The sequence below is a fragment of the Macrotis lagotis genome, chromosome 8, assembly GCF_037893015.1.
Source record: "Macrotis lagotis isolate mMagLag1 chromosome 8, bilby.v1.9.chrom.fasta, whole genome shotgun sequence".
NCBI lineage: Eukaryota > Metazoa > Chordata > Mammalia > Peramelemorphia > Peramelidae > Macrotis > Macrotis lagotis.
This window is the reverse complement of record NC_133665.1, coordinates 104438705-104560600: the sequence shown is the minus strand read 5'-3', so window position 1 is coordinate 104560600 and position 121896 is coordinate 104438705. Positions and strand designations below refer to the sequence as shown.

Here is a 121896-nt window from a genome sequence, read left to right as displayed (position 1 = left end):
CGGGCTCAGCGTGCCGCGGGTTGGCACCCGGGCCTCCCCGCACTCGCCCCCCCCGGGGGCTGCGGCCCGCGTTTCCTACGGGCGATGGCAGAAAGGTAGCGGCTCCGAGGGGGGCTCTGCCAGGGCCCCCGCGTCTCCGAGCCGGCGCGGGGGAGCCCGCCCGGGGCGGGGCAGGGAGGCTCCTGGGAGCGCGGGGAGCCCGGGCGCGCATGCGCCGCGCCCTCCCGCCGCCCCAGCCCTTCAGGCCTCGCTCCCGCGGCGCTCCAGTGTGACAGCGGCGGCCGAGGCGCCCGCAGCCCGAGCCCGCGGGGAGGGAAGGGGGCGGCGGCCCGGCGGGGAGGAAGTCCGGCCGGAGGAGGAGGAGGAGCAGCAGGAGGAAGCCGAGGCGGCGGACGGCCACCGGCGCACACGGCGTCCTCGAGGGGAGCGGCAGCGTCGGCCGCCCGAGCCCAGCCGAGCCGCCGCCCGGCGCCCGGGCCCGAGCCGCTGCGGGGGAGGAACCGCCCCCTGCGCGCCCCGGCCCCGGCCCCGGCCCGCCCGAGCCCGCGCAGCCGCCGCCCCTGCGGCCCGGCCCCGGCCGCGTGTGAGGGAGGCAGGCAGGAGGCCAGCGGCCCCGCTCCGCCCCGCCATGACCCACATCGAGATCCCGCCCGGCCTGACGGAGCTGCTGCAGGGCTACACGGTGGAGGTGCTGAGGACCCGCCCCGACAACCTGGTGGACTTCGCCGTGGACTACTTCACCCGCCTGCGGGACCGCCGCAGCATCGACGGCGAGCAGGGCGAGGGCAAGGACCTGGAGGAGGACGAGGAGGACTTTGAACGTAAGAGCGGGGCGACCCCCTCCCCTCCCCCCCCCGTGGGCCCCGAAGCCGCTCCCCTCCCCCCGCCTTTCCGAGCTCCTCCTGGGAACAACGTTCTGGCAACGGCCTGTGCCCCCCGGAGCCGGCGGGGGGAGGGCCGTGCGGAGCCCCCGGGCCCCAACAGAGCCCCTTTTGTCTTCCCAGCCTGGGGGGCCTCCCGCGCCGGGGTTTGGGCTGGCTAAAGAAGGGGCCGCTGCTCCCGCATCACAGCACCCCGGCTTAGGCCAGGCCCTCCCCAGGCACAGGGCGAAAGAGAAGCCCCCTCCCCAAAATAAAGCCTGGCAAAAAGGCCAGCCGAACGTCTGGCCGTGCGGGTCCCGAGCACCTCGCCCTTCTGGACCCCCACGGAAATTTAGGGACGATTTTAAATTTGCCGGTGACGAACCAGACCTTCGGTGTTAGTCCAGTGTTTTAAAAAAATATAATTTTGCTTAACATATTCATTCGATTGTTTTAAAAAAAAAGACCTTTAGAACAGTTGTGGAATATATTCACTTGCTTTTTGCATGTGTTCTGGTTCTGTTTTAATGAAACTGCAGGAAATGATCATCGTGCATTGAATAGTCTTTCAAAGCTGCACATGGATGTTGCGGATAGACAGGGCTAAGCAATAAACACACTTGGCTCTTAAAACTCAAAAAGATTTATTTTCTGTCTTTCCAGAACCCTCAAATAGTTTCTTTTTCTTTAAACATGCCAATTAAGAACTAAAATATTGTCTAAACATATGAATTAAAATTCTAAAATTTCAGTCTTTTCTTTGGTTTGAGTTTGATATAATTAGGCACTGGATCAGGAAAAGCTTGCACATTCTTTTGTTTACATTTCTATCCTAGAATTGACTTGATTTCTTGCAGTTTGAGAAATCAAGTGTTATGATCAGTTTTTTTTTCCCATAACAACCATGAATTTAAAGGCAGAAATTTTTCTCAATAAAATGTGATTTATGTTCACCAACTTGTTTAGTATCTATGGTGAAAGAAAGGAGAAAAGCAACATTGTAATTTAAAAAGCATTGTATTAGTAAAATTATTTTAAAAAATTGTTTCTTGGATTGTTTCAGACTATTTTGCAGAGAAGGTGATATGGCTTACTTTGAGAGTAATTTTGAGGAAGGATGTGTATTTTCACTGTGAAAGTAATATTTTTAGGTATTTATATAAAATCATGAAAAGAACACTCCATTTTAAGTTAGAGAACTTGGGCCTGCTTCAAAATTATTGGTCGTTACTTCTCTCTTGGTCAATTATTCATGTATAAAACTGAGAAAGAGGGTCTAGTAGCTGTTTTCTGTCTGAGGCTTGATATTCTAAATCCTATTAAACTATGAATTGTTATGATTTTAAGACAGGTCTTATGTGGTGTTGTGCACATGGGCTAAAGTTGCTAATTAGGTATTTGTTGTTAATGATAACTTGGCCTAGAGAGACTCGGTTTGATGGACACATAAGTTGTTCATGCTGTGAAAGTCTTTTAAAAAGTCTGTGTTTTAGGATATCTTTAATTAAACAGCTTTACAAGATGTTTTTCAGAAGAGTCCCTGAAATCTGGAGATGGTTTGTTCCAGTTCTGCCTGTGTCATTAGCTTGGTGTGTGGCCTTGGAAAAGTTGTCAAATCTGTTATTTCAAGTTTCCTTTTCTGTAAAATGGGGAGAGCTCTTTTGAGCCTCAAAGCAGTGCTCGATTTTAGGATTGTTTAAATTTTTTTACTATCATTTTAAAAGTTTTTTATTGATCCCTCTTACTTTTACATACAACTCATTTCTCTGTGCTCCTCCATTCCCCCCACCAAATAAACCTTTCCTTGTAACAAAAAAACCCAAACCAACAAAATAAACAAAAATCCACAAAATTCTGTTAAGCTAAGTCAGCCAACCTAGTGACCTTGTCTGGATAGTATATGTAATATTTCACACCATTAATTCCTCTCAATTGATAAGAAAGAGGGACACATCCTTTCTTCTTAGGATCCTAGATTAGTCATGGATTTGTTTTAGTTTTTATGTTACTATGGTCATATTGTTCTCCTGAGTTCTACCTGCTTCACTTGATAATCATTTTAGAGAAACTGAAAGTCTAAATTTCTCATTCATTTACTTATGATACAGTAATATTCTATTACATTCATACACTACAATTTGTTTGGCTTTTCATTTGATAGGGTATACATCTTTCATCATTTTTCTTTTATTCAAAAAATTCTTATGTTATTTTGAACATCACAAATACTTAGGAATTTTTTCATGTTTATATAAACAACAGAAAAGGAGGATTGAAATGAAATTGAATCTACCTTGCAGTCCCCCCCCTTTTAAAGTATATGATAAATTTAGCAGGTTAATTTCAGAGCTGTCCTGCTTGTCTATGATCTTTTTTTTATGTCTTTTTGCAAGGCAGTGGGGTTAAGTGACTTGCCCAAGGTCACTAAAATGTCTGAGTCAGGATTTGAATTCAGATCCTCCTGACTCCAGGGCCAGTACTCTATCCATTATGCCACCTAGCTGCTCCTTGTCTATGATCTTTTGAACACCGAAACTTTTTTAAAACCCAAAACAAGCTCCAACAACTTGATTTCCCCAGAGTTTATCATAATAAAAAAATATTAGTTTCTTAATTATGAAACCCACTGAAAATTTTTCTTAAATTTGTCTTATTTTATTTAGGAAATTTATTTTTTACTTTTTCTTTTCCTTTTATCTTTATTTTATTTAGGAAAAACTTATCAAAATGTCCATATCAGAATGAGATTGTATTATTTAGTATCAGAAATATTATTGTTTTATATATCAAAGTTTTGTTTGAAGTACTATATTGTTAAGCAGTTGGCATATCTATTAATAAAGTAGGAAAATATAAGTAACAAGTAAAATAACATTTAACTTATTTTATTTATTTAAAATAATGATTTTAGCATCTTAAATATAGCATCCTTCATTAAGAAGATCTGATTTCAAATTCTTTTTTTTGTGACTGGGCAAATCACTTAAATTCAATCAGCTTCAGTTTGCTTCTCTATAAAATGGGCATAATAGTATTGTTTATGCTTTAGCTTTATTTAAAAAACACTTTTAAATGCATCTTCAAAAATTTGTAAAATGACATGCTAATCTGAATCTTTTGTAACTTTATAATTAACCTCTTTAATCCACTATAAAGTCTTTTCTTGGATCCCATTGTCATAGGGATATGAGAGTTGACCCAAAATGAATTCTGTCTTGTAGGGATAGGAAGGGATCATTGTTTTAAAGATTTTATATCAATAATTATATTTAATACATCCGGCAAGATCATCTAATTTCTTTACTGACTATATGAAAACTGTTGATAGGTGGCAAGCTCATTTGGGGCTCTTGCTTTGACTACAAAATATCTTTACCACAGAGAATATTCTGTGTTTTTTATCTTTGTTTCTGCTTATTTACATAGCACTGAAAGTAAACTTAAATTTTATTTTAATTTAAATCTTTTAGTGCTTGACAGGGCTTAATAAAGGGATTTTTTTATATTTTACTTTTTTTAAGGTTAGAAAGTAGTTAGTAACTCGTAGAAGGTGATAATGAAATATTAGATTCATAGTTCAAAAACAAAAAAATAAAAATTGCAATTTAAAACTCAGAGGAGAGGGCAGAACATGTTAATAATTATTTATTACTTTTGGAAATAAATATATGTACAGGGCACATAATCTTTGGCAGGAAAATTTTGCTTCTAATTGAATATATACGAATGTATAAAAGGAAACATTCACTATAATATATCGTTCTTTGCATTTATACTTTGTGCCACAAAAGTTGGTAATTTCCTTTCTGGAGATTAATTATTGAGAGATGAACAATGGTTGGATATTAATATTTGAGGTGAAAGTTTCTATTTTATAACACTATTATACCACTGGATTCTGTGGTATGTAGTGAAAAGAACTCGACAATCCCATGTCTTTCACTTACTCTCTTTTGACATTGAGCAGATTTCTTTCTGGGACTCAGTTTCCATATCTGTAGCATGAGGAGAATGAACTATATTATCTCTAAGGTCCCTTCTAGGTCTAACTGGTATGAAACTCCTTATATGTAGGTCATGCCTACCACAATTAGCCATTTAAATGGGAATGATGGTTTACTTAATATATATGTTATCATTTGACCATCACAACCATCCTTGGAGTTAGGTGCTTTTGGTATCCTTATTTTGCAAATTGAGGTTGAGAGATGGTGACTTGTCCATTATCAAATAAGAACAGTCAGATCTGATTTGAATTCATGTCCTCCTGAATGCAGGTTCAGGATTTTCCTCTCTGTAGTCTAAGTAGTTGCTTTTTAATCTGGATCTGTGATTTGTCTTGGATATTAAACTTTGGTATATTAAACTCCTTCTACCATTACTGATGGGCAGCTATCCTGTAATTTAAAATCTTCAGTTTCCTCATGTTAAATCACTTGGCCTAGGAGTCAGATGGCCACTTTGTGTTAAAGGTGGACTGTGAACCCAAGTGTCCTGACTCCAATATCAGCTCTTTATCCACTAGACCAGAGGTTGGCATATTGTCTCATGGGCCAGATCTGGCCAGCTGCCTATTTTTGTATGTAAAACATTCTTACTGTGTGGGCCACACACAAAAACTAGCTAGATTTGACTCACCAGCTGTAGTTTGTTGACCACTACACTAGACTGTGCTGTCTTTTCAAACTTCCTTTTCATGATATAAAAGAGCTTTGTCAATGGGGCACAACTTCTGACAAATATTGGCAAATTTGAAAAGCTTTGAATATGATGAAGTCAATGTTTGCCACTAGAAGATCAGTCTAGCTATTTCTGGAAAGAACTGTTTTGAGGTTATCTGTATTGGAAGGAGTTCACAGACCAGTAAAATTGCAGATCTCTGAAAGTTTCAAAATACTGTTATTAATCTAAGTAATCTAGAACTAAGAACTAAGAGGTTTTTTTTTTTTAAGGCTACTCTTCAGATGCTAATCGATTTAATGATGGAATAGAATTTTCTTATCCTTGTTGGCAGTCTAAATTGTCAGATGAAATTGTTATGGTAGTAGACAAATCTAATAACAAGTCATTATTGTTTTCTTGGGAGAATAAGCATTCTCATTTAAAATTAAATTTTTGTTAATCTTCTGAATTGGCCCCTTCCAGAAAATTTAACAAAAAGTAAAAAAGGGAGGAGAGGATGAACACTCCAGCAAAATTAACCCAGCATTATCAACCAAGTATATGTTATGTATTATGTTAATGTCTATATCCATATTTCCCCACTTATGCAGAGATTGTTGTTGTTGCACAACCTGTTGGAATCTTTGTAACATGGAATTTTTCTTGGCAGAGATATTGAAATGGTTTGACATTTCCTTTTCTAGTTATTTAAGTCAGGGTCGCACTGTTACTAAGTGTCTGAGGTCATATTTGAACTCTGTTCTTTCTAATTCTATTCCCAGACCTTTATCCTCTAATGTAAAAAAAAGATAGAATAGTGCTAAGAAGGGGCAACTAGGTGGCGCAGTGGAGAGAGCACAGGCCCAGGAATCAGGAGGACATAAATTCAAATCTGGCCTCAGATTTCCTTGTTATGTGATCTTGGGCAAGTCACTTAACCCCATTGCCTTAAATAAAATTTAAAAAATATATAAAGAAAAAGAGAATAATGCAAAGAAGATGGGATAGTATGTTTCATTTTCTTTTCCCTTCATTAAAGACAGGCTTGGCCATTATGAACAAACAGTGTTTCAGTGATGACTTAAATATTTTCCATTTTACTGTTGTTAGTCATTTTCTGTTTGTTTTGTTTTTGCAAGGCAGTGGGATTAAGTGCCTTGCCCAAGGTCACACAGCTAGGTAATAAGTGTCTGAGGTCAGATTTGAACTCTGGTCCTCCTGACTCCAGGACTGGTACTCTATCCATTACACTACTTAACTACCCCTTATTGTCTGGTTTTTTTTTTGTGAATCCTTTTACTTCGCTTTTTATCAATTTATCTTGCTATGATTCTCAGTTTTTCATATCCAGCATTTCTTCTAGTACATTGCATTCGTGTGCTACTATTTGTTTATTCTACGATTGATTAGCATTGACTTTGTTTCCACTTCTTTGCTTCCACAAAAAGTGGTTATTAGCTTTTGTCCGCAGTGGAGAAAGGATTCCAGGTTTCATGAATTTGTTTTGTACCATATATGTCTTCAATATTAGACTCTTATAAGGCTTAATTGATATTTTTCCAGTTGACTTATCTTAGTTACAGTAATTTTGTACAAAACATTATGCTATGGCTGATGTGGAAATATATTTCATATGACTTCATATGAATAATTATCAAATATCTTCTGAATGGGTGAGGGAAGTGCTTCAGGGAGAGAGAAAGCTTAGAATTTAAATTTTAAAAATAAATATTAAAAAAAAAGATAAGCATTGTACTAAACATTAAAATAGATAAACATCCCTTTGCTCTCATAGAGCTTAATCTGATAGAGGGTCAAGATGTCAGCAGAGTCTCCCATTGGAAGTTTGCAAATTAGAATGTTTCATGAAATAGGTCAATGATATATATCTTTTATCTATACGAACCACCACTTTCCCAGTTATCCCATTGAGAAGGCTTGGGGTTTTCTCAGCTAGTCAAAAAATTCAGTTTATTTTTCTTTTGAAATGATTCATCCATTCTTTTTGCCATCATTTTAGTAACCGATCTGTGCATAAGTGGGACAGTTCCTGCTCCCAAGGGGCTTGCCTTAGACTACTACACCATTTTCACAGATGTATAAATAAGTAAAGATGCACTAGGAAGGGAATCTAGCAACAGGGAAGAGGAATGGGCCCTTGGAGGTAGCACCTGAGCTCAGCCTTGAAGAAAAAGTAGGGTTTCAGAGGAAATGGAGGTGAGAGATGGAATTTTCCAAGTAATAGAAGCAGCAAAGTGCACAGTGGTGATAGAACATATAATGAATCTGAAAAGAGAGTCTGAAAGTATTTATCAGTGTCTGTTATGAGCTAGACAGGATGGCAAGTGCGAGGGATTCAAAGACAGACCCTTCCCTCGAGTTTACAGTCTAATGGTGGACATTCAAGCAAGGATGTACAAATAGACTATAAGATAGCATATAGAAGAAATAATCAACAGAGGATTAAAAGGGATTTGAAAAGGCTTTCTATAGAAGGTGGGATTTTCACTTTTGGCAAAAGATTGTATTTTGTGGAGTTGAGGAATATATCCTAGTTTGGGAACTTGGGCAGCCTGGGAGGATGGTGATGTCCTTGACAGTAATGGGAAGTTTGGAAGCAGGGAGAGTCTGGAGGGAAGACTAATAAGTTCAGTTTTGAATCTGTTGAGTTTAAGATGTCTATAGACTATTCAATTCAAGATTTTTAATAAGTAGTTGGAAATGTGAGATTAGAGGTTAGAAGAGAAGTTAGCACTGGATAAATAAGGAGATTTAAGAATCATCATCATTAAGATAATAATTGAATCCATGGAAGCTGATGAGATCAACAAATTTAGTTGTATAGAGGGAGAAGGGCCCAGGACAAAGCCCTCTGGGTCACCTTTGGTTAGCAGGATGATGATGTTTGTCCTTTGTTCTTGAAGAAAACCATGATATTAGGGAGGTGATGCTATGACAAAAAAGTGAGTTGGATTTGTCAGGGGGCTGACACTTTCACTCTTTCACTTTCTCTTCTGGAGTCATCTTAGTCCATGAACCAGATATGAGTCAGGATAACTAGAGTGGTCCTGAATTCGAGGCATTCAGGGTTAAGTGACTTGCCCAAGGTCACGTAGCTCTAGTAAGAGTCAAGTATCTACCAGTTTTGAACTCAAGTCTTCCTGACTCTAATCTGGTGCTCTATCCACTGTACCACCAATGCTCATCATTCTTAGTAGGAATGACTTGAATAAAGATTCAGAAAAAAAAATTTGTCTGATAGATGAGAGGAGAATCATGGAGAGAGTACTCAACCTAGAAGAGAAGAAAGTGTTTAGGTGAAGAAGATGATCAAGTGTCATTGTTAGTTGCACGGGGTTGAGAAGGATGAGGACCAAGAAGAGGCCAGTGGATTTGACAGTTAAGGAGATTATTAGTAACTTTAGAAAGATCATTAAAGCCAAACTGGATTGAGTTAAATGGAAGCATTAATTGCACTTGGTCTCCTCAAGGAGTTTAGCCACAAAAGGCAGAGGAATATTCATAATTTGTTATTCATCTCCTTTTCAGTTCTTTGTATATTGAAATATTTGGTTTGTTGATTTAAAAAAAGAAAATTATAAATATATATTAAATTTTTTATTTTAGGCAATGGGGTTAAGTCACTTGCCCAAGTTCACACAGCTAGGCAGTTATTAAGGTCTGAGGCCAAATTTGAACTCACATCCTCCTAACTTCAGGGCCAGTGCTCTATCCACTGCATCACCTAGCTTCCCCGAGAAAATTATATTTTAAAAGACTGGAACCAGATTGTGAAGGGCTTTAAATATCAAGCCCTGTACTTTTCTAAAGTTATTGAGGATCCATTGAAACCTCTTGATTCGGGGAAATGACATGATCATGACTTAAGGAATATCGGCTTGATAACTGTGGAGCATGGGTTGTAGAGAGCCTATTGTAGTTATTCAGGCAAAAGGTAATGAGATTCTGAACTGGGGAGGTTGTGGGGTGAATAAAGAGAAAGGCATGTATGTGAAAGAGATTGAGGAGGTGGTAGCAGTAACACTTGGTAGCTTGAAAGGATATAGGGGGTTGAGTAAGAGAAAAGAACTGAGAATAAATGGTTACTTTCTGAACCTTGGCAACTAGAAGAACATGAGTGACCTTGACAAAAATAGGTGAGAGGATTAAACTTATGGAACAAAATTAATTCTATTTTGTACAAACTGATAGGACATGTAGCTAGAGATATACAGCTTGAACTCCAGAGGTTAAGGCTGGATGTGTAGATTTTGAAGTCATCAGCACAAAGGACCCATGGAAATTGGACCTGTGTGAGTAGATAAAATTACAAAGAGAATGTAGAGAAAGAAAAGATCATTCAGATCACAGCCTGAAGGAGAATATATATATCTCTGTGTGTGTGTGTGTGTGTGTGTGTGTGTGTGTGTGATGAGCATGACATGGATGATGTTTCTTCAGAGGGAGGTATAGTAGCATTGTGACATCAAAGAACCAGGTCAGAATAGTGCCATGAAAACCCAAGGTCTAGAGAATATTCAGAAGGAGGGAGTTATTTTGAGTGTTTAACTCATTTGGATTTAGCAATAAAGAGATTACTGGTGACCTTGAGCAAACAATTTGGCTTGAGTAATTAGGACCATAGAAGCATATTACAAATTGGTGAGATTAGGGGAAAGAAAGGAGATGATTGTAGGAGAAGTTCCTGAAGAGGATGGGGGTGGAGTGTCAAAGGTAGAAGTAGACAGGTTAAAGCTGGCAAGGGGAATGATGCTCAGGTACTTTGAAGCATTAAAATGATCTTACAGTTGAACTCCATCACTACAGAGTTTCTTTCTTTTAATCCATCTTTCATATAACTCACATTAATCTTCCCTTAATACTAATGCCATTATTCCTTTGTCTATTGCTTGTGAAATCTAATCCAGATTGTTTCCTGGTTTTCAAGCCCACCCAAGTTCCAGTCATACTCATCCAATCTTAGCACCTCATTATTTCTCAATCTGCATCATTTTTTAAATTAATTTTTTAATGTTTTAATTGATGTCTTTTTTATATCACTGTGGTTTACCCTGTGTCCCTCCTCCTCACCCTCTATTTATAGAGCTTTCCCATATAATACATAGTATTTTTTCTAAAGACGGAAAAAAAAAGAAAATCAACATACCTGATCAATGCAATTAAAAAACCTGAAAATATATGGAATGTACAATACATGTGGACCTCCCAACTTTGCAAAACAGGTGGGGTAGGAGTGTCTTTTCATTTCTCTTCTTTATGGCCATGCTATTCTTTATAATTTTGCAGCATTTACTTTTGATTTTGTGTGTGTGATGGGTAGAGGGGAGAAGTTCTTTCATGGTTGTAATCATTGTGTATTTTGTTTTGTTGGCTCTACTTAGTCATTCTGTATCAGTTCATGTAGACCTTTCCATGCTTCTTTGTATTCATCACATTTCTCATTCCTTATGCTATTCCATTACATTCACATGTCACAGTACATCTAGCTGTTCCCCAGTCAATAAGCATTTACCTTGTTTCCAGGTTTTTTGATGTTACAAAAAATGATGCCATGAATATTTTGATGTCTATAGGTGCTTTTAGTAATCTGCTGTTTGATAAACCTAGAGAGTCCAACTATTGGGATAAAAACTCTCTTTGATAAAAACTGCTGGGAAAATTGAAAGGTAGTATGGAGGAAACTCAGATTAGACCAACACCTCACACTCTATACCAAGATAAGATCCAAATGGTTACAGGATTTAGACATGAAAAACAAGATAAGCTAATTAGAAGATCAAGGACTAGTTTACTTGTCAGATATATGGAAGGGGAGCAGTTTATGACTGAGGAAGAGATGGAAAACATCACTAAAAACAAACTAGATGATTTTGATTACAAATAAAAAGCTTTTGCACAGATAAAACCACTGTAACCAAGATCAAAAGAAATGTAGTAAACTGGGAAACAATCTTTACAACTAATGTTTCTGACAGAGGAGTCATTTCTAAAATATACAGAGAACTGAGTCATATTTAAAAAAAAAGTCATTCCCCAATTGACAAATGGTCAAAGGATATGTATGCAAAGGCAATTTACAGATGAGGAGATCAAAGCAATAGATAGTCATATGAAAAATTGCTTTAAATCATTACTTATTAGAGAATTGCAAATTAAAGCTTCTCTGAGGTACCACCTCACACCTCTTGGACTGGCCAGCATGACCAGAAAAGATAACGATCATGGTTGAAAAGATTGTGGGAAATCTGGGACACTATTACATTGTTGGTGGAGCTGTGAACTCATCCAACCTTTCTGGAGAGAAATTTGGAACTATGTCCAAAGGGCAACAAAAATGTGCATACCCTTTGATCCTGCAATACCACTACTGGGTCTATACCCTGAAGAGATGATGAAAAAGGGTAAGAAAAACATCACTTGTACAAAAATATTCATAGCAGCCCTGTTTGTGGTGGCAAAGAATAAGTAAATGTCCATCCATTGGGGAATGGCTCAGCAGCAGTGTCAGAAGAGAGAAAGATTGGAGAGATATTGAAATCGGTGAAAGTGACAGGCATTGACAACTGATTGGATTTGGGGTAGAGGAGGGAAGTGAAAAATAGTGAGGAATCCAAGATGACTCCTTAAATTGTGAGCCTGAGGGTCTGAGATGATGCTATTGCCCTCCACAGTAAAGATTATGAGTTCTTTAAGAAATTGAGGCAGGCAAAGGGCAACAAAAATGTGCATACCCTTTGACCCAGCAATACCACTGATGGATCTGTATCCTGAAGAGATGAAGAAAAAGGGTAAAAACATTACTTGTACAAAAATATTTATAGCAGCCCTGTTTGTGGTGGCAAAGAATTGGAAATCAAGTAAATGTCCTTCAATTGGGGAATGGCTTAGCAAACTATGGTATATGTATGCCATAGAACACTATTGTTCTATTAGAAATCAGGGAAGCCTGGAGGGATTTGCATGAACTGATACTGAGTGAGATCAGCAGAACCAGAAAAACACTGTATACCCTAACAGCAACATGGAGGCAATGATCCACCTTGATTAGACTTGCTCATTCCATCAGTGCAACAATCAGGCATAATTTGGGACTGTCTGCAATGGAGAATACCATCTGTATTCAGATAAAGAACCATGGAGTTTGAACAAAGTCCAAGGACTATTTCCTTTAATTTAGGGAAAAAAACTGATATCTTACTGTCTGATCTTGTTATCTCTTATACTTTGTTTCTTCCTTAAGGATATTATTTCTCCCTCATCACATTCAGTTTGGATCAGTGTACAACATGGAAACAAATTGCTTTCTGTGGGGGGGTGGGGAGAAGGAAGTAAGATTAGGGGAAAAATTGTAAAACTCTAAATAAAATCTTGAATATAAAAAGAAATGTTGTTTAGGAGACACAGATTAGTCTAAGGAAATAAAAGTATATTTTATTTGAAAAGAATTATTATTATTATCATCATCATCATCATCATCATCATCACTGATTTCCTTGAGGGAGAAACCTAGTAATTAAATCTTTGAGTAAAAGGATTTGGACATTTAGATTACTTTGTTTGAATACTTCCAAATTTCTGTCCAAAAAAAAGATATATTCCAAAAAAATATAGCTATGTATCGTATTTCTACCAACAATGCATTTTTACTGTTGCCATCTTTGGCATATCTGCCAATTTGCTGAAGGTGAGGTGAAACCTGAGGGGCATTTCTCCTGTTATTAGGAATTGGAAGCATTTTTTTCCATAATAATAATAATAGTATTAATAATATCACCATTATGTTGATGTTACCACCATGTCATTCTGTCCCCCAACCAGTGATACTAATTTCTTTGCTGTTCTGCTCCATCTCTTATCTCAGTTATTTGCTCCAGTTATTTTTCCCCATGTCTGGAATGCTCTTGCCTTCCCTGTTAAATATTGCATGAGTACAAAAACACATATGTGCATGCACACACACACCACACATTTGCTTATTGTTTTCCTCATTATATTGTGACCTTCTTGACAGGCAGGGTCTATCTTTTGCCTTGTTTTTGTGACACTAAAGCTTGACAGAAAACCTCACACATAGGTGCTTGATAAATGTTTTTTGAATAACCATTACTAGAAATAATAATTATGACCAGGATTTACATATTATTTATAATGTACCAGGAATTATATTACTTTACAAATATTTTGTCATGTGATCCTTGCATCAACTATGAGGTAAATGTTATTATCATCCCTATTTTACAGTTGAGGAAATTGAGGCAAACAGAGTTTAGGAAACTTGTCACACAGATAGTAAAGCATCTGAGGCTGAATTTGAGCTAGTAGAACCCATGCTTTATTCACTGTTCCACAAAGCTGCCTCATTAGCAGTATAATATCTATGACTTTAGCTAGATTCTATTTATTATTGTCCCATAAGAATTCCATACTTATTATTTATGGGCTTTTGTCTTTTTTGTTCCATGGAACTAAAATGCCTTCTCTTTATCTAAATCTTTTTTTTCTTGCTCTCACGGGGGAGGGAGGAGACAAGGAAGGGAGGTAGACAAGTGTGGAACTCAAAAAGATCAATGTTGAAAACTATATTTGCATGTAATTGAAAAAATAACATTCATCAAAAAAATTTCTCTTTAATCTTGTAACAACTTCCAGAGGTGTTGGTAGTATTATTTTTTGCTTTTAAAAAAAAAAAATTAAGGCCAGCTAAGTAGTGTAGTGGATAGAGCACCACCCCTGGAATCAAGAGGATCTGAGTTCAAACGTGACCTCAGACACATAATATTTACCTGGCTGTGTGACCTTGTACAAGTCACTCAAACCTCACTGCCTTGCCAAAAAATTTTTTTTAATTAATTTTTTTTGTTGCATTTTATGTTCTGAATTGTCCCCTTCTTTCCTCCCTTCCTAAGGACAGCATTTGACATACATACATACAAATACATATACACATGTACACCTATATCTGTGTATGGTATGTAAAACCATCCTATGCATACTTCTCTTTATTACTTTTTTATATGGAGATAGATAGCATCTTCCTTCATAGATCCTTTGTAGTTGATTTATGTATTTATAATGCTCAGAATAATTTTGTAGCTCACAGTTGATCATTGTACAGTATTGCTCTTGATAATGTTTATAATAAACTCTCCTGTTTTTTTTTTCCCCCTTCTAGGCAGTGGGGTTAAGTGGCTTGCTCAAGGCCACACAGCCAGGTAATTATTATGTCTGAGGCCAGATTTGAACTCAGGTACTCCTGACTCCAAGGCTAGTGCTCTATCCACTGCACCACCTAGCCGCCCCTTATAATAAACTCTCCTAATTCTGCTTATTTCATTTTGCATCTTACAATGCAATGACCAATCTTTTTTTTTTTAAGTTTTTAGTTTTTTTGCAAGGCAATGGGGTTAAGTGGCTTGTCCAAGGCCACATGGCTAGGTAATTATTAAGTGTCTGAGGCCTTATTTGAACTCAGGTACTCCTGACTCCAAGGCCAGTGCTCTATCCACTGTGCCACCTAGCTGCCCCTGCTTATTTCATTTTGCATCAGCTCATCTAAGTCTTCTCAGATCTCTCTTAAAGCATCCTGCCTGTCATTTCTTTCTTTTTTTTTATTTCATCATTTCTTATAGTACAATAGTACTCTCATCGCAATTATATACCATAACTTGTTCAGTCATTCTCCAGTTGATGAGGATACATCAGTGTGAGGACCACAAAGAGAACTTCTGTAAATATTTTAGAATATTTTTTTTGATCATTCTGGGATAAATACCAAAAAGTAGTTTGGATTGCTGGATCAGAGGGTATACATATGTTACAATTCTTTGGATATAATTTCAGATTGTTCTCCAAAATGGTTGGATTAATTCAAAGTTTCACCAATAGTGAATTAATGTCCCAATTTTTCCACATGTCCTCCAGCATTTGTTATTTTCCCCTTCTATTATTTTAACCATCCGATAGGTATGAGATGACATTTAAAAAGTTATTTTAATTTGTTTTCCTGTAATCAATTATGATTTAGAGCATTTTTCATCTGACTTTATACAAAGTTTTGATTTTTTTCATCAAAAAACTGTCCTTATCTTTTGGCCATTTATCATTTGGGAAATTACTCATATTCTTATAAATTTGACAAAATTCTCTATATTTGAGATATGAGATATTCAAGAAATTATAATTCTTTTCCCTAAATTTTCTACTTTCCTTATCTTGGCTGCAGTGGTTTTATTTATGCAACACTTTTTCATTTAGTGTAATCAAAATTATAGTATTTTACATTTCACTAATCTTATCTCTTGTTTATTCATAAAATTTTCTGTATGTAAGTCTGATAGGTAATATGTTTCATGTTCTTTTTTTTGTTGTTGTTGTTTTAGGTTTTTTCAAGGCAAGTGGGATTAAGTGGCTTGCCCAAGGCCACACAGCTAGGTAATTATTAAGTGTCTGAGACTGGATTTGAACCCAGGTGCTCCTGACTCCAAGGCCAATGCTTTATCCACTACACCACCTAGCTGTCCCCACTACGCCACCTAGCTGCCCCTCATGTTTTAATTTTCTTATGATAGCTCCCTTTATATCTAGATCATATATCCATTTTGACTTTATTTTGGTAAATGTTGTAAGATAATTGTCTCTACCCAATTTCTGCCAGACTGCTTTCCAGTTCCCCTAACAATTTTTGCCAAGTAGTGAGTTCTTATCCCAAAAGGTTAAATCTTTACATTTACAGTCTTTATATTTGTCAAACAGAAGGTTACTATAATCATTTACTACTGTTTATTGTATATTTTCTCTGTTCAACTGGTCCACCTTTCTATTTCTTTGCCAGTACCAGATAGTTTTGATTACTAGTGCTTTATAATATAGTTTAACATTTGTAATGACTGGACTTACTTCCTTTACGTTTTCTTCATTTTAATTCCTTTGATATTCTTGACTTTTTTTTTCTTCCAAATGAATTTTGTTATGATTTTTCTAGCTCAATAAAATAACTTTTGGTAGTTCAGTTGGGATGGCATGAGTAAGTAGATGAGTTTAAGTAGAATTGTTGTTTTTATTATATTGACTCTGTCCATTCACTGCACAGTGACTTTTTTCCCATTTGTTTAAATGTAACTTTATTTTTTTATTATTATTTTATTTTATTTTATTTTTTTAGGTTTTTCCAAGACAAATGGGGTTAAGTGGCTTGCCCAAGGCCACACAGGTAATTATGAAGTGTCTGAGGCCTGATTTGAACTCAGGGACTCCTGTCTCGAGGGCCAGTGCTCTATACACTGCGCCACCTAGCTGCCCCTTAAATGTAACTTTAAAAAATGTTTTATAATTATAGTTCATGTAATTTCTGGGTTTATCTTGGCAGGTAAATTCCCAGGTATTTTTTGCTGCTTGTATTTTCTCTTGGATTTGGGAGTTCTAGAACTTGGCTATAATATTCCTGAGAGTTATTTTTTGGATCTCTTTCAGTATGAGATTGGTGGGTTCTGTCAATTTCTATTTTGCTGTCTGCTTCTAGGATAGAGGACAATTTTCTTGTAAAATTCTTTGAAAATGAAGTCAAGGCTCTTTTTCTGATCATGACTTTAAGGTAGCCGAATAATTTTTAAATTGTCTCTTCTGGATCTGTTTTTCCAATGAGATATTTTATGTTGTCTTCTAGTGTTTTTTATTCTTTTGATATTGTGTTATTGTATCTTGATTCTTCTCAAAGTCATTAGCTTCTTCTAGTTCCATTCCTTGTTTTTGAAGGATTTGTTTTCTTTAGAGAGCTTTTTTATCTCCCTTTCCATCTGGCCAATTCCGCTTTTTAAGGTAATTTTTCTCCTCATTAACTTTTTGAACTGTTTCTTTCATTTGAGCTAAGCTAGTTTTTTGGGTTTTTTTTTTCTTTTTTTGGTTTGTGCAAGGCAAATGGGGTTAAGTGGCTTGCCCAAGGCCTCACAGCTAGGTAATTATTAAGTGTCTGAGACCGGATTTGAACCCAGGTACTCCTGACTCCAGGGCTGATGCTTTATCCACTACACCACCTAGCCGCCCCAAAGCTAGTTTTTAATGTGTTATTTTCTTCAGCATTTTTTTTTTGGATCTTCTTGACTAAGCTAGTGACTTGGTTTTCATGCTTTTCCTGCATCTTCCTCATTTCTCTTCCCAATTTTTCCCTCTACCTCCCTTACTTGATTTTCAAAACCTTTTTGAGCTCTGAAATTGCCGAGACCAACTTCTATATTTCTTGGAGTATTTAGATGCAGAAGCTGGAATTTTCTCATCTTTTGATTGTATGTTTTGGTCCTCCATGGAACCAAAGTAATTGTCTATGATCAGGTTCCTTTTTTTTTTTCCTGTTTACTCATTTCCCAGCCTATGCCTGATTTGGGGTGCTTCCCAAGCTGTTGAGTATTATTGGAACACTCCTGCAATGACCTCAGTTCACATTCAAGGTCTTATGTGAGCCTGACTGTTCTCCTGTCTGTGCTTTGTTCTATAGATGGCAATAGGGGGCCCCCCAGATTGCGACCAGGGTCTGAATATGGACAAAACACAAGAGTCCTGTCCCAGGGACGGAGGAGAGAACTTGACAGTCTCCCCCACCCCCTTATTTTCCATGGGCTGAGCATTCTGGGAGCACCTGCCAGGTGGCTGTGTGCGCCTGCTTCCATTTCTTGGGATTTCAGCTATGCTGATGACCATGCCTGTGCTGAGGACTACATTGGCTCCCACTCTCTCTGGCAGATGTTTCCTCGCTGATCTTCCAAGTTGTGCTTGGTGTTTCTTGGTTGCCAGCTCAGGAAACTGCTGCTGCTGCTGGGAGCCAGCACTCCCTGTGACCCAGGCATCTAGGTGCCTAGTGGGCTGTTCCTAGAAGACTGGAGCTCCTTCAGTCCGGCACAGGTGTCCCCCCTCCACCCCCGTGGAATAGAGCTTTCTCATGATTTTCCAGGTTACCATGGATTAGAGAATTGCCTCACTGGATCTTTCTGTGAGTTCTCTCTCTCTAAAATTTATTTAGAGCCATAATTTTAAGGTTTTTTGGAATATTTTTGAGAGAGTTCCAAGGGTGTTCTCATGCTGCCATCTTGGCCCCGCCCCCTATTTTTTGCTGTTTATGGTTATTTTATTTTATTTTATTTTATTTTTTTTTTACAAGGCAAATGGGGTTAAGTGGCTTGCCCAAGGCCACACAGCTAGGTAATTATTAAGTGTCTGAGACTTGATTTGAAACCAGGCACTCCTGACTCCAGGGCAGGTGCTTTATCCACTGCACCACCTAGCTGCCCTTGTTTATGGTTATTTTAAATGGAGTTGTTCCTACTGTCTCTTCTGGTAGGATTTTGGTGGTGACATAAAAATGCTCATGATTTTTATGTAGATTTATATCTTGTTACTATGCTAATATTGTTTCAAATAATTCTAGTTCAATCACTAGGATTTCTCAAATATATTGTCATTTTTTCTACAAAATAAGATAGTTATGTCATTGTCTATTCTAATTCCTTCGATTTCTTTTTCTTCCCTTATTGCTATTGCTAACATTTCTAATGCATTATTGAATAATATTGGAGATAATGGAGATTCTTGTTTTTCTTCTGATCTTGAGAAACTTATAGCTTATCCCTATTACAAATAATGCTGCTGATAGTTTTAGATAGGTGCTTTTTTTTTTATCATTTTAAGGAAAAATCCATCTTTACTTACGCTGTTAGGCATTTTTTGTTAAATCAGAATAAGTGTTGTATTTTGTCAAAAAACTTTGCTTCTATTATGGTTTATTTAGATATTTATTTCCTCTTCTGTTAATCTAGGCAGTTAATATTTTTTTAAGTATTCTATCCTTTCACTTAAATTGCTAAATTTGTTGGCATATAATTGGGCAAAATCTCTAATAATTTCTCTGATTTCATTTTTATTAGTATTATATTCACCCTTTTCATTTTTGGTACTACTGATTTGGTTTTTCTCCCTTTTTTTTAATCTTGCTAATCAATGGTTTATCTTATTTTTTCATAAAACTTTTATTTTTATTTATTCAGTGGTTTTCTTACATTCAGTTTTATTTATCTCTTTAATTTTTAGGTTTTTCAATTTGATATTTTATTGGTATTTTTAATCTGTTCTTTTTCTAGCTTTATAAATTGCATTCTCAGTTCATTGGTCTGCTCTGTATTTTATTAAAGCATTTAGAAGCATAAATTTTTCTCTAATTACAGCTTTTGCTGCATCCCTTCAGTTTTGGTATGTGATCTCATTGTCATTTTCTTTAATAAAATTATTTATTTTTTCTATGTACTTTTAACTATTCACTCTTTAAAATTATATTTAGTCTCTAATGAATTTTATTTTATTTTATTTTTTTAGGTTTTTGCAAGGCAAACGGGGTTGCCCAAGGCCACACAGCTAGATAATTATTAAGTATCTGAGACCAGATTTGAACCCAGGTACTTCCTGACTCCAGGGCTGGTGCTTTATCCACTACACCACCTAGCCGCCCCTGTCTAATTTTTTTCTTTTTGCATTTTGGTCTAAAAAAATTCTTTTAATAGCTCTTTTTTATGTTGACTCTAATTTACATTGACTACATTGATTATGCCTTGATGTATGGTTAATTTTTGTAAAGGTACCCATGTACTGCTAAGAAAAAGATATCTTCCTTTCTCTTTCTCTTCAATTGTCTCCAGATACCTTTTCTTATGAGATTCTGTTCATCTCCTTGACTAGTCTGTTTTAATAATCCTTCTACTTTAATCCTTTCTACTTAATCATTCCTTCTACTTTAAACTTTATCTGATTAGCTCTTTCTTCATTGATCTTTTTTGTACTTCTCTATTTCATTCTTTAAAGAACTGGGTGGGACACAGAGGTGAAGGGGGATAAGTTAGAAATGGGACTTGAATTTAGGTCTTCTTGGCTCCAACCCAGCTCTTTGTTATCTATTATCATGGCTGCCTCTTATTCCACATACTTAGCACCTAATTGTAAATATAAATATAAAAATAATTATAAATGCTGTCTTGTGTTTGTGTTCATTGTCATTTTTTATATGCTATAAATTTCTTGAGCAGTGATAATGTCATAATTTTTCTTTTCATCCATAGTACTAAGTAAATTACTTAGCAAAAATTTACTTAGCAAATAGTGATTCCTATCACATGAAAATTGAATTGTCAGTTGTTAGGGATACTAAAGAGGAGAGGGTTCCTTTTAGGCATAGTTTGATCAGATGGTCTTTGTAGTCTCTTGGTGTATTTGTGTGTTTATATTTGAGACATTCTGTTATTTATAGGATAAAGCCTAGATTTCACAGCTTAAGATTCAAGGTCCTCTACAGGATAACCCCAGTTTATCCTTCTAGCTTTATCTTCCATTACAAGCAGATTGATTTATTCATTGTCTCCTTAACATACCATAAATTCATTCTACTCTGCCTTTGTCCTTATCACTTCTTCAGTGTGGAATTACATCCCATTCCTTTTTGTCTGTGAAGCACAAGCTGTATATCCTAGATATCCTAGATTAATGATCTTTCAGGCTTCATTTGCATCAGTTTCCTTTTCTGCAAAATTAGGGCTCAGTTTCCTTATGTGAAAAAAATAGGATTATATTACTTTGGGTCCCTTCTAGCTCTAAATCTATTATTTTGAGGACCTCTAGTGACAGGATTATGGAGGTAGAATATTTCATTTTTAGATGACTCAACTGAGGAAGTTTTTCTTTTTGCATTAGTAGGTGAAAGCTGTTTCCATGGTTTCTACACTTTGGTTTGGGTTCTGCCCTCTGAGACCAAGCAGAATAGTGATCCTTCTTCCATATGCCAATCTTTCAGATACTTTTCGACTACTGTCATGACTCAGTCCTTTCTCATAACAGTATTCGCTGGGCAAAACAAAAATCGTTTCTCTTAATTGATCCTTGTGTGAAATGGTTTTAAACCCTCTTATTTTTGTCTCTTAAGTAGCAACTACCTTTATTTATTTATTCATTCATTTATTTGTTTGTTTGTTTTTTAGGCTTTTGCAAAGCAAATGGATTTGCCCAAGGCCACACAGCTAGGTAATTATTAAGTGTCTGAGACTGGATTTGAACCCAGGTACTCCTGATTCCAGGGCTGGTGCTTTATCCACTACGCCACCTAGCCGCTCCTGCAACTACCTAATTTAATTCTCTAGCACAGGGTAGGTAGAATACATAGTAATTTTCTTACTTTTTTTAAGTGAGTATGCTGAGGATCAGTGCTTTTCTCAAGGATCTACAGAAAGTGAATGTCAGAGGTTCAATGTCTTCTGTCTTTTTAACTTTACCTCTGGAAAGAGGAAAGGATCTGGAGTTAAATATAACGTTAAGTTGAAAGCTACGTCAACACAGATGTAATATAGTGATTTGGGAACTAGTTAATGGAATAATCTTTGAATTCATATTATTTTAAAAATAAATTTCTTTTTCCAACTACATACAAAGTTAGTTTTCAGGTTTTTTTGGGTAAGATTTTTGAGTTCCACATTTTTCTCCTTCCTTTCTTTCCCTCCCCCCCTTCCCTTGACAACAAATAATCTGATATAGGTTATATATGTATAACTATGTTAAGCATATTTCTATATTAGTCACGTGAAAGAAGAATCAGAACAAAAGGGAAAAACAAAGCATAATACAGTTTTTTTTTTTTTGCAAGGCAAAGGGGGTTAAGTGGCTTGCCCAAGGCCACACAGCTAGGTAATTATTAAGTGTCTGAGACCGGATTTGAACCCAGGTACTCCTGACTCCAGGGCCGGTGCTTTATCCACTACGCCACCTAGCTGCCCCCTGTGTAATGCAATTTTTAAAAAATTGAAAATAGTATGCTTTTATCTGCTGCATTCAGATTCTATAGTTCTTTCTCTGGATGTAGATGCTATTTTCTATCACAAATCCTTTAGAATTGTCTTTGATCATTGTTCTGCTGAGAAGAGCTAAGTATCTTAGTTGATACCTCAGTGTTGCTGTTAATGTATACAGTGTTCTTGTTCTGCTCACTTCATTCAGCATCATATTATTATTTGGTTTTTATTGTTCACCATAACTTGCTCTTTTTCTGCCTTTTTCACCCCCATTAGAATGTGAGTTCCATGATAAGCAGGAGTTTGTTTTTTGTATTCCCCAGCACTTAGTACACTGCCTGACCCTTAATTAATTTTAGTAAATGTTTGTTGACTTGATAAGGTGTGATCCAAGCTACACTAGCCTTCTTGCTAAAGGCTCTAATCTCCCTTACTCCATGCTTCCTCTCCCCTGACCCTAGTCACCCAACTTAATAGTAATTATTTTTTTCTAGTTACATGTAAAGATAGTTTTCAACATTCATCTTTATGTGATTTTGAGTTCTAACTTTTTCTCCCTCCTTCCTTTCCTCCCCAAGATCACCAGAAATATTTCAGGCCTTTTCATTGGCTCTCCCTTGTGCCTAGAATACCTGGGGTCTTTTAAGACATACTCAGTTTCCTCCTTCTGCAAGGAGCCCTTTCTCCAACTCTTCCCCCATTCTTTCCCACTATTAGTGCCTTTCTTCTGTGATGACTTTCATTTTACCCAGCACTGATATTATTTGCATCATATTTTGCATGTTGTCTTCTCTCTCCTTAGAGAGAAATCCCTTATCACAATGCCTTTTGCATAGAAGCACTTAATTGCTTGTTGATCACCTGACTACATATAGACTCTTCTCCCTTTCTCCTCTAAGAAAAATAATTTTCAAGTTTTTGTTAATATTAAATTACATAGAATATTACTATCCTATGAAAATTTGACATTTTTGGGGGCGACTAGGTGGCACAGTGGCTAGAGCACCAGCCTTGGAGTCAGGAGTACCTGGGTTGAAATCCGACCTCAGACACTTAATAAATACCTAACCGTGTGGCCTTGGGCAAGCCACTTAACCCCATTGCCTTGAAAAACTCTAAAAAAAAAATTGACATTTTTAATGCATTTCAATTCAATTTGCAAACAATTTTAAAGCTATGCTTCTTAAAAGATTTAGATTGTGCAGTTGTGTGGTACTAGAGAAATCAATCCATTTTTACTCTTCTCTAGTGAAGAGGTGGCTCTTCATCGTGGTCAGCTCTTTCACTGGTACTCTTGATCTCACCCTCTTTTTTTCCCTTGGACAGATTGCTCCTATAATTATTTCTCTCTCTGTTCCTTCCTCTCTGTCTGTAAACATGTTCAGATCTCTCCTATTCTTTATTTTTATTTTTATTTATTTTTTGGGGGGGGGTTGCTAGGCAATGGGGTTAAGTGGCTTGCGCAAGGCCACACGGTTAGGTAATTATTAAGGGTCAGAGACCAGATTTGAACTCAGGTACTCCTGACTCCAGGGCTGGTGCTTTATCCACTGCACCACCTAGCTGCCCCTCTCCTATTCTTTAAAAAACTCTCACTTAACCCTACCAAACTCTCAAATTATTATCCTTTATGGTATAAGTTTTCCTTTCAGTGTACTTTTAATTCATTTTTTTCATATTTTATTTGTTTTCTCATTACTACAATAATCTTGTGAAAATAAAAATAATCCTCTCCCCCTACAAAGATAGAGAAATCTCAAGAAAAAAAAAAGTATGCTTCAGTCAGTCTGTATTCAGTTACCATCTGCTCTGTGTCTGGAATGGGTTGCATTCTTTTTTCTTTTTTAATTTTATTTATTTAAGGCAGTGAGGCTAAGTGACTTGCCCAAGGTCACATAGCTAGCTAGGTAGTTATTAAGTGTCTGAAACTAGATTTGAACTCAGGTCCTCCTGACTCCAGGGCTGGTGCTCTAGCCACTGCACCACACCCCTGCAGTTTATATCATCAGCCATACAGAGAAGTTGCTTCAATGTGTTTTTTTCCTCCACAGTAGCTATTGTTAACTGTATTACTCTCCATTCTGTTCCTCTCCACTCCCATTTATTCTATTCTCTCTCTTGTTTCTCCCTGTCCTCAAAAGTGTTTTATCTGACTACCCTCTCCCACAATCTTCCCTTGTCTATTATCTACTCTCCCCTCTCCTCCCCATCCCCTTTCTCCCATCCCTTTCCTCTCCTTTTTCCTCTAGGGCAAGATAGATTTCTAGATCTATTGTGTATGTTATTTTCTTCTGAGCCACTTCCTATGAGAATGAAGACTCACTCACTCCTCCTCACCTTCCCCCCTTTCCACTGCATTATTAAAGCTTTTTCTTGACTCTTTTATGTGAAATATCTTAGCCCATTCTACCTTTCCTTTTCCTTTCTCCCAATACATTCCTTTTTCACCCATTGACTCCATCTCTATACTGTATTATACCAGTATATTCAGCTCCTTCCTGCCTTGTGTGTGTATATATATATCTATATATATATAGATATATATATAGATATATATATTCCTTCTTACTGCTCTAATGAGAATATTTTTATGAATTATCAGCATCATCTTCCCTTGCAGGAATAGAACACAGTTCAACCTCATTAAATTCCTCATATTAGCTCTTCCCATCCGCCTTCTCTGTTTCACCTCAGTCCTGAATTTGAAGATCAAACTTTCTGTTCAGCTCTGATCATTTCAACAGGAAAGTTTCAAAGTCCCCTATTTCATTGAATGTCTGTCTTTTCCCCTGAAAGACGATGTTCAGCTTTTCTGGGAAGTTGATTCTCAGTTGTAATCCAAGCTCTTTTGCTTTCTGGAATATCATATTGCAAACCCTTAATGAGAAAGCTGATAAATCCTGTGTAATCCTCATTGTGGTGCTATGATATTTGAATTGTTTCTTTCTCACTGATTGTGATGTTTTCTTTTTGACTTGGGAGTTCTAGAATTTGGCTATGGTATTCCTGGGAGTTTTTATTTTGGGGTCTCTTTCAGGAGGTGATGGGTAGATTCCCTCAATTTGTACTTTACCCTCTGCTTCTAGGATTTCAGGGCAATATTGTTGGATTAATTCTTATACAAAAATTGACCATGTACTAGGACATAAAAACCTAATGATCAATTGCAGAAAGGCAGAAATAGTGAATACATCTTTCTCAGATCACAGTGCAATAAGTTATATGCAATACTGGGCCAAGGAGATATAGACCCAGAGCAAATTGGAAACTGAATAACCTCATTTTAAAAAATGAGTGGACCAAAATGAGAGATAGACACAAAATAAAATAAAAATTAGGAGTGGAATTTATTATGTTTTAAAAAAAAGCAGGGGTAGTAATGATCTCAAATAAAGTTAAACTAAAATAAATTTAATCAAAAGAGAAAAATAAGGAAATTGCACTTTTATGTTAGCCATATTTATCAGTATTGCCTGAGACTATTTAAAATAGTGTGCAGTTGATTGCTATTGTGTAGGAAATGATAAACTAGTAGATTTAGGAAAAATGGAAAGATTTGAACCAAAGAAGGAAGATTGCTATCCTCCTTCAGATAAAAAGACTTGTGGAACTAAGCATAGTACAGTCTTTCATTTATGCCTATGAATGGATTATGTGTGTATGATTGTAGATATTTTAGTATGAATATATCTATGTATGTACATATATGTATATATATATATGTGTGTGTGTGTGTGTGTGTGTACGTGTGTATGCTTGAGTGCACGTGAATCCTTGCTTAATTGTAGCTTCCTTAGGGGAGGGGTGGAGGATAAAGTAAAGTGCACAGTAGAGAGCAAAAGAAAACCTACAAGGAATCAAAGAACAGCTTTGAACAAAAAGTATATTATTATTATTATTATTATTATTATTATTATTATTATTATTATTATTATTATATAAATGGAAATTTATTGCTTTATAGTGAATCTCTCTTGTTCTGGAGTGTACATGGCTCTGACTGGTTTCCTGCCTGTGCTTTGGTCTGTGAATGACCACAAGTTTACCCCCCCCCTCCCCATGCCCTGGAGCTGTGAGGAGGGTCCCTGCTCTGCTATGGTATTATGGCGGCCCAGACTGCGACCAGGGTCTGCATATGGGCAAAGCACCTTACCTTCCATGGACTGAGTGCACTGGGAGCAGCTGCGGGGCAGCTTCCAGCTGGGCAACTTTGTGGGCCTGCTTCTGTTTTCTTGGATCTGGGCTGTGAGGAAGGCCATGCTGACTCTATGCTTACTCTGGTAGAAGTTTCCCCATTGATTTTCCAAGTTGTGCTTGGTGTTCCTTTGGGTTCCCAGGTCAGGAAACTGCTTCTGTTGGTGCTCCCAGGGACCCAGGCACCCTGCAGGCTGTTTCCGGAAAGCTGGAACTCCTTTGCTTCCACCTGGTGATCTTGGCTATGCACTGTCCCCTCCAACGCCGTGGAACAGAGCCTTCCCATGATCTTTCAGGTTACCTTGGGCTGGAGAATTACTTCTCTAGGTCTTTATGTGGTTCTTTCTCTCAAAAATTTAGTTAAGAGTCATAATTTTAAGTTTTTTGAAATATTTTGGAAGAGAGATCCTGGGAAAGCCTGTCCTCATGCTGCCATCTTGGCTCTGCCCTGGTGATCACTTTCTACAGACATAAATAGAACATTGACATGATTCCTTCTCCCTGAAATTTCTTTATTTCCGTCTATATCAGGTTGACATGACTGTTTAAAACTTGATATCAAATGAAGTTCTCATTGTTTCAATAATCAAGTTAAACATATTACCTAACATCTCTACTGATTTGTCAACTCTTAAAATTTAATAGAAAGCTTTTTAGGTCTTGTCCTCTATAGAATCTGAACCATAAAGAAAAATAAACCTCTGGGTGGTTTCTCCTCTCCTGCAGTAGATGCCTGTATAGAACAGAACAACCTTTACCTGACTTGCCAGCCCTTAAGCAAAATCAGTTAGCTAAATATTATTATCAGATCTCAGAATAATAATAATTTTTCCTCCAATCAAATTCTCTCCTTAATATCAGAAGCAGAGCATAGCTTTTAGCTGTTCCTTGCCTCCTGTCAGCTTCTCAACTCCTTTGTCTATTGTTACCCTCTTTCAGCTTTTCTGCTTTCAGCTCTTTAGACTATTGAACTCTGTTTCCTATAAATAGCTTCTCAGGATTTTCTCAAGCTTCAGATTTGATTTCTAATGCCTCAAATTAGGGTCCCTTCTATCTAGTGACCCATCTCAAAATTATTTGGGGAAACCCTAAATCCACATTTCTGTCAGAAATGACATAGTTATTTTATTTCCATAGCTCCAAAAATCCTGAAAACAGCCATATCCAAATTAGTCACTGGAAATAACACACTATATGTCTCCTGGTAATTTTATTTCTTGGTTTTTTTTTTTTGTTTGTTTGTTTTTTTAGGTTTTTGCAAGGCAAGCGGGGTTAAGTGGCTTGCCCAAGACCACACAGCTATGTAATTATTAAGTGTCTGAGACTGGATTTGAACCCAGGTACTCCTGACTCCAGGGCCGGTGCTTTATCCACTACGCCACCTAGCTGCCCCCGTAATTTTATTTCTAAGCATCTTTCTTTCAGATCCTTTTAGTGCTTTTATCTGATAGGCTTCCCCCCCCCCCCCCCCCCCCCCCCCGCCCAAATCCTTAGAGTTGTTTTGTTTCTCCACAAGGTACTTTACTCTGTGTTTCTTATAGGAATGTCCTTTTCTTTCTCTTTTAGTAAATAAAATGTCCACATAAGAAACTGGCAATGTTTTATTACACTTAAAACTTTTAGCTGGTATATAGCTCAATTTTTTTTTTATTGAAAGTATCAGTATTACCTTAAAATAGTCCAGGATTTTGGTTTTGGGGTGTTGTTTGGGTAGTATTTTTTTTTTTTTGCAAGGCAATGGGGTTAAGTGACTTGCCCAAGGCCACACAGCTAGGTAATTAATAAGTGTCTGAGGCTGGATTTGAACTCAGGTACTCCTGACTCCAAGGCCAGTGCTCTATCCACTGCACCATCTAGCTGCCCCAAAGGTGTTATTTTCTTCAGAGAGCTTTTTTATCCCCTTTTCCAGCTGCCCTAAACTAGTTTTTAACATTATTTTCTTTCTTTCTTTTTTTTTTAACCATTCCAAGGTCAAACTTCTTTTTTATTATATAATCATATGTTTCAGTTTCAACATTTTGTTGACTTCACTTTGCATTAGTTCACATCTTTCCATGCTTCTCTGAATTCTTCTTCTTTATTATTTCTTAACAGTGAAGTGATATTCCATTAAATTCCTATACATTTTCTTTAGCCATTCCTCAGCTATTGGATTTCTCTTTTCTTCTGGTTCTTTGCTACCACAGAAAGTAATGCTGGGAATAATTTATAACATAAAGGAACTCTTCTTTAATCTTGTTGGGGTAAATGCCTAAAAATTCTTCCACATTTTTCAATGGCAATAGCAACTGGCTTACAGTCTTCCTTTTTTTTTTTTAATGTTTATTCTCTTTTTGTACAAATAATGTTTTTTTATACATTAATAAAATATTCTTGTTTAAGAGTAAACAGAATACACCCCCTCCCCCCACAAAATACAGACTCACTTGAGCGATAAAGTAAAGGGGAGAGAAAAAAGTTAAAATTAAAAAAATAATAGTAATAATTGTAGGTATGGTCAGGTGGCACAATGGATGGAGCCCCAGCCCTGGAGCCAGGAGTACTCGAGCCCATATCCGGCCCCATACACCCAACAATCACCCAGCTGTGTGTCATGCAAGTCACCCCAACCCCAATGCCCTGCAAAAAAAAAACCAACCAAAAAAAGAAAAAAACCCCAAAATAAAATAAAATAATAATAATAGTAGGGGTCGCTGGGTGGTGGACAGAGCATTGGCCCTTGAGCCAGGAGCACCCAGGTCTGATTCCAGCCTCAGATACCCAAAGATCGCCCTGCTATGCGGCTCCAGGCAGGCCACCCAGACCCATTTGCCCTGAACCCCCCCACACAAGTAATAATAATAAAATGTGCTTGAGTCTTTGTTCCAATACCACCAACTCTGTCGTGGGTGGATCACATTCTTTATGATAAGTCCATCGCAAAAGTTACTTCCATATTTTTTTCCACTGTTACCATTGCTGTTCACAACTCCCTCCTTTCATATTTCTCCACTACCATGTACTATATTTTCTCTCTCCTTTCACTCTGACTCTGCTGTAGGGTAGCTGAGTGGTGCAGCAGACAGATCCCCGGTCCTAGGGCCAAGAGGCCCTGAGCCCCCCTACCACCCTTTAGGCCCAGCATCCACCTGGCCCTATGGTCCTGGACAGGCCTTCCAGTCCCAACCCCTTGCTAGAAGTAAAAAGGAAAATGTATTATATCTGACCACTCTCCCCCCATGGTCCATCCTCTCCTCCATCACTCACATCCCCCCCTTCCCCCTGTTTGCCCCCTTGCTTCTTACTCCAGATGGCTGTATCCCATTGAGTATATATGCTGTTTCCTCTCCTAGCCACCTCTGATGAGAGCAAAGATTCCCTCATTCCCCCTTGCCTTCCCCCATTCCATATCATTGCAATAGCTCATTGTAATAAAGAAAAAACTTATTATATGAAATATCTTGGCCTATTCCCCCTCTCCTTTTTCTTTTTCCCATCACATTTCCCTTTTTTTTCTATTGACTCCATTTTTACACCATATTTTATCTTCAAAATCAGCTTTCTCCTGTGCTTCAACTGTAAAAGCTCCCTCTACCTGCTCTATTAACTGAGAAGGTTCATATGAGTATTATCAGTGTCATTTTTCTTTGGAGGAATACATGCAGTTCATCATCATTAAGTCCCTCATATTTTCCCCCTCTCCTCCAATCTCTATGCTTCACCCGAGTCCTGTATCTGAAGATCAAACCTTCTGTTCAGCTCTGGCCATTCCAAAAGGAACATTTGAAATTCCCCTGGATCATTGAAAGTCCATTTTTTTCCCCTGGAAGAGGACATTCAGTTTTTCTGGGTAGTTGATTCTCGGTTGCATTCTAAGCTCTTTTGCCTTGTGGTATATTATATTCCAAGCCCTATGAGCCTTAATGTAGTTGCTGCGAAGTCCTGTGTGATCCTGACTGCAGCTCCACGATATTTGAACTGTGTCCTTCTGGCTGCTTGTAATATTTTCTCTTTGATTTGGGAGTTCTGGAACTTGGCTATAATATTCCTGGGGGTTGGTTTTTTGGGATCTCTTTCTTGGGGGGGATCAGTGGATTCTCTTCATTTCTATTTTGCCCTCTGCTTCTAGAATATCAGGGCAATTTTCCTGTAGTAATTCTTTGAAAATGATGTCAAGGCTCTTTTCCTGATCATGACTTTCAGGTATTCCAATAATTTTTAAGTTATCTTTCCTCAGTCTTTTCCATATCAGTTGTTTTTTTTTCATTGAGATGTTTCACATTTTCTTCTAATTTTTCATTTTTTTTTTGTTTTGAAGTAATGAATCCCTGGTTTCTTGTAAATTCATCAATCTCCCTGAGTTACATTCTTTGTCTGAAGGATTTGTTCTCCTCAGAGAGTTTTCTTATCTCTTTTTCCATCTGGCCAATTTTGCTTTTTAAAGCATTCTTCTCCTCAATAACTTTTTGAACTGTTTTATCCATTTGACCTAAGCTGATTTTTAGCATGCTATTTTCTTCAGCATTTTTTTGATTTCCTTGATTAAGCTGCTGACTTCATTGTCATGTTTTTCCTGCATCTCCTTTCTTTTCCCAGTTTTTCTTCTAACTCCCTCATTTGATTTTCAAAGTCTTTTTTGAGCTTTGTCATAGCCTGATCCTAATTTGTTTTTCTTGGAGTCTTTAGATGCAGGAGCTTGTGCTTCCTCATCTTCAGATTGAGTATTTTGATCCTTCTTGGGCTCATTTGCAAAATATTTCTCAGTGGTGTTCCTCTTGCTTCTCTGCTTGCTCATTTTTCCCAGCCTGAGCCTGGTTTTGGGGTGCTTCCTGAGCTTTTAGGACACTCCCACAAGGGTCTCAGTGTGTGAGGCTTTGTCCTCCCTCCTGGTCTGTGAGTGACCATATGCATCCCCCTCTGCCACGGGGCTGAGGGGGGACTCCCTGCTGTTCTATGGGGGGGCCTAGGACTGTGATCAGGATCTGAATTTGGTCAGAGCCCCAGAGTCCTGTTCCAGGGTCAGAGGACAGACCCCAGCAGTCTCTCCACTCCCCTCCCTAGGTTCAATGGGCTCATGCCCTGGGGGCTCTGTTTCCTGGAACTGGGCTGCAGAGACCCAGATGCTCTCTGTGTGCCCTAAGGGCTGAGCTCCACATGCTTGCTCTGGCAGAGGTCCCCCACTGTTCCCCCACTTTGTGCCAGGTGCTCCCCAGGGTGTAGCTCAGGGGCTGCCTCCGGGAGGCTGAAATTCATTTGCTCTGGCGGGCCACCCCTATGGTGGGCCGCCCCTCCGACCCCGGGGAGCAGAGCCTTTCTGCTCTTTTCCAGGTTACCTTGAGTAGGAGAACTGCCTCCCTGGGTCCCTCTGTGGGTTCTGTCTCTTGAAAGTTTAGAGTCCTTAGCTTATAAGTTTTATGAGAGGGCCCCTAAGAGACGTCGCTCTCTTGTCGCCATCTTGGTCCCGCCTCCCTTAACATTATTTTCTTCAGAATTTTTTGTGTTTCTTTCACCAAGTTGCTGACTTGCTTTTCATGATTTATCTGCATCGCTCTTATTTCTCCTCCCATTTTCTCCTCTACCTCCCTTAATTGTTTTTCAAAGTCTTTTTTGAGCTCATCTATAGCCTAAGCCCATTTTCTATTTCTCTTGGAGGTTTTGGATACGGAAGCTTCGATTTTGTTGTCATCTGAGTATGTATTTTGATCCTCCATGGGACCAAAGTAATTTTCTATGGTCAGATTTTTTTTCTGTTGTTTGCACATTTCCTTAGCCTATGACTGATTTACTGCACTTTCAAGGCTTTGAGTTTTTTTTTTTTTTTTTGGACAACCCACAAGGATCTTAATTCCTCCAAGGTCTTATGAGAAGCTCTGACTGCTCTCTTGCCTGTATTCAGGCCCTCCTTTCTGTCCTGGAGTTGTGAGGAGGGTCCCTGTTTGACTATGGTGGTGTTGTGTGGGCCCAGATTGCAACCAGGATCTGAGTGTTGGCAAACATCTGAGTCCTGCCCCAGGGAGAGTGGATAAACCTCTGCAGTCTCCCCAACCCCCTTACCATCTATAAGCAGAGAGCTCTGTACATGCTGGGTGGCTCTGCCAACTCCCACTGCAGGTTCTCTGTGCAGGGCAGCTCTGAGGCCAGCACTCCGGTCCGCTCTCACTCTGGTGCACCAGTTCTCTCACCACCCCTTCTGGCTGTCCCCGATTATCCCTGGACCAAGAGTCTGGGAACCACCATCCCCTCTGCCACAGACACAGGCCCTGAGCCTGCCTGCACTGCGTTTGGTTGCAGCTTTTTCCCCTGTCCCAGTGGATCAGACCTTTTCTGCAGAACTTCTACATTATCTTGGACTGGGAAATTGTATCATTCAGACTTGCTATATGTTCTGCCCCCTTTAAATTTTGGCTAGAGTCATAATTTGATGGGTTTTGGAGTTTTTTGGAGGAATGAGTTTCTGGGATTTCTTGCCTTCACGTCACCATCTTGGCTCATCTCCCCCCCCCCCCAACCTTTTTATTACTCCTTAAACCTTTCATAATCCATCCTACCTCTACCCTCTTACCCTCTCTGCCTTATATGTCCCTAAAAAGGCTACTTGTCAAAGAGCTCCCTCTTTTCTCCTCCTCCTCATCTCCTATCACTCAGATACCTTCTGCTTGATCTTTGTCTTCACCCTTGAATTACATATTGAATTCACCCTTCTCTATATGTAGGTTGCATTGCTTGACTCATACTGCAAAGAAAAAGCATGAAAAACAATCAATTTTCATTCATTTTTCTATGAAGGTCAGGATGAATACATTTAAAAGAAATTTTTATTTTAAGGGGCAATGGGGATAAATGACTTGCCCAAGGTCACACAGCCTGGCAATTATTAAATGTGTGAGGTCAGATTTGAACTCAGGTTCTCCTGACTCCAGGGCTGGTGCTCTATCCACTGTGCCATCTAGATGCCCCAATACATTTCTAATATAGATAAGTACAAGATCATTTGGGCAGAAGAAAGCAGACAAGGAGTAGGGACATCAGGAAATTCTTCCAGTAAAGCATGGCAAGGTGCAGAATCTTGAACTTGGGGATTTGAAGAGAAGAGTAGATTTTGGACAGGGGTGGGGTGTAGAAGAGGACAGATGATTTCCAGTCATTTCTGACAAAGAGAGGGAAGAACTGGATGTTTGGTTTTGGCTAGGGACATTTAGGTCTTTGGAGTTGTTACTTGCAGAGGCATCAGGTGGCAGGCACTCTATTGAGCTATTTCATTGGGTCTAGGTTTTAGTAAGCTGCGGTTTTCTCACTGGCCACTAGAGGGTATGCAAAGCCTTTTTTGCATTAGGCAGAAAAGTTAATTTCCTTCTTTTGAAACTACTATTTCCAAAGGAAATGAATAGTTTTCAGATAAAGAAATTAAAACTTTTCACAATCATAAGAAAAAATGCTCCAAGTCACTATTAATTAGAGAAATGCAAACTAAAATATCTGAGGTACTACCTCACACTTATCAGATGGGCTAATATGACAAAAAGGAAAAAGATAACTGTTGGAGGGGATGTGGGAAAACTAGGACATTGTACTATTAGTGGAATTGTGAACTGATCCAACTGTTCTGGAGAGTAATTTGGAACTATGCACAAGGGACAATAAAACAGGGTATACCCTTTGATCTAGCAATACTACTAGACTTGTGTACCAGAGAGATCACACAAAAAGAAAAATATCCACATGTACAAGAATATTCATAGTTCTTTTTGTGGTGGTAAAGAATTGCAAATTGAGAAGAAGTTCATCAATTGGGGAACAAGTTGTGGTATATGAATATAGTGGAATGTTAATGTACTATAAGAAAGGATGAACATGTGGATGACCATGTGGATGAGCATTTGGCCTTGTAAGGTGTATAATGTTCTCCTGGTTGACCAGGAAAACATTATATACCTTAAAAGTAACATTGTTCTGACCTGAGTTCAAATACTGACTCAGATACTTAGTAATTACCTAGCTGTGTGACCTTGGGCAAGTCACTTAACCCCATTACCTTGCCAAAAAAACCAAACAGCAAAAAATGTATGAACAACTATGATAGACTTATTTCTTTTCAGCAACTAACCATCAATGACAAATCTTTCTTTTAATTTTTTTTTAAAATTTAAGGCAGTGGGATTAAGTGACTTGCCCAAGGTCACATAGCTAAAGCAATTATTAATTGTCTGAGGCTGTATTTGAACTCAGGTACTACTGACTCCAAGGCCAGTGCTTTATCCACTACGCCACCTAGCTGCCCCAAACCCTCTTCTCTTTCAAGTCTTCTTATATCTACTTTACTTCCCTTCACATACCCTACAATTAGGTAATACTGACATTCTTACTGTCCCTCTAACGTTAAACTCCAGGTCACAACTCCATGGTTTTCACTGACTTTCCCCCATGCCTGGAATGCTCTCCTCCTTTCTCTACCTCCTTGCTTTCCTGGCTTCTTTCTAGTTCTAGCTAAAATCCTGCCTTCTATAAGAAGCTTTTCCTGGTTTTCCTCAGTGCTGGGCTCTTCCCTTTGAGATCACCTTGTATGTGTCTTCTATGGACCCAGTTATTTTCATTGAGTTTCCCATAGAGATGTCAGTTTCTAGAGGACAGCCTGTTTTTTCTTTCTTTGTATCCTTGATGATGATTGTCCTTTGTTCTTGAAGACCAATTTTACCGTTAAGGTGATGTCATGACAATCATGTGAATTGTGAATGGAATAGTCCCAATAAAACCATTTCAAGGTTAATAGTCCTAGTGAAGTCCTCTTAGGCTTAAAAAATATTAAAGAAAGAACAAACTATTATTATTAAACTATTTCTAGAAGAAAGTCCCTTATATTCCAAACAGGTGGCTCACTCTCCTAACTTTTGATAAGACTGCTTTTACTGAGTACTAGAACAAAAGTAGACTTTTCCCCATGAGAAAAACCTCTCATAGGCCTCCTCTTGTTTGATAAGTAGACTGTTCCTAGATCTTGTGTTCCAAGACAAGTTACATTACTTAAGTAAAATAGTTATAATCCTCATGGTTATTCTCACCATCTGGATGGTGAGTTAATATTTTATGAAAACCTTTCATTCTTTGCTATGTTGCTGGGGTAGATTTTTACAAGTAGAATGTAACTCTGAAGACTAACCAATGAGTTGACAAAAAAGGATAGGAAGGAGGAGGGGATCACTTTAGGCCATATAATCTTGCTTGACTGTCAATTTGGCACAGCTCCTTGATCTTCACTATCTTTGTGAGACTTGGAATGTGCCCTTTTCTGGAGAAAAGACAAAATAATGTTTTTTTTTTTGTTTTTTTTTTTTTGCTCAGAGGAGTCTCTATATTTTTTAAGTGGATTTTTATTTTTATTTTTTTTAGGTTTTTGCAAGTCAAACGGGGTTAAGTGGCTTGCCCAAGGCCACACAGCTAGGTAATCATTAAGTGACCAGATTTGAGCCCAGGTACTCCTGACTCCAGGGCCGGTGCTTTATCCACTATGCCACCTAGCCGCCCCTTTAAGTGGATTTTTATCCCACACAATTGAATTTGAGTGAGGGAGAAGAGACTCTGCTAAGTTACCAGCCTCACTTTCTCCTCCAGAACCATCTGGGTCCAGTGATCAGATATGAAACACAACAACTGGAGATAGCCCTAGATGTGAGAAAATCAGGGTTAAGTGATTTGACCAGGGTCACACAGCTAGTAAGTGACTAAGTGTCTGAGGCCGAATTTAAACTCCTGTTCTTCAGACTCCCAAGATCAGTACTGCCCCTTTGTATCCTTAGCATTTAGCACAATGGCTGGCAGTAGTAGCAAGTGTGTTTAATGAAAGCATTTTGCCTTGGCTGTTAGCTGATCCAAAGTCCCCAAATAGAAACTTGGATATGATTAGGATACTAAAGCTTGTCATCTGTTCCAGCCCCAATGGTAAGCAAGATTATAGCTTTAGTCAAAGAGAATAACTAATCCAAGCAGAATATGAGCATTCAGACCTTAATCTTTCATATTTAATAAAACCTCATTAATTCAAACCTCATTTTAAGCATGTAGCAATTTGGAAGACAAATGACAGATTTTTTACTTTTGCATTGTGAAAGAAGGGTTTATTAACCAAATTAAAAGTAAACAATTTTGGGGGGAAATTTCAGCAATTTTAAAATTTTAAACTGTTGTAAGCAGCATAATTTGAAGATAACTGTTATTGTTAGAAGTAAGCATTGTTTTTTCATTAAAGCAGATACCAGAGGACTTCTGTTGGGCAGCCAGCACTATAGTTTGCTTTCTGTTAGTGTGTGTGTGTGTGTGTGTGTGTGTGTATAGTATTGTGCTTGTATTTATTTACTAATTTTTACATTCTAAATTTAATTTCAAATAAAATGAGCATTTCTATATACCAAGCAGAATAGCAAGAAGACAGGACAGCTTGTTTTCTTTTAAGGATATAGGAAATTCCAACATAATTTTCAAAGTTCTGCTTATCTGTATTTACTTCTGGCTTTCTTTTTTCTCTCCTGTATGTCTAAAAAAATTAGTCAATGACTTTTTCTTTTTTCTTCCTTTCTTTCCCCTTTCTTTTCTTTCCTTTCTTTGAAACCTAATCATCATCTCCTATTTTTTTCCCTTCCCTCATTGAAAAATGAGAGAAACAAAATTATTGTAACAAACACACAAAGTCAAGAAAAATTAATTTCTGCATTGACCATGTCTGAAAATGTATGTCTTGGATCTGTCTAGATAATCAGTCAGTAAGCATTTATTAAGTGTCCATTATGTGCCAACTCTGTGCTAACTGTGACTGCTGGAATACAAAGAAGAGCAAAAGATAGCCTCTGTTCTCAAGGAAATGCCATTCCTAATTAAAGATTTTATTTATTTACTTATTTTGAGTTTTACAAATTTTCCCCCCAATCTTACTCCCCGCCCCCAGAAAGCAATTTGTCAAAGAGATAACAGATCAGACAATAAGATATCAGTTGTTTTTTTTTTCTAAATTAAAGGGAATAGTCCTTGAACTTTGTTCAAACTACAGGGTTCTTTCTCTGACTACAGATGGTATTCTCCATTGCAGACAGCCCCAAATTGTCCCTGATTGTTGCACTGATGAAATAAGCATGTCCATCAGGGTTAATCATCACTCCCATGTTGCTGTTAAGGTATACAGTGTTTTCTGGTTCTGCTCATCTCACTCAGCATCAGTTCATGCAGATCCCTCCAGCAAGGAAGCTCCATTCCAATGGAAGAGGCAACATGAAAACAAAAAGATGTGTGGGGATAAATGGGAGATAATCAACAAAAAGAAGGTACCAGAAGATGCTTTCTTATTGAAGTTGGTATTTTAGCTGAGGGTGTGAAGGAAGACAGGGATGCTAGGTGATGAAGATGAAAATTAATTACAGGCAAGTGGATGAGCCTGTTAGAATGCCTAGAGTAATTTGAAGAACTGGATCACAGAATATGTAGTTGTAAGGAAGGTGTTAGAAGACTGGGAGGTGTAGGAGTTGGGATAGAAAGGGCTTTGAACATCAGCTAAGACTTTATATTTTGGTCTAGAGATGGTAGAAACCCCTGGAGTGATTTTGTGTGTATATGTGTGTCTGACAGACAAAAATTTTATGGTCAAGCCTTTGCTTTTAATAGACTTTAAGCAACAGATTGGGGGGGTGAGAGAGAGAGGGACTGTTAGGAGCCTAGGTTGATTGAGAAGATGGTACCCTTGATGATAGGAAATTCAGAAAAGAGGAGAATTTGAAAGGAAAGATTATGAGTTCAGTTTAGACATTTTTTTTTACCAGTTGTTACTTTATTTTTTTAGAAAAATTTTATTTTGAGTTTAACAATTTTTGTCCCATTCTTACTTCTCTCCCCCCCAGCCCCACACAGAAGGCATTCTATTAGTCTCTACATTTGTTCCATGTTATATATTGATCTCAGTTGAATGTGATGACAGAAATCATATCCTTAAGGAAAAAAAAATAAAGTATGAGATAGTAAAATTACTTAATAATAGAACGTTTTTCTAATTTGAAGGTAATAGTCTTTGATCTTTGTTCAAAGTCCATAATTCTTTCTCTGGATACAGATGGTATTCTCCATTGCAGACAGCCCAAAATTGTCTCTGGTTGTTGCATTCATGGAATGAGCAAGTCCATCAAGATTGATCGTATAACCTCCATGTTGCTGTTAGGGTGTACAGTGTTTTTCTGGTTCTGCTCATCTCGCTCAACATCAGTTCATGCAAACTCTTCCAGGCTTCCCTAAATTCCTATCTCTCCTGGTTTCTAATAGAACAATAGTGTTCCATCACATACATATACCACAGTTTAAGCCATTCCGCAATTGAAGGACATTCACTTAATTTCCAATTTTTTGTCACCACAAACAGGGCTGCTATAAATATTTTTGTACAAGTGATGTTTTTACCCTTTTTCAATAATCTCTTCAGGGTATAGACGCAGTAGTGGTATTGCTGGATCAAAGGGTGTGCACATTTTTGTTGCCCTTTGGGCATAGTTCCAAATTGCTCTCCAGAAAGGTTGAATGAGTTCACAGCTCCACCAACAATGTATTAGTGTCCCAGATTTCCTACATCCCTTCTAACATTGATCATTGTCCTTTCTGGCCATATTGACCCTTCAGAGAGGTGTGAGGTTGTATTTCAGAGATGCTTTAATTTGCATTTCTTTTAATAAGTAATGATTTGGAGCAGTTTTTCATATGACTATGGATTGCTTTGATTTCCTCAGCTGTAAATTGCCCTTGCATATCCTTTGACCATTTGTCAATTGGTCTTATGTCAGTTGGCTTATTTTTTTTGAAAATTTGACTCAGTTCTCTTTATATTTAGAAATGAGTTCTCTGTCAGAAATACTAGTTGTAAAAATTGTTTCCCATTTTACTGCATTTCTTTTGATCTTGGTTACAGTGGTTTTGTCTGTGCAAAAGCTTTTTAATTTAATGTAATCAAAATTATCTAGTTTGATTTTAATGATGTTCTCTATTCTTCCTTGGTCATAAACTGTTTGTTTCCCTTTTTGTAGATCTGACTGGTAAACTACTCCTTGATCTTCTAGTTTGCTTATAATATTGTTTTTTTATGTCTAAATCCTGTATCCATTTGGATCTTATCTTGATAGGGTGTGAGGTTTTGGTCTAATCTAAGTTTCTTCCATACTATCAGTTTAGACATGTTAAGTTTAAAAAAACATTATATTCAATTCTGAATTCTCTCCCTTCCTCCAGCCTGTCTCCCTCTCATTGAGAAGGTAAGAAATATCATACATATAAAGTCACTTAAAACATTTCTACAAGCTTATATTCTCCAAGCCTATATCAGGTTGTTTTATGTCAGAGGGATGGGAAAAGGGAGGAAGGAGGGAGAAAAATGTACAACTGCAAACCTTGCAAAAAAAAATGAGTAAAAACTATTGTTGCATGTAGTTGGATAAACAAGTAAATAGAATATTAAAAAAAATCTCTGCAGTAGTCAAATTGAAAGGGAAAAAAGCATGAAAAATAAAGGAAAATAGAAAGAAAATATCATAATTCATCCATTTCCTGGGATTTGTTTAGCATTTATCATTATGAGTCCTTTAGAATTTGTTGTGGAATGTTATATTGATTAGAGTAGCTAAGTTTTTCACATTTGATTATTATTATTACAATGTTACTGTTACTGTGTACAGTGGTTTGTTTCTGCTCAGTTCACTTTTTATCAGTTTAGTGTGAGTCTCAGATATTTCTGAAATCATCCTGTTGTCATTTCTTATAGAACAATGCCATTACAATGATATATTACAACATGTGCAGTCATTCCCAAGTGATGGACATCCCCCTCAACTTCCAATTTTTTCCAATCTACCACAGAAAGAGTGACTATAATTATTTTTGTACAAATTGATGCTTTCCCCATGTTTTGGGGATATAGCTCTAGTAGTAATATTACTGGGTTAAAGAGTTTGCACAGTTTCACAGCCCTTTTAGCTTAGTTCCAAGTTGTTCTCCAGAGTAATTGGACTCTCTAGTTCACAGTTCTGCCAGCAGCTTATTAGTATTCCTGTTTTTACATATCCCTTTGGCATATATCAGTTTCCTATTTTGTCATGTTAACCAATTTGATGAGTTTGAGGTGGGTATCTCAAGAGTTGCTTTAATTTTCATTTCTCTAAACAGTAGTGATTTATAGCATTTTATATGATTTCATAGCTTTGATATTTTCTTCTGAAAATTGTCTATTTGTGTTCTTTGATCATTTATGGTTGGTGGCTGGATGCATTGGCAGAAGGAATTTCCTTTCCTTCATAGGAAATCTTTGTATCAATGAAATCATAAGTCCAATCTCTAACTTTGCCCTCTCTACAGATGATTCAATATTTCCAAAATAACACTCATTATCTTCTCCCTCCTTGTTTCTTTCTAGGTATCTTGGTGTTTCTCTGTACCTCTGTTTCTCCCTCTAACCCCATATGTCACTTCAATCAACAAATGCTGTTATTTCTACTTTAAAAACATTTCCTGTTCCTTTTTCTCTGTTTATATGATATTCAGATTATTTCATCTTACCTTTAGGGGGCAGAAAGGAGACACTTGTTGACCATTTATGGAAATGGTAGAAGAATTTCTTGATAAGGGATAAATTGGACCTTTAAGGTCTCCTCCAACTCTTTAATGCCCTATTTCACAAGTGAATATGCAAAGGACAGTTTTCCCTGTGCTGCTTGAAATACATAATTATTTGGATTTGTAAGCCCTGTGATTTCAATAATACCCTATTTCTTTAGGTCCATTCAATATTCCACTTTGTAAATCTAAAATTAGCTCCCTGGAATATGCCCTGCTATTACAAAATACATGGGAAGAAATAGCTATGAGAAGAAAAACAAATTTTAAAACAAATTTTTTTTCCTTATCTTTTTTTTTTTTTTTTTTTTTCACATTTTGCAAGGCAATAGGGTTAAGTGGCTTGCCCAAGGCCACACAGCTGGGTAATTATAAGTGTCTGAGGCTGGATTTGAACTCAGGTACTCCTGACTCAAGGGCCAGTGCTCTATCCACTGCATCATCTAGCTGCCCCTAAAACAAATTTTTGTGTTTGGCAGAGCAATTCAGCTGTTTTTCTTTATATATCAAGGAAAAAAATAAGATCACTTCAGTTATTACAGAGCTTTCATCATTTCAAAACTTTTCTGTTAATGAATTGTGTTTATTGCTTTATTGTTGTAAACAGTAATCATATAAGGATCATTTTGCAGTAATTTTATTGAAACTGACAGCCTTTTCTGTTTTTTTAAATCATTTTGTGTATGTGTATGTGTATTTCATTGATGAAAATAAGCCTTTTTTAAAGATTGCAAGAAAAGTCCTTGAGATTTCAATGATGGAAGGAAATGGAAAACTACATTAATTCTGATTTTTTTCCTTAGATAGAATATGAATCCTTATTTGATGTGAATGATTTTTACTGAGTAGCAGGTATTCTTATCTCTATAAAAATGACCCCACTAAACTTAATTATGGAACTTCATGTTATTCTCAATTTGTCTTGGGTAATTTGATACTGTTTTTAATCAATAAAAATATGTACATTGTTGTTTGAGTCTTCATTCCAATACCCTCTAAATAGATGAACAAGAACTAAATATGTCTGTGTGTGTGTGTGTGTGTGTGTGTGTCGGTGTCTGTGTCTGTGTGTGTTTGCATGTAGCTAGCTGTGTGTATGCAAAGCTTTCAATTGGGATAGAATAGCAAAATTTTTTTTCTTGTCTAAACCTACAATTCATCTGTATGGAGAATCTTGGTAAGGCAATTCTCTTCATCAGTATAGATTCACATTTTCTCTGTAACTTAGGGCACTGTCCATGGTGTCAGAACCAGTACTTGAACTCTAATCTTTCTGACACCAAGGTTACTACCTTGTCCTCTGTTACCTGCTTCATCACTTAAGTAATATTCCAATGCATCTTTGAATTTATCTTTGTGTGATATCTGTGATATCTGATCTCTGTGATGATTTAGATATCAAATTCTTCTTTGCCTATATATTTTGTTCTATTCCTATTCATGTCTGTCCTTAAATTTGCCATAAGAGACTTATCGAAAGTGATGGAAGGAATCTTTGCTTTCATTTTTTTGTATGGCATTGGGATGCCACGGGAGCACATACTTACTATTTCCACTGATTATTCTTCATTTTTGTTATGTAATTAGCCCATATTTTTTGATCCTGCTATTCTTTTTGTTTGTTTGGTTGGTTGGGTTTTTTTTAGGTTTTTGCAAGGCAAATGGGTTTAAGTGGCTTGCCCAAGGCCACACAGCTAGGCAATTACTAAGTATCTGAGCCCGGATTTGAGCTCAGGTACTCCCAACTCCAGGGCAGGTGCTCTATCCACTGAACCACCCAGCCGCCCCCTGCTGTTCTTTGATATTGTGATTTATATTGCTTCTCCTCCATAATTCCTTCTTGTAATATTTTGGAACCTCCTGACACCCTCCCCCACCCGTTTTGACCAGAAAAAGCATTTTCAGTTCCTCTCCTTAACTTATACCTTTCTCACTGCATATGAATTTGAACAATATCATCATCTTTTTTTGACATTTTTTAAAATTTTGAATTCCAAATTTTGTCCCTCCCTTCTCCCTTAGACAGTAAACAATTTGATGTAGTTTCATATATATCCAGTCATGCAAAAAACATTTTCACATTGATAATGTTGTTAAAGAAAATACAGACAAAAATAAAAATCCACAAAAAAAATAAAGTGAAAAATATGCTTCAACCTGCATTCAGACAATTCATTGTCTGGAGGAGAATAGCACTTTTCTTCATGAATCCTTTGAAATTGTCTTGGATTTTTTTTATTGATCGTCATTCAATGTTGCTATTACTGTGTACAAAAGTTCTTCTGGTTCTGCTCATTTCATTTTTCATCAGTTCCTGCTTGTCACTTTTTATAACACAATAGTACTCCATCACATTCATATACCACAACTTCTTCAGCCATTCCCCAATTGATGGGCATCCTCTCAATTTCCAATCCACCACAAAAAGAACTGCTTATAAATATTTTTTATACCTGTATGTACTCTTCCCACTCCCTCCCTTTTAAAATCTCTTTGGCATATAGAACTAGAAGTGGTTTTGTTGGGTCAAAGCGTATGCACAATTTTTTAGCCTTTTAGACATAGTTCTAAATTGCTTTCCACAATGGTTGGATCAGTTTACACACAACTCCGCCAGCAGTGCAATAATGTCTGTTTCTCACATTCCTGTCAAGATTTGTCATTTTCTCTTTTTGTTATATTAGTCAGAGGGGTAAGATGGTACCGCAGCTTTCTTTTTAATTTGCCTTTTTCGAATCAAGTGATTTAGAGTATTTTATGACTATTCATCATCTGAAAACTTTCTGTTTATATCCTTTCCCCATTTTATCAATTGGGAAATAATTTACATTCTCACAAATTTGACTCACTTCTCTGTATATTTGAGAAATGAGACCTTCATATCAGGGACATGATGTAAAAAAAGATTTTTATTTTCCCCAGCTTCCTACTTTTCCTTCTAATCTTGGCTGCTTTGATTTTTGTTTATGCAAAACCTTTTTAATTTAATATATTTTCTTATCTTTAAATTTTTTTTAATCAGTCTTAATTTTCATAGATTTAAGTCTTGGTTTCCTCAACTATTTTGTAAGCTCTTTTTAAGTCATAAACTTTTTTTCTGTAAACCATAAAATGACTACTCCAGAACAGGTACATTATAAGCACTTGATAAATATTTAATTTGTTTTGAATCTATCCTCTTAAAAATCTTGTAGCTATTTCAAGAGACAGAACTGAGCTTTTCATCCCTTAGGTTATTTTTTTTTTTTATGATCTAGCTTGTTGGAAGCCAAGTAATGTACTTGTCAGGAAAAATCTTTACCCTAAAAGTCTAAAGAATTGCTTTAAATGACTTTTTAAGAAATTTCCATAACTATTGTCAGTTATGAAATAGTGGATTGGGCAAGATAATTATCAAGTTGTCCTTCTAATTCTCTAATTCTGTGATCTTGTACCTGAAGCAATACTTTGGTCAATAGATTAAAGGTTTGTGGTGATTAGATGCTGTATTTCTTAAAATATTAATTAGTCTATTGCTTCTCTTGTTTCAGATGTGTTCAACTTTGTGTGACCTCTGCTAACCATAACTTTCTTAGGTTAAAAATGAAATAACAAAAGTTAGTTTTATAAATGAAGTTTTATTTTCTAGCATCTTATAAAGAAGACATGGGTGGATGATCTCCTTACAGAGATGAGTAATGAATAACCAATATTTAGAGTTTTAACAAAGGATCATAAAATTTTGGTGACCAACTAATCAGCTTACTCATTTGGGCATAATGGTCATTGATTATGATTCTCTAGCCCATCCATAAGGTTTGTTGTTCTTGTCTGGATAATCTGAAGCAGTTTCTTGCCTTCTCAGGCTAGTCTTTACTCTGATTGTTTACATAGCTATGAAGATGCAGTTAGAGGGGAAATAGGCTCTTTTACACAGACAGAGCAGCCTTCAGATTTATAGCTAGAAAACACAGACCTTATGAAGCAATGGAGGCTAACATTCCAGACTTAAAAATCTCAATTAGAGGCTGAAGAACAGTTTTTTAATCAGAAATATTTAATTCTATGTTAAAGAGTATCAGACTTAGACACCCCACATGTGTTTGGGGTTCTTTTTGGGATGCTGGAGTGGTTTGCCATGTCTTTTCCAGGGTTTTTTTGTTTGTTTTTTGTTTTTTACAGTTGAAGGAATCAAGGCTTGCGTGTTAAATTTAAGACATACCCAGGGTCACATAGTTTTTAAGTATCTGAGATCAGATTTGAACTGGGTTAAGTTGAATCTTCTTGAAACCAGGTTCACCATCACCCCATCTTTTGGATAGGGTTGCACAAAAGTCTTAAGAGTTCTAGAGATTAGAAAGACATAGATTCCTTGTCTGAGGTAATTTTTTTTGTATAGTTGAAAATAAGTTTATAGAAAATTGAGTTACAAAATATTCCTCCTCTACTACATTTTATATTGGTAGTAGTGTGTTTTCATGCTACTTAATGAAGTATAACAAATAGGGATCCAGTCTTTTCTTATTTTCTCACTCAGAGTCCCAATCCCTATAGGTCAATTTTTGGAGGACAAGGTTGATGGTTAATTTCACACAAATTCTCTAGGAGCTTGCTTCCCAATGGTAGGAGGAACCCCACTCAGCTAGGAGACCTTACTTCTATTTAGCATATAAACCTAATCCAGTCTAGGTGAATTCCAGCCCCAAAGCATTGAGTTTATGTTCTGTGGCCCTCCACCCCCCCATTTTCAAAGAGAATAGTTTTATATTTATTCAATTTTATTTAATGAGCATCCTCTTCAAATTGGAATTATTGGAGTTTAGGGTGATTTAACTCATCAAGGAGAAAACCATTCAGAGTGGTCTAGGTAGACATCAATTTCTTTGACCAGATAGATTGCTGGAGTCAACTGAGTTTATCAAGCCACATTTTCAGCAGGAGGAACTGAATTAGTCCATCTTCTCACTAATTCTTCACCAATCATGTAAATCATCTGTCTGGTGTATCCCATTTTCCAAAAGTACATTAAGACTTTTAGTTTCTTTATATAACTTTTTCTTAGGTTACCTAGAGAAACCACCACTGGCCGTCAATTTGCTGATTATTAGTTGCCTTAATTAATAAGGTGATTATTGATTACCCCAAAACTCTGTCTCTCAGTTTTTTATTTGTCACATTAGAGACTTTTAAATGGGGAAGAACAAGAAAAAGAATTTGGCTACTAATTTTAATTTTTCATTAGAACACAATATATCTACAGGTTTTAGTCATGAATAATGAAGCTTGTAATTATAACATTAGTTTGGAACATGGACTGAATAATGCATCATTTTATTGCAGTGAAAACAGTCATTACATTTCTTATGACTTGTATAACATTTGAGTTTTATTATGGATGATAGAATGATGAAAAATAAGAATAATGATAATTATTTGACATGGATTTGATTGATTTAGATTAATTTCCAAGCTTTCATAGTTGCTTTATATTCTGTGAAATTGTTTGAAAATGCATAGCCATAAGAAATCTTCAAACAAAGGCCATATGCAATAATAGGTGTGAGATTTTCATTCTCTGTTATCATTGGAGACTTGGAGTATACTGTTTTGACTTGAAAACTGACATTGATCTGATGACATTAATCTATACTCATTCAGATGAAACCAATTTTTTACCTAATTAATTTTTCATAGAGGGTAGGTTTTTAAAAACTATTTTATTTTTTTTCCTGCAAAGATTTTTTTAAATTTGTTTTCCAATTATATACAATAGTAATATCTACCTATCATTTTTTGTAAGGTTTTGGAGTTTACATTTTTTTCCCCACCCTCCCTTCCCTCCCCCCCCAGAAGGCTGTCTGATAGTCTTTACAGTGTTTCCATGTTATTCACTTATCAAAACTGAATGTGTTATAAGAGCAATCATACTCCCCCCCACCCCCCAGAAGATGAGAAACCTCACGAATCGAGAGAGAGAAAAAAAAATGTACTTCACTCTGTGTTCAGATTCCAATGGCTCTATCTTTAGGGTGAGTTGCTTTTTTTATCATAAGTCTGTCTACCAGAGAAGTTGCTTCAGTATTTTTCCCACAGTTGCTATTACTAGCTGTACCTCCATTCTATTCCTCCCCACTCTCATTTATTGTGTGTTATAGCTGAGTATCCTCTCTCTTGATCTTCCCTCTCTAATATTACCTATTCCCCCCTTCCCTCCCCCCATTCCCCCTTATCCCATCCCTTATCCCATCCATTTCCTCTCATTTTTTTTCTAGGGTAATGAGCATCAACTTCAAAAGACTAAGTACCTTTCTTATACTCTTTCTTATATCTTATCCTCTATATTTATTTTTTATACAGTATCAGCAGAACTTCAAACTCATTCAGAAATATCTGTCATAATTTTGTTTTTTATGATGAAATTTGACTTGTAGTTAGCGATATATAATTAGATTAATTCTTATTTTTGATACCTTAACCTTGATCAGTAATTTTTATTTTTAGTCAATTTAATAGTCTTAAAATTTGTCTTTTTTAAGATCTTGGAATAAGTGTGATGGGGTTATAGTGTACATCGTTGGAAGGATTACCACAGTGAAAATGTGCATACATTGATGTGTTGTATTTATCTCATTTCTCTTCACTCAGCATAGCAACCACCCTAGTAAAGGCTCTTGTCCTTTCTCTCCTGCAATATTGCAATAGCCTTCTGATTCATCTCTCTAAATTTCTCCCCCACTCCGAATCATCCATTCTTCTGATTTGACCATGTTCTATATCTCTCCCCTTTCAACCTTTAAGATCAAATATAAAGCCCTCAATTTTTTTCACTTAAATCCCTCCACAAACTGATCATTTCTTACCTTTTCAACCTTACATTTATTCCTCTTCATGCTTTCTATGATTTAACTACATTTTCCTGCTATTCTTTAGTTGTTACAAGCCAATGTGGCTTTGTACTGGCTGTCCAACACATTTGGAAGGCTCTCTTTCCTAACCACTCCCTACCTGACCTGTTTCAAGAGCTCAGTTGAAATTCTGTCTTTATGAATGCCTGATTTCCTCAACTGCTAATACCTCTAAGGGTATATATATAATAGTTATTTACATGTTATTTTCCCCATTCGAATGTGAACCTCTTGAGAATAGGGATAGTATTTTTGCCTTTTTTTTTGTATCCTGGTACCTGGCACAGTGCCTGGACACAGAGTTAACTAAGTGCCTAACAAATGTTTGTTGATTGACTTGAAGTTTTTTTCATATTTCTTATATTTTGAGTTTCTTTGAAACATCCTAGCATTTCTTGACAAATATATTTTTTCCTACTCCTTTTCCTGTCACCATAGATGGCAACTCAGACTTCAACTTCTGTGTGGTCCTCCTTTCTTGGGATCATTTATTGTGCTGTACTGTACCCTCATCTAGGAGCTGAGGTGAAGGTGATAATGGTAGAATAGGACCTGCTTTAGAAATGGGCCTTGAATGAATCATTACAGAAGAGTAAGTTTGTTATAAGCTTAGGTTAAACAAACTTAGAAGAAAAGGAATTTAAATTTGGCTTAAATGGGCATAGCCATCATTTCAGCTTGGCTAGCTTTTTGGAAACTCAAACTACCTACTACTGTTTTTAGAATTGGCACAGGTACTGCTACCCCTATGTCTCTTCTTTTTCCTTCCAGTTTTCTTTACATGGTCCAGTTTGCTTATTACTTTCTTGTGTTGGAAAAAATTCTAAGAATAACATTTTACCTACAACAGTCAGATATTTTCATTCATTTTAAATAATCCAGCTACCTTGAACATTTTTCAGTCTTCATGAAACAGAAGGTTGTGTTTTTTCAATATTAATAAAATGACAAATATTTTACAGAATCACAGAATTTGAGAATGGGAAAGGACTTCGATTGCCATTTAATCCAACCCCAAACCAAAAAGATTCTCCACAGTAACCCACCTGACCTAGTGATCTTGCAATCTGTTCTTGAAGATCTCCATGGAGGGCAGTACAGTGCAAACAAAACTCAACCAATCCTTCCCTTAACAGCATTCAGGTTTCTCCGTGTATTCCAGCCTTTCTTTCCTCTCTCAAGCTGAAGAGGGCAGTAAGTGCACATCTTTGAAATGTTTCCCTTCACTCAGAACTCAAAAATGAAGTTGGAAAGCAGTTGCTAAAAAAATTCTTTTCCAGTCAGCTTCCCAGCAAGCACTCCAAGCTTTGTTCTTTAACTAGTCATAAATGTCTCTCAATCCACAGATTCTCAGTAACAGTAATTGGCGTCCTTTTGTCATTTGAATCCTCTCAGCTTCTTCACAGTTGTTTCTTGCACAACAAGCTTATCTACCTTCAGTCACCAGTCAGTGATTACTATTTCTATTTGAGGTAGCTCAAGAAATGCACCTTTTGTTCAGTCTTGAACCCAGTGATTCTTTCATTCTCTTCCCATAGTCTCCAAACATTTGTCATTTGTCAGTTACATGCCAAATGAGTTCACGCCCTCAGTCCCTCAGTTATACTCTGCTTGCAAAAAATCCTCCCAGTACATTTATCTGAGAAAGACAAGTCCTAAGTTTGATCACCTAACACTCTCCTGTCTTTTTACATTTTATCCAAGAAACTGTTATCTCCACACATAGATTTTTAATCTCGCTTTTTTTTTTGGCACACAAAATTTCTTTTTCTACCTCTTTCCATTTAAACCATTCTCATTTGAAAGGGCAAACTTGGGAACAAACATCTATAAGAGAGGTAGGTTTGGGAATAGAATGTGGAAGATTGAATGCCAAGCTTTAAATTTTAATTTTATACATATGCTTTGGAATCCATTTCTAAGTACAAGACTGACATAATAGAGTTTTAGGAAGCTTAATCTGATAGTGGTTGGAGTGTTGGGGGTTAGGGGAAACCAGTTTAGGAGGCTGTTGCAGTAATTCAGTCATGATATAATAAGGATATGAATTAGGGTGATGATGGTAAAAAAGGAAGAATTAGAAAGTCGAGATTCAGAGTACTTTTGTATTTTATTGGAAATAATGACATTTCTTCCTTGGCTACTTGATGTGGTAAAAATATGTGGAAAGTTGTGGCTTTGTCATCGTCTTTCTGATTTTGTACAAATCACTTTCTTAGGTTTTCATATTTTCTAAATTGGGGGTTTTCATAAATCTTTAAAGATGTCTTCCAATTCTGACATTTTGTTTGTTTTAAATTTTATCTATTTTTTCCAATTACATGCAAACTTATCGTTTTCTGTATTCATCCTTTTGTGAGCTTTTGAGTTCCTCATTTTTCTACCAACCTTCCCTCCTCCCTCTCTATGGCAGTGAACAATTTTATATAGGTTGTACAAGTACAACTGTATTTAATATATTAACATTATCTTGTGAAAGAGGAATTAGAACTAAAGGGGAAAATCATGAGAAAGAAAAAACATAAAAAGCATTCTAAAAAGTGAACATCGTATATACTTTGTTCTGTATTCAGAATTCACTTTTTTCCTCCATATGTGAATGGCCTCTTTTCCATAACAGATCTCTCAGGACTGTTCTTGATTACTAAATTGCTATAGTAGCTGTGTCCTTCATAGTTGTTCATCTCACAATGATGCTGTTAATGGTGTGCAATGTTCTCCCATTCAGCTTTTCTAAAGTCTAGCCATCCATGATTTCTCTCTCTTTCTTTCCCTCCCTCCCTCCCTCCCTCCCTCCCTTCCTTCCTTCCTTCCTTCCTTTCTTCCTTCCTTTTTCTTTCTCTTTTTTTGCAAGGCAGTGGGGTTATGTGACTTGCCCAAGGTCACACAGATAATTATTATATGTCTGAGGCCAGATTTGGACTCAGGTCCTCCTGACTCCAGGGCTGATGCTCTATCTACTTCACCATCTAGTTGCCCCTCACTCATAATTTCTTTTTTGTTTCTTTAAAGATTTTATTTATTTTGAGTTTTACAATTTCCCCCCCATCTTACTTTCTTCCCCCCACCCCCACAAAGAAAACAGTTTGTCAGTCTTTACATTGTTTCCATGTTGTACATTGATCCAAATTGAGTGTAATGAGTGAGAAATCATATCCTTAAAGAAGAAACAAAGTATAAGAGATAACAAGATCAGACAATAAGATATCAGTTGGGTTTTTTTTTTCTAAATTAAAGGGAATAGTCCTTGAACTTTGTTCAAACTCCACAGCTCCTTATCTGGATACAGATGGTACTCTCCTTTGCAGACAGCCCAAAATTGTTCCCGATTGTTGCACTGATGAAATAAGTGTGTCCATCAAGGTTGATCATCACCCCCATGTTGCTGTTAGGGTGTACAGTGTTTTCTGGTTCTGCTCATCTCACTCAGCATCAGTTCATGCAAATCCCTCCAGGCTTCCCTGAATTTTCATCACTCCTGGTTTCTAATAGAACCATAGTGTTCCATGACATACATATACCACAGTTTGCTAAGGTATTCCCCAGTTGAAGGACATTCACTTAATTTCCAATTCTTTGTCACCACAAACAGGGCTGCTATGAATATTTTTGTACAAGTGATGTTTTTACCCTTTTTCATCATCTCTTCAGGGTATAGACCCAGTAGTGGTATTGCTGGATCAAAGGGTATGCATATTTTTGATGCCTTCGGGCATAGTTCCAGATTTCTCTCCAGAAAGGTTGGATGAGTTCACAGCTCCACCAGCAATATAATAGTGGCCCAGATTTCCCACAACCCTTCCAACAACGATCATTATCCTTTCTAGTCATATTGGCCAGTCTGAGAGGTGTGAGGTGGTACCTCAGAGAAGCTTTAATTTGCATTTCTCTAATAAATAATGATTTAGAGCAATTTTTCATATGAGTATAGATTGCTTTGATTTCCTCATCTGTAAATTGCCTTTTCATATCCTTTTACCATTTGTCAACTGGGGAATGGCTTTTTTTTTAAAAATATGACTCAGTTCTTGGTATATTTTAGAAATGAGTCCTTTGTCAGAAACATTAGTTGGAAAGATTGTTTCCCAGTTTACTACATTTCTTTTGATCTTGGTCACTCATAATTTCTTTTTTTTTTTTTGCAAGGCCAATGGGGTTAAGTGGCTTGCCCAAGGCCACACAGCTAGGTAATTATTAAGTGTCTGAGACCAGATATGAACCCAGGTACTCCTGACTCCAGGGCCGGTGCTTTATCCACTGGGCCACCTAGCTGCCCCTCCCACTCATAATTTCTTAAAGAACAATCATACTCCATCACATTCATATATATCATAACTTGTTCAACCATCCTTGATTGACATCCCCTAAATTTCCAATGCTTTACCTATGAAAAGAACTGCTATAAATACTTATGTACATGTGGGCCCCCACCCCCCCCTTTTCATGATCTCTTTGCAATATAGACTTAGTAGTACTATTTCTGGATCAATGGAGTATGCAGTTTTATTGCCCTTTGGGCACAATTCCAGACATAACTCTACCAACAAGGCATTTGTGTCCCAATTTTCTTACATCTTCTTCAACATTTCATCTTTTTCCTGTTTTTGTCATTTTAACCAAATTGATAGGTGTGAAGTGGTAGCTCAGAGTGGTTTTAGTTTGCATTTCTCTAACCATTAATGATTCAGAGCATTGTATGTATGACTATACATAGCCTTAATTTCTTTTTCTGAAAACTGCCTCATCATATCCTTTGACCATTTATCAATTGGAGAATGACTTGTATTCTTATAAATTTGACTCAGTTCTTTATATATAATTTTAGAAATGTGTCCTTTATCAGACATATTAGCTATGAAAATCATTTCCCAGTTTTTGTATTACTTCTAATCTTGGTTGCATTGATTTTGTTTGTGCCAACCTTTTTAATTTAATGTCAAATTTATTCCTTTTGCAATTTATAATGTTCTCTGTCTCTTCCTTGGTCATAAACTTCTCCCAGTTCCACTGATCTGACAGACTATTCCTTGTTCTCCAATAAGCTTATTGTATCACCTTTATGTCTAAAGACTCTTATCTAAGTGAGATGTAGGTCTCTACCTAGTTTTAGCCACACTGTTTTCCAGTTTTCCCAGCATTTTTTGTCAAATTGTGAGTTTTTTCACAGAAGTGAGAATCTTCGGGTGTATCAAATAATAGATTACTATACTACTGGGTTTTTTTGTACTTACTCTATTTTGCTGATCTTCTCTATTTCCTAGCCAGTATCAGACAGTGGGTTTTTTTTTGTTTTTTGGGGTTTTTTTTTAGGTTTTTGCCAAGCAAATGGGATTAAGTGGCTTGCCCAAGGCCACACAGCTAGGTAATTTCTGAGACCGAATTTGAACCCAGGTACTCCTGACTCCAAGGCTGGTGCTTTATCCACTACACCACCTAGCCACCCCTCAAGACAGTTTTGATAACTGCCACTTTATGTATAGTTTTAGATCTGATGCACCAGCCCTGAATTTTTATTTATCTATGTAATATGTAGGAAAGCATTGTAATTTTAAAAAGGGAATGTTTTCAATTAACTTTTTTGTTTTCACATATTCTTTACTATCCCATCTTTTCTTTTTTACTATTATTTTATGACTTTTCATTTGTTTTTCGTATGTTTTTTTCAAAGTGCCTTTATGATTAAAGCTAGAATTGAAGGAATGTATGACTAACCAAAAAAATCTATAAAATAATATTTATTCTTCACAATATCTAGCAATGGTTCGGTGTATGTTTGTATCATAACTCAATTCTGTCCCATTAGTTTCATCTTTTGGATGATGACATTTTTTTCCCATTCTCAATGAAGTTCTCATGCTAAAGTTGATTTATTTATTCTATGTGTCTGGCTATTTGCCAATGTGCAGTTTAGTAATTTGTTAAAATATCATCTCATATAAATTCAAAATTCCCTTGGTAAGTTAAACAGCTTTATATAAATGAACTTGCTAGTTTATTTTGTTTTAGAAATTTTTGAAAGCTGTCCAGTGTGAACCTGCATATTAGCTTTCATAGTGAAGAAATTTTTTTTTTTTAGGTTTTTGCTAGGCAGTAGGGTTAAGTGTCTTGCCCAAGGCCACACAGGTAGTAATTATTAAGTGTCTGAGACCGGATTTGAACCCAGGTACTCCTGACTCCAGGGCCAGTGCTTTATCCACTGCCCCACCACAGTGAAGAAAATTAAAAAAAAATATTTTATTGGAATAGATTTTGAAAGACATCACTTTTGCCCATTGCAAACTACAAACTTTAGTGCTTATAATTAAATTTGCCATGTAAAATTTTTTTGTAGTAATTAAAAGATAAGATTAATTGCAAAGAGGTAAGAACATTTAAAATTGTTGAACTTTTTTAAAAACTAGATGACAAAAACTGAAGTTTGCCACTAGAAATATCCACTTTTCTGGAGAAAATTAAAAGGGTGCTAGCAGATATCAAATTTAGTCAGGTTCTTTCTTGGTTATTACTTTAAAAATAAATGGTTTAGATTTGCTCTTCAAAGTAGAAATTTCTGAAAACTTAAAATGACATTCTGAATCTGGCAAGACCCTATTCACAATTTGAAGGTGGACATGGGCTAAAGAATTGATAATTTCTCATTAGACTGTCATGCCCAAGAAATCCTAGATTTAAGAATTTTCATTACAAGAAGAAAAAGTAGAGTGATATTTTAAAAGGTTACCCCAGAATTTTATAGCTTACAAAACAATTGCTATTAAAGATTCTAGAAATACTTAGATTATAACATCATCATCATCATCATTATTATTATTATAAAATTGATTTGATGAGATAGCTCAATGCACTGACTGGACTTGCGGTCAGGAAGAACTGAATTCATATTTTGCCTAATAACAAAGTCCCATGGCTTTTGTTTGCTTGTTCTTCCAACCTACTTTTGACTTCGTGTTCTAGTCAGCCTCTGGGCATGTCTGGGAGGTAGTGAGGTAGGAATGTCAGAACTAAGCTTTTGTCATTGAGTACTCTTCTGCTGCTTTCTTGGAATATTGTATTATTCCACAGTATCAGGAACAGTTCAAACTAGGATTTTGAAAGCTTTCAGTGCTCCCCAAGAGATTCAACACAAAATCTGTTCATTGTCTTTCTGTCTTAAGACCAGCAAGTAAGTCCTGACCCCAGTTTGGATATGGGCAACATATCTGTGGGCTTGTCCCTAGATCAGAGTTCCAGTAAACTGCTACTGGAATTGAATGCTCAACCAACTCATTGGCAAACTCTGCTGGCTCAGAATGAAAGAACTATAGGCTACCTTTTGGTTGGTGGTTCCTAACTTGGTAATTCTAGTAGACTTCAAACTGGTTGCAGGCTAGAATTTAATCTTTGCCCTTTTCCTCAAGTCAGAGCCACCCCTCTACCATTTGCTATTGAACTCATTCCTTAATCAGTTCTCAGCCTAGGGACTGTGATCTTGCCTCTCTCTAGAAGGCCACTTCTAAGTGAAAATCCTCTCCTTATTAGGTCCTCTGAGTCTGTGACTTGGAATTGGGTAGTGGGCAACAGAGCAGCCAGTTGGCATCTGTTTTCAAATTCTGCACAATTTTAGGGCCCCCTTTGGACCTCTTCTTGCCCTATTGCACACAACCTTGATCTTTCAGTCCCTGAGCTGTACCAACTTCTCTGCATACCTGGACTGGAAAAATAACTCAGAATTTTTTTTTTCTCCCTTGGATTTCTTGATCAGAATTTGCTCTGGTACGTTTTCTAGTTATTTGTGGAGGAGTCATATTGCAGAAACTGTGCTATACTTTTCCCTGCTACTCTATTACTTTAACTACTCTCTATCCTCTCCCAGTACTTTTAAAGCCCTATCATAACAGATGTCCACAGTTCTTTCTCTGTTGTGTGCATGATCTTCAAGTGACTGGGGTGTATAATGAATATAATCCCTGTTTCTAGGGAGGTTGAGGTTGGTAGATTGTTTAAGCTTAGGAATTTTCAAGTTGATTGTATGTCCACACTAAGCCTGGCACCAGTGGAAAGTTCTAGGGAGCAGTGCTTCTGGATCATTATGTTACCTAAGGAGGAATGAACTGACCCAAGTCAGAAAGCTTCCATGCTCCTGGGAAACTATAGATTTGGCCAGTGAGTGGCCGCTTAAACTTCTAATCTTGATGAGAACTCCAGAGACTCAATCTTAAAAAGCCAAATTAAAAAAAAAATCACGAAGTGTCTGAATCACCCCAAATTATCTTTAGGATTTTAGTTTGTATGTTTTATATTCTAATTATATTAAAATTGTAGTATATCTGTGCTATACCATTGTGGTTTATGTAGTAAATACATTAACTAAAATATCTAGCTCATAGAAATGTTATGTTATCAGAGCTAAAAAGAACCCTTTGATGTCATAAAATTTAATTCTGTCATTTTATAGATAAATACTCCCTGTTGCCAGTAATATTTTATTGTATATACTTGCTTTACCTTTCTTATAGACTATGTAAGACACTCTTTTTACTCTTTTTTTGCATCTCTACCTAGGTAGCAATGCTATACAATGTCATAAAAATGAACTTTTTTTTTAAAAAGAAAAACTCGGGTGGCTACGTGGCGCAGTGGATAGAGCACCGGCCCTGGAGTCAAGAGTACCTGAATTCAAATCTGACCTCAGACACTTAATAATTGCCTAGCTGTGTGGCCTTGGGCAAACCACTTAACTCCATTTGCCTTGCAAAAATCTAAAAGGAATAAAAGAAACTTGAGCATTGTTTTAGATTTTTGAAGCTATAATCTTTGGATGCCTCTTCTTTCAATATACAAATAACTCTGGAAAAATGCCACCACTGCAAAAGCAGTATTATACCATTAGTTTTTATCATGTAGTTTCATACTGAAAACTGAATTTCTTTTGGAATAATTAGATTTGGAAAATCAGAAATATTCACTAAAAATCACCTGTTTCAGAACTTCTTGTGTACAAACCTAGACAGTATTAGCAAGAGCCTTCTGCTCTCTTAACTTCATCCACTGTGAGGCTGAAAGCATAAGGTAGCAAGCATTTGCTTAGTAATAAATATTGAAAGCACTGAGAAGATGAAGTTATAGTTGATCCCTAAAACAAATGAATACACAACTTGTTTTTTTTTTTAATTAGGTTATTAGTTTTGTTGCCAAAGTTTATCATTTTGGAAGGGGGAATCAGTTTAGGGTAAAATCTTTTTAATCAATTTATATGTAAAAATGTGAACAATTTCTGTTTTGGATTTGGGGGTGGGGCACTTGGGGTTAAGTGATTTACCCAGGGTCATACAGCTAGTACGTGTCTGAGGTGGATTTGAATTCATGTCTTCCTGACTCTAGATCCAGTTCTCTATCCACTGCATCACCTAGCTTCCCCAGCAGTTTCTAATTTTATTAGAATGGGAACTGCTAGGATGAGAACTTCCTTTATAAGTCCATCTGTGACTTAGTAAGTTAGTAGAAGTTGTTTGAGACACATTCTCAAACTTAACCAGAATCAAGGTCAAAGGCACGATTGAAACCCAGATCTTCCAGGCTCCAAGACTAGCTAACACTCTATCTCCTATGCCATAGTACCTCTTCTTGCCTATAAAAGACAACTCATTTGATGGAGTTGTTTTGTGTAATAGGGTAATAGGAATTTAGAAGAATTATTCTTACTATAGTATTGAGGCAATTTTTTTTTTGTTCCCCTAGATGCGTTCTACTTTGGTACTTCAACTGATTCTTTTTGAAAGAGATCCCTAAAATCTAGTGTTAATGTTAGTCAACAAAGCTATTTATTGCTTCCACATAACATTGTTACAGATATACTGGATTCAAATAAAGACCAAAAACAATCCCTGGTTTTAAGAAACTTTCATTGAACATGTAACTGGCATGGCACATACAAACTATATACAAAATAGTTATAAAACAATCTCAGAGAGTAAGCTGTTGGATTTGGCAGGAATACAAAAAGACCTTTTCTAGTTGGTAGGTGGCTTTTAAGATGAAAGAACCAGAAAGGAGATTGAAGGGAACAGCTGCACAAAATTGGGAGATAGCTATGTGAGGAACAAGTACTTGAGTTGAACTGGATCCTAGAGTGTATCAGAGAGCAGTTAGCCTAAGGTCGACTTGAATTTTATTGAATTTTGATAAGTTATCATTGAATTTAAATATAGCTAATTTCAAATTCCAACGCTGGAACTGTAGTTTTTCTTGTTTGTTGGACAAGTAAACAGTCTAGCTTTTATTGACATCAAATTAATATAATTTTTTGCAGATAATTATGCAAGTTTTATGGCTATACTAGAGAGATTTAGGCTATTTAACTTGTCTTCTGTTTAGCAAAGGAAAGGTAAAATTTACCCTAAATTGAAGAAATCTTATAATTAGGACTTTACTGTTACTCATATTTCAAATATGAATGTGGTAATCAAGAATTATAATGTAAATTAATGTAAAGTATGATTTTTCTAAAGTAATAAGGCACTCTGACTATTCATTTTTGCCATTCCATGTTTATATTCTAGAATACCAGAGTTTAAAAAATTATTTTCAATTTTATTTTTTTTTTAGTTTATTAGGTTTTTGAAGTCAGCATATGGACTAATCCAGTTATATTAGAATTCCATTTAAACATGTAATATGTAGCACCCATCAAAAGCTGACAATTAAAAAGCTTCCTGCCATTTCCAAAGAAGTGAAGCATTTTGATGTAGTAACACCTCTCCCCTGGACTACGGTAGCTTTTATTTAGTCTTCCTTGGGGGTGTCCCCTCTCCAATCCAACTTCATATAACTTGTTAAGGCACTTGTCTTGAAGCTCAGATCTGACCAAATAGATTGATAGAGACTCCCTATTACCTCTAGGGAGCTCTGGCCTCTTCCTACCCTTTCCATTCTTTTTACACACTATTTCCTTTTACTTACTCATGGGTCTTCCTATATTGATTTCCTTACCCACAATGCTAAGACTTAATGCCTTTTGCACTGACTGAAGTCTGCATCTGCAATGTTCCTCCTTCTTCTTCACCTCCATCTTTTGAAATCCCTGCTTTCCTTCAAAATTCAGTTTAAGTATCAGCTTTTTTCAAGAGGTAATTGTTGTCTTTCCATCTGCTAGTGCCTTTTTATGCTATGCTAGATAACCATAGGCCTGCTTTGTTTATCTTGTTATTTGATTAAGGAGTTTTGGTTTTGATTCACTCCTACGAAATGACACATTCACACCAACAAAACTAAAAAGAGTGATTATAAAGTGATTATAAAACAGGTAGAAATAAATCAGTTTTACAGAAAAAATAACCAATAAGTCTCAATATAATAAAAAGAAGAGCAAAGCCTACATAAACATAGATATTAAAAGAAAACATCACCAATCCGTATATAATCAACATTTGAATAAACAGCAGCTGGGGAGTCCCTGGGTTACAGCCTTTAGCATCCCAATTGGGAAAGCCCCAGGCAGAGTGTCCTCTCCGTGGGTGAAACTCCAATCTGAAGAGGGTCTAATTAGATCTTAAATAGCTTGAGAACAAAGAAGGCTTCTTGATAGTTTTTTATGGAATAAAACCAAAATTTCCAGGTTGTCTGAGGAGGGATCCACCCCTCCCCGAACCCCAAGAATTATGGTGTTTACATTCAGGAATGGCTAGTTCCTGAAGAGATAGGCAATGTTCATCAAATACAGCCTTGAAAGTCTGGCCAGGACCAGTCAAGGACGTTCAGTTTTTCTTTTAAATATTTAAGCTGTTTTAAATATGTGCATGAGATCAGTCCTGCCCATCTCCCCTCCCCATACTTCAGGGCTGAATTGGGGGTCAGTGATTCTCTGTATGCCAGAGGTAAACTGAGGGTCAGTAATTCTCTGTAGCAAAACTTTAAGGTCTTATCATGGAAAGTCATATATCTTATGTATTAACCATACCCCTGTATATATCTCTATATGAACGTATCTCTCCCCATTAGAATGTAAATTTCTTAAAGGCAAGAACTATTTCACCTTTTTCTTGGATTCCTTGATTACATATACATAGCCCTTAATACATTTGTTTATTAATTGTCCAATTATATTGGATATTGAAAGACTACAATGTTGAAGATTAATCAACAAATGTCTTCAACTGAGCGTCATTTGAAGGAATTGCGATGTTTAAACAAGATTAAAGAAGTTTGAGGTAAATAAAACTTTCAAATAGTTAAATTTCTCTCAAAGTAGAATGCTTGGGAGACTTTAGATTTCTCTTTTATAGTATTCTTCAAATATATTTAGAAAAGGATATTTATTCATATATGGGTTAACTTAAATATCTCTTAGTCCATTTCCAGCCCTCATAGTACACCACAAATACTCATTCTCATTTGGTTCAAAGAGAAATAGATTTCTCATTTGGCAGCATATCATGAGCAACATTTGAGAGAGTGATTTCCTAGACTGATGGAAATAGAAAGCATTTTTGCAAAGGATTAAGAGAATGGATGGAGAAGTGGCACTCATTAGAAAAGTTTGGTGCTAAAAGGAAGATTTGTTAAAGGATATAGCAGGGGGCGGCTAGGTGGCATAGTGGATAAAGCACTGGCCTTGGAGTCAGGAGTACCTGGATTCAAATCCGGTCTCAGACACTTAATCATTACCTAGCTGTGTGGCCTTGGGCAAGCCATTTAACCCCTTTGCCTTGAAAAAAACAGAAACCTAAGTAACTGAAGTAACATAGTTTTATATTTACAGCACAGTAGAAAAGGGGGTGGGGCTTGGGAAAAAACCTCATTAGAGACAGATGGAGGAAAATATTAACCTAGCTTATAGCTTTAAATGTGAATGGGTTAAAACAATCCAATAAAATAAAAAGTGATAGTTTGGATAAAAAAAGAGTTTGTATATTTCTCTGCTATATATGGAACTTTTCCAAAACTTGCCAATATACTGGGACACAGAGATTTTATGAACAAATGTAAGAAGGCAGAAATAAATAGACCATAATGCAACAAAAATAAAAATTGGTTCAGGAACCCACAAACAAAAGATACAGTTCCAGATGAAGACTTAACAATGAAATCTTAATAATAAATGATTCAAATACCAAATCATAAGAATGATCTTTATATTTAAAAAATGTTTAAAAGGAAATCAAAATTTTGGGGATGCAGCTACAGCAGTCTCAGGGCAGGGAATCATATTCTCAGAAACATTAACAAAATAGAAAAAAAAGAATCAATGAACCAGATATGCATTTAAAAATTTAGAAAATCAGGGGCAGCTAGGTGGCACAGTGGATAGAGCACTGGCCTTGGAGTCAGGAGTACCTGGGTTCAAATCCGACCTCAGACACTTAATAATTACCTAGCCGTGTGGCCTTGGGCAAGCCACTTAACCCCATTGCCTTGAAAAATCTAAAAAAAAATATTTAGGAAATCAACACATAAACCTTAAAAAACACATCATGTGCTCTTGAAATTCTCTTGGATCATTGCATTTCTGAGAATAAGTCATTCAGAATTGATTTTCATACAATATTGCTATAATTATGTACGATGTTCTCCTGATTCTGCTCACTTCACTTTGCATCAGTTCATGTAAGTCTTTCCAGATTTTTCAGGAATCAGACTGTCATTTCTTATAGCACAATAGTATTCCATTACAATCATATACCACACCTTGTTCAGCCATTCCCCAATCAATGGACATCCCCTCAATTTCTAATTAACCACAAAAAGTGCTGCTTGTAAATTTTTTACATGTAAGTCCTTAACCCACCCTCTTTTTTAGATCTCTTAGGAATACAGACCAAGTAGTGGTATTTCTGGGTTGTAGGGAATGCGCAGTTTTATATGGCCCTTGGGCAGAGCTCCAAATCACTCTCTAGAATGACAAATTAAAGATTTGTGACTGCAGTAAATTATGTCTCAGTGGTGGAGCATTGCTTAACCTCTGTCAGTATGTGGATCTTGAGGTAATCAAGGATTATAGAAGTTGATGAAAAGGTCAAAGAAAGCATGAACCAGGTGCTGCAGTTATCCAGGAATAATGTAATTAGGTACAGTATTGAGGAAGCATATCGATAGGAACTAGACCACAGTCTTTAGTGATCTCGTGATTCTTAAGTGATATTCCTTTACTTCCTTATCCCCGACCATATATATATATACACATATATATATATTATATTATATTATATTTTTTGTAGCCCTCTGTTCAGAGAAATCTGTTATTTAGATTAACAAGTCATGATAAAGCAAAAAATATTTAGATGGCAATAATGCAAATGTATTAGGACTGTATACTTAAAACAAAATTTGAATTTGAGACTAGATAGATGACATGAACTCTATTGTAAAGCTAAATAAGTTAAAGAAATAGCAAATTAAAAGGTAAGAGGTATTGAGAGGCAGGAGAAAGTAAATAGTATCAATTTAATTTAGAACATTTAAAATCTTTTATTTCTACTTTCTTACAGTAAATTTTACTATTATGGTCACATTAGTCATTTTGTCTTAGTGTCTAGTTCTTCATGCTTCCAGAATAAAGTTTTTGGTATGCACTTTCTGACAACCTGAGTGTTTCTTATACCTATTATTCTTAGATCTCTTACATTATTATACTTAATAAGAAGTGTGCCAAAAGTTTTCGTTTTAGACCCACATCGCACACCCTACACCAAGGTGATGTAGACAAATTAAGAGAACAGGAAATATTCTACCTTTAGGATCTATGGAAAGGGGAGAAATTTATGCCAGGGGAGAAATTTATGACCAGGTAAGAAATAAGAGAACATTATAAATTGCAAAATGGATGATTCTGACTATAATAAATTAAAAACGGTTTGCACAAATAAAATCAATGCAGTCAAGATTAGATGGAATACAGAAAGCTGGGAAATAATTTTCATAGCTAGTGTTCCTGATTAAAGGACTCATTTCTAAACTATATAGAGAACTGAATCACATATATAAGATTACAAATTATACCCCAATTGATACATGGTCAAAGGATATGAATAGGCAGTTTTCAAATGAAGAAATTAATGCTATCCATAATCATATGAAAAAGTGCTCCAAATTATCATTGAGTAGAGAAATGCAAATTAAATCCATCTTACAATTATTAAATTAACTAAGATGACAAAAAAAAAGGAAAATGATTAGTGTTGGAGAGGATGAAGGAAAATTGGGACATTAAATTCACTGCTGATGGAATTTTGAGCTGATCCAGCCATTCTGGAGAACATTTAGAACTATTCCCAAAGGACAATAAAACTGATCATACCCTTGAGGCAGCAATACCCTCTACTAGATCTATATCCCAAATTGTTATATTTTTTAAAAAATCTTTGCTTCAAGGGATTCATGGATTAAAAAGGGAGAAGAATTCTATAAGGAAATATTGATAAATTTTTAGGTGGTTTTTTTATATTTTAAAATTTTATCTAATAATTACCACCACCTCTATGGTAGAAAAGCATTATCACATGAATTTTCATGGAACTTACCTAGCAAGACTGAAATTAGTCAACCAATAAATTTATATTTACAGTTTCCATGCTGCACAGAAGACTTGCTATTTCCCATCTGTATATGGAAAATGTGATCAACTTACTTTTCCTGAAGAGATAAATATCAGTGCTAGTATCAGCAGTGATTATTTTTAGGCAAAAGAGCTCAGTGAACAGACTAAACAACCACTAAAAATATAAAAAAATATATATTTTCTTAAAAGCCTCATTATTTACTTTGTGACTATCCTAATTTATAACCAACTCCAAGATTTAAAAAACAACATTCACCACCAAGAGAACACTTAAAGTAATGTTGATAGCTTTACCCTTAAGCTCTTTTATTTACAAAGTCAGCAGTTCTTCCTAGTCTTCATTTTTCTTTTTCATGTCAATTATAAGATTTCCATCTAGTTTCTCAAATTTTCTTACTCTTTAGCAGGTAACCAAAATAAATGAGAATGTTGAATATATCTAAACTTTAAAAATCCTTAATATCTTCTTCGTTTATTTGGGGATTTCTCAGTTTTCTCATGGAGAAAAAAAATTTAGTCATAACTCAACCTTATATATTATCCACCTGCTACTTGTACAACACAATTCTGGATAGTAAAATTTGGTGTATGTTGTCTTAATTCCTATTGCATAAGGAGGAAGAAGTCATCAAGAAAATAATTTGTAGAAAACACCTTGAAAATCCATGCTTTGCCTTCAAAGTTCAATTATTATCTTTCATCCACTGTTCAATCCATTTCATTATCTGATCTAAATTACTCTCTAGTTCTTCTGGTACATTTCTTGGCAGCTTGTGCACTATTTCATGCTTGTAGGAGGCCATGGCTTCTTCATAAAGAATTTGGAAAATTTCACACTGTATATTGTCCTGTAGTTTCTTTACACTGTATCCCCTCTTTTCAAGTCTTGAATATAACACAGAATTATCTGTTTGAAGCACAAAAACTATATGAAACCATCGTTCAGGAAAGAAGTCACAGTCATGGTAATCAACAGTAATTCCACCTTCAGTCATTTTATTTTCTAACTCATCAACTACTCTGTCTTCATCCAAAACAGGACATTCGTATTCTTCATCAAAGCCATCATATAACTGTCCTTCTTGTGCTAAATCGCCCACATTAATGTATGTCAGTCCTGTTCTTGATGCAAGTTCTTTGCCTATTGTGGTCTTTCCAACCCCTGGTGTACCTGTGAGCAGGGTGTTGGGCAGCCTCATGGCGGCCGCAGCGCTGACTCCGCCCCCGCGCCAGCCCTCTGCCTTTTTTAGGTTTTTGCAAGGCAAATGAGGTTAAGTGGTTTGCCCAAGGCCGCACAGCTAGGTAATTATTAAGTGTCTGAGACCAAATTTGAACCCAAGTACTCCTGACTCCAGGGCTGGTGCTTTATCCACTACGCCACCTAGCTGCCCTAAAAAAATTTTTTTTAACTGAAAATAACTGAATTAACTGAAAATAAAGACTTGAATGCTTAAATTCCATGTGTGGTATTCAGACATTTCTGTTGTTATCCATGTAAAATGAGAAAAGAAAGGTTATTTTAAAATGTTACTTTATGGCTTTACATTTGAATTTAAATGCTTAGTGCTGTTTTTTCTTTCTTTTGCAGCACCAGTTATTAACAAATACTGCAGAAGAGTATCAGGTATGTTGTGTTCCGCTCTTCATGTCCACATTGAATTATGTGAGATTCCTTCCTTCCTTCCTTCCTTCCTCCCTCCCTCCTTCCCTTCTGGCAATGGGTTTAAGTGACTTGCCCAAGGTCACACAGCCGGGTAATTATTAAGTGTCTGAAGTTGAATTTGAACTCAGATACTCCTGACTCCAGGGCCGGTGCTCTATCCTCTGTGCCACCTGGATGCCCCCCCCCCGAGTTTTCTTTTTTCTGTGTATGTTATGCTTGCACTTCATATTATTACCCTTAATATTTTGTTGTAGAAATTGCTGGGTTTTTTCATATGGCAGTGATACAGACAATAAAAATGAATATGTTTTTGCATTTTTACTTTTTATTCTCACAATCTGAAAATGGCCATTTTTCAAGGCAGCTAACTTTTACTTCCGTTGGAAATGTGCAGTCAGAGAAATTTACCAACTATCTTTTTTTAAAAATTTTTAAAATTTTTATTTAAGGCAATGGGGTTAAGTGGCTTGCCCAAGGTCACACAGATAGGCAATTATTAAGAGGCCGGAATTGAACTCAGGTTCTCCTGACTCCAGGTCCGGTGTTCTATTCCCTGCACCACCTAGCTGCTCCCCCCCACCCCTAACTTTCTTTTGAAATTGCCATATATGTTTTTCAGGTTGCTGGTGTTTTCTTTAAAAATATAAAGTTTAAGGGGCAACTAAGTGGCACAGTGGATAGAGCACCAGCCCTGGAGTCAGGAGGACCTGAGTTCAAATCCAGCCTCAGACACTTAATAATTGCCTGGCTCTGTGGCCTTGGGCAAGCCACTTAACCCCATTTAGCTTGCAAAAAACCTAAAAAAATAAAAATATAAAGTTTTGTCTTCTTTAAGGCTTTCATCTCTGCTTCCCTTCATATGTATTAGTGACCAAATTCCAGCTAATAAGTACATTATTTAGATAAAATATACTAATTTGGAAAGGGTGAGATCCTTTTTTTTTTTGAAGAAAAATAAGATTTCTTTGGTGAGGTTTAACTATTTTTTTAAGATTTAATGATTTCAGATCTTTAAGGAGCAAACATGTTACATTGAGAACAGGACTGAATTTGGAGTTAGAATACCTGGACTCTGCCACTTAACTATGTAATTCCAGACAAATCATTTATTTTCTCAGAATCAGTTTCTTTATTTGTAAATGGGACAATGATACTTAACTTGGAATTTTTGTGAACAAAACACTTAGGAAATAAAATGTCCTATAAACCTGAGTTTCTTTTACTAATGTTTGCTATTTAATGACAAATAGTAAAAATTTATTCTTCCAACAGTGAATGTTAGTAGAACAATCTTGACTGCTATTATGATAATTTATGTTTACATTTCCTCCCATTTGACTTTAATTATAATTATATTTACTTAGGCTTTCACAATTTGTAAAGCATTTTCATATACATTGTTTAATTTTATCCTCTGCCAGTACTGTAAAGTTATGTGGTACAATTGTTAGTATTCCCATTTTACAGATAAGTTAGCAGAAGTTTGGTTGATATTGTTGTTGAATGGTGGATGTAGGGCTAGAATTCTTAAGTCCAGTGTTCTTTTTATTATCAAATTTTTAAATGTATGTTATGACTAGTTATACTAAAAAAGAAATGAAATAGTTCCAGTCTGTGAGAAGCCATGGAAACAACATAGACATATTGTAGGTAGAGACAAAACAGATCCAGGCTAAATTTGAGGGCGAAGTCACTTGCAGCTGAGGGGGGTCAAGAAAGTTTTCAGGTAAAAGGTGTCAGCTGAGGCTTTGAGAAGGAATGCAGGAATTCTAAGAGGGAGAGCTAAAGAGGGAATGCATTTCAGGCATGGAGGGGACAGCCAGTGCAAAGGCATAGAGAAGGAAAGGAATCATATGCGGAACTGTAGACAGAATAAGGAGTAATGGGTAGGGTTTATGAAGGGGAAGTAGTGGACGAGCTATTATGGAGCTTTAAATAAGACATCACAACTCATTGGATATGTGGGGTAAATGAGAGTGTCAGCGGATGGGACTGAGGTATCAAATTTAGTTAAATAGAAAGATAATGTGGCGGCTAGGTGGCAGTGGGATAAAGCACTGGCCCTGGAGTCAGGAGTACCTGGGTTCAAATCCGGTCTCAGACACTTAGTAATTACCTAGCTATGTGGCCTTGGGCAAGCCACTTAACCCCATTTGCCTTGCAAAAAACTAAAAAAAAAAAAGAAAGATAGTGATGACTTCAACAGGAATAGGGAAATATGTTTGAGAGGAATTGGTTTAGGGGAAAAATGAGTTGTTTTGGTCATGTTGATTTTGAGATAACTAGAGGATAATTCTGTGAGTTGGCACTCAGGAGGAGAGACTTGTACTGGATACAGAAATATTAGAGATAAGTAATCTAAAGGAGTTGATAAGGTCACCAAATGAGAGCAGAGAAAAGAACCCAGGGAATAATACATTGTGGGGCATGACAGGAGACTGAAGTAGTCAGACAGGAAGGGGAAAAGAATGAAGGTTAAGCAATGTTATGTAAACCTAGAAAAGAAAAAATTCAGGAGATAGTTTTCAGTAATGTCAAGTGCTGCAGAGAGGTCAAGAAGAATGAAGTCTAAATTAAATTTAGTAAGTAAGGGATCACTGGTAACATTGGAGAAATTTCCCAATTGATAGTCAAAGTTGGAGAATGCAGGGGCGGCTAGGTGGCACAGTGGATAAAGCACCGGCCTTGGAGTCAGGAGTACCTGAGTTCAAATCCGGCCTCAGACATTTAATAATTACCTAGCTGTGTGGCCTTGGGCAAGCCACTTAACCCCATTTGCCTTGCAAAAACCTAAAAAAAAAAAAAAGTTGGAGAATGCAACTTCAGTTGAGCCATGAGTTATGAAACTAGACTGCAGAAGATTTAGAAGTAGAATAATGATTTATAGGAGATTGAGAAAAAATTGAAAAGGATCTACAAGCTGAAGGCCAATGTAGATTCAGAACACAGTTCTCAAAAGCGTCATTCCAAACTATGAATAACTATATGAAACATCAATGCAAATCACTGCTAATAAGAATAGTACAAATCAAACAATTCTAGATTTTTCACCTGATGCCTGGTAAATTAGCAAAGAAGAATTAGCAAAATGGACACTAATACATTGTTGGTGGAATTGTGAATTAGTTTAAGCATCTAATTAAAACACTTATGCCTTTTACTATATGGTAAGCTCTTATAAATGTTTATTATTGTTATTTGTATTAAGGGGGAAGTTATGGGTTTCAAGGAGAGAATGAAATAAAATGTGTTTGTTCATTCTTTCTTAGGGGAGAATATACATATAATACTTTTTTTCTCTCCTCCCCCCCAAGTATGTGCTGAATCTTTCAATCCAGATGAAGAAGATGATACAGAACCAAAGGTAAGAAAATGCAAGTTTTCCTTCAGCTAAATTGATTTTTGCTGAAGTTAGTTATTGATAGATTTATTTCTCTTCATAGACAGATATGGAGAGTTATGAAGATATGAAGTTTATCTTCTAATAAACTAATAAAGTATCTTTCTAACTAATTTAAAAAAGTTAAATGATCTATAATAGACATATTGAAATTAATGTATATACTTTGAAAGATTTCTGAAATGATCTAATATTGAAATTCCGTTTATTGTCTGAAAAAATATCTATTTTTGTAACGTATGGAAAAATTTGTGATTAGTTTTTTTCTAAAGAAATTTATAGGTCGTTTGATGAGACAAAAGTAATTTTAAAGTATTTTTCATTTCTGTCTGACAAAGGTTTTTATGGTATTTGCTATTCAATCAGTTGATGTCTTCTATTTTTCCTTTGTAGAGAAACTACTTAGATTATTAGCTAAGTAGACCTAACTTATGATAGATGTTTAACTACTATTGATTGATTTAACTGAAACAATGAATAGTTTGAATAACAATGAATTGATTTGGTACCTGTTTCCCCCTCATTTTTATAGAATAATTTTCTTGATTTGATGATATAATCTTGCATTCTCTCTGAAGAAAAAGAAATTATTTTGTATTCATTTTATAGGTGGTTCATCCCAAGTCTGATGAACAAAGATCCAGACTTCAGGAAGCTTGCAAAGATATCCTTCTCTTCAAAAATCTTGATCAGGTACAACTAACATTAAAAGCATCTGTATGCTAGTATTAAGTAAGTTTCTTTGCTATTTATCATCTAAATAGATTTAACTGCCACAGGCAGACCAGTACCTAGAGATTTCAAACATATTTTACTTAAGAACACTTTTCTGATTAGAAGCAGCCCAAGACAGGAGACTAAATTCTGGCTTTTCAGTCAGAAGATATGACTTAAAATATCACATATGGTGCTTACTACCTGTGTGAACCATCTATTAAATGAGTTTGTACCAGAGTCCTTCTTTTAAACCCCCTCTAGCTTTCCCTATCCTCTTCCTATAAATAACAAGTCAAGTTGAATATCATTTGAAAATCATTTGATTGGTCAAATTTGTAAGTAAACAATCAGTTGATATATTAATGAAAGTCTTAGAGTAAATAAGGTGTTATAGCTTGTTCCTACTCTATATAATCATGAGACAGTGAAGTATTTAGTCTCTGACAAGTGGCACTTGGATAGGCACTTCTGAAATGTGTTAATACAAATGAAGCTTCTCTACTTTGTCACCTGAGGACCCCAGGCACACATCCCTGTTTTGTAAACAGACCTGTTTGAGTCCCATCTGTTCTGTAAATCTTTTTTTTTGTTGTTGTTGTTTTAAATTTTTTTTTTATTTAAGGCAATGGGGTTTAGAAGTGACTTGCCCAAGGTCACACAGCTAGGCAATTATTAAGTGTCTGAGGTCGGATTTGAATTTAGGTCCTCCTGACTCTAGAGCCAGTGTTCTAGCTGCCTCTCTGTAAATTTTAATGCCTTGAATTCCTGATTTCTACTAAATTAAAATCTTCTTGAGGATGAGAATTATGTCTTACTTATTTTGAATCTTCTCCATAGGCGAGATTTGGATTAGTGGGATAAATCTTTGTATTCTTAGAAGAATGAATTTTAAATTGTTTCAGTCGGTCTTAGGGGAAAAAAATTGAGGGTTTTTGAAGAGGAGAAGATGCGCAAGAAATTGGTCTCACTTGTTAGCCATCATTTTATAAGATACTTAAATGGAAAAGATAGCTGTAGCAACTTGGAATATTAGAATTATCAAATATTCAAAAATGTACATTTTTAGTTTTCTTGATTGAGAAGTTGTCATCTTTAACACTGTATTAACTAATTTCTCTTTGAGTAATGTGCAATATATAATCAATGCATAATGAAATTTTGTAAAATGAATAAGAAAAAGATTGAGACTTTGCTATGGTCACATCTAGCCTTTATCCTAGCTCAGATTTGAGCAAGATATTCTAGACTCCATATCCAGCACTCATTCTTTTATATCAAAGTGAATTCCAGTAAATCAAAGGATAGATGAATGAGTGGTTTTCATAGTTTTGATATGTTTCAGAGCTGCCATGAGACCTAACTCTGGGCCCTATTATAAGGCACCCTTCAGTAGGAGTGGAGAAGCAGAGATAATTCCCTGTAATGGGTGAGCTTTTCAGTCCTTGCTGAGATGCTGTATCCTAGAAAATCTTCTGAGCTAGAGTCAAAAATTATCCATACATCACTTGTAGGGAATGCAGTGGGTGAGAGAATCCCCATTGTAATCTGGACCATTAGATTTGGAGTTCATATCTCTTATCCAGAATCCTCTTAGTCTCCAGGGAGCTATATTTGAACATTGATATAGTCTTTGCCTGTAATCATTGAACATAAATAAGACCATGACTCTCTTTTCACATAAATAAATGATATTGAACATGATTTGTGAAATTCTATTTCGTAGAATTGAAATGAGCTGAGAAGTAGAAAGTAATAAAGAATTTACTGGTACATAGCATATGTACCAGTCCATATGTACCAGTACAGGTACATAGCTAAAAGTCTTATGAGTTATAGTTCTATATCAAAGGCCAAACAGAAGAACAAACTCTCCTTTTATATGACTTTTAATATCTACTGTTTTCTTCCAAAATCATGGAAAAGAAAAAAATAAGTTTCTGTGAAATCAATTAACATTCAAATCAACTTAATTGTGAAATCTGTAATTTTATTTTCATATTTAAAATGATAATCTGAATTTTAGATAAAAGGTTAGTCACTTTTTGCAACTTCTGGGAATGCCTGAGATTTCAAAAGGTGCTTTGATAATTTGGAGATAGGAAGATTAGAGTCAGATATATCTGTGAAGTAACTTTATGTAGTAACCACTCTGCTTAGTTCCAAATACTGATAGGATTTTTAAAAATCTATAAGAAAATACATCTTAAATTTAAAGTTCATGTTTATCATGTTACAATGATTATGATGCATATTGATGTCTTAAAGACTGCTTTCAATTTTATTTTCTGTGACAGTCCTATATGGAAAAATTAAAATGAGAAAAAGTGGTTGTAAAATTGTATCATTATCTCTAGTTATAATAGTGTCTACTATAATAGTGTATATAAATTAGTATACAGTATAATGAGGATTCAATGCATTACAATTTTTTTAATACTGGCTTCTGGCTTTCATGAATTTCAATTTGATGTCACTTCAAAGTAAACAAAAATACTTAGGAAGCATGTAAAATAGACAGTTACACTGACTGATTATAAGAGAATAATTATTATAGAAAGAAAGTTTGCCATTGTCATGAATTTCCAAAAGAGAGAATAATCAACAGATATTAAATGTTTCTTGGATAGAAACCAAGATCCAGGAACATATCTAAGTGCACGCATAGGAGCTGGATTTTCAAGTCACTTCTGCAGTATTTTTATTTACAAAATAATTTTCCAAAATAATTATTATCAAGTGACAGAAATGAGCCAGACCTACACTTGTAGTCCCCTTAGAGGTATACAAAGAAAGGATAGTAATTTTTTCAGCCTTTCAGGAAACTTATGCAACTATGGGAACAGAAGACCCTAATAGGATGTGACTGTAATGGGAGGTAGGCCATGACCTAGAAAGAGCAACAAAAGGTTTCATTAAAGAACATTCCTAGAGTTGGAGGGAGAGTTGTGTGTTTATATGTCATGAGAGACAAGGATCTCATAAAGGATTCTGTCTGGAAAGAATTGACATAATAAGAGAATATCTTCTTTCAGCAAGGGTCCCCTGAGGTTGCTAGCCCACCAAACATAAGAATACCTGGGAATAGCCTATTTACTTAGAAAATCATATATTAACATTATTTATGTTTTCTTTTGTTTTATTATTTTTTAAATAATGTTTTATAATTGCATTTTTTTTTTTTTTTGTGAGGCAATCAGGATTGCCCAGGATCACACAGCTAATAAAAGTATCAAATGTCTTAAGTGCTCCTGATTCCAGGACTTGATACTTTATCCACTTCAACACTTCAGTTGCCTTTTAATTTGATACATGACCTATGATTTATGGCCTACAACACAGAGATATTAAGTGACTTGTCCATGGTAATCCAGACACTACATGTCAGAGGCAGGTTTTGAACCCAGGTCTTCCTGGCTTCAAGTCTGACTCCCTCCTTCTCTCCTCCTCCCCAGCCACCTTTCTCTCTGCTCAGTCTCCCCGGTGCCCATGTTCCTTTGCCTTTCTAATGATAACACTACCTCAGAAATGTTTTTATAGGCTCATTTGTAAGCTGTGGTATATAGTGTTTGAAGTTTAATTTATGAATTGAAGTTCAATTTATGAATTACAAATAGCTTTAAATTTCTGCTAGATAATAGAAAAGCACATGGTTTAGAATCCATAGTAATATAACAATAAGCAAAGACAGGACAGGACTAGTGCAACCATTGGAACTATCTCCAGATTGCTCCTGACTTGACTACAAGTTATTTCCTTGTCATCATTAACAAAATGTCATCTTTGCTCTTTGTTTATGTTGTAGGAACAATTATCTGAAGTCCTTGATGCCATGTTTGAGAGGACTGTGGTGTCTGAAGAACATGTCATTGACCAAGGGGATGATGGTGATAACTTTTATGTCATTGAACGGTAGGAAATTGAGCCTTGCAGGTTGCATAACCAATTTGTTGTATCAACAATATGAATAAGATCCTTGATTCAAAGCACATAGAATGATTGTGACTGTGATACAGTTCTCTAAGATCTCTTCAATAGAGCTGTCAGAACCCAAGGGATCAAAGGTTTTATTCTTTTCACACCAAAATCTTGAGAATACTATCTTGACTCCATTGTCCTTTGTTGGTTTTTTGTCTCTATCAAAGTAAACCACTTAGAACCTCAACTCCCTTTTACTAAATTAGAGCAATTAAATAAATTCAAGTCATTTACATATAGGTCAGCTATAGGAATTCTTTTATGTCATATAATGACCTGGTATAAGCTGTTTCAGCCTAGGCCTAAAGATGATATTTGCAGTTCTACTTTTTTAAAAACTAATACTAGGTAGAGAACACCAGAAATCCTCTGGTAGCTTCAGCAGTAATCTCTTAATTCTAAGTGAGAGCTGTATTTTTTACATTGACCTTGAAATACTCTCTATTCTGACAGCTAGCTGACTGTCTAAATGAACTTTGTTAAAAGAGATGAGATCATAATTCACATTTGTATAGTGTTTCTGGCTTTGTAAAACACTTTAAATACACTCTCATTCAAGTCTTCCCTGTAACCTTGTAAAAGAAGTGATATATTCTTTTGTCCATTTTACAGTGAAACAAATTTGAGTGTCAGAGGTTGTTTCAGAGATAATATTTATCATCTGATTATTACCTCTAGCTATAACTCTTTGCTTTAATTCAATACATCCCTTTTCCTTTCAAGCCTTTTTTTAGGTTTGTTTTTTTTTGCAAGGCAAACGGGGTTAAGTGGCTTGCCCAAGGCCGCACAGCTAGGTAATTATTAAGCGTCTGAGACCGGATTTGAACCCAGGTACCCTGACTCCAGGGCCAGTGCTTTATCCACTACGCCACCTAGCCGCCCCTCGAGCCTTTTTTTAAAAATCGAGTTCTTTAACTCGTCATTCCACTTTTTATCCTTTAAATATTTCCATTCAGTCTCATTTCTGAGCCTTCAGCTCCTCTAAGACCAAAACTGTTACATTTTGCAGCCTGTTATATCCTTAAAATTACTTCATTACAGGAGGTAGAGGATATAATTATCTCATACCTAATTAGGAAATAGTTATTTCATCATAAACAGTAATAGTAATTAACTAGCAAGTAGAAGAGATTTTTCATTTTGTTAAGAAATGTCAAATTTGAATTTGAATATTTAATTTAATTTTAACCTCTTAAAGTTTTCTAAGACAGTTTTTCCCATTTTTTTACTATTCCCTAAATAGTAATGGGTTCTTGAGAGTTTTAATTTGGAACTCGCAGATTTTTTTTTTTAATGCTTCCTCTATAAGAACTCCCTGTCTGCTCCATCTCACATTTGTTTTTTTCCTTTGTTTTTCCCCTTAATTTTCCCTGTAGAGCTGAGAGCTTAACTATTTCTAATCCTTTTACATGAGACAGTTTGTTTCAACAAGACTGTGAAGATAGCTAATTTTGAAATCTGACAATCCTAGATCAAGGCCAATCTCTGATACATATTGGCTGTGTGACTCTGGACAAGTGGCTTAACCTCATAATGACCAGGGTAACTCTTTCAAACTATCAGTTGCAGAGAAGAGACTAACCTACATTGGTAGAGTGCCCTTATCTGGGCATTATGATTTCATTGATAAGATAATGCCCTTATCTGGGCATTATCTTATCAATGAAATCATAAGTCATCTCATTATTCTTAATGCCTTGAATTCTCTCCAAATTCCACAAGTCTGAACACTCAATAAATATGTTACAAATATATCTTTTAAGATGATAATAATAGTTAGCATTTAAAGAAATTCAACTTCTATAAATTTATAATTTATCATATCATATGCCTGTGAATATATGCATTATTATTATTGATATTTAGCATTTTGACGGTTAATTTCACTTTGACAGTTAATATATAATTAATTTCAGTTTTTAGAGAAGTTATTTCCTATCATTTTTCTTTTGTATTCCCAACATCCTTAATTTGTCTAAAGTGATATATGGCATGTATTTTTAAAAATAAATTAAAATTTAAAAATTAAGAAATTCAACTTAAAATGATCATTTTGTAAATAAATACCCATTTAATCTTTGTATAACTGATTTTTATGCTAGAAAAATAAGCCATGAGCACTTTGCAAGACAAAACATATTTCCTCCATTGATAAACTTGTAGTCACTTCTAAGAGACTCAACACAGAAGTTTCAGGTCAGAGTTCTGAAAAGCAACAATCTTCCAATAGGTTGAACAAAGCAAAATTATTTATAATTTTTGTTGAACAAACTCAAAGAATGGGAAGGTACAGTACAGAGAACCTATTACAGAAAGTTTGCAGGATTAATAAATCTATAAATGTTACTCACGAAATTAATGGATTCATTCAAAGGTTCTGAGTTTATAAATTTAGTGGTAGCATCTAGATTATTGAGAGAATGGTAAAATATTAACAGATAATGTATTACAAAAAATTGCCCAAGCAAATAGTTATAGTCTTTTTTTTCTGTGTAGAAATAGAAATTTTCTGAGAATCCTTCAAAACATCACCATAAGCTTTCTGAACCATCTCTTACATAATGCTGTATTCCTAGATGCATAATATAATAAAACAATATATATTTATGCATATATGTATACATAAATTTTATATATGTGCATATATGTATATATGCATATTAAAAATATAAATACTATACTTGTAAATATGGAAATTTTAAAAAATGGACTGAGAAATCAGATAGTGTTCTGAGCTTTCATCCAAAGCACAAGTACCTCCCATCTTTGAGTTGTTTTCACATTTATTTGGCAAAGTACAGGACAATTTTTTTCAAGCATTATTTAAACACTCAGAATTGCATTGGTTCTTTGGTTCACTTTGTGTAAGATATAACCTGAGATGCTTGATGGAGTTGTTTTTGGAACCCCTTGTCCTAATCACAATTTGAATTGTATGAATGAGACTTTTTAAAATTCAAACTCCACTTTTAAGTGTTTTTACTTATGTACTCAATCTATAAATCTTGGGATTACAAAGACAAGCTACAATTTTAGAAAAAATAATGGTGGTTTTTTTTTTTTCGCCTAGTAGGAGCAGAGAAGATTTAAGAAGATTGGTTAATTCCTCTTCCAGACACCCTAATTTAATTTGTCTTAGTCATATGGCCCCAGAAGAAACGAGACAGATTGTATAGTGAATAATATTAGAATGATTTTACAAGTATTTCCTGGAAAGTTATTTCACTCAAGTTACCATCTTCATTTTGTTCATAGAAGAGAGAACTTCAATGCATACCATTCAAGCGAGTTCTCAAGTTTTAGGACATTAGGTTATAATTTAGTTACCCAGGAGACTAGATTATTTCTAGACCCTTCTCCATCCTAAATCCATCTTTTGCTCCCAGAACGTTGGCTTGTCCTGGTCTGTAAATATCATAAAATACTAGAAGGAACATAAAGGTCTTCTAGTTTAATCCCCTTCATATCATAGGACCAGAAAACCAAAGTTTGAGATTGGTCAGACTCAAAGAATTTCAGGTCTGGGAAGGGACCTCAATGACTATCTAGTTCAGACCTTAAATGAAAAAAAATTCCTACTTTATATAAATGGTCATTTAGCTTTTTTTTCCATGAAGAGCTCTAGTGAGGGGTGGATCTCTACTGTTTTCACTTTGGTGATCATTTGAAAGTGGTTTAGATTTGAATTTTTCCTTCCCGACAATAAGTTTTCCTCTTTGCAACTTTTATCCATTAGTTCTGGTTTTGCCCTTTGGGATAAAACAGAACACATCCCTTTTCCTATGTAACAGTTTTGAAGATAGCTCTTGTGTCTCCCACCAAGTTTTTGCACAGTCAATTCTTTCACCTGATCCTCCTCTGGCACACACTCCATGTCCTTTACCTGTCTGTATGTCTTCTGCTTTATCAATGCTTTTTCCAAACATGGGGCCCAAAAATTGAACCCAGTGCTCCCCATGTGATCCAACCATGTAGCAGGTCTGTCACTTCTCTGGTGGTAGGGCCACATGCATCTCTTAATTCATTATATTTGTTGTCATTGTCATCATATCACATTGCTGACTCACTGGGCTTGAAGGTCACAGTAGGACTTAAGGTCTTTCAGACAAACTGTTTCCCAACCAGGCCTCCTCTTCTGCTTTTGAAGATAGTTTCTTCATTACTTGAAGATGTGATAGTTCTCTCTTTAATGTTAGTCTTTCAATATCTTTTTGGAATCTTGCTCCATCACTGAGGGAACCATTTGATTATAGGCCCATTCATTCACTCTTTTATTCATCTTCATTATTATTAAACAAATAGACAGATTGATTGATGAAGTGTTTATTAAGCACTTATCATGTGCCCTGAGGCACTGTAATAAACTGGGAATTCACACATGAAAACAGTACAGGCTTTAATATAAAGGAACTAGAAAGTGGGATGGCAAAGAAGAACTTGCTTGAGGAGATGAGGAGCTAATGGACATGTGAAGTGAGCTTCCTGTGGATTATGGACATAAGCAGACAGCCTTAGCTACTACCGTGTGCTGGTAGGGTGAAAGGCAGACAGTAATACTGTGTGGTGGGAGTGCAGCAGGCCAGAGAGAGCCCTAAGTAGAGAATTACCTACCTAATGGGGTGCAGTGTCACGGCAGAGAAGGTAAGTAATCTTCATGAAATGATAGTGGTAGAAACTGGTCTGACTTCCATTCCACTAATTCCTAGATTCTTTTCTTTTACAGCTCATCATTTGGAACCCATCATCCTTTTGAGTATAGTGGCAATATTTTCCTCTTAAATACATCATTATATGTTGCTGAACTTTCTACCATAGCCTTAGTATTTCTTTGCAGAAGAGAAGAGAATCTTGGGTATAACTAGAGATACTTCTGGGTACCTAACTCTTCCTAGAACTATTTTCATATTTTTTTTTAGGTTTTTGCAAGGCAAATGGGGTTAAGTGGCTTGCCCAAGGCCACACAGCTAGGTAATTATTAAGTGTCTGAGACCGGATTTGAACCCAGACACTCCTGACTCCAGGGCCGTTGCTTTATCCACTGTGCCACCTACCCGCCCCCATTTTCATATTTTTAAAAGTACAAAATTAGTCTATTATCAGTCCCTAGGAAGTCCCACCATTTCTCTCTTTTTTCTGTCTCTAAATAGAAAACTTCTTTGTAGAGTTTGCTATATTAAAATAATCTTGTGGTTACTTAATTTAAAAATAAATAACATCTAGTCCAAGTCTGTTTGATAGTCTAAATATTACTTGCATGATATCCTTTTCTCTATATGTATGATTTCCTTTAAAATCTTTAGTGAATTTAACAATTTCCCCTCATAAACATCATATTTCCTTTCTCTGGAAGGTTATACTACTTTTCCTTATAAATACAGTCAGTTTGTTTTGTGAGACAAAGGCTATAGTTTCCAGAGTGCCATTGAACCTAACTCCATTATTTTAGAACTTGCATTGTTTTCCTACTTCATTCTGACTTTTTGGCCCCATAGTTTGTTTAACCTGATAGTTTGTCCCTGACAATACTAACATGGTAGGGAATATGGCAGGTTTTTGTTATCATATACTTAGAGGGACATAGATATCAAAGTTAGGAATATAAATTCCTCAGCCTACCCCCAAATCCTTGTTTTAGACTATATCTCAAGGCCATTTATAATCTCTGTCATCTATTCCTCATACCAATTTTATTTTCCACTCTTTACTTTCCTATCCTGTTTAGCTTCATTTTACTGTTCTTTTAAAATTTTCATTTTTACAGTAGCTATGCATATTATTCTATTTCATCTTTTTTTCATTCTGTATCAGTTCATATAATTCTTCTCATTTTTCTATTCTTTATTTTTTAATTGAGTTTTATTTTCCTGATTACTTGCAAAGTTAGTTTTCATATTCATCCATTTGCATGTTTATGAGTTTTCTACCTTCTCTTTCCCCTCTCCATGACAGCAAAGAATTTGGTAAAAATTGTACATGAACAGTTTTGTTTAACATATTTACATATTAATCATGTTGTGAAAGAGGTATTAGAACTAGGGGAAAGAAAAAAATACATGAGAAAGAATGGAAAAGCATAAAAGAAGTTTTTAAAAAATGAACATAGTATGCTTTGCTCTGCATTCAGAATCCACAGTTCTTTCTCTGGATGTATATGACATTGTCCATAGCAGTCTCTCAGGATTGTCCTTGATCTCCGAACTGCTGAGAAGAGCTGCCTGCATCGTAGTTGATTATCTCACAATGTTATTGTTAATATGTGCAGTGTTCTCCTGGTTCTACTCACCTCACTTAAAGTCTGACCTCTCATGATTTTTTTTAAAATTTTATTTTTTTAAGGCAATGGGGTTAAGTGACTTGCTCAAGGTCACACAGCTAAGCAATTATTAAGTGTCTGAGGTTGGATTTGAACTCGGGTCGTCCTGATTCCAGGACTGATGCTCTAGCTACTGCTCCACCTAGCTGCCCCCTCGTGATTTTTCTTTTTTCTTTTTTTTTAGTTGTTTGTTGTTGTTTTTTTGCAAGGCAAATGGGGTTAAGTGGCTTGACCAAAGCCACACAGCTAGGTAATTAAGTGTCTGAGACCGGATTTGAACCCAGGTATTCCTGACTCCAGGGCCGGTGCTTTATCCACTGTGCCACCTAGCCACCCCTCCCCTCATGATTTCTTACAAAAAATAGTACTCCATAACATTCATAAAGAATGACTTGTTCAGCTATTCTTCAATTAATTGACATCCTTTCAATTTCCAATTTTTCAACACTACAGAAATAACTGCTGATCATATTTTTAAACTTGTGAAGCTTTGGGAATTTAGTCTTAAATACTAACTAAAATATTTTCAAAGTTTAGTTAGGTCAAAGTAAAAAAATCTTAAATAAAATTTCCTATTTTATTTCTTCTAAAGCCTTACTCTAATTCCTCTTGGGAGTAAGAAAGTGTCTCTGGGATTTCAAAGGTTATTCCAAAAGAACATAATTTCTATCATTTCTTATCAAGCAGGAAAGGACCATAGCATCATAGTTTTAAAGTTTAAAGAGGGGGCGGCTAGGTGGCGAAGTGGATAAAGCAACGGCCCTGGAGTCAGGAGTGCCTGGGTTCAAATCCGGTCTCAGACACTTAATAATTACATAGCTGTGTGGCCTTGGGCAAGCCACTTAACCCCATTTTCCTTGCAAAAACCTAAAAAAAAAAGTTTAAAGAGACCTTGGGCCGAGTACTCCAAACCATTCATTTTAGAGATAGAGAACTGAGGCTTACAGGTGCTAAGTGACTTGCCCAGGATTATAGGTAGTAAGTAAAACTTAAGTTATGAGCCTGGCAATGGTGTCTAATGTGTTTGTTATCTGTGGACCAGCCTCAATAAATTCAGGGAGACTTTTTTTGTCATATTAGCCACAAGGACATCATTTTTTTTTTTTTACAATAGGCAGGCTCAAAGATAATCCATTACAGTATAGAAGATTTGTACTCTGTATCAGTTAGTATAATTACCATATTAATGAGAGAGAGAGAGAGAGAGAGAGAGAGAGATATGAAGGGTTCCTAATTCTGCTAAAGTAACCAGAGCTTTTAAAGTCTGCCAATCCACATGCTGAGCATAAAGCAGGTATATGTTGTACAACCTGTGTATATGCCTGATTGGAAATAGTTTTATCTAATGAACTATGTGGTATCTTTGTTCTTTCAGAGGCTCATATGACATTTTGGTAACAAAAGATAATCACAGTAACCGTGTTGGCCAATATGATAATCGTGGCAGTTTTGGAGAACTTGCCTTGATGTACAACACTCCCAGAGCTGCTACTATAGTTGCCACAACAGAAGGTGCATTGTGGGGTCTGGTAAGTAGGGGAAAATGCTTTCATTCACTTGTCCTATCCTAAAGTTCCCTATACCTCTTATTTTTTTTTTAATTTTATTTATTTAAAGCAGTGGGGTTAAGTGACTTCCCCAAGGTTCCACAGCTAAGCAATCATTAAATGTCTGAAGCCAGATTTGAACTTGGATCCTTCTGACTCCTGGGATGGTTCTCTATCCATTGCACCACCTAGCTGCCCTACTGCCTGTTCTCTTCCTTTATTCTCTTTGCAGTCACTATTTATCATTGTGAGTTTTTTGTTCCTTGGACGTGAGGGCATCAGATATTGGGGCAAATATGTTCTTTTACTTCCCCAAAATGATTTGACTATAAACCATAATAAGTACTTTTTTTAGTTTAGTGCAATATGTGTGTGTGTGTGTGTGTGTGTGTGTGTGTGTGTGTGTGTGTGTATTTCTGTCAGATAAGGGAAGAGAGAGGAGTAATATCAAATTAATCTGCTACACCACCCAGGGAAATTACTGATAACTCTTAAGCATTCTTAAGGATCCCAATATTATTTCCAGTGTTCATTCTTTCATGTCATTCTATCCATCTTCCAATACCAGTAGACTACAAGACTTAGATTTCAGGAAAAACTGATAACCACAGGACATGATACCTCTCCATTTTGCATTTTATTTTGGATGCTAGAATTAAAACTATTTCTGTGTGGAAAGCTCCTTGAATTTGTTTTTTCTAAAAATGGTTACCAATTCTTGACCATACCTCTTGAGGTGCTTCTAAATATAGCATTCTTTCATTTTCTCTATGAACTGTACTATTCAGGTTTCTATTTTCTTAGATTAAAAGATATGATGCCACATCATCAATAACCAACTCTGTTTCCTTCAGTTGGAGTAAAAGTCCTTGATGTCTTTGCAGATCAAATGTCGTCTTCTACGTGTCCTTCATTATTAGTTTGGATTACAAAGTAGAAGAGACACATAAAAATCCCATAAATATACAAATAAAATCAAGTTTTTAAATGCTTAAATCTACCTAGCCTTTTTCTAGATTGATGCTAGTAACTGGAGTTATAACTAAATTACTACAAGTTATTGCTATTGCTTTTAGGTCAGTAGAATTTGGAAGATATTATTGTTTATAGAAATTCTAATTCTCTGTATTAAAGTGGGTTGCATTTTAGTCCTCTGTCTTCTCAGTCCACCAGTCTTGAAAATCTTCAGTATGTCATTTTATGCCATTATTTTTTCAGCCTAGTAGTAGAAAGTGTTCGTGTACAAATATAAAATTAGCAGGTTCGACTAAAATTTTTCTAGAAATAACACAAGATAGAGAGAAATCTTGAAAAATGTCTGTTGTACTTCATTAAACTGAGTGTTGCCTCTTGATTACTGATAATGTACAATTTCCTAAATGGATCTATGATCTCATCAATATTTGTTGTTATTCTAGGGTTATAGATTGCAATTCATCAGTCCTTTTTTCATCCTGTATAATTCTTATTTCTCTCCTAAGTCCTCTGTAGAAGATCTGCCCAGCTCATTTAGAGACCTTCCTTTAGGCCTTTAAAACATTTTCTGAGTATCAGTAAGATGCCCAGGAAATGAATTCTTTACCCAGGGCAATCTGTAAAAGGAAGAAAAAGATATAATGGTTGCTTCAGCAGTAATGCTGGCATAATGGCAGAAAAGAGTGCTGCTGTGAATCATTTTTTCAGTTTACCTATAAATATGAATTAATAAGGTGACATTCTTAAAGATTTGAAGTGTTAATATAAAATAAATTTAAGTAAAACACAAATCTGTTTATGTCATTCACATCGAATAACATTTATTTGCATCCCTGTAATGGCAAATTTTAAGTGTTTTATGTTGTAGACTGTTCAAGAAATAGCAACAACTGCTCTTCAAACACCTATGTGTGGTGTACTCTGAAATACAAGTGCCTGTTGAAACATAATTATGAAATAGTTTGACAGAGAAAATAGTAATGTATTATTAGTTAAATAATGGTAACATTATATGCATTTTATACATAATATAGTAAGATATTTAGTCAATATATTTATTAAGCAGTTACTACAGTTTTAGACAGTAGCAGAAAGTTCTGTCATAAGGAACTTCACGATTAATTGATAAAGTTTTTTAATATTCTTCTTTTTATATTTTGTGTTCCAAATTCTTTCCTTCCCTCCTATCTCTCACTGAGAAAGCAATTCATATTTACAGTTATGATTACTAGCTTCTGTCCTACACTTCTCTTTGTTTTTCTCTCTTTTAATTCTATTCCTCCTTACATGTTTATTTGATTTCTATCTGCCTCCTTCTGTCTGTCCTTTTATTCTGCCCCACACCTCCTTTCACTTATGGCCTTCCCCCTCCTGTTTCCTAATTGGATAAGTTATATTTCTATACACAGCTGAGGGTTTTTATATAGTTTTCCCTTTTTTTAAACTAGTTTCAATGAGAATGAAGTTCAAGCATTGCCTCTCAAACACTCATCCCTATTTCCTCCTCTATAAAAGCTCTTCCTTGTGTGCCTCTTTTATTTGAGAAAATTTTCCCCTTTCCTACTCCCCATTGCATTACCCCTTCATTTTTGAGGGAGTTCATTCCAATTCAACTTATACCCATGTCCTTTGTTTAAAATTTTAACTCCCCTAATTAGTGATAAAGTTCTTAGAAATTTCTTGTGTCATCTTCCTATATAGAAAACTATATTGAAACCCTTGAGATTACTCTCATATTTGACTTTTTAATGCTTCTCTTGAGTTTCGTATTGGAATGTCAGATTTTCTAGTTAACTCTAGTCTTTCCATCAGGAATACTTGAAAGTCCTCTATTTCATTCAATGACTTTTTTTCTCCCTGAAAGATTATATTCAGTTTTACCTTATTGGTGGTTCTTGGTTATAATCCTAGCTCTTTTACCCTCTGGTATATCATATTTTCAGCCTTCTGCTTTTGTAATTAATTTAGAAGTTGTTAGATCTTGTGTGATCCTGTCAATATTTGAATTGTTTCTTTCTGGCTACTTGAGGTGAGAACCATGGAATTTGAGTTTAATATTCCTTGGAATTTTCATTTGGGAATCTCTTTCTGGAGGTGATAGGTGGATTCTTTCAATTTTTATTTTACCTCTGGATCTAAGATTTTAATTATTTTCTTTTATAATTTCTTCAAGTATGATGTCCAGGCTTGAAATATCATGATTATCTTTCTATAAACGATCCCATCTTTCATTATATCTCAGATATGCCCAACACTGATTTTTTTTAGGGTTTTTTTTATAAGGCAATGGGGTTAAGTGGTTTGCCCAAGGCCAATTATTAGGTAATTTTTAAGTGTCTGAGGTCAGATTTGAACTCAGGTACTCCTGATTCCAGGGCTGATGCTCTTATCTGCTGCTCCACCTAGCCACCCCACAACACTGATTTTTAATCATATTTAATTGTCCTCTTTTAATACTGAACAAGGATTGCAGATTCTTTAATACTTACCCTGTATTGTCATTTCTCTTCAACATTTAGCTACCTTAAGCCTAGGAAGCATGCAGCTAAAGTGAATGTTGATTATTTTGGATAAATATTTCAGAGATTTATTGAAAAGTAAGTAAGACTGGACTTGCTGCCAGGAAACCTAGTTTCATTCACTACTTCAGGTTCACTTAATGAACATTGTCATCATATACAGATCACTCAACATCTCAGAGCCTCATTTTCATAATTTGTAAAATGGGGACAATAATAATAATTGACCAACCTTACAGAGTTGTTGAGAGGAAAGTGCTTTGCCCACATTAAAGCACTGTTTTGTCAGAGAAAATATAGTATAGTTCTCCCTCCAAAATCTTGTTCAGGAGAAATCCAAGGTTGATCTGCCTTGAATCAGTTAATCATTTACCTCATAGTTTTAATTTCCAGAATTCTTTCTACTCAGGTTTTTGGGGGGTGAGGGAATGTAGAATAAATAATCATCTAAGAATCCAGACCTATAATTTTCATTAAATCTTATCATTAGGAGCAACTAGGTGCAGCAGTGGATAAGGCACCATCCCTGGAGTCAGGAGGACCTGAGTTCAAATTCGGCCTCTTAATAATTATGTAGCTGTGTGACCTTGGGCAAGTAATTCAACTCTACTGCCTTGCCAAACAAACAAATAAACAAAAATCTTATTATTAACCTTTCAATGACTGCTCTGCTTTTAAAGGTTCAATCTATCTCATCTCTGGAGAGGCATTCCTCTATTTTCCATATAACCAAGACAAACCATTTTCAACAAAACATAATTTGAATATTCCTGATCCTGTGTTGTTGTTCATTCTGGGCCTTCCCTGTCATCTCTCTGAATCTTACTTCTTCAAGGCTTAGCTCAACTCCTAGTTGTTCCAAAAATCTTTCCTTTACCAGCATAGCTTATTAGGATTCTGTCTCTGAATTCCCACCTCATTTGGCAATTAACAGTATGATGCTTTTGTATCATTTATGAATCTTGGTTTTTTCAATTCAATTTTTAGTCCTCCAAGGAAGTTTTTTATCACCCCATTGACCTCTCAATATCATGCCTTGTAGATGACAATTAATATCCTAGTGTAAAGAGGACATAGGAGAACAGTGTCACTTATTCCTTGAAGTTTCTTTGATCATATTAGAGCCTGATAGCAGTAGATAAAGAAGTTTTGCATTAATTTTGTTATCTGTATTTTAATTTTTACTCTAGTGATTCATGGTATTATAATTTGAGGGTATCCTAAATTTCAATGACTCTAGACAAAATGATAGATTTTCATGGTTTTCATATATGTCAGTCATATTGGCTTTTTTCTCTCAGAATTTCTGCCAAGGATCACTTGACTTACTACTATTTATAAGTTAGTAGATATTTATACATGTAAAAGCTAGAATTTTTATATTTTTCTTGTAGGACCGAATAACATTCAGAAGAATCATACTGAAAAACAATGCAAAGAAGAGAAAAATGTTTGAGTCTTTTATTGAATCTGTGCCCCTACTGAAGTCCTTGGAGGTAAGGCCTGTTTGTGGGAGATACTGTTGTTTCATGAGCATGTATTCACTTCACAGAATTCTTGGTCAAGATCATGTGGATATGTTTTAATTTCTGAGAGTGAGTAGAAGCCCTTGAGGAAACTCATTTTTCTATCTGAGAGAAGATTTAAAGTGAAATAAAAAGGAACAAACATCAAATGTTTATTAAATACTTACTATGTGCCAGGCAAGTGTGGTAAGGACTAGGGGATTCAAAGAAAGACAAACACACTACCCCTGCCCTCACAACTTCCATTCTATTGGAGAAGAAAGTATACAAGCAGCTATTTTTGTACAAGATATATATACAATGTAAATGACTTTGGAAGAAAGGAGGGCTGGTGGGAGAAATAAGCTGAATTTTGAACCCATTAAGTTTGAGATATCCAAAAGGCAGATGGCAATGTGGAGAGAAGTTAAGGCTGGATATATTGGTGTTGGAACCATCTACATACAGATGATAATTTAACTTGTAGGAAGCAAGCAAGATATTGGAGAGGAAGAAGAAGAAAAGTAGATCCAGGACAAAAGCCTTTGAAATTACACAACATTTTAACCATTGTAGTAATTGGTAGATGTGACCTGGTAAAGATCCAGCAAAGAAAACAGAGAAGGAGCTATCATACAAGGAGGAAGAGGTTCAAAGAGAAAAGGTGTTATAAAAACTTACAGGGGAAAGTAGCCAGCAGTGTCAAAGGTTGCTGAAAGGTCAAGAGAATGAGGTCCAGAAGAATAGAGAAATGACCATTAGATTTCACAATGAGGGGGCGGCTAGGTGGTGCAGTGGATAAAGCACGGGCCCTGGAGTCAGGAGTACCTGGGTTCAAATCCGGTCTCAGACACTTAATAATTACCTAGTTGTGTGGCCTTGGGCAAGCCACTTAACCCCATTTGCCTTGCAAAAAAAAAACCCTAAAAAAAAAAGATTTCACAATGAAGAAATCATTGATGACTTCAGAGAAACAGTTTTAATTGAATAATGAGTCTGTAAGTCAACTTACCGAACTTAGAATTGTGGGAAAGGGGAAATGGAAGCAGTGAGTGTTGACGCTTTCTCAATGAATTTATCTGGAAAAGAAAGAAGAACCATCACTGACAGCAATGGTAGGATCAAGTGATGATGATTTTTTTTTTGTTTGGTTTTTTTTTTAAGACTGGAGAGAAAGACAATTAATATGGTCAAAGAATATGAAATACAGTTTTCAGGTGAAAGATCAAAGCTATCTATAGCCATAAAAAAATGCTCTAAGTCACAGTTAATTAGAGAAATGTAAATTAAAACCACCCTGAGCTACCACCTGACACCTGTCATATTGACTAATATGACAGAAAAGGTAAATGACAAATGTTGGAGGGGATGTGGGGAAAATTGGAATACTAATGCACTGGTAGTGGAGCTGAGAACTGATCTAATTATTCTGGAGAGCCAATTGGACCTATGCCCAAAGAACAATCCTCTGCTAGATCTATACGCCAAGGAGACCATTACAAAAGGGGAAAAGACCTATAGGTGCAGAAATATTTATAACAACTCTTTTTGTGGTGGCAAAGAATTGGAAATTTAGAGGATGCTCCTCAGTTGGGGCATGGTTGAACAAGCTGTATTATATGATTGTAATGGAATACTGTTGTGTTATAAGAAAAGAGAAGTAGACTGATATAATAAAAACCTGGAAAAACAGGACCTGATGCAGAGTGAAGTGAGCAAAATCAGAATATTATATGCAGTAACAGCAATATTCTATGATGATAAACTGAATGACTTAGCTATTTTCAGCAATACATTGATCCAAGACAATCCTAAGGACTCATGATGAAAAATGTTATCCACCTCTAGGGAAAGAACTGATGGAGTCTGAATGCAAATTGAAACATAATTTTAAAAATTTTGTAAGGTCCTTTTTTGGGGGGTGGTCTGTGCTTTCAGAAATATGGAATATGTTTTGCATGCCTACATAAGTATAATCTATATCAAATTGTTGGCCTCCTCAAGGAATGGAGAGAATTAGGGAAGGAAAGAATTTGTAGCTCAAATTTAAAAAAAAATGAATGGTTAAAACTGTTTTTACATGTAATTGGGAAAAGCATATTTTTTAAAAAGTCTAGAAGCTTCATAAAATCACAGATAGAACTTATTTATTTATTAGAATCATGGGGCAAAGATAGAAACCATTGATAAACCCTTTGAAAGTTCCAGAAATGCCATAGCAAAAATCCAGAGCTCCCACATCAAAGAAAAATGCCATTAGTATACAGAAAGATATAGGGTACCAAAGAATCACAGTCAGGAGCACATGTGACCTGGCACCTTCCAATAAAAATAAGAAATCTTACAGTATCCTTAAAGGCAAAAGGTAGAGGTTTAAAATCAAGAGTAATTCACCAGAAAATCTGAGTATAATCCATATATAAATCCTAGGGAAATAAAGGCCTTTAATAGAATGGAGAATTTTTTATTCTTCGTGATTAAAAGACTACAGCTGAATAGGAACTTTGAAATACAAACACAAATGTACAGAGAAAGCTAAATTTATCTGAGAATTTAACCTCATAATAGTTTAATAAATTATTGATAGCAGAAGAATAGTAATAGACTGGAGTACTGTTACGAGCTTTTTCTCATAGTGCTTGTCATGAGACTCCCATTATAAAGATAAAACCACTTTTATAACAGTCCTTTTGAAAATAAAACCCTTGTCCCTTATGCCAAGGTCCTCTAATGGGATGAGTATCAAGGAACAAGTTCCTTTGCACTTAGCCAAAAGAAAGCCACTTTTTCCTTTGTTCCTTAGGATCTTTATATATAAAATGAAGAGACTTGGACTGGGTGATCTCTAAAATATTTTTCGACTCTGAAATCCTTTCTGTGTTGTTCTTTGTACATAAAATAATTTTTGATGATTAATTTTAATCATTTTGAAGATTATTTTGAATGCTTTTTTATGTTTGATGGAGGATCACATTGTTTTTAGTTGAATTGTTCAGTAACCAGTGGGTTGTGGACTATTGCAGGTTTCAGAGAGAATGAAGATTGTCGATGTAATAGGTGAGAAGAACTATAAAGATGGAGAACGAATTATTGCTCAGGTAATCATCCTGTGAATTTCCCTTTTGATTTTAACATCAGTTTTAATGACTATTATCTAATCTGATTCTGCTATTTCATTAGATATATCTCGATGTTAACAAGAATTTTTAATGTTCCTTGTACTAAACACTAGGTCCTGGGGGAATACAGAGTTGGGAAAATGGAACAGTCTTTTCACTCAAAGCCTTCACATCTTTTCAGGGGAGACAACATGTACTTATATACATCTATATAGAATAAATACAAGATAAATAGAAAATAATTGAACTCAAAATAAGTTAAGGAGAGAGGACAGAAACAGTTGAGGAATCAAGATTGTCTTTATGTAAAAGCTAACACTTGAAGCGAATCTTGAAATAAAGGGGTGGTATTATGGGCCACAAGTAGAAAGGGGTAAGTACTGGACATGAAGATGACAAGACATGGAATACTTTTATATAAGGATCAAAGGGAAGGACAGTTATGGAAAGTTAAGATTAGAAAAACAGACTGCAGCCAGGTTGTAATGAGTTTCATTAGCCAGACAGACAAGTTTATATTTTATTTTATAGGCACTGATATTTAAGGAAGGAAATAGGGAACTATTGGAATTTGAGTACAGCCTATTTAAAGATATAATTTTGAGAACTAAAAGGAGGATAAATTGAATAGGAAAAGATTTGTAATAGGGATATATTAATGGGGAGAACTAAGATGATAATTATGTGAGAAGTGAGAAGGGTATGAATTCAAGAAATACTGTTGATATTGTAATGTCAAGATTTGCTGTTTGGGGTAAGTGTTAGTGGTGGATTGAAGATAATGCCAAGACCTGGAAAACTGGAAAAATATAGAAATAAAAATATGTCCTGGAGAGGTGGGTATAGAAGTAAACATAATTTTATTTTGATATATTGAATTTAAAATGCCCAATAGTTGGTGATGCAGGACTGGAACTCAGGAAAGATATTGAAGCAGGATATGTAATTCTGGTAGTTATATGCATAAAAATGATAAATCAATCTGTGGTAGTTGATTTGGTCACCAATGGAGAAGACAGAACAGGGTTATGGGAGCCTTTAGCTATACCAATAAGAATGTATGTGGATGATAAAAACCTTGCAGAGGATCTTGAGAAGCAGTGCTCAGGTAGTAATTATCTGTCTCTTGTTTAGTTAAGAATAATACTCTCCCACCCATAGCTTTGAAGCGTAGAGAGAGAGAGAGAGAGAGAGGAAAAGATGTTCATGACTGAGGGAACAAAGGTTTGATCTAGGCCCGTTCTTCAGCTCTGGACCAGAACCCAAATACCAGGAAAGATATACTTTTAAACATTGAAAACAATCAAATGAGACTAAATCCAAAGGAAACAATCAGGATAAAATTAGGTAATCTGATTTCGGATGGGTATTTTCCAATTTGGAAGAAAAGTAGAATCAATTTTTGCATCTTACTGGGTTTCTGGTAGTCATTATATATGTAGTCCTTAATTAAGGGTCCCTATAAATAACAAGTAGAAGTGATATAGTTTACCACCTATGCAGAGCTAGGTTCAAACAATATGATAAAGTTTTCTACTAGTTAACACAATTGAAGGAAGTTTTCTTACAGGGCAGAATTTGGACTAGACCCATAATTGAGTAGAAATGAGTCACTACTTGCTTTTCTAATTCCCTCAGTTCCCTCAATTTCGCCCTTTTGATTCAAGATGGGGAGTGAACTTACTCCTCCCATGGATAAGTTCTCTGAAAGTCAAATCTATAAGGTTTTTCACATATTCTATTCACATAATTAGAATTACTTAAGGCATATCACAGATCAAACTATTTAGAGGACTCACAGTGGATTAATTTTGAGAAAGAAGATTTATATGTCACCAAAGTAATCAAGAAAACTTAAAACATAAAACACATTGAAACCAAAGACCAAATTAGTGCAATAATGATCAATATTAACCAACATCATATCTCCTAGTATCTTAGTAACCCTTTCCCAATTTCCATTTAAACAACACATTTTGAGTCCTGGATGTCTCAGGTAGTCATCTGGTCCTTGTTCATCTTCTCTTGAGCATTCAGGAATAATCTTCATTTTCTAGGTAATCATAAAGGGGGGGACTCTGTTTCTCTGCTTTCTGTCTTACTTGAAGAGGTTCCTAGATAATTCTACGGGTAACAAGACAATACTATCTAGTACAAATCTCTTAAATTTGGTTTTACAATTCTGAATTTTGAGAATTTCAGTTTTCAGCAATATCACTTGCTATTTCTATCTTTACTTAAACCTTGTACCATAATATAAAAATCTTTTTAAAAAATTCATGAGGGGGGCAGCTAGGTGGCGCAGTGGATAAAGCACCGGCCCTGGAGTCAGGAGTACCTGGGTTCAAATCCGGTCTCAGACACTTAATAATGACCTAGCTGTGTGGCCTTGGGCAAGCCACTTAACCCCATTTGCCTTGCAAAAAAAAAAAAAAACCTAAAAAAAATTCATGAGGATCTAACTTGTAAAATGAACTCTTCTGTCTTTTAAAATGGAATAATGAATTCACTTCCTTTATAATTATCAGTGCAATATTATATGTAAAATTTTTAATCCAGTTTTGAGAACTTGTTACTAAAACATAATCAAAACCTGTATTTCCATACTAGATATATTTGGAAGCCAACCATATACATATTTATATAGTTCTTATAGAAAACATACTAATTCTGTTGTTTTCTCAAAATTTAGTATTACATGTAATTAGAGTATTTTTACATATCTTTGTCTTATTATTTTTATCTAATTCCCTCTTTTAGCAGATTATATCCCTATATTATTATAATTTGACCACAAATATAGGTTAAAATTATTTTTCATACTTACATCATATTATAGTAATTCAGAAATGTTTTGGTAACACTCTATCAATTAATAGTCCTTATAAAACTACTTCTCATTTGCACAGATTATTGAAAATTTCCGTGAAAGGAAAAAGGAGGGACATAATTATTAAAATGTCAAGGTTCTTCCCCTCAAGGACACAGACGAACAAAGAAAAAACTCCCTTAGCTCCGTATGATTCCCCATGATTCCTCATGTTGTTATTGTTATCAAAAACAAGGTTCAGGATTATCCAGATGGAAGTTTCCTTTTCAGAAAGGAAATAGCACAGTGGGGAAACTGATCCTACCTTAGACTATGCCATAGTTACCCCCTAATTTTTCCCAGAGACAAACATCCACCTCTAACAGTTCTCAGATTGTAGCATATCCTATTTTCTACTTTTGACTTTAGAACAATTTAGACAGCCATCCCCATAGTCAAGACTCAAATTATAACCTCAATCATTTTTACCTCAAAAAGCACCAACCACACTTTAGAACTGAAAACTATTGATTTTTCCTGTTTCCCTAACCATTCCATTTCATTTATCCTTCACTTTTATTACACTTTTTTTTTTTGAAGATTTTCTAAGGCAATGGGGTTAAGTGGCTTGCCCAAGGCTAGGTAATTATTAAGTGTCTGAGGTTGGATTTGAACTCAGGTACTCCTGACTCCAGGGCTAGTGCTCTATCCACTGTGCCACCTAGCTGCCCCTATCCTTCACTTTTAAATTAAAACTAGCTACATTATGAGTCAGTTCTCAGACTTAGCCCACGTTCCTGATAGTTGACTCCTTGATATATTGAAGTTATATCTTTAAATCACCCTATACATTTTAATAATTTTTATAAGTGATAGTCAAACATTTTCAAGAGAAAACTCACTATTATAGTAAACTTTTGGTGAGGCAGTGAGGGTTAAGTAACTTGCCCAAGGTCACCCAGCTAGTAGGTATCAAATATCTGAGGTCAAATTTGAACTCAGGTCCTCCTGACTCCAGGGCTGGTGCTCTGTCCACTGTGCCATTTAGCTGTACCTGTTATGTTTTTAAAGAATATATACATTATCAAATATTTAAAAATTTTTAGTTATGTATTTTGGTCACATTGTTTTAATAGCTCAATTCACAATCTAACCACATCTAGATTTTTTAAAAAGTTATTTGTCCAGGGGGGCAAACTAGGTGGCTTGGTGGATAAAGTGTCAACCCTGGAGTCAGGAGGACCTGAGTTCAATTTAGACTCAGACCTTAATAATTACCTAGCTATGTGACCTTGGGCAAATCATTTAACCCCATTGCCTTGCAAAAAAAAATAATAATTGTTCAACAGAATTTCTGATAAAATGATTTCTCAAAATAAGAGAAAAATTTTAGAAAGCCAGTAAGAATATTCACAATACTATGTATTTGAAACATGAAACAATATCAGATGATACCAGTTCAGCTAAATATATTTCCAAGTTATATCACCTAGAAAATAATCTTAATTATCTTTGGTATTTTATAATAATCCCAATAAAAATTTAGTATAATTATATCCAATTAGCAAATTAATAATAAGATCTGCTTCTCTTTTAATAATATATTTTTAATGTTAAGTTCACATTTTATTTACAGTGTTTTGTGAAATGTGGTGTAAGATATTAATAGCATATTACATATATATTAGCTGCTAAATGTGTTTTGTAGTGTGTATGTATATATATATAGGATATTCTTTATTGCACATAATCAATTTAAAAATGAACTTCTGGAGCACAGTTTATTCATAAGTCATTTACTACTTGTTTTGGTGCTTTGTTTTGTATTTATTTTTTGTTATAAATACTACCAATTTAGAATTATATTGAAATGATATGAAAATGATTTATTTCTATTTGCATATATCACTTTATGAATACTTAGGTACTTTCTCACACATTTTCTCATGATTCTCAAAACAATTCTGTAAAGTAGAGAAGTTTTCATTTTACAGATGAAGAAACGTAGGCAGCTATCTAGTAATTAATAGAGATCTTCTGGCTGCAGGTTCGGTTATCTTTGTACTCTATTAGTGTGTGTGTGTGTGTGTGTGTGTATGCGCTATCTCTACTCTTCAAAATTTTGTGACCTATGCTTTCACTAGTTTGGTTACTCCTTCCTCCAGCATAAATCTCAACTCCTCTATGACTTAATAAGAAGGTGGGTGAAAATTGCTTTGAGGAAAAAAAAAATCTTTTTTTTTTTTTAACACTTAGGTGTTGAATATTTAACACTCAATTGGTCTTGACCCAGCATACATCCAGTCTATCTCTAGATCTGTACTCTTCATCTGTTTTTTAAAAAATATTTTATTTATTTTTTACAACCCATGTAACAGTAGTTTTCAACAATCACTTTTGGAAAGTTTTGTTTCACATTTTTCTCCCTCCCTCCCCCTGACAGAAAGCAATCTAATATGGTCTGCATCTTAATAGGTAACTAAACTATATAGATTTTGCCCAGAAGAAGCTATCAAGTCATTTATCCAAAAAACATACCTTCAAAGCATGTATAAGCAGTATTTCTAGCAAGTTTTAACTCTTCTTTTCCCTTGTTGGTAAAATAAACTAGAGGGAGTCAGCGTTATACCATGAAAACAAGAAATACAAGAACAAATAGAAACTGATCTTATACCCTTTCTTTCACTTTCAGATTACTTCAAGCTTTATATGCCTCTTATCTGTGAAATATTTAAGGCCTGCACCCACAATTTAACTGTTGATTATGAACTCTCATCTTCTTTGTCTCCCTTCTATGTGTTAGTCTGCCATCCCCAAGCTAACTATAATTGTACTGAAGAAAAACATGCCTCATACCTCCCATTTACCAGATGTAGTAGACAGGAAAAAGTGAAAGGGAATAGTGCAGTAGAGAAGTAGTTGAATACTGAGGGGGAAAGATTATCCAGTATATCGATTTCAGGTGTATTATCAGCTCTGTAAATGAATGGGGAGCTTAAGGCCAGGACTAGAAAGGGGCTTAGGTTTAAAACCTCTCAGAATTTTAGTTAGGGAGCAGAGGATTAAAACAGGGGCAGCCTGCTTGGAAATATCGCTAATTGCTTTTGGTTAATTGAGCAACTTATTCCTTCAACTTATATAAGTGTCACACATGGTAAAATTGGTTATGTCAACATTCCTTCTACTTCTGAAAATTCCATTTTCAAAAGAACATGGGGGGTGGCTAGGTGGGGCAGTGGATAAAGCACTGGCCCTGGAGTCAGGAGTACCTGGGTTCAAATCTGGTCTCAAACACTTAATAATTACTTAGCTGTGTGGCCTTGGGCAAGCCACTTAACCCCATTTGCCTTGCAAAAACCTAAAAATAAATTAAAAAAAAGAACATGAGACCTCCTTAGTCTGACCTTCTTTGACTTTATTCTGTGATCCCTTTATTTCGTCCATTAGTGAATAAATGAAATTCATAGATAATTTCCTAACCCTTTAAGAACTATTAGAAATTGATTTGAAGGTTCATCTTTACCTTGTTTTGTTTTTTGGGGTTTTTTTTTTTGGTTTTGGTTTTTACAAGGCAGTGGGGTTCAGTGACTTGCCCTTAGTCATACAACTTAGGTAATTATTATGTGTCTAAGACCATATTTGAACTCAGCTCCTCCTGACTCCAGGACTAGTGCTATATCCACTGTGCCACCTAGCTGCCCCCTCCCCCGGTTATTTTTTTGCATAAATTTTATATTATTTTTCTAGTTCTGTGTATCTCTCTTGGTGGCAGTTATATAAATCAGAGGTTATTAGCCCAGGGCCTATGTACTTATTTTTTTCCTTGATTTAAGAAAATGAACTTTAATAAAGGCACATAAATTTTTTTATGCTTGAGTCAGAAAACCAACTTCACAATTCAAAGGGAGATATGATTAGATAATAAGATATATAAGTGAGTTGCAACTGTTTAATTTTGCCAATTTAAATGCACTCATTTAATAAGACAGTCAAAAAAGCTGATTCTGTCCTGTGCTACTCTGACAAAATGAATTTTCTAAGAGTAAGGATTGGGTGATGCTTAATTCTGTAATAGAAGGTCACTTCTTCAGTACTGGGTTATGTTTATTTTATATATATATATATATATAATTACATATATGTTCTGGTATATAATAATAGCTAGCATTTAATTAACACCTTAAGGTTTGCAAAGTGCTTTTATGTGTTATCTTATTTGATGAATAGACATGTAATGTGTAGATCAATAATTTCATTTATGTAGGGAAAATACCAGTGAGAAAATTCCCTTTATTAACTGTATATTAACTACACAGACCAGAAGTTGCTCTTCAACTCAAGCATACATTTCTAATTGAAGCCATTTGTTTTATATCACATTCATTTCAGAATTATCTATCGGTCTCTATTTGTGTGCCACCTGTATACCAGCACGCGTGCACACACACACACACACACACACACACAACTGCTTTCATACTCTTTTCACTTCAAGTTACCTGTAAAAGGAATGACTTGCCTTGGAAGGCAGTATTTTGCTCATCACTGGGCATTTTTCAGTAAAGACTGAGACTGAGTGATCCATTGTTGCCTATGATATAATAAGATTTCTTTGATATATGATATGTAAGTTCTCTCCAATTTGAAATTCCTAGATTATCGCATGCTATTTCTATAGAATATGGTATGTTGTGATGTTGCTCACATTCTTTGAATTTATAGGTCATAGATTATAGAGGGGGAATAAACAAATAAACCTGTATTTAGCTATGACAGCAGTTCCACTCTTGATCTGCCACTTACTATGTGTATAATAAAATCATGATCAACTCAGTTTACTTCCCTACCCATCAACTCTTTCTTCTGTAAAATTAAGAAGGGATTGGAATAAATTTCAAATGTACTATCTAATAATTCCATGATTTAGTGTATGGTAATTTTTTCCTTTCTGGGTGAAAAATTTTCCACACTGAATGAATGTACACTGACTGAATGGATTTCTTTCTAGTATAAATTATCTTATGATAAAGGATGTTTTGGCCTAAATCTTTCTTTGAATTTAAAAAGATTCTTTTCCAATATAAATTCTTTGATGTACAGCAAGGTTTTCTCTTTTTTCCTAAATGCTTTAATACAGTCTCAACATTTATAAAACTTTTGTCTTGTTTGGATATGTGATGTATAGTAAGATTTCATTTTAAAGGTTTTATGACATTCATGAGATTTATAGGACTTCTTCCATGATGAATTTTCTGATGATTATTAAGTGCTCCCCTCAGCTTAACAACTTTTCCAAATTCAAAATCAGGGTTTCCCTCAGATATTAATTTAAAAAAAAATTATTTAAAGCAATGAGGTTAAGTACTTGCTCAAGGTCACATAGCTAGGCAATTAAGTGTCTGAGACCAGATTTGAACTCAGGTGGTCTTTCTGACTCCAGGGGCAGTGTTCTATGCATTGCACCAACTAGCTACCCCCTCTGATAAGAATTTGTTTTTGTTTTTTAGGTTTTTGCAAGGCAAATGGGGTTAAGTGGCTTGCCTTAGGACTTCTCTCTCTGAACTTGTGTAAGGTAGCCCTTGTCCATGAAGACTTTGTCACATATATTACCTATAAATGGTTTTTCTCAAGTATGAGTTTTCTGATATGCAGCAAAGCTTCCTTTCTGTCTGAAGGTTTTTCAATCTTCATTTCATTTAGAGGATTTCTTCTTCAGTATGCCTTTTCCATTGTATAGTATGGTGTCCTCTCTCTCTCTCTCTCTCTGAAGACTTTTCCACATTCATTATATTTATGGGATTTCTCTCTAGTACACATTTTCTTTTTTTTTATTAGGTTTTGTTTTTTTTTTGCAAGGCAAATGGGGTTAAGTGGCTTGCCCAAGGACACACAACTAGGTAATTATCAAGTGTCTGAGACCGGATTTGAACCCAGGTACTCCTGACTCCAGGGCTGGTGCTTTATCCACTACGCCACCTAGCCACCCCTAGTACACATTTTCTAAAGATCAATAAGAGCAGATATGTCAACAAGGAGGGTATAAAGATGGTCATCAGAAAGGGAATGACTCCAGTAGAAAGGGGACCTGGGACTGATACTAGCACTGCAGTAGAAAGTCCGACGTGAACTGAGTTCTGAAGAAGACCAAGGAAACTCAAGAGGTGGAGGTGAAAGGAGAGTGCTTCTCTGTCCAAAGATTTTCTCATAATTATTGTATTCATAGTTTTCTCCAGTCTGAATTCTCTAGAGTATAGTAAGGACTGAGTAGAAGATGAATTTTTCCACATTAAGCGCTTTTATAGTATTTCTCTACAGTGTGAATTTTAAGATTTATTTCAAGGTATTTCCTCTTTCTGAATGCCTTTTTACATTCAGACATTTGTATGATTTTATTCCAGTGAGAATTCTTCATGTACCATAAGATAATCAGTTTTAATTGATTTTTTCTACATTGATTGCACTAACAGGAATTCTCTCTAGTCTGATTTCTCTCATGTCCATTAAGGCCCCAGTTACAGTTGGAATGCTTTTTCACCTTCATGACATTGATAGAATTTCTCTCCAGTCTGAATTCTCTGATAAGGCATTCCATCTGCCTGGAGGTGTCAACACATTCATTTGTGTTTATTGTGTATCTTCTTATGGATGATTCTTCCATGTAATTACTGCTCTCTAGAGATGAGTGTTTGGTTTCACAGTTTTCTGATAAAAGGGGACCTGGCAGACTTGTATTGTCCAAGGAACCCCCAAGAGGCAGTTCCTTACAGCCACTTATACCTCATCCTTAGCCTAGGCACCCTAAACCCTCACCCTCCCACAGTCTTATGTCCTGGTTACACACACATACACACATACACACACACACACACATGTACACACAAACACTCAACACATGGATGTACATACATACATACACACTTAGGCATACATGCTCCCCAGGGCTCTGAGACTGACTGGGGCAGGGACCTGGCCTCTAAGGGATAGGACAGAGTGGAGCCACCTCAGCCTCCATGTATTTATTTTTAAAAAATATTTTGACAATTGTATTTTAATATATAATTGGTTTCTTTGTAATCCTTTTATTTTATTTTGTGCATTTTAAAACATTGTGAGTATGGGTACAAAGGGATCCGTAACATTCACAAAGATTTGAACCCCCTGGTAGAAGATTTCCCATCATCTTGGAATCATCACTGTTCCTTGTGCTTCATGCACAGTGGTGCTCCATTCCACTCACGCATCACCACTTTTTAGCCATTCCTTAGTGATTATCTTTGTTTCCAGATCTTAACTGCCACAGAAAGTATTTCTGAGAGTATGTTGACTTTTTGACTTTGCCTTCTTGGGCATATGCATGCTCAGGTATGCATGCTCAGGAGTTGTATCTCTGTGAATTGGGTGGACATTCTGTCAATCTAACACAGTCACTAAGCAGTTACTTTGTTCAACTAGGACTTAGTTGGCATGTTAAATGCCAGAGATGAGAAAGGCAAAGACTATCCTCAAAGAGCAGATATATCAACAAGGAGGATATAAAGATGGTCATCAGAAAGTGAATGACTCCAGTAGAAAGGGGACCTGGGACTGATACTAGCACTGCAGTAGAAAGTCAGACGTGAACTGAGTTCTGAAGAAGACCAAGGAAACTCAAGAGGTGGAGGTGAAAGGAGAGTGCTTCTCCCACATCACCCCAAGCAGTTTGGCACTAACAAAGCAGTTATTCATTAAACCAAACTATTCCATTCCAGTTAAGAACTGAACAGAAAGATGACCAGTAGCCTACAGCTACCAGAAGAGAAATCTCACTAGAGAAACTGTTACAAATTCTGATTAAGGAAAAAAAGTCCTGAAGATATGGACAAAGGGACAAGTGTCACACCAGGGAATACAGTTTATTTCTAGCAAATTGGTTTGAAGCCTGCTGTCACTCTGAAACCAATGAACTGTGATTTTTGGCCTGTTGGAATAGACAGAGCCAGATCCCAAAGGTTTGGAGTTACTGGAGACAACAGAGCTACTATCTGCCTGTGCATTGCTAGGATTCTTAGCAATTCCAATGCAGGATGTATGTCAGGAGAGCCTTGCAATTTTTTTAAGTTTTTTTTTGCAAGGCAATGGGGTTAAGTGCACGAGGTCACACAGCTAGGCAGTTATTAAATGTCTTAAGACCAGATTTGAACTGGGGTCCTCCTGACTCCAGGATTGATGCTCTATCTACTGCACCACCTAGCTGCCCTGGGCCTTGTAGATCTTAAAACATATTGTGATCTCAATTTGAGTCCCCAATTTGAGATTATGCTAGGAGGAAGTGGAAATGGATTGAATCTGACATTGACATTTGACCATCAATAGAAGATGACAGAAACCAGGGATTGAAGTATAGGATCAGTTATTCCACCCCAAACATCAGGAAGTTTTAGCCTGCAGAGAAGACAGGAGGTGGGATGGAACTCTTGTATAAAGTCCTAATCCATGAAGAAATATTGTGAATTAAGAGAAGTCTAAGAGAAACCCAGAAGGACATACCCTCCAACAGCTATAAGCAATACTTTAGGGGGGAAATGTCTTGTTGACAAGAATTAGAATGGCTGGAAGAAATGAAACCAAAAAAGGAAAAGGACAAATGAGAGTAAACAGTTAACATTTATGAAGAAGAATCAAACAGTAGAAGTAGAAGAAGATATGACAGAAGAGAATCAAAAGATTTCAACTCTGAAAGAGGACATGAATTGTATGTAAATTCTAACAGCTGACCTTGGGGCTAGAATGCCTGGGGCTATTAGAAGATCCTTGGTCTGCCAGAACATCACTGACATAAGGAGGGGAAGGGAAGGAAATAAATTTTTATATGGGACCTGTTATGTGCTAAGCCCTAGGCTAAGTGCTTTTTGTAAATAGTTCATTTGATCCTCAACAACAGCCTTACATTCCTGTGATGGTTCCCATTTTACAATTGAGGGAACTGGGGCTAATTTCCAGGAGCAGCTAAACCAGAATATTTAATTCACGAGTATGGGTCCAGAGAGAATAATTTCAGATGCTGAGGAAAAGCTAGATTTTCATTGGCTAAAAATAGAATATCAGTTCCATTGGCAAAATGGGGCTAAGGGTTAGGGGCAAGGGAAGTAGTCAGAGTTTTTTACTTAGGCAAACATCAACTCTGAATTACAGGGATTTACAGAAAAGTGAGGAGAGTGTTTGCTAACCCCAGGGACTTGTAATTTGTTAGTCTTCCTAGTAACCTAAAGCAGCTCTTCTCTAAGCCCAGACTAGGTTATAATAGTGGTTTTCTCACTTACCCCAATGACTAAAGCTCTTTGATAGCTGGATCCTTGATGTGGTCTCTCCTAACTTCAATTCTTAACACCATTTTCATTTCTTTATATATGACCCTTTTGCTTTGTTTAATGAATTTTAGGGAAACAATGCTTTGTATACAATGACATGTGTTTGGACAGATACATATATATATTTGGATATATATATATATATATGTTAAATTTCCAAATTTAGGAGACTGGTAGTGAAATGGCTGCTCTTGAATAGCTCATGCCATTCAAACATAGATTGGTTGCTATCAGGTACAAAGAAGATCTTATTTAGGAAATCTTATGGAAATGTCATTAGTAGGATGTAGAGAACCTTATAAAGTATAAAATAAATTAGAATATGACTGTATACTACAGTGTAAAAACAAATATGATATTCTTTACTTTCTCTTCCCCATATTATAGGGTGAGAAAGCAGAGAGCTTTTTTATTGTGGAGTCTGGAGAAGTGAAAATCCTAATTAAAAGCAAGGTAAGTTTACATATAATTTTCTGGGAAAAAAACCCAAACACAGGGAAGTCTTCTATTTTGCTAGACAATGGTGGATCCAGTTTAGATGAGGTGGGAGGTTAGTAATATTCATGATTTCAATTATGCATTGTTTTCCAGAACTCTCAGTTTTATTAAGAGATATGAAAATGACATTTTTTCAGTGATCTTATTTTTACTATCCATATTTTGATCACTGATATATAAATATTATTTTTCTTTCTTGAATTGAAAAAGTTACCAATAGAAAAATTTAGACTTCAGATTTTTAATGTATCTGGATACTTAAAGATGTGCAAAGAGTTCATTCAAACAATTAAGTGTGTTAAATAATATTGGATTTTAATCACTAACATACAAATAAAGTTCCATGGCAGAGAAATACCCAAAAAGTTTTATGACAGCATTTCCATAATAGAGCTTATAATAGTGTTTACTTGTTCATTTCATGTTACATATTTTCTTTTTAAAAGGTTTTTCAAGCATTTTCTCTTTAAAATTTTTTATTCTGAATTTATAAACATGTCCTAAAATGAACATTTTTATATACATAGAACAGAAAAAGAAGACTAAACAGAAAACTACAAATCTGTATTGTGTATGTTTTTTTAAATATAATAAATTCATATATATGTTTTCCATGTATTTCCATGACAACCAAACTGGCATTTGTTGCGGGAAAACCGTACATTACATACACATTTTAGAGAATGAATTTAGAGAGCAACCTAGTAAAAGATTTATGATAATACAAGGCATACAAGGCAGAGAGAGAGAAGAATGTCTGTCAGTTAAGTGAATACTCTCTAAAAGCCAACATCATCTTTACTTCCAGAAGATTAAAAGCAAGGAAAGTCATGCCTACTAAGCACAAGGGAGCAAAGTTTCAAGTTTGAGTTTGTATCATTATACATTTTAGTTGGATACTGTGATGAGATAGACCATTGACATTGACAGGAATATATTATGAAATTCTTAACAAGGGACCTGGACAGGAATAAAACCCCAAACACAGGGAAGTTGACATACCTTGCTCAATTTACACCAAAATGGAGGTTAAAGATTTAATCACTCCCATCAAAAGAGGCATAACAGAGGGCCCTTCTTTCTTGTCCTTCTTGCTTTTCTTAACAGTTTCTGGTCTCTCTTGTCTGAAAACTTTTTCATCATCCTGTCCCCTGGAAGACCTTTCTTCTTCATCTTTCCCTCTTTGTATCCCTGTTTTTTGTTAAGATTCACCTCTAGCACTACCTTCTTATGAAGCCACTCTTTTTTTGGGGGGGCTTATTTATTTTATATTATAAATGTGTATGTTATTTCCTCTCTGAACCACTTCTGATGAGAATGAAGGCTCACTCATTCCCCCTCACCTTCCCTCATTCCACTTTATTGAAAAAGCTTTTTCTTGACTCTTATGTGAAATATCTTAGCCCCTTCTTCTCCTTTCTCTTTCTCCCAGTACTTTTCTTTATCACCTATTGACTCCATCTTTTTACTGTATCATACCATTATATTTGGCTCTTTCTAACTGCTCTTATAAATGAGAAAGTTCATATGATTATCAGTATCTTCTTCCCATGCAGGAATACAAGCAGTTCACCATCATTATGTCCCTCATAATTAGTCCTTCTTGGTCACCCCCTCTATGCTTCACCTGAGTCTTGCACTTGGTGATCAGACTTTCTGTTCAGCTCTGGTTGTTTCAATAGGAAAGTCTGAAAGTTCATCTTTTTCCCTGAAAGAGGATGTTCAGTTTTGCCTTCGTTGTAAACCAAGATCTTTTGCCTTCTGGAATATCATATTCCAAGCCCTATAAGCCATTAATGTACATGCTGCCAGATCCAGTGTAATCCTGACTATAGAGCCATGGTAGTTGAATTGCTTGTTTCTGGCAGCTTTTAGTATTTCCTCTTTGACTTGGGAGTTTGGGAATTTGGCTATAATATTCCTGAAAGTTTTTCTTTGGGGATCTCTTTCAGGAGGTGATCAGTGAATTCCCTCAGCTTCTAGGATCTCAGGGCAATTTTGCTGGATTATTTCTTTTATTTTAAGGGTTTTTTTTTTTTGCAAGGCAAACGGGGTTAAGTGGCTTGCCCAAGGCCACACATGCTAGGTAATTATTAAGTGTCTGAGACCGGATTTGAACCCAGGTACTCCTGACTCCAAGGCCGGTGTTTTATCCACTTACACCACCTAGCCACCCCTGGATTATTTCTTGAAAAATGAAGTCTAGGAGCAGCTAGGTGGCACAGTGGATAGAGCACCGGCCCTGGAGTCAGGAGTACCTGAGTTCAAATCCGGCCTCAGACACTTAATAATTACCTAGCTGTGTGGCCTTGGGCAAGCCACTTAATCCCCATTGCCTTGCATTTAAAAAAAAAAAAAAGCAAAGAAAAATGAAGTCTAAGCTTTTTTTTCCTGGTCGTGACTTTCAGGTAGCTCAATAATTTTTAAAGTCTCTCTCCTGGATATGTTTTTGAGGTTGGTTGTATTTCCAATAAGAGGATTCACATTTTCTTCTAATTTGGGGGTTTTTTTTGGAATAGTTTTATTTCTTCCTGATTTTTTGCAGTCATTGGCTTCCTTTAGTTCTGTTCTACATTTGAAGGAGTTATTTTCTTCAGAGAGCTTTTGTATCTCCTTTTCTCGCTGACCATTTCCCCTTTCTAAGGCATTCTTCTCATTTGCCTTTTATGTTGCTTTTTCCATTTGGCCTAAAGTGATTTTTAACATATTATTTTCTTTAGTATTTTTTTTTATTTATTTCACCAAGCTGCTGATTTGGTTTTCATGGTTTATCTGCATTGCTCTCATTTTTCCTCCCAATTTTTCCTCTACCTCCCTTAATTGCTTTTCAAAGTCTTTTTTGAGCTCATCCATAGTTTGAGCCCATTTTCTATTTCTTTTGGAGGTTTTGAATATAGAAGCTTTGATTTTGTCATCTTCTGAATCTTCCATGGGACCAAAGTAATTTTCTGTGGTCAGATTTTTCTTTTTCTTTTGTTTGTTCATTTCCTCAGCCTATGACTGATTTACCACACTTTCGAGGCTTGGGGGGGGGGTTGGGACACCCCACTGGGATTTTAACTTCTCCAAGGTGTTATGAGAGGCTCTGATTGCTCTCTTGCCTGTGTTCAGGCCCTCCTTTCTGCCCTGGAGCTGTGAGGAAGGTCCTTTCTCGGCTATGGTGGTATAGGAACCCAAATGGCAACCTGGATCTGAGTGTGGGCAAACAGCTGAGTCCAGCCCCAGGGAGAGCAGAGAGACCTCTGCAGTCTCCCCCGACCCCCTACCATATGTGGGCTGCGCTCTGGAGGTGCAGACTAGCTTCCCCAATTCCTGCTGCAAGCTCTCACCACAGGGCTGCTCTGAGGCTGGCTCTGTACTCACTCTGGTGTGTGGCGGAATTCTCTCACCACCCTTTCAAGCTGTTCCCAGTGATCCCTGGGCCAGGAGGTCTGGAAACTGCCCCCTCTGCCATTTGGCCCTGCTTGCTTGCAGCAATTTTTCCCCACCCCTGGTCCCAGTGAAACAGACCTTTCCTGTGAAACTTCTAATTTATCTTAGATTGGGAAATTATATCAGTCTTTCTGTGGGTTCTGCCCCTCTGAATTTTGGCTTGAGTCATAATTTGATGTCTTTCAGAGTTTTGGGGGGAACAAGTTTCTGGGAGTTCCTGCCTTCACACTGCCATCTTGGCTCTGCCCCGTGATTCTGAAGTCACTCTTACTTCTTTTCTGCTGCTTCTTACTTTACTTTATATGCATTCTGTGCGTTCCTATACATGGACATAGTTTCCCCAGGTATAACATCAACTCTCTGAGAGTATGAACTATTCTGTTTTTATTTTTGTGTTACTAGTGCTCATTGATTGATGAATTAGGAAAATTAGATTTTTGCTATCATTTAATGAGTTTCTGGTTTCTCTCCCTCTTGAGGTCACTCCATAAAAATAAATGAGAATATGCTGTTCACATGGTTTTAAGGAAAGAGGGAAAGCTTTTTAGAGCTAATAGATACACTTAATCACATAACATTTAACTTACAACAATTTCTTCATTTTACATACTCAAATGTGCTGGCCAGTCCCTGAAATACCTTTACTTTCAAAATACCCAACAAAATAATTACATTAAATGTCAAATTAATCAAGCTTGATTGGTAAATGAGTATAATTTCCTAGGGGAAAAAACCTAATAACCTTCTAAATAATTGAAGGTTTAACTCTTTAAGTGCTAACACTTTATTTGAGTCATTTCTTTTTTTCTTTCTCCCTTTACGTTTCCCTTTTTTCTATTGACTCCATTTTTATACCATATTTTATCTTCAAATTCAGCTTTCTCCTGTGCTTCAACTATAAAAGCTCCCCCTACCTTCTCTATTAACTGAGAAGGTTCATATGAGTATTATCAGTGTCATTTTTCTATGGAGGAATACATGCAGTTCATCAACATTAAGTCCCTCATATTTTCCTCTTCTCCTCCAATCTCTGTGCTTCACCTGAGTCCTGTATTTGAAGATCAAACCTTCTGTTCAGCTCTGGCCATTCTAACAGGAACATTTGAAATTCCCCTGGTTCATTGAAAGTTTGGCTGGGTAGTTGATTCTCAGTTGCATTCTAAGCTCTTTGCCTTCCAGTATATTGTATTCCAAGCCCTACGAGCTTCCAATGTAGTTGCCGCTAAGTCCTGTGAGATCCTGGCTGCAGCTCCATGATATTTGAATTGTGTCCTTCTGGCTGCTTGTAATATATTCTCTTTGACTTGGGAGTTCTGGAACTTGGCTATAATATTCCTAGGGGTTGTTTTTTTTTTGGATCTCTTTCTTGGGGGGGGATGGGTAGATTCTCTCCATTTCTATTTTGTCCTCTGCTTCTAGGATATCAGGGCAATTTTCCTGTAGTAATTCTTTGAAAATGATGTCAAGGCTCTTTTCCTGATCATGACTTTCAGATATTCCATTAATTTTTAAATTATCTTTCCTAAATCTGTTTTCCATATCAGTTGTTTTTTCAATGAGATGTTTCACATTTTCTTCTAATTTTTCATTTTTTTGGTTTTGAAGTATTGAGTTCTGATTTCTCATAAATTCATCAATTTCCCTGAGTTCTATTATTTGTCTGAAGGATTTATTTTCCTCAGAGAGTTTTCTTATCTCTTTTTCCATCTGGCCAATTTTGCTTTTTAAAGCATTCTTCTCCTCAACTGTTTGAACTGTTTTATCCATTTGACCTAAACTGGTTTTTAGCATACTATTTTCTTCAGCATTTTTTTGAATTTCCTTGACTAAGCTGCTGACTTCATTTTCATGTTTTTCCTGCATCTCTCTCATTTCTTTTCCCAGTTTTTCTTCTAACTCCCTCATTTGATTTTCAAAGTCTTTTTTGAGCTCTGTCATTGCCTGAGCCCAATTTCTGTTTTTCTTGGAGTCTTTAGATGCAGGAGCTTGTGCTTTCTCATTTTCAGACTGAGTATTTTGATCCTTCTTGGGCTCATTTGCAAAATATTTCTCAGTGGTGTTCCTCTTGTTTCTCTGCTTGCTCATTTTCCCAGCCTGAGCCTGGTTTTGCGGTGCTTCCTGAGCTTTTGGGATACTCCCACAAGGGTCTCAGTGTGTGAGGCTCTGTCCTCCCTCCTGGTCTGTGAATGACCATATGCACCCCACTCTGCCATGGGGCTGAGGTTGGGGGCCCCTGCTGTTCTATGGGGGGCCTAGACTGCAGTCAGGATCTGAATGTGGTCAGAGCTCCAGAGTCCTGTTCCAGGGGCAGAGGACAGAGCTTGGCAGTCTCTCTTCACTCCCCTCCCTAGGTTCAATGGGCTCATGCCCTGGGGGGCTCCTGCTTACTGGCTCTGCCTGCTTCTCTGTTTCCTCGATCTGGGCTGCAGTGGCCACGCTGCTGCTTGCTGTGTGACCTGAGGGCTGGGCTTCACGTGCTCACTCTGGCAGAGGTCCCCCGCTGTTCCCCCACTTTGTGCCTGGTGCCCCCTGGGGCATAGGTCAGCAAATTCCCCCACTGCTGTGAGCCCTGACTCTCATTGCCCTGGGGTTGCCTCCGGGAAGCTGAAATTCTTTGGCTCTAGCGGGCCACCCCTCTGGTGGGCCGCCCCTCCAACCCCAGGGAGCAGAGCCTTTCTGCTCTTTTCCAGGTTACCTTGAGTAGAAGAACTGCCTCCCTGGGTCCCTCTGTGGGTTCTGTCTCTTGAAAATTTAGTTAGAGTCCTTAGTTTTGAAGATTTATGAGAGGGCCTAAGACACAATCCGTTCTTGTTGCCATCTTGGCTCTGCCCCCTACCAGTCACTTTAAAAGTGTAATAGATATGCAGAGAAAATCTATACCATCATATCTACAAGTAAACTTGTAACCATGACTTAGTGACTAATCAGAAAGTTAAATTCTCTGACTTTTATGCCAGAGAAACTGGTAGTTAGTTAGGATCTCCACTTAAAATTTTTGTTTGTCCAACACAGGCACACATACACATTTATGGGCCCCAGGTTAAGAACCCTCTAATTAGAAATCTTCAAGCAGAGACTTGATGGGGTTATTGTAAAGGGGATTCATGATATGCTTAGGTGTTGGACTAGAGGACATTTGCTTTCTTTTCTAACTCTGACTTTGAGCATCTTTGACAGTTCTGTTTTCATCTAGGATCTTATACCAATTTCATGTCAAAGGGAGACCTCCACTATTTTAGACCTCTGTTTCCACCTAGGGCAACTATAGGACACCTTGTAGTAGAATGCAGGATCTGAATTAGGGATGACTCATCTTTCTGAGTTCAAATTCAATCTCAGACACTTTCAGGCTGTGTGACCCTGGGTAGGACACTTGTTTCCTCACCTGTATAATGAGCTGGAGGGGAAGGTGGCAAACTATTCCACTAACTCTACTTAAGAAAAACTCCAAGAATTGAATATGATTAAAATGACTGAAGACAAAAATAAAGTTATTGTTCGTCTTAGGAAAAATTTTTAAGTCCTTTTGTTCGATACTTACTGAGTGTCAAATATATCCATATATATTGTGTACACACACACACACACACACACACACAGAGTTTGCTATTTTAGACCCATTGGAATAGATATAACCTGAAAAAAAATGCCAGTGCCCCACCCTCAACTCTCAGTCTAGTATAGTAGGAAATTTAAAATATGTTTATAGTAATGATAATAAAAAGTAGAATGTGATCCATGGGGGCAGCTAGATGGCTCAGTAGATAGAGCACAAGCCCTGGAGTCAGGAGGACCTGAATTCAAATTCAGCCTCAGACTGGAATTGTGTATGACCTTGTGCAAGTTACTTAATCCCCATTGCTTTAAATAAATAAAAAAAAATTTTAAAAAGAATGTCATGCATGCCATTGGAAAATTATAAATGGACTATGAAATTTCAGGAGCAGGAATGATCACTTCCAACAAGGGAAATTTCCCTCAAAAAGTGGAATCTGAGCTTTAAAGGACAGGAGAAATTCAGATGGGGGGGGTGGACAGTTTAGAAAGGTATAAGCTGATACTTAAGAGTAAGGGGAGGGGGCTGGCTAGGTGGCGCAGTGGATAAAGCACCAGCCCTGGAGTCAGGAGTACCTGGGTTTAAATCCGGTCTCAGACACTTAATAATTACCTAGCTGTGTGACCTTGGTTAAGCCACTTTACCCCATTTGCCTTACAAAAAAAAAAACCTTAAAAAAAAGTCAGGGGAAGGGGCGACTAGGTGGCACAATGTATAGAGCACTGGCCCTGGAGTCAGGAGTACTGGAGTCAGGAGTACCTGAGTTCAAATCTGGCCTCAGACACTTAATAATAAAATTTTAAATTTCTTTAAGCAGCATTTTCATGGTGCCAAAAATAAAAGGCTGTTAACAGAGTCAGTGCTGTTATTAATCAACCATAAATTGTTACTAATTACCATTAGTAGAAAACCTCACAAAAAATAAAGCGAGAATAAAAGAAAAAGAAAATTGTTCTTCAGTGTTCAGATCCTATCAGTCCTGTCTTTGGGATGGATTGCATTCTTTTATCAGAAGTCTATCAGAAGTTGCTTCAGTATTTTTTCCCATAGTTGCCATTACTTATTGTACTTCCCTCCATCCATTCCTCCCCTCTCCCATCTATTATATTTTCTCTCAGGGCGGCTAGATGGTGCAATGTATAGAGCACTGGCCTTGGAGTCAGGAGTACCTGGGTTCAAATTCAGCCTCAGACACTTAACCTAGTCGTGTGGCCTTGGGCAAGCCACTTAACCCCATTGCCTTGCAAAAACCTAAAAAACAAAAACAAAACAATATATTTTCTCTCCCTTTTCATTTCATCCCTCCTTAAAAGTGTATTGTGAGGCACCTGAGTGGTACAGCATCAGAGTACCAGCTCTGGAGCCAGGAGGGCAAGTATGCTGTTTCTGACTACCCTCTTCCAAGATCTTCCCTTTTCTCTGTCACCTACACCACCCCCTCCCCATCACCCCTTTCTCCCATCCCCTTCCTCTCCTTTTTCCTCTGGAATAAGATAGATTTCTATACCCTACTAATTGTGTATATTGTTTCCTCTCTGAGCCAATTCTAATGAGAATGAAGGCACACACTAAGCCCTTCTTCTCCATTGCAGAAACTTTTTCTTGACTCTTTTAGCATAAAACATCAGCCCATTCTACCTTTCATTTCCCTTTCTCCCAGTACTTTCCTTTTTCACCCATGACTTCATCTTTATAATATATTATATTTGCATATTCAGAGCTCTCCTGTGTCTTTCTCTGTTAATTGAGATGGTTCATTTGAGTTATCAGTATCATTTTTCCATGCAAGAATACAAGAAGTTCAACATCATTAAATTCCTCATAATTAATCCTTTCCACCCACCCTCTTTATGCTTCACCTGAATCCTGTACTTGGAGATCAGACTTTCTGTTCAGCTCTGGTTATTTCAACAAGAAAGTTTGAAATTCCCCCTATTTCACTGAATGTCTGTTTTTTACCCTGAAAGAGTTCAGTTTTGCTGGGTAGTTGATTCTCAGTTGTAGTCCTGCTTTATGGAATATCATATTCTAAATCCTATGGGCCCTTAATGAAGATCCTGCTAAATTCTGCATAATTCTGACTATAGCGCCATGATATTTAAATTCTTTCTGGGTGCTTGTAATATTTTTCTCTTTGACTTAGTTCTGGAATTTGGCTATAATATTTCCTGGGAGCTATTTTTTGGGGATATCTTTCAGGAGGTGATTGATAGATTTACTCAATTTCTGTTTTACCCTCTCCTTCTAAGATATAGATCAATTTTCCTGTAGAAATTCTTTTAAAATGAAGTCTAGGCTCTTTTCCTGGTCATGACTTTCAACAATTTTTAAATTCTCTCTCCTGGATCTGTTTTCCTGGTCAGTTGTTTTTCTAATGAGATATTTCACATTTTCTTCTAATTTCTCATTCTTTTGGTTTTGTTTTATTGTTTCTTGATTTCTCACAAAGACATCAGTTTCCATTAGCTCTATTCTACATTTGAAGGAGTTATTTTCTTCAGAGAGCTTTTTTATCTCTTCTTTTTTATTAAAAAAAATTTTTTTAAGGGCAGCTAGGTGGTATAGTAGATAGAGCACTGGCCCTGGAATCAGGAGTATCTGAGTTCAAATCTAGCCTTAGACACTTAATAATTGCCTAGCTGTGTAACCTTGGGTTACACTCTTAACCTCCTTACTGCTGTAAATTTTTTTTTGTTTGTTTTTGCAAGGCAGTGGGGTTAAGTGGCTTGCTCAAGGCCACACAGCTAGGCAATTATTAAGTGTCTAAGGCCAGATTTGAACTCAGGTCCTCCTGACTCTAGGACCAGTGCTCTATCCACTGTGCCACTAACTGCTCCCTTATCTCTTTCCATCTGGCCTATTTTCCTTTTTAAGGCATTCGTCTCCTCATTAGCCTTTTGGACTGCTTTTTTTCATTTGACCTAAATTGATTTTTTTTTGTATCTCCTTAACCAAGCTGTTTATATGGATTTCATAATTTTCCTGCATTGCTCTCATTTCTCTTCCCATTTTCCTCTACCTTGCTTACTTGATTTTCATTTTTTTTTTTTTTGAGCTCTTCTATAGTCTGAGACCAATACCTATTTTTCTTGGAGGCTTTTGATACAGAAGCTTTCACTTTGATATCTTCTGAGTGTGTGTTTGGACCTTTCATGGAACCAAAGAACCAAAGTAATTATCTATGATCAGGTGTTTTTTTTTTTTCCCTGTTTACTTCCCTGGTTTAGAGGTGCGTCCCAAGCTTTTGATTGGTATTGGGAAACCCTGGCAAGGACCTCAGTTCCTTTAAGGTCTTAAAGAAAGGGGTGCTTTGGTTTGTGGGTGACCACAAGCTCTTTCCCCAGTCTTGGAGCTGTGAGGAATGTCCCTGTTCCGCTGTGGCAGTAGGGAGCCCCAGCCTGCAGCTTGGGTCTGGACAGAACAACAGAATCCTTCCCCAGGGATAGCAGAGAGACCTCAACAGTCTCCTCTGACCTCCCTTCCTTACCTTACCTGGACTTAGTGCTCTGGAAGCATGTGGGTGACTCTGTAGGTCTGCTTCTATTTCCAGGACAGGGGCTATGCTGAGGGCCACACTGACCTGGGCTTGGTGATCACTCTGGCAGAGGTTTCCCTCTGATCTTCCAAGTTGTGCTTGGTGTTCCCAGGTTTGGGAGGTCTGGAATCAGCTTCTGCAGTCCCAAGCCCAGTGCCCCGCAACCTAGAATGCTGGAGTTTGTTTGCTCCAGTGCAGTGTGACATCAACTGTGCTGCCTTCCCTTCCCCAACAAGTTCTTTCTCAGCAGTTCACTCCCTAAGCAGATTAATGAGTAAGGCAAGGTACTAGATAGATGTTCCCAAGTTTGGATCGCACCTAGGCCTGGGCATTTTTGTCTTTCATTTATGATCACCACTCATGATTCTAGCACCTCACTCACAATTCACAACAAATTCCCAACTGCTTCTCAAAAGTTAAATTCTTAACATAGACTTTGAAAATTTCTTTGTGACCCTTTGTAAAGAAGGAGTCCCTGATTTTGGTAAGATAAATTCAGTCTATGTTTTTGTATTTTTTTGGCCAAGCTTCAAATAGGCTCCACCCATAAAAAAATGTAGGCTATTTGTTAGCCTACAAAATTAATCTCAAAAACACCTTGTACAGGTGGTCCTAACTGCTGTCAGTAATTGATAAGCTGCCCAAAACAAACTCTTTAGGCTTCAGAGGATGGTCTGGTAAAGTTTCATGACAGCATGCGCGTGTGCGCACGCACACAGTAAAAGTGTGATTTCCTGTTTTAGAGTTACTCTGTAATCACAATGAATATACTATGAAAATGTTCATGTCTGGGACGGCTAGGTGGCGCAGTAGATAAAGCACCGGCCTTGGAGTCAGGAGTACCTGGGTTCAAATCCGGTCTCAGACACTTAATAATTACCTAGCTGTGTGGCCTTGGGCAAGCCACTTAACCCCATTTGCCTTGCAAAAAAAAAAAAGAAAGAAAAAAAAGAAAGTGTTCATGTCCACACTAAAGTTTTTATAGCATATTCAAAATGGTAAAAATGTTTTCTCCCTGCTTTAGACAAATAAGGATACAGAGGATGAAGTGGAAATTGCCCGGTGTCAAAAAGGACAGTATTTTGGAGAGCTTGCTCTTGTCACCAACAAACCCAGAGCAGCTTCTGCTTATGCAGTTGGAGCTGTCAAATGCTTAGGTAAACCTATTTGTTTTTCTGCACTATTTTTTTCTTTTTCTATTCTCAAAAACTTTTTTCCTCTCATTCATCTATTGACATTTAAATCTAGATTTTTTTCTGTAAACAAATCAAAACTTAGCCCAGATTTCAGCATAGGTCTCAGTCCTAGGAATGTGGCTACGAAGTAGCCTGGTATTACTCAAAGATGATCATGTACTCTTGGTGCAAATGAATCACAATCTTCTTTAGATCTGCATCCTAGCTAACTCGTTAAGTACCTAATTCCTCTGTTGATCCTAGAGTGATCTGAGACTCTGCATGTGAATGCAGAATATGGTACAATGGAAAGGACACTGCATTTTGTGTTAAGATGACCAGGGTTCAAGTCTTGGCTCTCCAATTTAATACTTGCATATGACTTTGGGAATGTCATTTCTCCCTATACTCTAGTTTCCTTATATGTGCAATGAGTATTAGACTAGACAGTCTCCAAGATCCTTTCCAACTCTTAAACTTTGCTGTAGTGATCTCTGTTGTCTGCATGATGTTTTAGCTGCAATATACTTATTTTTTCCCCAAGTGTATAATATTACAAAAATTCTATAAAAGGTGGGTTTTTTGAAGTCCATTTAGCAAACATTTTAAAATTCCTACTACATTTTAAGACCTTACTATGTATGGAATTATTCAAGAATACAAAGATGAAAAACAACATAGCCCTAACCTCAAAGAGAGTACAATGTATTTGAAAGGAAGAGTTATTGAAGAGAGATCTGACATTACATACATGCATACATGCTTGCACATATTTAATTAATTATTGTATAATAGGGTTAAAGGAGAGACAAATTGCTCTATAAAAAATTAAGAAGTCACTTTCAGGAAATGCTTCATAGAGATATAAGACCTGAACTTGGCCTCAGATTTTAATATCTAGAAATGAAGAATTGTGTTCTAGGGATTGAAATGTATAAGGAATGGTTTGCAGAAATGCCATTATTATAATGACTTATCCATTGTTTCTTTCATGTAGTTATGGATGTCCAGGCATTTGAGAGACTACTTGGACCCTGCATGGACATTATGAAGAGAAATATTTCCAATTATGAAGAGCAGCTGGTGAAATTGTTTGGTTCAAGCATGGACCTGAACGACCCAGGGAATTAGGCACAGCATCTCCCTTCTCCCCCGTGCCTTCTCAGTTTGACACAGAACCTCCTCCTGTCAACAACACAACATATAAGGAAAACAGACACTACAGAACAGTTCCTGCTGTTGCTGCTGCTGCTGTCGTCTTGGGCATTTTAGAATACATGTCTCAGCATATTTGGATGGGTAGAGGCTGAATTTATGCCTCCACTTTGCTGCTGAAATTCCATTTATTAGACTTAAGTTCATAATGTTTCTAACCCATTTTTCACACCTTTGGTTCAGAATGGCATGTCTCTCCAGCAATTTAAGTGCCTGATACAAAGTCCAAAGTGTAAAATCTCTTTTTTTTTCCTCTTACTGCTGCTACTGCTATTGGCTTTTTTTTTTTAAACAGCTACAAAAACTGGTTCTGTCCCCATTTTCCCAGGGAGAAAAGATTTACAGCCTCTGATCTCTTCCTTTGTCATTACCTCTAAGAATGTCTAAATAGCTTTTAGATTTGAAATTTAAAATTACCTGGATATTTTTAAGCAACTCTAATCTTTAGAGTATTATGGTACTGTGATGTTTGTGCCATCTACTGAAAGCTACACATGTTACAGATGATTCCAAGGCATTTGGAGATTCTTTGAAGGGAGTACAATGTTGAAACATAGGTCATAGTCATGGGTCATTCATAAAAAAAAAATCCTGTCTTAAAGGAAGAAAGAAAGTGAAAAGGGAGGTTCTGAGAATTTGTTTTTTCAGTCTCCTATGGATGACAGAAAGCCAATTAAAAATAAAAGTTTCTTTATGCAGTTACTATGACTAAATTGTCATCAATTTAGAACAAGGGATCTGGTGATGTTAGAGTTTTAACTTCCTAAAAAAAAATTTCCTTTTAAACTGCGGTCACCTTTTTTCTTTCCAATTGTCCACATCAGCAGATGGCAGTAATGTTGCTGAGAAGACCTGTTCATCCTGCAAAAAAAACTCTTTGTATTGCTCAGAAATATGTCATAGTTTTTGCTGTTGAATGATCAGTTTTAAAACTCTTTAGAGGAAAAAGTTCTTTTTTGTAACTTAAAAGTTAAAAAAAAAATATTTCTGGACTCAAGGGAAATCCCCCAATCGTATTCTTTTACAATGTTCTCTCACTCAACTAGACATTCTCAGATGTCAACTGTATTTGTTAGTTTTCAAAAAGTTGGCAACATTTGCTATTTCAAAGTATTTTTTTTAAAAAAAACTTTGTTATTAGGGAATTCAGGGTGGTGTTTGGTGTTCAATTTTTCTTATTTGGGAAGTAATTTAGTTTGTTTGAATAGAACACCTCTTTAACCTTTAATATTTATCAAGTACAATTTAAGTTCCCATGATTGCTAGGCAGCATAAGATTTTTTCATCAGATTGATTGAGTCTATCCTAAGGGGATCACAGAAGCAGCACAAAAATTACATCTATATTATTAAATTTATAACAGGTTAATAGTAAATCTAGAGGCTCTTTCCATTTTTTATTTCCTTTTGGATTATATGACTCACTGGGACCTGCCCAAGTACTTATCTGGGGTTGAATGATTCTCATTGTGGATGATGATGCTAATAGAACTGACCTAATTATTTATTTTTCATAACCAGGTGAGTTAGTGCTGTGCCAAGGGCATATGGTCATTATGGCTAACACCTGTGTAAAGCATGACAGCATGTAGTTACAAAACACACACACACACACACACACACACACACACACACACACACACTTTTTAGCCAGCAGCAATCTTTTTTCATTCATCTTAAAGGGTTTTTTGGTTTGTTTGTTTTGGTTACATGAATTTGATGCAGATTGAATCTTTACTAAGGGCACTGTGTAAGTTCATCTTGGTTCTCAGAATTGTGATCTGATTTATGATTCATGCTGGTGAAACAGGATTATAGCATTGTTCAAAACTATTTCATGTTTTAATGTTTTTCTGACTCCATTCTTTTCAGCAGTGTCTGTTTTGTATTAGATGAATCCAGAAAGCAACAGAAATATCATTTATGTTTTTGAGGTTTTGCACCTTTTTTCTAATTTTTGAATCTTGAATTTTAAATGGCATGAACAGCAGTAGTTCTTTGCCACAGGTGACTGGGATATTCGGTTATTCAAGTAAATGGACTTGGTCTTTTAAAGGTAATAGACAGATGGTGCTGATAGACTATACATATATATTATATATGTATATATATATATATATATATATATATATAGTCAGAGCAGCCCTGAAAAATTGATTTCCAAAATAAAAGCCAAAATGAGGTGCTGTTTGTTAAACATGCATCTGTATTACTTAAGACTATCTATCAGACTGCATGCTAGAGATAGATATGGATTAGGTAAAAAAGTTTTAAGCCTTTCTTTCATAGTCTAAATTTATTATAGAAAATCTTTTTCAGTACCCCAGTCTTACTCACATAGCTGTGCTTTATGACTGTGAAATCCAACAGTTCAAGCCTTTTTTATTGGGCTCAGTTGTTCTAATTAAAAATGATATATTGCTCAGAAGAACCAGAACTCTCTTTTTTCTTAACAATTGTGGATCTTTAGTTGAACTTCCAAGAATGAGTAAATGAGAATATACATTACAGAATGCAGAGAAAGAATGGCAGCCAAGGTTGATTTTTTAAAAACATGGGTTCTGAGGATATCCCTTTTGCAGTAAGGAAGAATAAAGTCAAGCAACCAGGTCATGTTATTTTCTAAGTTACACCAGTACATCAAAATGGCAGTGACACTTTTGTAGAACTCAGTGATATCTCTTGTGTTTGTTGGGGGCTACAAATAACCAGCATGGAATACAAGGAAGCTCTACCTTAGCTGGTTCTTTTAAACCCCTTTATATTATACTCTCCCTTGGGAGAAGACTGATTTAAGCAACCCTTTCCAGGCCTTGAAATTTCCTTTGTATGGAGGGGAGAAGAGGCTTGATAACTTTGAAATATGGTTAGCAGTATTGATATACATGTTCTGAGCCCAATGTTATTCCAATGACTTTGACTCTTTTTAATCTCTGAAGGATGAATTTGTGTGGTTTTGTTTTCTGGATTGATGTTGCTTTGTGTTCTGTTTTTAAAAAAAGGCAAAAATAAACTGCTGTGGATCCTCAGAGATGATTGTAAAAAGAGCTCGCATTTGAGCATGTTAATAAAAAAACTCAGCAGCAAAATGGGCAAGAGTCAGTGTCCTTGAGACTAAGAGGAACAATTTGTCCTCCTGCTGATCTCTGCTTGTGATTTTTGTGAAGTCAGTGAGAACTTTCCTTGGTCAGCAGTGTCTTGGTTTATGGTATTTCTGTTTGATGTCCCAGCCCAGGCTTTTCATAATGTATTAAAAAAAAAAAATGAATCCTGTCTTTTTTTTTAAAAAAAGTGCATTCTATTCTGAGAAAAAGGAAAAAAAAAACCTTTGAAGTGGCATCCTTCATACTTTGTTTTCAGTTAGTTGATGTTGTAATTTTTGTTCTTAAATTGTATTTGTAACCAACCTTGCCAAAATATAAATTGTTTTGGTTTTTTTCACTCTACTTACCTATTGTTGTTCTTGCAGTTATTATCTGCTGATGATCTTTGGTCAAGTCACTCATCTATTGTACAGTCAGAGACCTTCCTGTATGTTTTAATACCCTACAGGACTGTGTTTGTACTGTAAAGATAGAAGAAGAAAAATTCACTAACCTCATGGGAGATTTCCTGAAATCCATTTAGCCTGATTTGGGCTAAAATTGGGTAACTTGGATTTCTTTCTCCATTCACAGTAACAAAAAACAAAACAAAACAAAAAATCTAATTCAGCATAATTATGCTACCTCAAGGCTAAAAGTGCTTTAAGGGTATTTCACCTGAGTTCTAAACATTATATCAGAATTGGATTTGTGAGATTCCCCACCCAAAGTAATTTAAAGGAGGGACCCTTTATTTTGGCCCATTTTAAACTAGTATTTGACTCTGAAAAGAAAGAGTTCTAATAGTATTCAAGTTATAAATGACCATTTTTAAAGAGCCACCATCTACCCTGAACAAGCTTTGGGTTTTAATTAAAAGGGAAAGAACTCACCATCATGGGTTTGCTTTGATTAATAAATGCTGACATGTTGTGTCAAACCTTGTGTTTGGTCTTTTGTTCTCTCAATTTTTTTCTCAATCTGTAAAAAAAAAAAAGGAAAGTTGGACTATAGGGGTAATCTAGGATCTCTGTATTTCATTGTAATTGGTTTCCTCTATAGTACTGTATATGTTATCTATTTAGAAACATTTTTCTGAGAAAGCTTCACCAGATTTCCAACAGTGGGGTGGAAGGAGAGCAGCATTTTGTTAATGGTTTTAGAATCACTGATAATTTTGACCTCTAAGCCCAACAGGAAACATGGGTGATTTCATTAAGAAAGCCTCACTCTCTAGGGGCAGCTAGGTGGTGCAATGGATAGAGCACCCGCCCTGGAGTCAGGAGTACCTGAGTTCAAATCCCGCCTCAGACACTTAATAATTATCTAGCTGTGTGGCCTTGGGCAAGCCACTTAACCCCAGTTCCTAGCAAAAAAAAAAGCCTCATTCTCAACATTATCTTCATTGTTATGACTATGCAGTTTTGCTATTGGACCTCACTTTATAATAACAGATCAAGAGACCTGTTTTTGAATTGTTGATATATATATAACAGTGTGGGCATGAAATGGTCACCACCCCTTTCTGAGCCGTTTTCCTCTGTAAAATGAATTGGTTGAATTAGACTGTCTCCAAGATTCTTTCCAGCTCCACCATGTTGCATGACTTGAACAATAATCCTAAAACCAAGTAATATACTGGAGCTGATGTCATTCAGCATGATGGTGCTGACATGCAATTAGAGGCCCACTTACTATTAGAATTCAGACACTAAAAAAAAAACCAAAAATAAAAAAATAAGAATTCAGATACTAGCTACGTGGCCATATCCAAGTCATATCCCTTCTAGGTCTTACTTTTCCCTGTAAAATGATAAAATATTTATTATAAATAATAGTATAAATAATAGTATGGTATTACAGAAAAACCCTGGATTTAGAACTACAAAATCTAACCTTGTATGATTTCAGGCAAGTCCCTTTTCTTGTCTGGGCTTCCTCTGTAAAATGAAGACAAGACTAAAGCATCTACAGGGCTCTTTTTCCAGACCTTAAGTCCTATGATCTAAGATCCTGATAAAAATATAATTGACTTTTGTCTGTACTATTCTTAAGAGACTGGGCAAAATTATTTCTGAAGTAGGCCATTTTCCAGAGGTCTATTTCAAGCAGAAAGTTTACTGGGTCCAACTGGGAGAAAATGGGTCCTGAATCCAGGATCTACTGAATTAGGTTTGTTTTGAGACTTCCAAATAAAGTGTTTAAATTTGCTGCCTATCTTTTTTGCCACTTCTGTAAGAAGTCTAAATACCCTTCCCTCTGATATAAAGTAATAACAAACTGAAAGAAGTGTCAGTCAGCAGTTCATCCCTTCCTCAGAGAAGTTACTTTTTAAACATTTTCATGTTGAAACTAGAAAGCAGAAATTATTCCTCTTCACAGTCAACATTTCAGGAAATCTCACCTTGTGCCATCAAGGAATCAGCTAAAAACCAAAAATATGGGGAATTAGAGTATTTGCTTGATAACTGTCTTCCACACATACTCTTCTTTAGAGATCATTAAGTTAATGTTAAAAATCTGACTCATTTTATTTACACAAATCCAAGGGTGGTCAACCTAGAGATGCCCTCAGATCTGAGTTGTGATCTCTGCTAATCTGTGATGGTGCTACAATGACTGAAAAAAGCTTTCCAACTGAAAGGAGTTTGAAGTGACCTCAAAGGGCATCTAATCCAACCTGCATGTGAACACGAAGCATCTCCACTATAACATAATGAAAACCTGTTCTCTGAACTTTTGTTTGAGGGGTATCCACTACTACCAGGACAGTCCATATCATTTGGGGATGGTTTCTAACTGTTAGCAAATTTTCCTTTACAATCTTAAATCTGTCCCTTTGCAGATTTTCACCCATTAACTTCTAATTCTTCATTCGGGAGCCAAGCAGAACAAGAAAGACTTATATTGTATGATGGCCCTTTAAATACTTGGAAGACAATTATCATTCCCCCCAACCCCCATATTCTTTCCAGGGAAAAAAAACATTCCCAATTACTCTGATTTATGAATTCCAGGCCCTACAAGGAATCTCTATCCTGCTGACTTTATTCAATGTTGCCCTTTTAAATGTGGTAACACAGAATTGAACATTATGGTCTGACCAGGGCAGAGTACTGGGGGATCCTTGACCTAAGAAAGCTGAAATTGTCATGTGATGTATGCTACTCACAAAAGTAATTTTATGTATTTTTTTTAGGTTTTTTTTTTGTAAGGCAAATGGGGTTAAGTGGCTTGCCAAAGGCTACACAGCTAGGTAATTATTAAGTGTCTGAGACCAGATTTGAACCCAGGTACTCCTGACTCCAGGGCTGGTGCTTTATCCACTGTGCCACCTAGCCACCCCTATTGTATGTATTTTCTATCCAAAATAGATCTCTAGAAATTGGCAACATAGTTCCCTTTATTTTTTAGAGTAAGGGAGTAAAAGCTTAGGCCAGGACAAAGTAAGGCAAGGCAAAGGCAACAACCATTTATTAAATGCTGGCCATGTCCAAAATGATATCAATACTGGGGCACAAAGAAAGCCCCTCTCCTTAAGGAGCTTACATTCTAATGGGAAATCAATTCATATCGAGTTGAAAAGCAAGAGTTATAGATGGTGGTAAAGTCCAGAGTCAGAAACAGGAACAAAGCATGGCAAGCCTGAGCCAATCCCTACAATGGAGGAACTCACCATAGGAAGGTGACCATCATAGCAGAGGGATGTTCCCAAATGAGAAGATCCAAGACAGTGAAGTTTGAGGGTGAAAAGGCAGGTGAATCATAATGGTCATGTATGAAGAATAAGAAACACTCCACACAGGGACAGGTTAAATGGAAATGCCACATAATTACCCTTAAGCCATTTACAACAATCTGTGGAGACAAAATGGGAAGACATTAAGCAAATGAATGCCAGAATTTTAGATGGAAGACCTTAAGGTTCCTAGGCCTACCACAACCTGTACAG

The 121896-nt window shown here is 36.3% G+C and overlaps 1 protein-coding gene and 1 pseudogene across 1 annotated transcript; one reads left to right on the top strand and one right to left on the bottom strand.

The window, feature by feature from the left end:
• The first annotated feature begins 505 nt into the window (after positions 1–505).
• Positions 506–115564, top strand: PRKAR2A (protein kinase cAMP-dependent type II regulatory subunit alpha). The gene is made up of 11 exons (XM_074197889.1): positions 506–821; positions 65151–65186; positions 68540–68589; positions 69235–69318; positions 73145–73251; positions 81006–81159; positions 86066–86167; positions 89200–89274; positions 101839–101904; positions 113497–113629; positions 114645–115564. The coding sequence occupies exons 1-11, from the start codon at positions 629–631 to the stop codon at positions 114776–114778; spliced, it is 1134 nt and encodes a 377-aa protein (XP_074053990.1). The 5' UTR covers positions 506–628; the 3' UTR covers positions 114779–115564.
• On the bottom strand, positions 64218–64896 carry LOC141495953 (adenylate kinase isoenzyme 6 pseudogene; annotated as a pseudogene).
• Positions 115565–121896: the final 6332 nt, after the last annotated feature.

Coding starts and splice junctions, on each gene's coding strand:
- PRKAR2A (XM_074197889.1), top strand. CDS start 629: ATGACCCACATCGAGATCCCGCCCGGCCTGACGGAGCTGCTGCAGGGC. Junction 69,319..73,144: donor TCTTCAAAAATCTTGATCAG/GTACAACTAACA, acceptor TTTATGTTGTAG/GAACAATTATCTGAAGTCCT. Junction 81,160..86,065: donor AAGGTGCATTGTGGGGTCTG/GTAAGTAGGGGA, acceptor TTTTTCTTGTAG/GACCGAATAACATTCAGAAG.